This window comes from Ictalurus punctatus, chromosome 2 (assembly GCF_001660625.3).
Source record: "Ictalurus punctatus breed USDA103 chromosome 2, Coco_2.0, whole genome shotgun sequence".
NCBI lineage: Eukaryota > Metazoa > Chordata > Actinopteri > Siluriformes > Ictaluridae > Ictalurus > Ictalurus punctatus.
Genome location: NC_030417.2, coordinates 3,546,252 through 3,690,430, shown reverse-complemented (window position 1 = coordinate 3,690,430; position 144,179 = coordinate 3,546,252). Strand labels below are relative to the sequence as shown.

General features: G+C 42.9%; 1 protein-coding gene across 7 annotated transcripts; it reads right to left on the bottom strand.

Annotated features, from left to right (window-relative positions):
* Positions 1-33,675: 33,675 nt before the first annotated feature.
* epha7 (eph receptor A7) lies at positions 33,676-110,064 on the bottom strand. 7 transcript variants are annotated; one of them, XM_017453878.3, is made up of 17 exons: positions 109,788-110,064; positions 108,081-108,145; positions 106,351-107,020; positions 92,097-92,252; positions 82,221-82,556; positions 51,072-51,196; positions 49,872-50,046; positions 48,283-48,427; positions 47,545-47,600; positions 44,755-44,880; positions 44,231-44,416; positions 43,266-43,327; positions 42,913-43,122; positions 42,533-42,748; positions 38,759-38,952; positions 37,878-38,033; positions 33,676-37,103 (listed from the first exon to the last, which is right to left on the bottom strand). In XM_017453878.3, exons 1-17 carry the CDS (start codon positions 109,873-109,875, stop codon positions 36,989-36,991), a joined length of 3,081 nt encoding a protein of 1,026 aa, XP_017309367.1. In that variant the 5' UTR covers positions 109,876-110,064; the 3' UTR covers positions 33,676-36,988. The 7 variants fall into 7 exon arrangements, with proteins under 7 accessions (XP_017309367.1, XP_017309376.1, XP_047016582.1 ...); XM_017453887.3 differs by having other exon boundaries at positions 42,533-42,682; XM_047160626.2 differs by having other exon boundaries at positions 44,755-44,868.
* Positions 110,065-144,179: the final 34,115 nt, after the last annotated feature.

The window sequence follows — 144,179 nt, the reverse complement described above, 5'->3', positions numbered from 1 at the left end:
AAGCCCACTTAATCTCGAGAATGTGTTTTACCAAGTGTAATCCCTTGACACAGTCTGGCCTTGAAAGAATTCAGCCCCAGCCTTGCTTCTTCATACCATTCTGTTTGTTTTCGCTCACATCCATTGTTGGTGTTGTTCTTGGCTCCACAAAAAAAAAAAAAGAAAAAAAAATTAAATTAAATTAAATGATCCACTTTATTAATAGCAAATGGTGTGGATGCCAAAGATTGCCTGCCTGCCAGCCCGTTTATAACCATTAAGCAAATAACGCGATAACGCAAAGAGGCAAATTATAGCACACATTATCTGATTTGCTTGAACTTTCTATGCCGCTGTACACAGGCTGGAGCTTGCACCCAGGCAGATGAAATGTAAGTAATTGTTCAGCAGCACTTATTTTCAGAGCATGACTCCAAAAAGAAGTGCCTAATTACCACGTATTATGCAGACAGAAATCAAAGGCTTTGGGGGGAAAAAAAAAAACCCAGCCTCGCCGTGAGTCATGAGCGACTTGTCTGCACCCTGAAAGATAACCGATCTCTCCAGCAGTGCCAGCACAGCTGGATTACTGCTGTCAGTTCTCTGAAGGAATGGAAACGAGAAGAAAGTGGGTGATGGGGGTGGGGGGGTGTTGAAATGTGATTTATCTGACTTTTGAACTAATTGAGCACTTTTAAAAACTCTGGATTTTGTGCAGAAACATGTTTTCCAATGAAGAGCGCATTATTCCGCGACCACAAGAATGACTATCATTCATTACGTACTTTGACTCGAATGCTTTTCCAGGCTTAGCCTGGAATTGAACTACCCGTTTTATAGCCACAGCAAGGGGACTTGTATTCTCCCGAGCTTTTTTTTTTTTTCGATTATTTAAATTGACACATGGTACATATTTTCCTTTATACTCAGGACCGCAGTTCGTACAAAAGAAGATTAAAGGCATTGTGCAAACGTAAATACTTTGCAGTGTCTTTGGGAAACAGTGTTCTGGGACTTTTTTTTTGGGCTACTGTTTCGTAACTGGTCCACGGGTTGGGGGGATTTCGGAGGGTGGGTATGTGAATGTGATCCACGTGGGGATGTTCCCACTGTAGATGTAATTTGGCTGCAGGATGCTGCGCCAGGCTGAATGCGAGGACCCAGCAGAACAGACAAGTCAATAGGGACATACAGTAAGTAGTCCTTAATTAGGATTAATATCTATCTCTCCACGAATGCATGCAATAAAAATATCAGACTTGTGGGAATGTGCGCCGAATCTAGCACCCCGACTCCATAACAAAAGCCAAAAATAGCAGACTTCATGAACAATGGTGTTGTTGCCTTCATAGTGTGCTAGTGAATGACCAAGCGGTGGAGGCCAAAGCTCGAACAGCTGTGGAGCTAATTAGCTAAGCTAATGGCTAAGCGTGATGAACTCCCTGCCACAGAATCTGCTCGGCTAGAGACCAAAAGACGAAAAGGTCGACCCTAAATCCACCTCAGTATGTTGCCCAAGCAAAGACAGCTGCAGAGCTCAGTAGCTAAGCTAATAGCTAATCAGGACAACCTGCAGTGTGCCAATCTAATAGTTGAACAAAAGGTCACTTCAATATGTTGTCTTGCTACTAATGTCCTCAAAGCTCTAGCGAGTTCCCTAAAACCTCTGGCATGCTAACCGAGAGCAAATAACAAACCGACTAGCCATCTTTAGACCGTGAACCGGCTAGGGTTTAACAGACATTTCCTCCACTGCCTGTTTTTACAGCTCTATTAGAAGAGCGCAGCTTGGAGTTTATCATTTCAGGACTCTCTTTCAGGATTTTGTAGCTTTGACCCGCTCGTGCTGTTTGACCTAGCGCACCTCGAGCTTGTTTTTCACTGCCTCTTTGAGCAGCACCGTGTGCCTCAGTGATCCTAATCCTAACAGTAGGCAGCCCTGTCACTCAAAAACCAAAAACTGCTAAACAAACAAAAAATTCAAATGAACTGGATATGTTTGAAATGTATTTGCCTGGCTAACAGAGGACCATATTAGAAGATACGGTGAGTATTTAAGAGGTTCAGAGAAGGTTTGGTTGTAGCGTTCCGAAAATAACATCACTGCAATGTTCTGGAAACATCAAACAACATTTGAGTAAAGGTCTTTGCAAACTTGTAGCATTTGTTATTTCTGTTGAATTTTACTGTGAAACTTAAATGTGCTACTGTCTTGACCAGGACTTCCTGGAAGAAGAGATTGTGCCATCTCAATGGAACCTTCGTTCTTAAAGAAAGGATCTTAATAATAATAATAATCATCATCATCATCATCATCTAGTGGTTTTTCAGAGAATTATTAGAATAATAACTACCACCCTTGAAGCAATGTCACTTCAAGAAATTTTTTTTGAAGCAATGTTATATAAAATGTTCTCACAATGGCAAGAAAATAGCTTAACAGATTAAATGCCTATAAATTCCAGATTGTATTCTCACTTACGGCATTCAGCAGACATCCTTATTCAGAGCGATAGTCAGTATCAGTAAATACTGTACATCCTGATACTGGGGGCCTAGTTCAGTCTAAAATACTCTGTTGGGGAGGGAATATAGTATAAAAAAATACAAGAATGTGTTTGTTTGTTTATTTATTTATTTATTTATTTATTTATTTATTTATTTTCCATAATGTTAGTTATGGAAACTGAAAATTCCCAGTTTTCCCAGTCCCTGAATGCAACGTTCCAACAATATTCCAAAAACAACGTACAGAATATTCCCAGTCAGTGTTGCTTCAACTCAATTGTAGCAGCGACATTGTAGGGACATCATATATGAACATCCAGAAAACTAAATGTTCCTTAAATCAAAATTGCTAAAAATATAGCTATGATGAGACAAATAATGATTGGTTAGATTAATGCATCCCATTTGTCCTTGTAAGCGTTTTTTTTTTTTATTATTATTATTATTATTATTATTTTCTTTTTTTTTAAATAAAAACAGCTTTCCCAAAGCCACTACTGTAATAAAATTACTTAAATCTCTTTCAAATGTAATAATAATGTGAGGAAAAAAAGCATGCTGTGACAGTAATTATGCCTGCTGGGTGATTTTCCAAAGTTCTTTCTTACTTTTCTGACTGCGCTGTATGGTGAAGTGGCTACGCCTCTATCTACCCCAGGTGCCTTCTGGGTGAAGTGTCTGGATATGAAAGCGAGTTCGTGTCGATAAAAAAACACAAAAGCCACATACAGAAAGTGTAAGGCCTGCCATGGTGAAAGATCAAGAAACAGCAGGTGGAGAAATGCTTTATTTAAAACTGTCAGATAAAAGGTATGCAAGCCACAAATGGCATGTGCATGCAAGCAGAAGTGTCATAATCGCAGCAGTGCATTAATTGCGATCCCGTCACGGCAAAGTTAATTACTGGCACCCGGGACGACACAGCAGCTTTCGTTCTACCGCTCCGAGTGTCACCTTTCATTACATTTCACCAAACATTTAAATTCAACGGTGCTCCTGTTGTCTTTGTGGCTTCGGATCAATGTAAACGTTCGTTGTATTGCACCAAGCCTTCGCTTCATTTCGCATGTACCTGATCGTGAATCACTACGAACTTAATTACTGCCCGCAATTACGAGGATCTCGGGGAGTTTGACTGAAAGTCAAATTACAAAGGCAACAAAACACGGCCTGGATTGCGGGGGCACTCGACAGAAGGGAAGAGAAGGGTCATTAAACCGTCATTCAGATTCAAATGTCCTAAGTGCTCAAAACATCATCTGTTTGGGTTCGAGCTCTTTGCTTTTCTCGTCGAAGTTGTTTGCTCAAGGTCTTTGTGGTAAGAAAGAACAAATGGCTCGTGGCCCTTCTCTACGGGTCATGAGAAAATCGACTGGTTCAATTTCCTTTACCTCAGGAACACTGTAATTAGCATATCAATTCATCAGTGTCAGCTGTTCCACCGATTGCAACGTGGATGCATTGGTAATAGAAGACGTGGCAGTGAAAATATATATATATATATATATATATATATATATATATATATATATATATATATAGCCATCCATTGCAGTTCAACAACTGCAATGAGATCTGAAGATGTTATGATTTCTCCTTCCTTTAAAAGTTTGAAAAGGTAAAAAAAAAAAAAACAAACAAACCAAAAAAAAACTTGGCGAGTCAACACTATAATAACTGAGACGGAGAGTTTTAATTACATAAATATTAAAGAAAAGCCACCAAGCACCAGTGGGCGTAGATCCCCGTGAAATATTAAAATATGTGCTTAAAATTACTTAATGATACTTGATCTCACTCAGGATTATTACTCGAAGCTCCTCGGGGTGCTCGGGAATATCACTGTCTATATTATATGCAAAACATTTCTTTGCAATTCTTTGCTACCAAAAAATCTCAACATGGAGTTCAGCCAAAATAGAGGAAAAAATGGTAAACTGCACAGCAGACCTAGGATTTCTTCACGTAAAATCCGAGTCTTACCAGGAACCCATTCGACCATGCCTTCTTTAAACCAATCAGCTTTTATCAGAAGTTAGAGTTAGGATCATGGCTCACGAACGCAGTAGCCAATGGGAACCCAGCACCATGTAAAGACTAGGCCTCTTCGGAATGCACACGTTTTCTAAACAATATTTCCACCCCTGCAATGTTAAACATCTGCGGTGGTGAAAGGACTTTTCTGTTTTGCAAGATTCCGTAACTGTGTTTACCTTTAATACGTCACGTGACCTGTCAAATTTATGAAGAGCAGCTCACAGATGGGATCTCTATCATCAATTAGTCCATAGTTCACCAATACACTACCTAAGATTAGAATCTTTGACTGGTACTTTTGGGGGAACCATTAAAAGGTCCTTTGTAGAACTGATAAAAAAAAAAACAACCCTACAACAGTGTCAGAGATGTTTAGAAAGCTAAAAATCCTAAAAACTAACAATCATTGAAGAATGGTTTTGAATCTGAATACACGGTAGTAAGGAATTCCAATAGGAAGAGATGATTGATTTGTTTCCATTGGACTAAATTATCTTGTATTCAACAAAAAGTTTAGATTTTGGTAAGCTCGAGTTACTGTGTAGCATTGATTGCTTGGTCAGACAGTACCGTGTCATCCATGAGGTTTGTACGAATGACACGATTGGAGTTTATAACAAATAACAAAAAGATCCACGTGAGAAAATACCTTCCACCAAATATGCAGTTGATGGTATATCTCAAAAAGAGCTTGGACAACATCTTTCTAGAACATTCTGCACTCTTTGGTAGTGCAGAATGGTTTAAGAGGCTGCCACGTTGTTGGTTTTTTTTATTAATTCATTCATCTTTATCCTGGTCAGGGTCATGGTGGATGCAGAGCCTATCACAGGTACAATGGGTGTGAGGTGGGAATAGACCCTGGATAGGAAGCCATCGGGCCAGGGCACTCGTTTACTCCTTGGGGCAATTTAGTGTAACAAATCCATCTATCGACATGTTTTGTGGAGGTGGGAGGAAACTGGAGAACCTGGAGGAAACCCACACAGACTGTAACTTCATGATCAGGATCCTTGAGGCAGCCCCGAGGTTGTTCAAGCTACACCCAGGTCTGTAACTGGTGCTGTGAGACACTCTGTCACAGTTTCCACCTTTGCATTACAGGCTCAATGCCAATGGACACCATGTGCTTGTGTTTCTTCTGGTTATTGTTCTAGTCCTGTCTCTATAACTATCCTACCATTGTTTTGTTATCTAACTGTGCTCACCTATTCTGTGTTACTCCTTGGGCTATATCCTTGTAGCTTTGCCAAGTCTTATTTTCCAAGTTCTGTTTCAGTGTACATCCAGGTTAAATGAAAAACAAACAAGTTACTTCCTGTTATGACTTACATTAGCCGCTATAAGCAATCATTCCCTCACTAGCCTCTGTTTTGAAGTTAATAACGCGACAAAACATGCAAACGCCTCCATCCTGAAGTCTTTCTTACGTCACAGAGTTACAGCTTGACTTCTGACTTTTACGTAGCACTGACACTGGAGACTCCTTCCAAAAATGGTAACTAAATCTCTTCACAGAATTCATACCCATGTAGTTGTAGTTCCTTCCCAGGTAGCAGTTCAGCTGGAACATCTTTTCATGATGCCATTATATAAAAAATAAATAAATAAAAAAAAATTAGTTCGAATTGAGAATTCAGCAGCACTTATTGTTTTGGTTGCACTATTTTTTGGCATTCCCTTAGCAACACACCACCAGTTGCCTCCATCTCTTTGTCACACCATCTGGTAGAACAGTTTACGCGTGGCAAATGTGAATGCCTCTTTGGCTTGTAAAAGTCTCAAAGCCACATTTTGCTTCTGTTTATCTTCTTTTTTTTGGGGGGGGGGGGGGTTCTTTGTGTAACTATAGCAACACAGCACTGAACTAATGATTCTGAACCCAATGTTCATATCCCACAAACACAAAGAGCCTACAGTAGGATGGCAATAATAGTCAGCACTCCAGAAACCCATTTGATCACAGCAAGTGCTAATGAGATGAAGTTATTTGGGCCCAGCGGGTCACGGTGGTGGCTGAGTTTGCTTTGGAAGTCTTCGATGTGGTTAACGGTGCTCTTTCGGACTCTGTGCCTCCTTCATTCAGCCCTTAAACTAACGAACAGCCTCGTTCTACTTTTTACTCTTGACCGCATCTTTGTAGCCACCAAAGCACAGGAATTTTAAACTGCACAGCCTGTGGTTGCTTTCTTATTCATTTAAGGGTGGGTTGTGTTTTTTTTTTTTTTTGTTTCTTTTTAAGAACCATGTCTGTTCTCCATCATATTTGTGGCCATGTCTGAGCTCCATCATTTATTTTCAGGTGTCCCATCTGGGACTCTTTGCAACAACTTAGCATCGTAATTTGACCTGTGTATTTCATTCAGGCTGCTGGTTCCAATTTTTCTTCTAAATTAGATCCCTGTTCCATAAGGGACTGCGTTGTTCATTACTCTTTTTTTTTTTCTTGTCACATATAAAGCAGGGTTTTCTGCGGTAAGACCTTTTAATATGGGCGAGGTATGCATGCTTTCCCAGGGGAGAGTGGTAATCTGATTTATATGCAGGTAGCAGGGTCATTATCATGCATTAAGTGGCAAAAACCTCAAGTGGAATCGGCACTACGTGGAGTCTATAGAGTGAGGGTTACGAGGCTAAAGTGTGATGTTGCGACACTTTTTTTTTCTTTTTTTTTTTTTTCTTTTTTTTGCCACGTTCCATAGTGGTATTGGCTGTTGCCTGACCCAGTTTTCTGTTCCCGCTGGAGTTTTCTCAGCGTTTCTCAAGTGGTTGTATAAAGCAAGCAACAGAAACAAACTTCCCTGGAGAATCAACCCTCGCTCGTATGCCTTTCTCCTTGCTCACACTCCTGCTGGGTGAAGAAAAAAGTGACACTTGGATGATAGACGGAGCGGGATTCCCACTTGCCATAGAGTCCTGATAGGTCCTTAGCATGGTCCAACAATCTCTAAAGTACAAATACTCTCTTTTCTCTCTTTATTCCCATACCATCTAACTCCCTTTCTCTTTCTTTGGATCAAGGAAGAGAACGTGCAAGCTGGCACTCTCAAGCTTTCTGTTTTTTTTTTTTTTCTTTTTCTCAAGGTTAACTGGTTAGCTAGTGTCTTTCAGAGAACAAGCAATCGAGCATGATAAACTCTTAATTTGTCAGAGTGGTACACACAAAGGGACTTTTTCTATAGTTAATGGCTCAACATGCCTGCCGTTTGGAATCTAATGTAGTGTTGGAGATACAAATTAGGTCTCAAGTAAAGAAACAGCAGGTCTAGAGTGTGTTACGCAATTTTATACCGCGTCGCTGTTGAATTCTCGTATCTGATTGGTCAAAACGACAGACGGTAGAGCCGACGGTAATTCAAATCGCAGGTTTCTATAAACATTTGCTCGTTGACCGTGAAAGGAGATGATACCATTTACGGAAGGAGTCTCCAGTTTCAGTGATTTTTAATAGCTGTTGATTGTCGTAATTGTTGATCATATTAACGCGAGTTCACTCACATGAAATCTTCCGACTGTTCTGGCCTATACTGTGTATCACCGTCACTATTTCAGAAAGCCCTGGTGCTGGGATTACTCAACTCTGTAATTGGATAAAGTTGCAGGGAATCGGATGAAGTCATCTCGAGGATTACACCACAGCATGTTGTAGAAAAAAAAAGTTTTAAAAAAAAAAAAAGAGCAGAGGCTTCCATTGGGGAAAACAAGCTCGGTGCTTTTAAAAAGTAAAGGGATTTTGGACAAGGCAGCTGGTTCTCACTCAAGGACGTTAGGGCATTGAGAAATTCTGTTATAATAACCACAATCCTGCTGGTGTACCAGGGGTTCGGCTAGCTCTTCTCCCATTGGTCGCTTTGGAAGTTCTGACTCAGGATTAGAGAGACATATGGCGGGAAAGGTTTCTCCTGTGGTGCAGCCTTTCCTTGAGGAACGTCTTAACTGGAATAGAGGAAAGCGAGAACATCCCATGATTCTAAAGCAGGGTTCTGTGGAGCCATCAACGTGCATTCGCTAGCATTCCCTCACCTCACCTGAAGACTACTATCTGGTTACACCATTTCATTACTCCATCCTGAGCTTGCTTTGCTTAGTGTGTGGGCCTCATTGGGGGGAAAAAAGTCTGAACAGGTCTAGCTCAGAGTGGCAAGGTATATTCATGTATTCCCAGGATAAACTCCACCATGCCCCAAGATAAAGTGGTTCCAGAACATCCATGGATGTTTAATGAGGCGGGAAGACCTTTAATATTTGAATTTTGGAGATACTGGTTCTCCATAGAGGTTGCACAAGTACCTTCAGATTTCTGTCAATACAGAGACTATTCTTTGTTTTTTGATTAGACATCATCATCATCATCATCATCGCTCATACCTACTGATAACCTAAAACTGCAGTGGGGCATGCTGGGAGCAGAAATCCTGTCAGCAGTTACCTATTATTCCCCTCTCTTTTGTTGAACCCTTTCAGACAAGTTTTTTTTTTTTTTTGAGGGATGTTTCAGATTTCTGTAGTCCAGGATCAGGTTCAAATCAAATGCAATGAGAATGAAGCATCTGACCCAGCTCGACCTCATCTCCAGTGACCCGTGGTCACCTTTGACCTCCTGAGCTCCAGTGCGCCAATGAGCAGGGGGCGCAGGCTAGCAAGTTAATGTGCTTTTATTGCTACGGTGCATCTAATAACTCTCTACCTCTCCGCATGATCACTCTCTCTCTCTCTCTCTCTCTCTCTCTCTCTTTCTCTCTCTTTTTCTCTTTCTCTCCCTCTACCAGAGAAGAACAAGGAACAAAATGCCACCATGAAGTCTCCCTGAGGGCCCAGGTCTGTCTGTGGGCTAGAGTGCACCTGACAGATAAAGCATTTTGACAATGACACATTGCGTTGGGACAACAAAAAATAAATGACTGGAATTTTAAAGTACAGCCCTCCTCCTTCTCCTGTCTCCGGCTCTGTCTCTATATATATGTGTGTGTGTGTGTGTGTGTGTGTGTGTGTGTGTGTGTGTGTGTGTGTCTTTCACTCTCGCCAACTCGCTAGTTCATCCAGTCCCGATCTCCTGACTGGGATTGTGAATTTGACAGAACAGAGAGAGAGAGAGAGAGAGAGAGAGAGAGAGAGAGAGAGAGAGCCAGGGAGGGAGGCGAGAGAGTGAGAAAACTGCACCCTGACACCTTGACGCCCCCGTTCCGAACACTCTCGTAATGATTCCCTCCTGCACGGGCCAAAGCGCTCTCCCTCTCTCACCTACTGAAGTAATGTACTATTGATTTTTGAATGGGGATTTACATAAGCGAGTGTGCAAATGACCCTGGAGTAATGGGATTTTCTGTGCTTTTTACACTGTGCTGCAAAGCAACCAAGCAAAGCAACCATTTTTGTAACAAGCTAATATATAATAGAGACTATTTAACCAGTGGAGAAGTACATCGAATAGAATCGAATGGGTAACACTTTTGCATTTACGATTCCCTTGACTAATGTCATTAGCTAACATTAACAAGCCATGAACGTCAGCATTAACACACCATTAGTAATGCTAACACGGTAAGAAATAAGGAATAAAACACTTTAATGGTAACGATATAACGTTTGTCTTATCGTTCCCACACCAACGTTTATTCCTCTTATACCACGCTAATTTTCCAATGAAAGCCACACTGTACATTGTACAACAACATTGCACTATTTATCCACCTTATCGCTACGTCTAATGACGCGGGACGTCCACGAAACAAGCTCGCTTGCTACAGTTGATGTCAATAAATTAAAATAGACGTTTACATATCGTCCACAATACACCGTAATAACTGAACGTAGACACGTTAACTAGTTCGGAAATGTACATACGCTCGATTCTTAATACTGTGTGTGTGTGTGTTGTTACCTGGATGATCAACATCTGTTTTGTGAGAGTCCCTTGTTCATCCTGAGTAGTTAAACTGCCCAGTGTTCTTCGGAAAAATCTTCCAGGTCCGGCACTTCCTGTGCTTTTCCATCATCTTCTGCATCATCAGCTTTGAGCCCTTTCCAACGGCGGCTATGTGATGTCGAGATCCATCTTTTCACACCGAGGACGACCGAGGGACTCGTACACGACTATCACAAAAGGTCCAAACGTTCACTGATGCTCAAGAAGGCGACACGATACATTAAAAGCAAAGGGTATGTTTCCCAGAAGACAAAATAATAACAGTTTACACCGATCAAACGTATGAGCTCAACTGCAGCTACCTTCTGACCAATCAGCAAACAGCGCTACGGTATAACAACAGAATAAATGATTCGTGATCAAGACTGGCAACCTGATCAAGACTGGCAACCCTTGCGTCATGCCGGTCTAGGAAAACCTTTTCACCGGTTAATTTTGTCATGTTTTATTCAGCCGTGTAGAAACGTTCCTTTCAGCGGAAGCTAATCTAACCGGAATGCACTTAATCTTGTCAGGTGACACCTGAGAGAAAAGTGCGTGCGCGGAAATACATGGAATATTCGAGACCCGTGGGCATTCCGTCACGTTCCTCCTCAAGCCGAATATCCTGTGCGATTCTATAAAAGGCAAACACTTGGACCGAGCGTGTATTGTAGCCCCTCTTCACTCCACTCCGCTTCAACTTCAGAGGAATTCCTCGGCGAAGCTCAAGTGGCACCGCCGACGACGGCCAAGAAACCTCTCCATTCTTGGTGTGTTTTCCATATCCATTTTCTCCGCTTCATCCTCGATCCTCTTAACAATGTGGGATTATGTCTTACCGAGGACATTGCATCTCCTTTTATAGCTCAAGCTGGGTTTTTTTTGTTTTGTTTTGTTTTGTTTTTTTCCTTTCCACAAATGACACATTAAAATGCAATTAGCATCCTGGACAAACCGTGTCTATCTGGTGGAAAGCGTCCACCTTAAGAGACAGACTCTTTTTTTCTCACTTCACGAATGAGTGCTTACTTGGCAGAGGGGAGAGCTGAGTGGTATTTCACCCGTGGACTGAGATCAGAGAGCACTTACCACGGAGTCCATTACAGCGCCATGTGTTCCGGTACTCCAGTGGTGGGAAATACGGTACGACCGGTTCTTGGGCAGAGTTTTGCCGGTTTCTCTGGCGATCCCGTACCATGAGCGATCGTTCTCACCGTCTCGCTCACTGATTGATATCAAGGCATGAAAGTTTTAACAAAAATGTTTGATAATTCAATTTAACTAGATAACAGCTTTTTGAAAGCAGGTAGAGCTAGACTAGGACGAGGCCGGAGATTGAGACGCGTTCCGTTTTTATTATAATTGCATTCCCGATTTTTTTCTCGCATAGCAGTGGAAACACTTTTTTCGACGCCCCGGTCTCGGAAATTAGCTCCGCTTCTGTGGGAAGAAATGTTTTGAGCTGATTTTGACAGTGACCTGCAGATGGCAAATAAAAAGCCTGTCCGCCTGCGGAACGATAGTCATCTTTACACACGGCAAAGGACAGAAATAGCAGCAAGATCGGAAGATTGCGTTACTCCTAAGCCTGGCTCCATGCTAATTGCCGCCTTGAGAAAAAGAGAGAGAGAGAAAGAGAGAGAGAGAGAGAGAGAGATCGAGATTTCCCCAAGATCAGGAAGCCTGCCAACATAAAGAGCAAAGGGCATTAAAGCATATTACCTGCCCTCTATTTCTGGCAACACACACGCTGTGGTGTTTACACATATGAATTCACTATCACTTGCTCCTAATATGCCCCAAGGCCTGAAAACAGAGCTTTTTCCGTAATATCTCCCTCGGTCAAGCATTCTCGCATATTTTATCGAACGAATATTTTTATTCCATACACAGGTGTAGTGTGGATCGACCACAGACACACACGTCTGGACCTGTGAACGTCATATACTACCGGTGAAAACTTTTGACCACACTCGATTGAATATACTGTATTCTCCAACGTCTTAAAGGGATAGTTCACTCAAAAATGAAAATTCTGTCATCAATCCCCAATCCTCATGTCGTTCCAAACACGTAAGACTTCCGTTCATCTTCGGAACACAAACGAAGACATTTTGAATGAAACGTGGGAGATTTCGGTCCCTCCATTTACAGTCCATGTAACCAAAAGTGTCAAGCTCCAAAACGTTCGTAAAGGCAGTATAAACGTAATCCGTGTGACTCCAGTGGTTCAATCGCAAATTTTATGAAGAGAAAAGCACGAGCACCTCCTTTATGTCGAAATCTGTCAGAGATCTACGCGGACATGGAGATGTCTGTGTTACGTAGATGAAGGAAAGTCTTACGGGTTTGGAACGACAAGAGGGTGAGTAATTGATGACAGAATTTACATTTTTATCACTTTATAAAGGCATATGGTTGAAATGTGTTTGTAAATAGTGATTTTAATGTCTGTGCATATATGTATTTCGAAAGCAAAACATTTTTTTTGTACTTATGAACAATTTTTTTAAAAACATTTTTGAGGAAAAACCTCATGGGTGATGCTCCATTTGTTGATTAATAAAATCCACATTTTCTTTCTTTCTTTCTTTCTTTCTTTTTTTTTTTTTTTTTACATTTTCCTGAACTGATTTTTTAAATTTATTTTTATATTATTATTTTTTTTTTGTTATTGCACATATTTGAACCAGAACCAGAATTCTAGCATTTTAAACTCCCCAAAAAGTGAAAGTCCTTTAATTAAAAAATTTCATTCCAGGTCTACTGAATGAAACCCCGCCCCCTAGCTCTAACCTAATCTAATCATGAGAAAACAGCATTACTACCAAATTTGAAAGAATTTTACATTTACGATTAGAAATCTTGAACGTGTCTGTCCCCATTACCCGAGGTAAAGGTCATTCGCGGCATTTCTCGTCATTTCATCGCCCGACTGATCACAGTGGGGAAATAATCCCTTGCTCGTTCACTCACTTCTGCTCTTCTCTGTTTTGATGATGATGTGACGGAGGAGGACCTTCACGAAAGGACATAAAATATCAAACCTATTTATGATTTCTTAAAATATAGACGTTAAAGTATAATAGTGAAGAAACCCTCGATTTCGTTCAAAATCCGATTTCACAGGGTTGTTTTTTTTTTGGCTGTTTTCCAGAATTCCACTCGAGCAGCTTCCAACACCGTTTTCCAGACTGCTTCACATTTCCTTCTCAGACAGGAAGTGACTTTCAAAATCTTTAAAGAATACCCCTTATTTGAGCATTTCCTGCTCTAACACCCCAAGCACTATTCACAACTCTCTCAGCTGGCATTCCTGCATATTTTATTGAGTGGATGTTTTGTTCTATCAACAGGTGGTATGGGTATTGACCACACACACCTCTGGGACCAGTGATCACCACTGTTCCCATCGAATCAGGCTTTTTAATACCCCATATGTCCTCTTTTTATGGCAATGTAAAGACAACCATATGGATTGCAAAAGAGGAAATCTGTTTTTAATCGAACGTGAATCACAAAAATAGAGTGACTGCTTATTTACGGAAATGACGGGAAGCTGAAAATCAGTTCAAGACTGTTCAAGAGCATGTTTGTATCCAGCGGAAGTTCAGAGGCTATCGGTTGACAAGCTGCACTGAACATGGTACTGACAAATGAGGGAAAGCAGAGAGACAAAAGAGAGCTGGGGAGACGGTGAAAGGATCAGACGTCCACATCAACAAGCCCGAACGAGTAGGATGACCCTCCAGAAGACAGCGACAACGGGACTGACATGAGCCAGATCGACCTCGGTGATAGACGCTCAAAAAAAAGGGGGGTCAGCTGCTTTTCCAGGTTCAAGTCGCTGTCACTCGGTAGTTTTCGAAAGTAAAAGACAAGTGAGCTTACTTAAAGGGATAGTTCAACAAAGCCACTGTGAGAAACCCAGCTTGGTCTGATATTAACTTCAAGAGAGAGAAAACTCGAGACTTGTCTTATGGATATTCCACGTCATTAAACGTAACTATAAATAGCGTCATTCTTTAATTACTGTTAAGTTGCTGTGGAAGAAGAGGAATAAAACACTTCAGGATGTGCTGTTATAGAGGAAAAAAAATCTTCAGGGTTCAAATCGAGTTCAGGGTCAGGACACATCACATCACTTTGTTGTTGATTATTTTCCTGTTGATAACAGCATGTAGTGTTGCCCAAAGTTCTTACTCATTCCTTATAGAATAAGTAGTGGAGTAGCATCAATAAATGCAATATTATTTACCGCAATCTGTGAAATTCATGTCAATGAATAAGCACTGTAGTTCATTACGATAGCTACTTTTGCCAACATGAATTATGTTAGTTATAGACAGCTACAGTCACGATTTGTCTCTTAAATAGATTTTGTGTACTATGACTAGTTACTTCTATCTAATACCCAGCTTTAATGTAGCATAACTAGTTACATTTATCTAATACATAGCTTTACAGTAGCATACCTTGTTACATTTCTCTCATAGATAGCTTTAATATAGCATAACAAGCTGCATTTCTCTTATAGATAGCTTTTAATATAGCATAACAAGCTGCATTTCTCTTATAGATAGCTTTTAATGTAGTATAACTAGCGGCATTTCTCTCATAGATAGCTTTAACGTATCATTACTTGCTACAGTTCTCTCACAGATAACTTTGATGCTGCATAACTAGCTACTTTTATCTCATAGGTAGATTTAATGTAGCATAACTGGCTAAATGTTTCTCATAGGAACCTTTAATATAGCACAAGAAGTTATATTTCACCCATAGATACCTTTAACACAACACAGCTTGCTACATTTGTCTCACAGATAACTTCAATATAGCATAACTAGCTAGATTTCGCTCATACATAGCTTTAATGTAGCACAGTTAGCTACATTTCTGTCATACATAGCTTTAATGTAGCATAACTAGCGGCATTTCTGCCATACATAGCTTTTAATGTAGCATAACTAGCTACATTTCTCTCATACATAGCTTTAATGTAGCACAACTAGCTACATTTCTGTCATACATAGCTTTAATGTAGCATAGCTAGCTACTTTTCTGTCATACATAGCATTAATGTAGCACAACTAGCTACATTTCTGTCATACATAGCTTTAATGTAGCATAGCTAGCTACATTTCTCCCATAGATACCTTTTAAAGCAGCACAGCTTGCTACATTTGTCTCATATATAACTTTAATATAGCATAACTAGCTAGATTTCACTCATACATAGCTTTAATGTAGCATAGGTAGCTACATTTCTGTCATACATAGCTTTAATGTAGCATAACTAGCTACATTTCTCTCATACATAGTTTTAATGTAGCACAACTAGCTACATTTCTGTCATACATAGCTTTAATGTAGCACAGCTAGCTACTTTTCTGTCATACATAGCTTTAATGTAGCATAGCTAGCTACATTTCTCCCATAGATACCTTTTAAAGCAGCACAGCTTGCTACATTTGTCTCATATATAACTTTAATATAGCATAACTAGCTAGATTTCACTCATACATAGCTTTAATGTAGCATAGGTAGTTACATTTCTCTCATACATAGCTTTAATGTAGCATAACTAGCTACATTTCTGCCATACATAGCTTTTAATGTAGCATAACTAGCTACTTTTCTCTCATACATAGCTTTAATGTAGCATAACTAGCTACATTTCTCTCATACATAGCTTTAATGTAGCATAACTAGCTACATTTCTGCCATACATAGCTTTTAATGTAGCATAACTAGCTACATTTCTCTCATACATAGCTTTTAATGTAGCATAACTAGCTACTTTTCTCTCATACATAGCTTTAATGTAGCATAACTAGCTACATTTCTCTCATACATAGCTTTTAATGTAGCATAACTAGCTACATTTCTCTCATACATAGCTTTAATGTAGCATAACTAGCTACATTTCTCTCATACATAGCTTTAATGTAGCATAACTATCTGCATTTCTCTCATATATAGTTTTAACTTATTAGTACTCGCGACAGTTCTCTCACAGGTAACTTAGCTACTTTTATCTCATAGCTAGATTTAATGTAGCATAACTAGCTGCTTTTCTCTGATATATAGCTTTAATGTATATTTATGCTACTCTTTCCATGCAGTGTATATCATTATAGTGTAGCTAGCTATATTTCTTTTTTTTTAGAACGCTTACTTAGCCACATGAGCATTCTTTCCCTGAACCATCCCTTTTAAAAACCCATTTCCCTGCTTCCTGTGCGTTCGTAAGTAAAGACCTCTGCATTCCGAATTGCCATCTTTCATTCTAAGACTGCGAAGGGAGAAGTAATCACACACAAGCATTAGCCATGTATTTTAGGACTTTTGTCTTTTTCTTACCATTAAGCTGTAAGCGCTTTGTGTTTGAACAGAAAATAGAAATATCCAGCTGAATGGAGATAGTGGAGAAGATCAAATTACAGTGCTCTCTTCCATGAACCTTAAGGTCTGTTCTTGGATCATGCACTTTATTTAGTGAGGATGGGAAGCTATTTCACCTGCCACTGCATCCAGCCATCATGGAAAGCCATGTGAAACAGACTGGCAAGTGTTTTATCTCAACGCCAAATCGTGTGAGACTTTACCGAGAAGCTTAATAGACAGTTCGCCATGTGAAAATCCAGGCCTGGAGCGGTGAACGATGACATCCCATAATAACCCTAGCAGAAGAGTCACATTCTGCACTTCACGTGCGAATAATCGAGATTCATTACGAAATTTACTCATGGTTTTTAAGACACGGAACAAATTTCTTTTACACATGAAGCATTTATTTTCACACGCAGTGCACGTTTTTATTTCCACGTGATCTTTTTTACGTCTTTTTTATCAGTTTCATTTTTCAACTATCTTTTTTTAAAACTTTTTTTTTTATTATTTTACATACGATTCATTTGTTTTCACATTTGAATTTTTTTTTTTTTTTACACATGATTCATTTATTAACTCTTGATTCTTCACGTGCCATTTCCCCCCCCATTTTAGTTTCACGTGAAGATTTTTTTTTCACATTTTTCTTTCCATATGTGATTCTTTCCACGTGACTTATTGTATTTCAGATTATTTTGTTTGTGCGATTCATTTTTGATTCATGTCACGTGATTCATCTTCACATGCTTTTTACACGATTCATTTACTTTCTGGAAATTTTTTTCACCCTTTAATTTCATTCATTTGAAAAATTTTCACAATAATAAAATCTGATTTTTAAAATAAATATATATTTAATTTATTTTCAAATGATTTTTTAATCAAAATGATTTGATTCATTTATTTTCACATGATGTTATATATATATATATATATATATATATATATATATATATATATATATATATATATATATATATATATATTCTTTTCATGTGATTTTGTTTAAATATGATTCATTTATTTTCACGTGATTGGGAAAAATTATTAATTTATTTCCACGTGATTTAAAAAAAAACCAATTCATTTATTTTCTGAAAATTTTTTCACCATTTTCTCACCAAAAATTGATTCATTTAATTTCATGTGATTTTTAAAAAAATATATGATTCATTTATTTTCACGTGATCAAAAAAAAAAAATAATTTATTTTCACGTGATTGGGAAAAATTATTCATTTATTTCCATATGATTTAAAAAAAAAAACCAATTCATTTATTTTCACGTGATGCTTTTACATGATGTGCTTGTTTTCACGTGATTTTATTCACATGCAGATTATTATTATTATTATTTTTTTAAGTTTTATTCATTTCCACACGTGATGCTTGATTTTCACACGATTTCTCTCACACAGGACACATGGTTTAATTTTTCACGTGATTTTCTCACACGTGTGATAACATATTGTTCAAATGATACCACTTGTTCACATGTGCATTTGATATTTTCCCACGTGATCTTATAGTCACATAATCATGTGCAAAATCTTACATTCGAGTGATATCTACACTGTGTTTTTTGTTTGTTTGTTTTTATTATTAATGTACGTCTGACTTTGATGCTAATTGTCATATAATTGGTACACCATCCTGCAATTCCCTATTGCCACATGCTGTAATTAGACCACTGCATTTGAATCGTTTGACGCAGCAGTTCTCTGGACCGTAATGTTTCCGAACTATTCTTCTACACAGATGTGCAACGCAGCTGACAGCTGCATTCGTCACCAGAACAGAGGAAACAATCATTAAAGCGAGAAGCTATATTTCTCTTGAAGAACTGCATTCGAGTCGAGGCGGAGAGGTTAATTTACTAATCAACAGATCTGCATTAATGTAATGGATTATGTACGTGGAAAGTGCTCTTCTCCAAATTAAAGAATGGAACAAAAAAAAAAACAACAAAGATTAAAAAAAAAACAAGTTAAGCCTTGGGGGATACTGCACAAGGAAAAGAACAGGAAGCTTTCTTTTAAGCGATATGGTAAGAGAATATCAAACCCCAAGATAATTACAATTCTACATATAAAGCTGTGTAAATGTAGGTCGCTCTGAATTTCCTCTCTGTTTTATCCCAAATGAAGTCACATAGTGTAAGGGCAGCGCTGTTAGACGAGGCTGTTCGAGTGCACGTGAGCCCGACTCGAGCCGTGTTCACGTGGGACGCGATCGTTATCGGCTTGCGCTACGCTTCAAAGCCAAAGGTGAAGCTAAGCTAACCCAGTTTACGATGAGCACGCGGCACTAGCCGAGGAGGCGAGGTGTATCCCATACATCATCGTGTAAAGGAGAACAATACACAGGAGGTTGAGTAAATAAACGCCACGCGTTCTCGTAAAGTTCTCCTGTAGTGAGGATAAAAGAACGGCGGAACATTAGGGACCCATGTCGTGTGCTGGTACTTGTTACATTGATTCATTTTACCAACACTGAGATAGGAGAGAGAATCAAATCCGAGCAGGAACGACGGGAAAAATATAAAAGTTCACCGAATGATGCAGATCAGAAACGAGAGAGAATGAATGCTGCAAGCAGCGTTTAAAGGGGCCAAGCACTTAAGGCGCAGCACGAAAGAGGAGAAACAGAATGTACGTGAATGAATAAAAGATAGGTTCAGAAGCACAGCTGACAATAAGATTGAACAGGAAATGAACAGAACAGAGGCATTTATTTGCCTCCCACATGTTCATTTCCCCCCACACACTCATTCCCACCACTGGGGTTGGATCAATACAAAAACTTTGTTGATGCTTCCTGGACCCTGTTTCCCCTCTGTGACTTTTTCGAAAATCAATCTCTCTCTCTCTCTCTCTCTCTCTCTCTCTCTCTCTCCCCGCAGGGACTCTAAAAAACTCTGAGCACTGACCACCCCCCATCTATGTACGTATGTATCTATCGATCTATCTATCTTGCATTTACTTATGCCTTTATTGAATTTATTTATTAACTCTGTAATCTCTCTTGACTGGCCTCCAAAACACTCAAAAAGTCCTCCCTCTTTTCATTTCTCCTCCTTTCTTTCTCCATTTCTCTCTCTCTCTTTTTTTTGTACATCTTTCCTTCTTTCTTTCCTTTCAATCTATCTCTCTATACCTCTCGTCATATCTCTCTCATTCTTTTTCTCTTCATCTTGCCTTTCTCGGTCTCTCATCTCTCCAGAGATGCCATTCTGCTGCATCGCATCATTTTTCCGTAAACGCGGAGCTACGTTTAATTTCTGATTATTTTGCACGTGATGATGAAAATGATAATGAGTCTTTATCGGTCACGGCACGGTGAAATTCTTTTCTTCGCGTACCCCAGCATGTTAGGAAGCTGGGGTCAGAGCGCAGGGTCAGACATGATACGGCGCTTCTGGAGCAGAGAGGGTTAAGGGCCTTGCTCAAGGACCTAACAGTGGCAGCTTGGCAGCTCTTTTTTTAAAAAAAACAACAAAAAAAACCACCAGAGTGACAATTACACAGCAGGTCGTAATGATATGATATTCAGTTACGCATGCAGTGTAAAGTTTTCTTGTCATCTGCACGTATGGGGTGCCAACATTTCCTGCAGCTATCTAGATTAATGTATTGATGGTAATCATTTCTGCAACTGGACCACACTTCTTCTTCTCCTTGTATCATGGCTTCGGACCCCAGGTTCATCATGCGCACGCGTTCCCTCTCTCCTCCCTCATCTCCCTCTCCCTCTGTCGTATCTCTCCATTCCAAACACACCAAGCTAACAGCTTCTTTTCCCGCGTCTGGCGATCAGGCCGAACGCTTCGCCGGAGCCCGTGATGATCTATCAGCTGTGTCGATCAGAATCGTCGTACCTCCAGCAGCTGATCTGCCTGAACATCTGTTCCTGCTACCAACTGCTTCGTTCCCATGATGCACCACAGATTTGCTTTCCTTCGCTGGAACATATAATCCGCAATTATGTAACGATATCCGAGCGAAAGGAAAATAAATAGTCCGGCAGTTCGACGTTCACGGACCAGATGTTTTTTTTTTTGTTTGTTTGTTTGTTTGTTTGTTTGTTTGTTTTAAACTTAATACCGCTATTTAGAGTGAAATGAATCAGACCATGTATTGTGTGCTGCTGCTGTTTTGCTGTAGAATTAATTTCAGGGCTTATTCTTTGCCGTATGCTGAAGCACAACTAATCATTACTCCAACGGCGCACTTGAGCTAATTGTATGTTTAATGTAAACCTCACAGGATAAACAGCTTATAGTAAACACAAAGTAATTCATACGCAGGTTTCTGTCGTGACCTTACAAGCTACATAATCGTCTTGCTTTTATATCATTCTAAAGCTGTACATCCTTTCATATTTTTTTTTTTTTTTTTTTTTTTTTTTTTAGATTTTGTTTGATTTTATGACTTTTCGCAAACGTGATCTGAGCTAATGGGGGTGTTAACATTCATAACCAGACACTATCCGGGCGATATTCAATGACTCATTGGATTAAAGATGTTTTTTTTTTTTTTTTGTACTGTTACAGGAAATAAATCAACAACAGTTGGCCGAACGTCAAAGGGAGTGACTGATTCCATCCCAAAACGGATCGTTTTCCACGTGAATAACCTTCCACGAGTGTTTTATCGTACTTCTATCACAGACATTTGCCAACGATGAATTTGGTTGATTAATAAATAATAGCTAGGTGATGTTCGGTCTCGTGGAACGTCCGTGAAACACTCATCACTTACGTTATAGCAGCTGTAAGCAGTCGGTTTGTTCAGAGAGACGTTTTTATGTATAAAAGAAAAAGAAACAATGATATAGCAACCAACAAAATTCTACTGTGGAAAAAACAAACAAATGTTTTAGGAAAACAAAAAAAAAAGAATAAAAAATACAGTGAACCTTTCAGTAACCGGGTTGCGCAAGTCTGCACACCCCTTGACTAATACTTTGTTAAAAGACTGCACTCAGTCTTTCTAAGTAAAATTCGACCGAATTTTCTACCAACACTTTTGGGTTTGTTGTTTTGTTTTGTTTTTTTGCTTTTCTACCAATTGATTTTCCAATTTGATTCCCCTCTTCCTTGCAAAAATGCTCCAGAGCTATCAACTTCCGAGGGGATCTCCTGCGTTCAGCCGACTTCGAGTCATTCCACAGGATTTCAATCGGATTGAGATAAGGGGTTGATCGTCTTCTTGCCAAAGGCATTCCCTTTCCTGACTTGGATTTGTGCTTTGGGTCATTATCGTGCTAGAAGCTGTCTGAAAGAGGCAGGTTTTGTGCCAAAATACATCGCCCTAGTCCCAGCTGAAGAGAAACAGCCTCATAGTGTGATGCTACCACCACCATGTTTCGCCGAATGCTTCCTAAACTTTCCCAAAAGCCTCATTGGTCTCATACTGTAACATAACATCACCATAACACATTTTGCCAGATGCTTTGGTGTGATTTAGACGTGAAGAATAAGACATGTGATTTAGACATATGACAGATATTCCTGCAGCTCCTTTAATGTAGGTCGCTGTAGGTCACTTGGCAGCCTTCTTGATGAGACATTCTGTATTTAGTAATGTCACTGTGAGATCCCGTTGATGCTTTCTAAGCTCGGATGAAACCAAGATGTCAAGACGATCCTACAGAAACAGTGGATCTATATTTGGAGTTAATCAGAATCACTTCATTGATTCATTAAATTTGGACATGATTTGGTTGGAATGTGAGCATTTGATTGGTTACAGTCACATGCAGCATTATAAAAGGGTGTGCATGCTTGTGTGTAGACTTTTTATTTATATATATATATATATATATATATATATATATATATATATATATATATATATATATATATATTATCATAGTTCTTGATTTAAAAACATATATTTCAATACTGGAATAAGCATTTATAGATATTTATGGACAGTATGTCAGTTGTCATGACAGTCTTCTGTAAATTTCTTAAGTACTGTAAGTCACCCTTTACCAAAATGTCTTTGTATCCCCCCCCCAAAAAAAAAAACCTGTCCTTATCATCTGTATATATCTATTTATATATAGTTCTATATTTTTAATACATTTCCCTCTAGACCGCTGGCTATGAAAGCCTATGGGATCATCTCCTCTCTGCTCGTTTTTATGAATAATATCCCCCATCTCATGTGAAAGTGACTGATAATAGTGTCACAATGCAGTCACACATTTCTCCCTGAGCTCCATCCACAATGGGCTATTCTCCAATCTAAAGGCTATTTCATGCCTTGCATTACTGCACAGCAGATGCAGGCATGGCCTCATCGCTGACCTTCCACACTTATACAGCCCACACACTGCAAGCACTCGACCTGCAGCCGTTACGGATGAAACGGGTCAGCCTCTTCCAGAAGATTTCGTTGGATCATCAGATCGTGAAATAAACAGGCATCTTGTATGAGGAGCGGTCGGGGAAGAAAGTTTCTCGGAGCCGTCCGTCCGTTCGTCCGAAACCATCGCAGGGTTATTTATTTGCTTATTGAATTAAAAAAAGAGATGGCTCTTCTGGTTTCCGTCCTTCAGCTCGACTGCACCTTGTGTGCGCTTTGCTTTTAAGCGCAGCCTGAAATGGTGGAAAGCTTGATCAACGATATAAAAATCAAACTGATGGTGCCGGTCAAGGCTCTTTAGAGCGAGCGATTCGTTTGTTGAACCATTACTGTTACCACCCAGAAGTCCAATAAAAGTACGTCCCGTAATGTTCCCAACAGCTACGATGTTATGTTATAATAACGAACCCTTTTCTCGCAGTACGCTGGCGTTCCATTCCGCCATTGGAATGGAAATCGTCTCCTCGGGCATTTTCAATCGGTATAAACAAACGAATTATTTTATCGCTGCAAATCTGGTATAAGATTAATCCGGGCACTGTTGGGTTTCTGTATATAGAGTATCATGACTCTGTGTTTAGCTGCCGGTGAGCAGGGCGTTGGGAAAAGGGAGGGGTGTGAGCCTGGTGCTGGGCAACCCATTCACACCTCTCCACAATTTATATCGGTACAAGACAAAACATTCAGCACAACTAAAGCTTTTTTAACAATTACACAACTGCCATAGTAAAATGATAACATTTAAACCTAGTAGGCTAGGTACAATACATTATATAATGAGTCATTAACCACTACTATAGAGTGTGACATCACAAATAAACTCATTGCTGAACATGGGCACCCCCAAAACAGGCAGAAATTACATTTTCCACCTCATTTTTGGTAATAAAGAACAGCACTTCATACTTTCTTTTTTTTTTTTTTTTTTTAAATCCATTTGTAGTTACGTTTAATGTTGTCTAGGAAACTAATTATCACTTACGTTATAGTAGCTATAAACAGTCACCAACCTTTATTAAATAGTTTTGTTTTTTTTCTCTCCATGGAATTAAATATAACATATAAAAATAATTGTCAAGCTTAGACATCTTCCTTCTTAAATAACAACACGTTCTTAATCCGTTTATTATCGGTCTTCGACCATGTGGAGAGTCCGACGTGCGAGAGTCTGCAAAAGGTACTCTGGAAATGATGACGTATTAGAACGAGCGTATTAATATTAACCTGTGATTCGCCTTGCAGGTATTAATCATCGCCTACTGACCAATCTGATTTACGAATTCAACAGCGCCGTGGTATATAAAAAAAGAACTCTTAAAGGATTATGAACTGAACGGTGCTTAAAGGAAGCTAAAATGGTTCTTTAGGTCACCTTTATTTCGAAAGCATGCAGTGCTATTGTGATGCTATTTCACATATCCATTTTATCCTGAGGAAATAGTCCACCTAGTTGCTGTTTTGGATATGCCAATGCAAGGCTATTAATCCAAATGACCCATAATATCTCTTTTGGCAGTTAATACCACTGAGCCGGATCCCATTTCGAGCTCCATCTTCACCTCCAGCCATTATGGAGCAGTAAATGGAGTGTCAGCCATATGAGCTATCTGTGCCAGTGGCTAGATCATGGCTGCCACATTATAACTTACCCCTGGTCCGGTGTGTCTTTAAGGAACGCGTCATATCGGCCAAATCCATTGGCGTCGTCCAAAAGAGGCACCTCTGAAATCGATCACCTGCCCGGGAGATGGAAGCGGATGACGGAAAATGGAGGCATATTTTACACTCTCTTTAAATACTTAATGCCATACAATGCCATGGGCCAGGCCATGAAAAAAAGGAAAATGTAAGAATACTTGGCAGTGCAGGCACTCAAACCAAAATAGCCTTAAGGGACAGTCGCGACATGATAAGAGCGTCTAAAAGGCTTTTAATAAACAATATAATATAGCCGTCACCAGTTTCGCTATCGCTCTTTATTCACCACTGAGACGTTCAGGGCTATAAAAGAATGATAGGCTAAATAAAGCCTCGATATTAGTCACCACTGTCAAAGCTGATTTAAAGATGGCCACCGTTTCCATTAGGCGTCCGACGTCTGGTGAATTATTGAACTCTTTTCTCTTTTTTTTTTCTTTTCTTTTAATAATAATAATAATAATTTATACAACACCTTTCGTACATTTGAAATGCAGCTCAAAAATGTTTAAGAAGAAAGAGGAAATACAAAAAAAAAAAATGGTAAAAAACAATAGATAGATCATAGTAATGAATATTAATTGAAGTAATGTCAAATGAATGTAAATAATAGTAAATGTATACAAAAGTAATGTACGGGTAAATGTACTGTACGGTATTTAATAGAAGCTAGTTGAATCAGTATAGGAAATAGTTTAATATTTAATGCTACATGTTTATTAGTCAAGTGTTCTAGCTCTTTGGTGCATAAAAATATATATATATATTTTTTTAAAAAGTAGATTTGATCATAACTATCTGATTAGTGTTAGTATATAATGTGTGCTAAAGTAGCTAGAACAGGTATTCCCAAAATAGAGGTTGTGACCCCTTGATATACAAATGGCATTAGCTAGCATAAGAACGCTAAAGATTAGCTTCTTTCTCCGCTAGTCATGTAGCAGTAATGTCCAGACAACTAACTAACTAACTAACTAACTAACTAACCAACTAACTGACTACCCAGCTGTGTCAAATCCTCTGGATAAAAAGTCATAAAACTATATTAATTGGGAGCAGTGAAAAAAGTTTCATTAAACATTTCCATTATGCTAGCTGTACCTCAGCCCTAGCATGAGCCAGACTAGCGTGATGACCATCTTGCTCGTGATGTTGATGTATTCAGCTGATTGTAATTTCTAATAAATCAATAATTAACAAATAACGTAACATCGTAACCTGTATTCCATTATGCTGGGTATGCCTTAGCTTTAGCAATAAAATTCCTTATCTTGATGCTAACAACCGGATCTAGCTGGTTTTGTGATGTTCTTCCAGATTAATTTGGATGCATTTCTCTGTAAATCGGCAGACAAAATGTTCCTGCAAACTTCTGCTGCTACCCTCATGAATTTCATCATCAGTAAAGATTAGTGAGAATGTTCCAGAAGCAGCCAAGCAGGCCCAAGCCATGACACTATCTCCACCATGCTTAACTGATTTGCTTGTATGTTCTGGATCATGATCAGATCATTTCTTTCTCTACACTTTGGCCTTTCCATCAATTTAGTAGAGGTTCATCTTGGTTCCAGAACTTTTGTGGCTCATCTCTGGAGTTCTTTTCGAATACCAGGGGTTTCTTTCTTTTTCAGGACATTCCAAATTGTTATATCAGCTATACCCGATGTTTCTGCAGTGCCCCTGATTGATCTTCCCTCTTTTCTCAGCTTCAAAACGGCTCGCTTTTCTCCCATAGACAGCTCTCTGATCTTCATGTTGGTTTATCCTTTTCAACAACAAATGCAGCCTTCACAGGTGAAACCGAAGGCTAAAACCACGAGTAGATGTTCAGGGCTGTTTATTGTTTAAACGCTCAATCTAACAGGACACACCTGTCAGTCACGTGTTCCAGTATTTCCGCTTATCTACAAATTGGGTGGTCTGATCCAAAATGTGCTAGGTTCCATGTCGTTTAACACGTCTACGTATAACCACCGCGGAATACCACCACTCTTTTCTCATAATCGTAGGCGACTGTCAATAAACAAACACATAAACAAACAGATACATAAATACGAGAGTAAATAAATAAGTGTGTAGGCAAATAATTAAATTAATTAATTAATTAATTGAAATCTTGGCAAATGGATGTTTTATAAAAGGAATAAAACACTTTTTGTATATCCTGCTAATGAAAATGATGTTTTTGATGATTATTTCTTTATAACACTACACACCCCAGCATGTTTTATTCAGCACATAAGTGAGTCTGAATCTCCAGGCTTAATAAAGAACTTAATGACCTGATATTATTAGGTGCTGGAGAAACAAATTCCTCAGCAAATTGCCTCTTTTCCATTAGTCGTGCCTTAAGCCTTAGCCCCAGCCAGACTGACGTGATATAGATGAACTTGTTGTCGATGTAGTCATCTGATCATTATTTCTAATCTCGCAGGTGTCCCGAAGCAATTGGGTTGCGTGAAGGTTCAGAAACATCCTCTGTTTTTCATTAAGCTAACCGAGCCTTAGCTTTTAGCTCAAGCTGAGTGAGCTCGACTTGATCAACTCGATGGCTAATTTAGCAGATTCCCTAGCGTACTAACCCGCATTTATTAGGTGCAATGTGTAAACAAATTCACCTTTACCACCTGCTTTCCATTACGCTAGCTGAGTTTTAGCCTTAGTCATCAGGGGGCATGATGTCAGCTCAAGATCTTTCTCTTTCTGATGTTGACGCAGTCATCTGATTACTGTTCTAATCTAGCAGATATGCTACGTTTCATTATCCAGCGTTATATGGAAATATCCGTGCTCTTCCATCCTCCATTAGCCTTGTGGCGTTCGTGTTTCAGTCGGAGATTGAGGAACTTCTTTCTCTCCGTGTCGACGTGGACAGCTGATTATTTTTGCTAATATGGTAGGTATGCTGCAAAAAAAAAGCATTCTGCTAGCATTACTTCACCAGGCTGCAGTAATTACCGGGATCTTATCGGCACCTTTCCAATTATTTGCTGCATGAGTTTCCCATGAGGATTGTATAACTCGACTGGAGTGAGTACTTTTCAACAAAAAAAGAGAGAAGTGAATAAGAACCACACACTCAGGTGTATATGAACCATCTGTCATCTCTCTGACGAGAATGTCGCTACACTGTTAAAAGCAAAATGGCAGTGACCGACGGGTTCTGTGATTATCCTGTCCAAAGGTTTACTGGACATAGCATAAACAGAAACATTTTTGGACTAGCATTAAGGATGCTTGATTATTTGAACATTGAATGTTGTGAACAGTGAAGAAGGATCACTGATTCATTTTTTGTTTTTACAGATTATCATGACCTCCGCTTTTAGTCAGTTAGCGAACAGTAGACATGCTACTAGCTTAATTAGCACTTTAGTAGCACGGCAGTCGCTGAGCTACTATTATTTTCAAAATATTGTAGCCTTTCCAGGAACTAGCTACTTTTTTTTTTTTTCCACTACCACGTAGCAGAGTGATGCTACAAAACTAGCTAGCTAGATATTTCCAGAAATGAACCAAACAAAAAGTCCAAAACGTTGTTTGTTTGTTTTTTGTCGTCATTTTTGATGATTAAGATAGGTAAATGTGTGTTATGGGGTGTCTTGTACGGTTGTTTTATTGATAAAATGGAAATGTCCCAGTCGATATTTCTCAGTTTAACCAAAGTAGCTAGTTAGCGTAGTTAGCTACTTTATGAAAAAGGTAGTTTGGCTGTAGTTAGCTACTTTAAATCATTAGTAGCTTGTAGTTAGAGCTGTCCTGGATGTTGGTGATGTATTTAAAGAAATTAATGTTGGTTCAAAAATTGTTCTGAGCTTCAGTATACGCCGTCTGAAAACAACTACTCAGAACATTTTTAAGCGGATTAAAATCAAGTGAAAAATTTTGTTATATATATATATATATATATATATATATATATATATATATATATATATATATATAAAAATATGGAAATAAATGAAGCATGTGAAATAACAGAAAAAGTAAAAATCACATGAAAAATGAGTCATCTTTAAAAATTGTGAAAATAACAATCTTGTAAATAAAAGAAAAGAAATGAATTGTGGGAAAAATCACGTGAAAAGTGAATCATTTGGGGGAAATCACGTGAAAAGTGATCCATTTGGGGAAAATAACATGAAGTGAATCATTTGGGGAAAATCACATGAAAAGTGAATCAACGTGGGGATCATGTGAAAAGTGAATCATTTGGGGAAAATCACGTGAAAAGTGATTCATTTGGGGAAAATCACAAAGTGAATCATTTGGGGAAAATCACATGAAAAGTGAATCAACCAGGGTATCATGTGAAACGTGAATCGTTTGTGGAAAATCACAAAGTGAATCATTTGGGGAAAATCACATGAAAAGTGATTCATTGGGGGAAAATCACAAAGTGAATCATTTGGGGAAAATCACGTGAAAAGTGAATCAACGTGGGTATCATGTGAAACGTGAATCATTTGGGGAAAATCACAAAGTGAATCATTTGGGGAAAATCACATGAAAAGTGAATCAACGTGGGGATCATGTGAAACGTGAATCATTTGGGGAAAATCATGTGTAAAGTGAATCATTTGAGGGAAATCACAAATTTCACACATGAATCAAGTGTACGTTTTCTATAAGTGTCGAAGTAGAACGTGTACAAATTATTTCTTAAGAAATTCAGTGGATCATGGGCCAAGTACTTACAAATGTTTTGGGTTTTTTTCCCCCAAATGTACGCTCTGTGCAATGGTTTGCGGTTGATTCGTTGTATGACAGTTGCGTCCTTGGAATTCTCAGAAACAAAGGCCACATTTCACTGCCTTATCCGTGGTGATGTAACGGCTAAGAAATGCAGCCAACCTCGGCTCCATCCTTGACACTGAGATAAAGCTTTTGTGTTCAGAGGCTTTTAGGTGTATCAGATTAGGACTGAAGCGTAACACCATAGCACTGCTAGGGATTTACTAGAGTTGGGCAATCCCAGCCTAATTGAAGTCTTTTTCCTGTATCGTCCTTCGTAGTTTTTATTTTATAGGGTCATTGGTTTCGCTTTGCTCAAGTCATTGCTCCTTATTCATCAAACTGAACAGGAATGAATTTACCCCTAAATCCTTCGTAGGAGCATTTACACAATAAGTCTGGCATTTACATACTGCATAAGGAGACTCGATAACATGAACCTCGATTGACTGCCTTCATATCGTATATTTGACGATAGATTACTGATATTTTACCTACCATTTTTATTAAGATTATTACGTTTAAATTGCGTGTCTGTGGTAGCTGCAGTGGCTGAGCTGCATTATTGGACGACGGCGCTCACTGGGAGTTTAGCCTTTTATAGAGTTTTGTAGGCGTCACTGAATGTAAATCAGCTGTGCCGTGATCGGTACACTCGGTCGTTTGTGGCTGATTAGCGTTTATACTGTTTTACCGAAATGTTTGTAAATCTGGCAGCCATTTTTAGCTCGGTCCGGCGTGTGAAAACATCGATTTGATTGGCTCGGAGGTAAAAAAAAAACGAGCGTTCCAAAACAAACACGGAGTTGCACGTGTTATCTCGGAGGACGACTTGCCTTCTGCAAGGATGAAAAGGATGAAAGTTGCGTCCCAGCAGTGAAGCCGTATTTATTCCAGCTCGTACGTGCAGCTGGGGACGGACGGATGCCGAGGCCAGAGTTTGAGCTCAAGCCGGTGTCACGATACTAAATGATTGGTTACGTAGTCAAAAATCAGAGAGGCGGAAAAACTCTTTCGAAGTGGTTAGTACAGATGAATTCGTGCACAAACTGACCAGGGTCATGAGCTAAAACGGTAAACAAGGGCAGTTTTGATTACAAGTTGTCTTTAACAGCGAATAAAATGAATTGGATGCCCCCCAAAAAAATTGCTTGAAAAAGACCAAGGTCTAACCAAGACCACGCCAACCTAATTACACCATCGCTTCATTGGATTCCTGTTAAATACTGCACAGAATTGTTCGCTTGGGCAAAAAAACAAACAAAAAAAAATGTGTGCTTAGAATTTTTCAGAGCCTGAAAACAAATACAGTGACCAAACACACAAAAAGTGATAACTTTGGGTCATTGGTTCATCCAAGGTCCAGTCTTGGTTCAGCACACACACCAAACTTTGTAACCCTGAGGTCATTGATGATGAATAAGTCCAGGCCTGGCCATGGTTCACAGCATCCCTCCAGCCACACACATGGACACACACCTTACCCATACAACATTTTTTTCTATTATGGTCCTTTACCCTTTAGTTTCACTGCAATGCTGCTGCTATGTGTGTGTGTGTGTGTGTGTGTGTAAGATTAGGAACCTGCCCACTGGGCTAAGCCTCATTGTTCGGCTCTGCAATGGAGCATCATTCCTCCTCTGGATGTGCGAATTGATCTAAAGGCAAGAGTTACAGGTCGCTCAGTATTTTGCCTTTGACTTTCCCCAAAGACTCAAAGGCTAAAGGCCGCAGCAATCTGAACCATCTATTTTATTTGTCCCAGACAAGAGGAAATGATACAGCTTCTCAGACAATTTCGACTGATACGATGCCATTTATGTGATGCGAATTGCGCCATAACGACTTCGGAAGTTTTCCTTCCATGATATTTTGAGCATTGGAGTTTCACGATTTACATACCACTGTAAGAAGGATGGATCTCGACCGATCTCGGACGCTGCGCGAGATTGGGTTTGGTTATTTGCATGGATGGACATTTTATGTTGAGAACGTATTACCGGTATCAGGGTGGAATTTTGATAGACCATCAGATGAAATCTTTAGACTGTTTGGGGAAACATTTTAAGAGGAATCACTCTTAAGCCAGGGTTACACTGTACAATTTTGGGTTGAACGCTTGTCTAAAAGCCAACCAACCTGAAACTCAAATACGGGATGAGCTCGTGAGCAGGAACGTTCTTTAATCACAGGTTTATTGTTAGAGTATCTTCATTACCCATCCATCCATCCATCCATACCGCTTAGACATCGGGTCACACGGGAGCCTGGAGTCTATCCCAGGGAACTCAGGGCACAAGATGGGGGACACCCTGGACGGTGGTTCCAATCCATCGCAGGGCACAATCGCACACTACAGACAATATGGAAACGCCAATCAGCCTACAACAGACTTTGGGAGGAAACCGGAGTACCCGGAGGAAACCCTGAAGCACGAGGAGAATGGGATTTGAACCCCCAAACCTGGAGGTGCAATTCAAACGTGCTAACCACGAAGCCACTGTGCCCCCTGAGAACCCCTGGGTAATACATTCTAGAACAATAAAATATAGAAATTGCTCATGTCAGAGAAGCAACACTTTGGCGGGGTGATGGTAAGTTATTGAGTTCCTACCCTACGTTCATGTTATGGTCATGTGACCTACTAATGATCTCATAAGCTCGTATAATAAAGCACAAAGCAATGTTTTTATTTATACGAAGTGCATGTATGTAGATATCACATATCTTCTACAGTACTTTGTACTGTATATAAGGAAATCTCGTCCCCAAATATTCCTCTAGACTTTTCCTCCAGGATTACCAATCATGTATTAGTACTTGAACCCTTTTTCCGAAAGAAGGACTCTCTCTCTCTCTCTCTCTCATAGTGTAGTTTTCGTCTCTCTTTGATAGTACCCATGTCCTTTTTCCTGTTTTATGTACAAATGTGACTCTTTAAAGCAACCCTACTGTGTAAAACCTCAGAGTGGACAAAGAGAAACCCTGAAATGCGAAATGTTATCGCCGCCCGGCACAAACCAGCCGTCTACCCGCGAGCACTTGTACGGCCACGGAATCAGTTACACACTTTGGCATCAGAGGAGGTAAATGTAGCTTGGTGTATTTTGGTGGAGGGAGGATTTAAGGAGGATTAAGTGTGGCTGAGAGACACGGTGATGTTTCATACACTATTCCGGAGGTGCTAACAATGCTAACGAATTGAATTTTACCACCAAAAAAAAAAAAAAAAAAGCATAAACGATAAACTGCACGTCGTACAAGTGATGTGACGTCCGCAAACGAGTCGGCACTTTGAGTCGGCTCTTCAGAGTCGACTCGCGTATGTACAGTGCATACGACTCCTTTTCTTCTCCTTTTGTTTTACGTAGACGTTGGCGACGCCGGTGTTTTAATTCAAACCGATATAACGTCGTCATAAATGCTTCCATGGAAACCCGACCCGGAGTAAACATTACCAGAACCGAGTGGGCGCGGTTTACACCCGACGTCCTTTCCCCTTCGGTTGAATTGCACCGCAATGTGTAAAGTGTAGCTTTTCACGCGACAGCTAAACCGTAAATATTGGCACCTCCCTCATAGAGTATGTACAGATAGCCAAGACCTTTTATTAAACACATGACTGTGTTCGCTCGAGCGCATTCCGGCCCGCCTACGGAAACCCGATCCCTCTCGAGTTAATAAAATAAATATTGAAATATTTGCAGAGATATAATCTTTATAAATCCATTAGTGCTGCTTTGTTTAACTCTCGAGGAGACAAGTTTAACTCTCCCAGGTTAGAGGGTTTGGATAATGTATTTTTAATGACACCATCCCAGACTTTTTACACACACACACACACACACACACACACACACAGTCCCTAAGGGATATTAATGCTCTGCAGTGTCCTCTCTGTACCGCAGACTGTATGTGCTTGTGCACCGATCGCTACGCTATTACACAAGCACCGATATGAAAATAATGTTTAATAAGGACAACTTTCAACCTGGAAGATAAACACTGAGGCTTAATAACAAAATTCAAACTCAGACATCTCTATAGAGATTGTATTATATTTCCAAAAATATATGTACAGTCTATTACAAAGGTTATAAAGCAAAAAAAAACAAACAAACAAACAAACAAAACGGTCCATGTAAGAAGAAATAATCTCGGTAAAATGATTTGACAGATCTGCAGTTGAGGTGGTGGTGGGGGGGGTGGGGATATGGTGGGGGGATACTTTTTCGAACCAATGACTCGAACTCTCCACCCTGCCATCGCTGGGAAAAAAATAAATAATAAAATGGAATAAACGGACAATTTATTTATTTATTTTTTTTTTACTGTACATTTGAACCTAAAAGACAGGGGGAAGGAAAAAAAAAAAAAAAAGTAAAGGAGAAAAAAAATAAAAAAATGGAAACTTATTCGGCCGTCTTTGGTCCTACATGAGAAATTATGTACACCCGGGTGAACTAAAACATTTGCAAGCGATATAGAAAAATATAGTGCATTTTCAATGAGCTCACTACGGAGGAAAAGGGAAAAAAAACAAACAAAAAAAAAGAGACATTATAAATAAAAAAAAAATAAAATAAAAAAAATGTACAAGTTTTACAATCAGATCATATACAAAGTTCCCCTCCAACCAGACACGATCGACAGTGCTGACGTCTTTGGAATCTTCCAAAAAGATTTTTTTTTATTCAGATCGGCTTGGTTCGTATTTTGTGAAAGGAGACACGCCCGGCCCCGGATTCCACCGGCAGCCCGGGCCCACGTCCGGACCCGCGTGCGTCCTACTGTCAAGCTTTAAACAGTACAGCAGATTTGTCATTGAAGTGTCGCTGTGGCCTCCACTGAGGATCGATCGAACCATGGCGTTAATCTCAAATTGGCTGTCCCTAAAGGGCTGGAGAGGGCTCGGAGCGAGAGAGAGAGCGAGAAGGAAGGAAGGAAGGAAGCGCTGCAAGTGTTTACAATTCGCGAGGCGAAAATACGCCGCTTGCATGAGAGCCAGAGCGGTTTGTGCTGACCGAAAGCCTTTCCACTCGCATTCGATTGGGGAAACAAAAAGGGCTGGAGCCGATCCAGTGCTGAGGCCAGCGCAATGGAGCGGAGATAGGGGCATCATCTGATCCAAGAGCGCACACACACACACACACACACACACGCTCATACTTCATACCGCCTAGGGTCAGGGCTTTTATACCAGAGCCCACTGGATAGAAGAACATGTTATTTATGTAACAGCTTTTTAAAATCAACATCTGGACTAAACATCGCAAGTGTTTTTAATCATATTTATTTACTTATTTATTTACTTATGTGCGTGTGTGCCAAACCCCGAACTAATAAAACCCACTCTGCAACTTTATAACCATTTTAGTACTGTTATTCTTCCTGCGTAATTTTAGAGCAGCCGTAAAAGCCGATATAAATTAAGACCGAACGTAAAAAAAAGAGAAAGGGGAAAAAAAAAGAGACACTAGTGATCTGTGTGTGATACTGGGAATGATCCCAACACTGACCAGCATGTGATGGCACTGAGAAACTGGCTTTAACCGCATGTTTTTCGAAAGCGAATTCCTCTTTCTTCGAGCTCTCTAATCAAGAAGGAAGACACGCACACGTCCACACGCACACGCATACACGCAAAAGTACATTCTTGTGGTCTTTCGATTACCCCGCTGTCCAGAAACGAGAGGAAACCCACGTATAAATCGCTCTCTCCGGCGTCTCTCCCTTTCCCGAAGTCCTGCCGTGACTAGCCGACGAGCCAGAATGGTAAAAATCTACATAGCACCTTAATATCACAAAAAAAACAAAAAAAAAAGAACCATCTCGGTAATTATTATTGCTCTGATTGATCTGTCTCTTCCAGACTCGTGTGTGTGTGTGTGTGTATATATTTCGATTCATATATGACCTTCTAGTCTACATCCACGTCGTCCAGTTCCCACAACTGAGCGAGAATGAGAAATGTTCTGCGAAAAAAAACAAAAAAACAACAAGAACAACGCCGAAACATTCGATTTTTACAAAAAAAAACAAAAAACATTCGAGGGAAAACAAACAAACAAACAAACAAACAAAAAAAACCCCTAGAGAATTATTCATCCGGAGAAGTACCTCGAGTCTATATTCGCTTCTAAGGTTTTAAGGTAGAACTGACTGCACTGGATTACGGAAACATAAAATATCTGCAAAAAAAAACAACAAAAAAAAAACAATTGCGAGCCGAACAATTAAGTTTAGATCGAACCGTTTTTATATTAAATACTGTCTTCGATAGTGCTATCTACGTGGAGACACCTCATGGAAAAAAAAAAAATAACAAGGAAACAAAGGCAGGCGACAGAATATGGGGAAATAAAACAAGATGCATTCGAGTGTTCAAAAAAACAAAAACGAAAACAACGATAATATCGGGAAGTGGTTCTTTCGGCCGCGTCATAAAACTCGGCCATCCGTACGCCGGGCACGTCGAGGCGCACTCGCGGGGAATACTCCCGAGAGATTGCGAGCGCGGAGGAGCCGGATGAATAAAAAAAAAAAAAAAAATAATAATAATAATAATAAAAAATACACTGCGAGGTTCCGACTCACTGCGAGCAGAGAAGCCGAGGTTACGTCCACATCGAGGTCCGTGCTTCTGCCCCGCTGAGTATAGCGGCGAATTTTTACCCTGTTGTCGAATCCACACTTAAAAATCCAATAAGGCAAACCGTCAAACTTTAAAGGAATCGGGAAAGCTGGCGTCGGTTAAAGATGTAAATGTCCCCGTGGGAGTGTACGGAGCGGAGTGTACGTCGGAAAGAAACGGAAATCGAAAACAACGGCGTGTTTTGTTTTGTTCGTGTACGCATTGGATTTGATTACTCTGTGCATTGTTTTGTTCGTTATCTTTGTAAAAAATATCCATGATCTAGTGAAGGAGTCGATACCGACGATGAGCAGGAAAAAAAAAAAAAAAAAAAAAACACCGGGGAGGGGAGGAAAAAATGTTAAAAAGCATCAATTTGCTAAAAAAACAAAACAAAACAACAACAACAACAACAACAAAAAAAAACCGCTCTGTCTCTCCACTGACATGTTTCCAGGTAGTATTCTCTCCTTCCGTTTTCCTTTCGCACGTTCACCGATTCGGCACCGTCGCTTAACGTCCTTCGCCGGTGAACGAAGAAACGAGTTCTCGTCTCCGCGGCGTCTGGAAGAGTCCCCGTTCCGAGAGAGACATCGTGTGGTTTTTTTATTAGTGTTATTTATCTTATTTCGCGGTGGTTATCCGCGCTATCTTCTAAGTCCCCGCCCCGCTCCCGGGGGGCAGTTCCCGGCGTCCGTCCGTCCGTCCGTCGGTCCGTCCGTCACACCTGGACGCCGGTGCCGTGCAGGTGCAGCATCTGAGCTCTCATAGTCTGTATACTGCTCATGACTTTCTTCTGATGGCCCACGAGCGAGATTCCCAAACTCATCACGTCCCTGTCGACACAAACACACACACGCTCATAAATCGCCGTGGCGGCGCACGGGAGATTTATAGACTTGTACATCGTTTCGTTAATGGAGAAGCGACGGGGATCAAACGGCCGTGTTTTACGACGACGCGACAGGCGTGGACGCCGGTCGGGATGGGACGCGCGTCCTCGGCGCGGAGATGTGTTTTTCGCGCAGATGAGTTGCGAGCTTGCGAAATGTCCCTCATGGAATACCGCAACGACGATAAAAGTTACTTTCCGTCACGAGGGGAATAAATATCCGGAGGAATGAGACACCTGGGGGCGTGCTTCTATTGGAAAATAATCGAAGACGAGCTGGAGCGATTAAGCCGAGTTACTGTTACCGGGCGGAAGTTTCCAATAATGGCGCCTCTGCCTCTGATGACAAGATTTCCTAATTAAACAACAAACTGTCCAAATCTTTTATCGACTCATAGTGACGTTGAATGTTATGGAAAGTCCTAGGGAGCGGAGTTCAACAGCTAGAAACGGTCGTGTTAGAGAGACCTGGACGCGCAACAACCCTGCAAATACGTTGATATTATAATAATAATAATAATAATAATAATAATAAAAAAAACAATTAATCAGCACTTTCTGACCAATCAGAATTGAGAACCTGACGACGCTGTGGTGCGACAAAGTTCACCGGATCGACGTTTCTGTGATCGCCGAAGTGGAACGGTGTGGATCTTAGTAGCGAACGGAACGAGACGCTAACTCGGCTGCGAGAAAGACGGCGTGAATGTGTTCTTACTCGATAGTCATCCTCGCCACGGATTCGAGTGAGCTGTAGCCGGCCGCTGTGAAGTTGTCTTTGTATCTCTCCATCTTAATGGCTTCCAACCACTCGCTCACCGAGCGGAACGAGCTGAAGTCTGGCGGGCTCTGGTCCAGCAGCGGACTGATGGGTCTGAAAATGACAGGAAACCAAACGTGATTACCCCGAAAACCAGACGGGCCACGTGGGATCTGGGATCGGTTTCGCTTTGCTCGGGAGGAACGCGTAACGCGACTCCGTGAAGGCGACCTATTACACCGGATAACAATTCCGGTTATAATAATCATTCGTCTTCGTTTCTGTCGAGAGAGGAAGTGGTTATTTTCAGTCCCCGAAAGGTTAAGCTAGCAAGAAAGCGAGAAGAAGTCCGCCTGAGTCCACTCCCCCCCCCCCCCCCCCCACCCCACCCCAGTACTTCTCAGGTTATGTCATATTTCCCGGGCCTTGTTCCCCTCGTAACTGCATTTCAACTGATAAATGGCACGGTGGGCGTCAGCGCCCACACACAACTTTACACACACACACACAAAAAAAAAAAAACTCTCTCATTACAGCGATTGATTTTAAAGCCCTGCCGTTGACCATAAAACCATGGGAGCGGTGTCGCAGTATCGATTTTCCAGGATTTATTCAAGTGGACATGCTGAGCACGGGACAGACAGGGATTATCTGTTAAATCCAGTTACACCAAACAAAAAAAAAACAACTATAGTAATAACACAGACAATTTCATACATCACGAGAGCGAGTGGTGAACCTCAGGTACTGCTACTGGGAGGTGACGCAGATCGGATCCGATTTCGTCATGGACGTGACCACTGGTTTTATGATTTTTTTCATTTTTTTTCTTTTCCTACCTCGTACATGTTCCCACTGGCGTTTTTAACGTGCTGGGATTGCGGATCATTTTGTCCAAAATGGCGACGATCTGGTCGAACTTGGGCCGGTCGGCTCGCTCCTTCTGCCAGCAGTCCAGCATGAGCTGGTGGAGTCCTGGAGGGCAGTCCATGGGTGCTGGAAGACGGTACCCCTCCTCGATAGCCTTGATGACCTTCAAGTAAAGACAGATATTGCTGGTTGAACTTTGGTTATTCTGATATTTTGGAGTTTATTGTTTATATTGGCGGCGGACGGGTTGTGAGATTTTTACAAAAAGCATTGGCTACAACGTTAGAAGACCACATCGGGTTCCGCTCCTGTTAGCCAAAATCACGAATCTGAAGCTACGTTGGATACAAACTCTCCGAAACGCTCCGTTCTAGCCTTGAAAGTGGCTTCACTTCGTGTTATTTTACCGACCGAGGCTAATTCGGCATTATTTACATAAGACGTCCAGGTTCTTCCCCGATCGCCCCCAAATGGCGCAATGAATTAGAGATCGCACGAACCGAGAAAGAGCAGCACAAAAAAAAAAAAAATCACGAGGTTCAGGCACTCGAGAACTCTTTCTCTGTCTCTTCAGTCTCGCACTTCATCCTTTAATCAGAGGCGTTTTGTCAAATAAATCTTTTAGGCTTTAACGACCTACCTTTGCAGAGTTTTAAAGAAAGGAGACAAGTTAAACACGTGCGGTTAGCCGAATCTGTACCTGCCGTCGTGCTTTAAATTAGCCACCCGGACATGCTGCGTAACCCTCAGGTGACGGCACACGGCGTGTCTGCGAGTCTCGACAACAACCGGCGCTCGCACGCCCTTGCCTTACTCGAGGAACGCTCCCGAGAGAAACGGAATCGTCGTGTTTATTTTTTTCCCTCTTGCTAAAGCTGCTCCTGACCTGAGTGAACCAGCTAAGTATGAGTCAACAAAACTGGGACCGGGAGCTGTTTTTCTCTCTGGCGCGGTATAATAGATGTCTGTTTACCCTCAAGTCGGGTTCATCTGCTATTCTCGTCTCGTCTTTTCGGGCGAAACTTGTGGATCTACAGAGAGAGAAGTGTCAAAGCGAGTAAAGTGTTTGCGGAAATGTAAATGTTGTTCTCTCTCTCTCCTCGTTCACCCAAGAGGAGCGTCCTGACAGGGTGCTGAATTCGCCGACGTTGATGCGTGTCGAGAATGTGGGGCGCCGTACAGACCGGTTCGGAAAGCTTTGAGAGGAAACGGACGATTTACCGCCGGATATTTGCACGACGTATCCGCTAGCGAGCGCGCCGGTTACGAGTCATCATTAGTCCTTCTGTTAAGGGGCGTTTATCTTCTCGGAGGACGTACAAGCCCGCGTGCATTCTCACGCAGAGCGTCGGACGGCGACGGATTAAAACCTCTCGTCCGGCGTACGTATCGTTATCCGCCGAGGGCGGAATTCCGACGCCCGGGTGACGACGGGCGCACCTACGTTATCGATTCGGCCGAGGTGAAAGCCAGAAAGGTCTCTAGATCAGACCTGGAGTTCGGCACGTCTCATGCGCCGCTTAACAATAAATCTCACATGATCGCGTCTCATTAGCGAGGTTAAGCATATCTATCGCCGAGATAGAAAGGCACTCTAAATGCAAAGTGACCCGTTCTTATTCTAAAACCTATTTTCTGTCAATTTATACAATCAGACGAAGATCCGCGTCAGACACTCTTTCGTGCCGGGTGCTCGGGACTCGAGACAAATGAAGCAGGATGCAGCGATGCATTCCGTAACCAGCTTAAATACGTCTAGCGAAGAGGGAAGCACTCCTCCGATCAGCTTCGGGCCAGATGCGGAGGAGGCGGAGGAGCTCGTCATCTACGCCTTTTTTTATTTATTTATTTTTCTCCTCGGCTGGAACAGCATGAGAGGTGGAGAAAGCGCGACTCCAGACTCCATGATGAAGTACGTTTATTTCGTAAATGAAGACAAATAAACTCACGCTGCGAATGAATGATTACCACGCACCGGGGCTGTCGAATTCCTTTCGAATTTGGGCTTGAATTTTTAGGTACTGGAGAGAAATAAAACAAACGGAAAAAAATTCGTGTATTCAAATGACGACACTTTTTTTTTTTTTTTTTTTTTTTTTAAATTCATTTTCTTAAAGGATCAGATGCTACATGAAGGAGAACGGAGTGAACTAAAACATGACCGGATTTTCACACGAAAGGAGATGAAGAGAACCCGATTAAACAAATGAGACAAAATTATTACACTTGGTCATTTAGTTATTATGAGGGAAATGATCCAAGATCACATATCTGCGAGCGGCAAAAGTATGTGCACCTTTGCTTTCAGTATATAGTGCGATCCGCTTGTGCAGCAATAACCGCAATAACGTTTGCGGTAACTCTGCACATCGGATCGGAGGGATTTTATCCCCTTCCTCAGTACGGAACAGCTTCAACTCTGGGATGTTGGTGTGTTTCCTCACATGAACTGCTCGCTTCAGGTCCTTCCACAACATCTCTATTGGATTTAGCTCAGGACTTTGACTCGGCCGTTCCAAAACGTTCACTTTATTCTCCTTTACCCGTTCTTTGACCCACTTTCTCTTCAGATTCAGTTCATGAACGGATGTCCTGACATTTTCCTTTAACACTCCTTCAGAATTCATCGTTCCATCAATGACGGCAAGCGGTCCGGTTACACTCGGTACTCATCCCGTCAATGATATTTAAATATCAAGCTTATCATTAGCTCGATGTCAGACTTTTTCAAATGCACACCCCCCCAGCCAATACACGCACGTCTTTTTCACTGTACGCGCTCGCCACGTAAGCTATAAAATAAAATCCCTGCATGGTAGAACTTACATAAACCGTGCGCTTTATAGCCATTTCAGCCGACGGTTGGAAATTACTTACTTACAGTGCAGGAAACATACAGTGCAGTCTCGAACATTTTATTCAGGAAATATTTTCCCAACGAGGTTATCCGCGTGAAATTTCCACCAGACTTTGGTATTAACTCAAGAAATCCACACGTCGAAAGAAATCCACACATTAAAGCCCACGAATGCTAGTTATGTGTAATGAAGCGGTACGACACGGGAAAAAACGTACTGAACACGCTAAGTGAAATGTATTTAACACCTCTTAATCGTTTGTAGTGACGGCTTCGAGACGCTTCCTGTATGAAGGAAATAATCGTCCGCGGCGTCTTACATTTCCGGATTTCTCGACTTGATTCCGATGCCTGGTGTAAAAATTCACGTGAATATATTTCGTGAAAAAAAGAAATGACGACGCGTCCGATATTTCCCCCACTGTCACTACGAGATGTCCCTTTTAGGACACTACATTAAACATAAAACTTTTCGTAAAGGCACTCTTTAAAAAACAAAAAACAAAAAACAATGTTTTAACATGTTTTAAAAGTATAACGTGAGATTTTAAATTCATAAATATATATGGACATTCAAACAGTACTCGAAGATTACGATTTACTTTGAAGCCATACGATGGACTATATGTTGTTAATTAAAGCCGTAAACATTCCGATTATTACTTTCGGTAACTATTACGAGGTATTCCTTACAGGAACGTAATAGGGAACGAGTACGCAGTTCGAAAAGTACGAGTGGGAAATGTACGTCAAAATGGGTCGTGTTATTTCTATTGACGGTTTATAGCGTATTAACGGTAATGCGTGCAGAAATACACGACTTTGAAATGCTTTTTAACCGGCACGGTGCTACAGATGGTACGATCTGCATGAAAAAGTGACTCACGTCTTGATTGGACATGTCCCAGTACGGCCGTTCGCCGTAGGACATGACCTCCCACATGACGATGCCGTAACTCCACGCGTCGCTAGCTGATGTGAATTTACGGTACTGGATGGCTTCCATGGCTGTCCACCGAACCGGGATCTTTCCGCCCTGTTCAGTAAAATGCAGGTCAGTGGCTGGGGTAAACATCACATTCATTACAGCCTGCATCTTCCCCTAAAAACACCAACCAAAAGAGAAGTCACGGTATGCCCCCTCGGGTTTTGTTCACTACTTATTCGCCCGTCCCCTGAAGTCATTTCAAAGTTCTAATAGTAATCGTGTCCCGAACAGAACATGCTCGAATCGGGTTTTCTCATCCGGGGGTTTTCTCGACTCACAGTGGTGGTGTAGACGGCCTCGGGGTCATCGTCGATCACTCTGGACAGGCCGAAGTCGGACACTTTACAGACGAGGTTGCTGTTGACGAGGATGTTGCGCGCCGCCAGGTCCCGGTGCACGTAGCCCATGTCCGAGAGGTAGCGCATCCCGGCGGCGATGCCGCGCAGCATACCGACCAGCTGGATTACCGTGAACTGCCCGTCATGCTTCTGAGTGGGAAAAAAAACCAAAAGAAAACAAATCAAAAACCGACTAGCTCGGATTAGTTTAAATCAAATTTCCCAGAGATCATGCTTTCAAATGAAAAACACATCAATAAACGACGAGAAGGAAACCCGGTCGTCGTGCTCACCCTGAGGAAGGCGTCTAACGCGCCGTTCTCCATGTACTCGATGACGATCATGACCGGCTTCCCTGACAAACAGAAGCGCGAAACTCCATTAGACGTCATTAGGAGCAGTGAAGATAAACTCCATCCACTTAGCGTGCGAGGCCGTAATGAGGGGAAATAACTCAAGCGGCGCTCTAAAAGCCAAGTGGCGAAGTGCATTGTTTCTGTTTAACGTGCACAAAGTAGCTCATTCACAGCTTTGCACAAGTTTAAAAAAAAAAACAAGAACAAAAAATAAACCCCATCCGAAACGACACAGATGTCGGCTTTGTTTAACGCGCTACGGATACGATGCGTACGAGTACGCAGCTGCGGGAAGGTAATAAACCGATCGTCTGAGCCGAATTAGTCGTATTTACACTTTTAGGGCGTTTGAGATGCGTTGAAAGGGAAAGTCGCGAACACGGAATTTGAAATGAACAAGAAACACCTAAGGAATCTTTCTGCTAAGCGATGAATATGCATGATAGGCTAATTGTAAACAACTCTACCGCTCCTGTGTATTGTCATACTCGCAGTGATTCACTTAAAAAAAAACAAAAAAAACAAACCACAATAACAGTTTCGCTCGTAAATACGCAAGCGCACGGATACGCGTTCCATACGTAGCGCTCTCGGATAATTTGCATATCGCGTGAGGGTTTTCCGACATCACGGACCAGACCGCGCTTATACGCGAGTCGGCTTTTCACGGAAGCAGCGAGAGTGCTAAGCTATCGCTTCCTGTCAGTTACACGTTCTGTAGCGATAGTTTTTCCCATGCACGACGACGTCTTCCGATTTGCATGCCGCGCTCTGATCGGGTTAAAAGGACTCCGTGACATCGCAATTCAAATGACTCATTTGACTCATTGAATCGAATTCAAATGACTCGTCGAGCGCCTCCTGTGAGGTACGGTGACGTTATTGTGTGTGATGGAACTGACCTCTGGTGACCACGCCTTCTAGATGGACCACATTGGGATGGTCGAACTGTCCCATGATGCTCGCCTCGCACAGGAAGTCCCGCCTTTGCTTCTCCGTGTAGCCCACTTTGAGAGTTTTGATGGCCACGGGGACATCCCTCTTCCCGGGGAGCTTCAGGCGACCGCTGCACACTTCGCCGAACTCTCCTAACACACACACACACACATATGTGTGCCTCAAGCCATAACTGCATATATATCCTGTTCTGTGTAACACCTTTGCATCAGAGCAGTACGAAAGTAGCGGTAGCAATTCATCAAACGATGACGCATCCTTGCGCATTCTCTCCTGAGGAGATATATTAATTACGCTACGACTTCACCCACCGCCCTGCAACCCTCTCTTCCCACAAAGGAGCTATTAATAATCAGAAGAGAGGAATGCAGCAAGGGTTGCTGAAGGAATAAATATTTTGCTATCACGGTAATGAACAAGCAATGCACGGTGTCTCTATATGTGTGTGTGTGAGGAAAAGAGATCTCACCTGCGCCGATCACTCTTTCGATCTTGATGCACGAGGCGTCCAGCTCCTTGGCGAACTGATGCACGGCCCTGTTGGGGTCTTCGTAGGTTTCGGGGTCGATGTAGGTTTTGGTGCCTGGAAATTTAACTGCAGAAGGGTAAGAGGATTTACTGTTACGATTAAATGCGATGGGCGGAGCCAGCTAGCTAGAAATGTTAGTGAAATGAACAGAAATGTTTCGTCGACCGGGACCTTCCCCGGATGGAGCTACGCGGGGAGGTTAGGAGTGCGGCGAACCGGAGACGTATGGGGCTGTCGCTTGCTGCCTAACGGCTGTCGCAAATCTGGTGCGCTGTTTGTGCTCTGCGAGACGCGGCTGGGGTTTAGAAGCCGCGGACTCCGACACCGGAAAGGAATTAGCGTCGGGGTAAAACGCTAAGCTGGCTATTTTTAGTTCGCGGGTGCTTTAAAGAAAATGAAAGGAAACCCAAGCTGATACACTTCCCCTTGAGGGGGAAAAAAAAAAAAAACCCAACAAAAAAACACCTCACCGAGCTAAATGACGGGAATACATATTTGCGCTAAACATCTACAGTGTCACGGAGTTTAATTTGGTTTTGCATTTTACAACTACAATTTAGATTCCTGTTGACCCACGTAATTAAGCTAGCTAATGACGCATATACATAACTCCCCCACCCCCCACCCCCCCACCCCAGAGTACTCGTTACCTAATTAATGCCCGCCATGTTCCCTCCCTCTCGAACGCGCTAATTATAATCCTACCTGTCAGCTCTGATACGCCGGCCCGTTTAAATGAAACCGCTTCAGACGCTACCGGGCCGCGTCATGCTGCGTTAAAATCGGCTGAGGTTTGCTAACGAGTAATTGAACGATCAAACGGAAGTAATCTGCTGGCGCTTGTCGGAAACCGGTGCAAATACAGACGTTGTTTGAACTCTGCGAGCGGTGTAAACATGGCGGCCTACTGAGGCTGATGTTCCTCGTATTCCTGTAATTACAGAGTCTGTCCGAGCCGTCAGCGCCGCTGATACGACGAGCCTTATCCCTGCGTCTGTGACAAATTAGGAGCGCGCGCAGTGAGCGCTCCTTGGGCTGACCCGGCTAACATCGCCATCGCGACTCTGAGCGCAAGGGCACTTTATTAACTTGGCAGCTCCTTGTTTGTAGCTTCCTTGCCCTTTTGTTTGCTAGCGGAGCGGCTTGGCAGGTACTCGGCATGCACTTCGCGTGCTAGCGAGCGCCACTAGTCACGTCGCACGCGTGGGAGCTAGCGCTGCCGCCTTGACCCTTTGTTTCCAAATCAGCAGTTTGCCTACAGCGCATCGTTAGCGGAGCTTGTCTGGGGAGGCCGGCGGCACGGTCATCTCTAGGGGCTTCATTAGCGAGTGCTGAGGGATACAGGTTTGTTGGGTGAAAGGCCTGAGAGCAGGGGCTTAGCATCCCAGGCAGAACTATCCAAGAGCGTAATATCTTAGCCTGACAGCAGAGATGCTAGCATTGATGCTAGCAAGTGTCTGGGACAAGAGAGCGCTCTCATTTCTCATTTTTACTGACCTGTTTTTATTTTTTGAAATATTGGAGCTGACTAAACTTCACTTGACTCGAAATAACTTTCAGTATCGGTTCAGTATATTTGCCGTGGACTTTATGAGCGACGACTCGAGAACCCAGAGGTCGCAGTACCTTAGCCATGATAACAGAAACTTTTATGCTAATGCTGAAAGTCTAGGAACTGAAGCGCTCTGGAATGGTTTACACTCTCTGGAATGCGAATGTTCATGCTAAAAACGCCCCGAGGATGGGTTTGATGTAAGATGTAAGATGACCCATCTTATTCACGTCAAACGGACATGCTAATGTGCTTGTTCAAACCACGTTAGTGAACCTGAAGTGCCTTGAAGAAGTTGCTAACACGGATGCTAGCCTGTAGAGTGAAAGTGTCTCTCTTATTGATGTTTTCGAAACGGTGAAGCTCACAAAACTCGCAAAAAAAAAAAAACACCAGCATATATGACAACATATGTTAGCCATAACAGAAAAGAAATAACGTAAAGTAATGCTGAAACGTAGGCACGTGAAGCGCTCTGACAGGAATGAGGCGAGATGCTAATGCTCATGCTAGTATCCTGTGCGTGGATCTCTCTTATTATGTGTAAATCCGTGATAAACAGAGACGCTAATAGTGCTGTTGAAATGTTTTTGAAAACTAATTTGTTTTTTTTATTTATTTACTGTAACAGCAGATAGACAAGATGCTAATTCCGATGCTAAAATATTGCTAAAACGTCTCATTTTTTGTTGTGTTTTTTAGAACACTGGCAAAACTTGACCAAAGACAAACAAGTTTACGATATTTTAGCAACGTTTAGCTAAAATATTGAGGACTGAAGCGACTCGGCTCTGACAGGAAAGACAAGAGATGCTAATACCGGTGCTAAAGTATTAAGGAAGTGCATTGCTAATTGTTGTTTATTTACAACTCCGAGCACAACCCCCGCTCCCCTTCCTCCCCCAAACCTAACAGTCTCATTACAATGCTCTGGAATGACTCTTAGCTCTGACAGGACAGAGGAAAAATGCTAACACTAGCTAGCAAGGTTGAACACGATTTGAAATGTTGGGAACTGAGGCGATGCTAATTCGGGTGCTGAAGTATTGAGGGAACGCAAAGCAACATTTAACCGGTACGATGAACGCAGCACGCCTACTTCTCTTTCCTAATAAACTTTTACCGCTTGAGGGTGTGTGTATGTGTGTGCGGTCATGCTAGCAAATCCTGATACTCACACTGGAAGTACAGCTCTTCATCTCCCTCTTGGTCTGCTTTACTGTAGCCACAGTGCCTTGAGAGAGAAAGCGAGAGAGAGAGAGCACGAGAGAGAGCGAGACACACAGAGAGAGAGAGAGAGAGAGAGAGAGAGAGACTGTAAACAGGTTGAACCAAGTCACAACTGATACAACTAACTTTTTTTTAACAATTTTTTTTTTTGTAAATTAAATAAGGTTTTTTTTTTTTTTTTTTTTTAAATATATATATATTTTAGGCTTAAACACCCTACAAGTCCCTCCGAATTAGCCGGAAAAATGATAACATATCAGAACTGCTCTTCTGACCAATCAGATTCGAGCACAGCATTCAGCCACACACAGGCATGCTTGGACGGGATGGGAGAGGATGAAACACACACACACACACACACACACACACACACCAGCGTAAGGAAACAAAGTGGACTTTTATCCTTTTCTGGAACATTCTTCCTTTCTACAGCATCCATATGAAAAAAAAACTCACAAACAAAAAAAAAAAACATGCAAAAACAAACAAATAAATAAATAAATAAATAGCATGTTCTCGTTCCTAGGCATGGATACTGGTGACACAAGTGGCATGCTGATGGGTGAGTGTGATCAGCTTGAGGTGGGGGGGAGTGTGTGTGTGTGTTTGGGGGGGGGGATCCACCGTGACGCCCGCGAGAGACAGGAAACAAAAGGCAAGCACATGCCGGAGCAGAGGAGACTCACAGGAGCGGCGAGTCAACGGGGGCCGCGAGAGCGTACCTTCTCCCGATGATGAAGCCGAACACCATGAACACCAGGATGATGGTGCCGGCTACTGCCACCACGGCGATGATGATGACCGGGTTCTGCTCGCTCGACACGATCGTGGCTAACACACACACACACACACAAACAAAACACGGGTTGTTAAAACAGCCTGCGATTACATAACACAACCACATTAAACCGATCGTACGTTAACACAACTCCACGTCTTTATTATATGCAAATTGTGAAACTCCACCCCTTTACTCGTACGATGTGGAAATCCAATCCCGTATCTCGGTACCGCCCTTGCTCGCTGATTCCGACAAATTCCGTCCGCTCCGATCTACGGCGTTCAATCTCGTTCGATCGTAGGAACTACGCGCGTCCCGGCGTATACGCGAGAGTTAGAAATCAGCGTAACCCCCTTTTTTTTTTTTTTTTTTCTTTCCCCGGCTGCATTTCTGGTCTATTTTAGGGGCTCTCTCTCGAGTGCACGGTTCTACTGTTTCTGAAATTGGGCTTAATAGTTCCCGGCGGTAACGTGCTGCCCTTCATTTGAAACAATGACACATTCAGGTTGGAGCGTTTCACGTTCGGAACCGCTTTCTCTCCGCCGCTAAAAGAGCACTCGCGTCGACAGAGTGCTGAGGGAACAGGATATGCGGCTCCGGCTCGATAAATTATACAGCGAGACAGCAGTATTTAAAGAGCATGTCATGGTGGGGATTTTGACAGGCGTTCGCACTTTTTTGTTGTGTGTGTGTGTGTGTGTGTGTGTGTGTACGGCGTAGTCCTGCTCGAATACCGGTTCGGAGCAGGAAAACCGCAGAACGCCGAGATCTGGCGTCGGGAACTCTTCTGATGTGGATAAATCATGGATAAACGATTGCTTTAGAAATAAAACTAACAGTGATATGACTAAAGGAGCACAATATTCTCTTCATTATGTATTTTCAATTCCTCTAATTGCCGGTCATTTTGTCTTTCTTATGAAGGTCGCACTGGGGGCGTGGCCGAGAACTGGATGCGAGCGCGAGGCGGAGTCACGGAGAACGGTGACGGATGGACGGGCGCAGCCGTGTGCGGTCAACGAGGAAGTCTATTTATAGGCTTTCCCGTGTTTCGCCGAGCGCCTTTTGACCCGCGAGTGAGCGCAGACGCCGCTGACCTTCTCGCCGACCTTGTCGGTGACCAGGCCGAAAGGATTGGAAGCGGAAAGGGTCGCGGGGGCTGTTTTTGTTTTTCTTTAAAAGGACTTTTCATTTGCCAAGAACAAATAAAAAGTAAACGCTGCGAACACGGATCATCGTATTCAAAAGTTTACACCCCCCCCACACCTGTATCTTAATGTGTAACGTTCGTATCTTTCGTAATAGTCACGTACGAGTCCCTCGGTTCTCCTCGGTGTCGGATCTCAACATCATATAGCGGACTGTTTGAAAGGGCTCGAATACGTAGAAGAATGTGCCGGACCTGGAGGATTTCTCTGAAGTTTAACGGCTCGGGACAAACGAGGGACTCATAAACGACTATCACGAAACATAGACGCATCATATAATCCATACCGCTTCCTGACGACTCGTCCTTGGTGGTGACCTCGAGCCTGGGCCCGAAGATGCCGTACCCGGCCGAGGTGAACGCTCTGATCTGGAACACGTACGCCGTGCTGGGCTTCAGGTTGTTCACCGTGGCCGACGTGGACTTGGACTTGACCGTCGAGTAGATGCGATCTTTCTGGTCCTTTACGTTAAAAACAAACAAACAAACACAATGATGTTCTCTATTCACGCCGAAGGAAGCAGATACTTTCTCCAAGCGCTTTTTATCCGAGGGTTTCGCTGTTTTTTTCCCCCCCCGAACACACCGGGCTCGTCGAGGAATGATATCGAAAGAACGTCAGCCTTCGCACGCGGGTTACTGTGGTAACTGTGAGAAAGAAAGCTGTCGAGAGCGGCACTCGGTGTACAATGGGCTCGGGTCTCGAGAGGTTCGCATACGATCTGCTTCTCTTTCTCTCGCACACATGTCGTCAACGTAACGTTAAGGATTATCGAAGGAACGCTCGCCTCTAATTTTCCAACCACGGCGCTGGATCAGCCCAGGAAACCGACTGATCTTTAAACCTCTCCCTTTTTTGTGTGTGTGTGTGTGTGGGTTTCAAAGCTTTTGTGTTAACTCTTAGATGAGTGTGAGTTACAGGAAAGACTCGGCCGACGTTTGTTTTTTATGAGAATATAAATGTTTGGTGTCTGATGGTTTCCACTGGAGCTAGAAGATGCTAGGAAGGAAAATTTCCCCTACGGGGGAAATTATTTACCCGTACGCCGTAACACCCAAAGGTCGGCCTTTGTGCTGACCCTTCGAGGCGAGACCTCTGAATGTGTGCTGTGGTATCCGGCCGTAGCGGTTAGATCCTTGAAGTCCTGTAAGTTGCGAGGCGTTCACCGGCACCGCTGATATCTTCTAGTATGTAAGAGAAAACCTCCCGAGTGCCTTATTCGTCACTGCGATTACTAGAGGAACGTGCGAGAGACCTGATTCGTCTGTTTACGGGCAGGGAGAATGCGAATCTACAGCGCAAGGGAACGCGAGAAAACCGGGGTGATGACAGACAGGTACCCACACAGCGTCGAACTCAAACGACAGGAGAGCATTCTTCCTGCTTTCAAAACACACACCTACGCGTGCACTCTCTCTCTCTCTCTCTCTGGATTTCTCATTCCTACCCTCTCTCTCGATCATTTCTCCGACTTTAATCGACTCACCTTCTCATAGTACTTGATCTCATATTCGGTGATGACTCCGTTGGGGTGCTCGGGTTCCTGCCACGAGAGCTGGACGCTGTGCTCCAGCACGCGCTCCTTTATCACCTCGCTGACCTGAGATGGAGCTGAAACACAGCAAGAGAAAGACTCAGAAAAGTTGCGACAGCTACTGTATATGTAAACTCCACAAACATCAGCCCGCCGGATCCGATACTGCAAACAGTACACACACGTACGCACTTCTCGACTGTGATGAATATGCACGCGGACGCTCCCGAATGTTTACGGCGGGTAATGGAAATTTCAATTACTGAGCAAACAGCGGAAGACCTCGTCCCAGCCGGGAGGAAAAAAGAAAAGCGTCTCGGACGCCAATCAACTCGAATTAATTCCAACCGTGCGAGTGCCTCCTGCGCCCCCGAAACACGGCCGAGACTCCACAAGCATTTTTATATCTTTTATGTATCCGCTGATCATCATTCCGATTACCCACAAGCGCGTGACGCCACCTTCTATGATGCCATTTCTATGATAATAATAATAATAATAATAATAATAATAATCACGTTTTTTTGTTTGTTTGTTTTAGCACGGACGTATTTTTAACGTGAGAACGAGCCGAAATGACATGCGTCTACATTACCGTATGCTACGCTAGTTTCCTGCGTTCGACCCGTTCTAGCAACGTGTCTTTCAATCTTTATTTAAAAAGAAAAACAACAACAATACAATCGGAAAATACCATGAATTGATGAATCTACAAGTTTGCGTTGCAATAGCGTGAGTATAAACACAACGAAGATATAGTGGATGAGATTTCCTGTTCGGTGTGATGACGTTTAATTCCCCCGACAACCTCTGTAGTACCGTTTAGCCACCTGTTAGTAACCGTCTTTTTCAAGACGTGTAAACGTTCATATAACCCTCCCCCCCAAAAAAAACCCCCTCTCACGAGAACCTTTAGCTGATCCGTGAAAAGCGTTAAGGGGTAACCGCTGGAGGTCGTGACCTCGCTGCTCGGGGTCTTTGCTCTGCGCTGACCCGTTCGTGAATGACAGACTGCGGATTATATCCGCGTTTCGAGCATCTGACGCTAATCTGAACGACAGCCAGACCGCACCAGTCGAACTCTGTTTTGACACGTCTCGTGTAATCGAACTCAAACGGTGCGCCTGCATTAGCGTCGCTAGGACACACACACACACACGTGCTAACAGATGGTCAGACGGGCCGTTCTCTGCTGCACTGAACGTCGACGTCGACAAACCCCTCGCTATCGTATTATAAAATAAAACACACATGCGCAAACCTGTAAAAGCTATCTAGCTCAGGAACGTTCCTTAACTGATGTTCTCTAAGCCGAGCACCGGTTCTAACTTGGCTGCTAAGCTGTCTTTCGGTCACGTTTCTTCGCCGGTTGCTCCAGTGACAGTCATCGTATGCGGCGAGTGTCAATTACCCGAGAGGACGAGGCGTACAGCGATGCCGATGGCGAGGGGTTGCAATTTAATATGACACTTGTACACTTGAGAAGGTTCGTGGCTGAGTAATTGGATATTTTACCCTCTTCACTATTTGTCTGTCACTTGATGGGCGGTTTGGCGCGAGGCTAAAGGGGCCTTTCGCGACAGTCGACTCTTTACCGTAGACATGGAGGACGGGACGGACAGCCTGGCTATTACTGGAGGACACGGAGAGGTCCTCACACGCTGTTGTTATGTCTTATATGCGTGTTCCTGCTGTATTTAGCATGACGGCTATCCATTTAGCTAACTGTCCATTCCGAATCATTGGGATTTCATCTGCATCAGCCTAAACGTATGATGGTTGGCGTCTCTATCTAATATTTATAGAAAAAACGTAGAGAAAGTAAATAATCCTACATACACACACACACACACAAATGTTAATTAGATATTTCCATTTGATGCTAATTTTGCCTTCGGGCTTAAGCTAACGTTTGTGACGCACTGTTCAAAAGCTAGAAAGCAAGAAATGTTCTAGACGCTTAAGACCTTTTAAGGGTTACTACTTCTGAGGTAAAACGAAACCGTCCTGTGTCGATTCTGTCTACTTTTTAATTGCGAACTGCTTAGCGATCTGGCTAATGTACCTCAGATGGCGCTAGGCTTCACATGCGGTTACTAAATGGTTATTCAATAATTAGCACGACACCGGTTGATGATTTGCGACTGCGTGTTGGCGAGCTTTCAGAGATTTACCTCAGATGAGCTGAATATTTGAGTGTATTACTGTTTGAGAGAGAAAAAAAAACAAAAAAAAAAAACAAATCGAATGCTAATATGAGAGCTGTCTTTTAACCAGTGCTCTGTAACTGCCGTTAATGCCATCCTCCGGACTCGCTGATTTTTTTTAACCACACCTGAGGGGTGATACGTCGGGCAAAATTGTCCAGAGACCAGATAGCTAACGGTAGCAACATTAGCGTGGGTATTAGCGACCTTCCGAAACCTCATGCTAATTCAGGAGGAAGTGAGCTTCCATCATGTCCTGCATTAGAATACATTAGAGCTACATTATGCATGGGGATTTTTAATATCCTCGACTTTCTCCTCTATCTCTCCGTCTATGTCACCCCTCCCCCACTCTTCGTCCTCTCTCTCTCTCTCTCTCTCTCTCTACCTTTAGCAGGAGGGAAATGTCACTTCATTATAAAAACTTCATTATGAAAGTTTCTTTTTTTTGGTCTTCTTGGCTTGGGAAAGATGGTGATGAGTGGAATATATAAGCTCATTTCTTTCAATTAGGAAAGCTATTCGTGTCGAGACTGAACACAGACGGACTCCTCGTACGCCCACTCTCAAGTCTTCTCCCTGCTAAATTTTCAATTACTCACCCGGGAAATCGGGGAAATTAAGCATGCGAGGGCCAGATTGCCGCTTCGGCTCGGCACATGCTGTTAGATATACGTGCGATGACCTCATTTTAGCGTGATGGAGCAGATTCTGATAGCGGCGTAATTTGATGTGTCATAGGAAGTGGTGCAGACGGCAATGGGGTGGAAAGGGTGGGAAAGAGTGCGTGTGTGTGCGTGTGTGTGTGTGTGTGTGTATTGGTAAAGCATTGCATGTGCAGTAGCCTCTGGCTCTAATCTCACTGTTAGGAGCTTTGGAGCTTATTCCAGTAGTCAATGGACAGAGAGAGAGAGAGAGAGAGAGAGAGAGAGAGAGGAGGAAGTGTCCTAGACCACAGTTAACCCTCCCACAGGGATGCCAATGTCCGGAATGTGCGTTTTTTTTTTTATTTGTTTGTTTGTTTGTTTTCCGTTTGACAATTTTCAAAACTCCTTGGTCTTACAAAGATTCTAATACTTTAGCATACATACGAACAAATAAATAGACAAACAAAGCAAACAACTAAGTAAGTAAATACATAGAACCGCTGAAAAACAAACAAACCAACAAACAAACAATACACTACGGTCACGTTTGGACTTGACTCACGATTCGATTCGATTCGCAAAAACGAAATTTGAATGAAGAAAAATCGTGACTGAAAAGATTTCTATTTCTATTTAATTTTTTTTTTTTATTTCCGAATCATGACCAACGCAAAACGATGCGAAACATAACGAGCCCCGTAGCAGAAATAGAGCTCCAAGTCGGCTAAAGTGCCCGCTTCCTGTGTCCTCTTCCTCGGGCACCGTAGACCACAGAGACGCGTATGTGGTGTTTGAAAGCTAATGAAGAGCTCTTTTTAAACATTATACCACGGACACGTATAGTTTATAAGGCATGTCGGTCGTCGCGCTCCACTACTATTGGGTTTACGGTCACTTCACAAGTGTAGATTCCAGGAATCCCGCGGGCTCTCCGGGAAAGGACGCTATCATGCGACCAGCCTGCTCTCTATATACTTTAACTCTATGGGATGTCCGGTGTTCACACGCGCTGTTGTACACTCCTAACAAACAAACAAATAAATAAATAAAATAAACAAATCAACCAACCAATCCTCAAACCGTTCCACACGTTTCCACTGAAAAAAAGTGGTGGCTCTTGGCTGCCAGAATTGGTCCGGTTCCAGCGTTTCCAAATGCTTCTGGCATCATTTAGTCACCACGATAAAAAGCTTGTTTTTTCGCCATCCCGTGTCTAATCTTCACACCTGCGACATGCTTCTCTCCAAACCGACGCTCAGCCCAAATCCGAATCCAAACATGTTTTTTTTTTTTTTTCCCCCCCAATGGAACTCGATATTCTCCCGGACCTGATCGACTCTTGCGCATCACTTGATCGACGTGTTACCGCCTGTCATCCGTTTATTTATTTTATTTTATTTTTTTTGCAGATAATTCTGACTCACACGTTGCACACCAGGGTAGTCTAGTTCAAACAAGCTAGCTCGGAGGAAAACGGTTACGCGGCGGTTCTGGAGCGGGAAGAAAGCAAATCGATATCGAGTATAACTTCAATCCTGCATGGCGTCTTTACCGCTTTCCACATAACGTCACGGGGTGAATTTATCATTACTGCTTGTGTAGTTGTATGATGTTTTAGTTTGTAAACTGGTACAAACCTGCGGTTGTCGCTGTACAGTTCCAGGAACATACTGGTGGGAAAAAAAAGGGTACTGGAGGGATATAAGAAGGGAGAAAAGACGTGCAACACGACGAGAGCAAAGAAGAGGAGAGGAGTGGGTTCTTTTCAGTCAGTAGGGGCTCAGTGAGTCAGAAAATAGAGCAAGTAGCCATTGATGTCCAGCGCTTTGATGAATGTAGAGAGGAACTGATGGTACTGCAGTGACAACATTTTCTCTCCCACTCTCTCTCTCGCTCGCTCGCTCGCCCGCCCGGAATGAGCCTCTTCAGCCACAGTAACGGAGAGCTTTGTCAGCTTCAATTAGAGCGAGGCCAGAGAGGCACTCCAGCCCAGGCATGCAAACACACTCGCACACATCCACGCGACAAATCCTCCCTTTTAGGCAAAAATGAACGGGTGACTCACGCCAGCGATTTACCTGTCTCGGTTTGGATCGTAGTCATCGGTGAGTAAAAAAAAAAACAAAACAAAACAAAAGAAATAGATAACACGGGTCAAAGCGTAGAGGGGAAATCCACACTTTATATTCACAATCTCTTCCAGGTCTAGTGCGTCAACCCTGGGTGAGAAAATTCACACGACACAGTCCGTCCTCCCTTCCTAAACGAATAGGGCTCAAGGTCCCTTTCCAGAACCTTCACGCTAACCGTCCCTCAGAGCTGGAATGAACTTCCGACGTCAATCCGGACCGCAGAATCCGTCACCGTCTTCAAAAAACAGCTGAAAGACCTACGTCATGCGTGAACCCTTAAAAAAAACCAACAAACAAAAAACCCACCTACTCTGGCAGTTACACCTCTATTCTGCGCGCTTTGCTTTTCTAGGACTCAATTAAACGATCTCAACAACGACTGGGTCTCTCAACAGGCACTTTTACCCACCGCCTAACACGCCTTCCGCCGAATTCGCGCTGTACCGTACTATACTCATCTACTTTCGCTTACATCAGTGACAGGAATTCGAATCGTGTTTCGCAAGATCAGATTAATCTTCCCTCAGTAGTGGACACCAGACGTCTGGACCCTCCTACGTACGGCGTGACCGCATTATTCATCCATCCTGCGTTCGTTTCCGCCGCGTTAGCGTTAGTGCTGACTCCGGAGGCTATCCCCCACCCCCACCCCCCCCCACCCCCCCCCCCCCTCCTCCATGTGTAATATACGAGTGCGTATCTAAAGTGAATTTAAATGACAGTGATGGAAAATCATCCTCCTGCTTCTCACAATCAGCGGCAGTGAAGGTGGAGGAAAGCGTATTTCCCTGAAGATCCCAGAACCTCGGCGCATATTAAATGAAAAACGCAGCGACACGGTTGCGTTATTGCGTTGGAACATTTCGCACCGTGCGGAATAAACTCGCGCCGTACAAGCGTCCGAGCGAACCGGTGGACCGTCTCCGTCAGAACCCCTGCGGCGGCGCATTCCGAGATCACGCTACACGGAATGGTTTCGTCGCACGTACGATACGCACGTCATGTCTATATATATATATTCGGTGCGTAGCACAGCTTGACGCACTATACCTCACTCGCTTATGTTATACCTGTAGGACACCTTTACTATGCAACGGTACCTTTAGTACCTAGTATGGAAAGCCCAGAAAGAATAAAAAAGTTACACTTTCAGCCAAAAATGTCAAAAATATATATATAATCATTTAAATAAAAAGAAGGCTCGTTTTGCCCTAAATAGAATACACAGCTTCTTCGAGCACTCACACACACACACACACACGCAGGAAAACCAGACTCTCGCTCACTATAAAAGCCGTTTAGTGAACACGCTGCACTTTATTTACAGCCTCAGCTGACCTTTCGCAAAATGAGCGGCTACAAGACAAGACGCAGCTTTCTGCTCCACCGACTAAAAAAAGCATTGATGTGTTCGTCTTAATAAATCCGCATGCCGGAGCTTTCAGCGAACGAGCTAAAGAGCGCCAACCTCGTCGTCTCGAACAATGCCGAGGTAACGCCCGAGGCCGCGTACACAAACAAACAGATACGTACAAAGACAAAAATCCGACACACTACCGTAAAGCTGTTTGTTTTTGGGGTTTTTTTTTTCAGGCACCGTGACGTTGGTTTTTGTAATCGCTTCCCAGAAACGAGTGTAAACTTGTCATATTATTCTTCTCATATGAGATTGCATAATACTATTTAAAAAAGCAAAAATTCTTGTTCTTCTTGACAGGACTCAGGTGGGACCATGAAGATTATAGTCTTAAAAGGAGTGTGTTTATTTTAAAGTCTTAAGAGACGACGATACTTAGCAGTCGCTGTGGTTTGAATATAATAACTTAAGCCTATAATAAATTAAGCCTAACACTTAACCAGAACTTGCAGCTTACTGATTCATCTGTTGAATTTAGAGCTACATTCCTTCCATAATACATATAATAAGAGAAAGTAACATAATACACAGTGAGAAAATTCATAACCAGTCGGAAACTTGTAGTTTTCAAGTCCATGACTTGTACCTTACAAGTACATAGATAGAAGGTTGTAGCTAAAAGTCTATAACTTGTAGCTTACAAGTCCATCGTTTGTAGCACACGCATCCACCTCTTGAATTTATAGCTACATTTCTACAATCATACATTTAATAATAAACAAACAAAAACTATACACAGAGACCTAATTACACTTAACTTGTAGTTTGTACGTCCATAACGTGCAGCTTACAAATTCATCCGTTGAACTCATAACTACAATTCTGCAATAATATACTTAATCACAGACATGATATACTATACATATACATAAGCTAATTACAATTCATAACTTGTAACTTACAAGTCTATAATTTTTAGCTTACAAATTCACAAACTGTACCTTATACAGCCATCTATATGTGTATATATATATATATATATATATATGTTAGTGATAGTGAGCTAATTACACTTCATAACATAACGTGTAGCTTACAAGTTCAGAATTGTAACTTGTAGCTTACGAGTACAGAACTTGTAGATCATAGCTTGAAGTTACGTCTATGAATCGTACTTTACAAGTCCATAGGTTATAGATTGTGGCTTACAAACCCATAACTTGTATCTTACAAGTCCATCCTGTACTTGTAAAATACAATTACTTTACAAGCTACTTACGAGCTACTTACAAGCTACTTACGAGCTACTTACACTTCATAACATATAACGTGTAGCTTACAAGTTCATAATTGCAACTTGTAGCTTACGAGTACAGAACTTGTAGTTCATAGCTTGAAGTTATGTCTATGAATCGTACTTTACAAGTCCATAGGTTATAGACTGTGGCTTACAAACCCATAACCTGTATCTTACAAGTCCATCTGTTCAATTCATAGCTACATTCCTCCCATAATACATTCAACAACAGAAACTGAAACTCTACATAGTCAGCTAAATACAAGTCATGACTTCTAGGTTACAAGTCCATAACTTGTAGCTTACTACTCTGTTCATAGCTACGTCTCTGCCATTTTGACTAACGTAAGCCTTTAAAATGAAATGATTTCTCAAGCAATGTTTAATTTGTCTACATTTTTAAAGGTCTTATCTTATTTAAAATTTAAAATAAAACAGTTCTGGCTCATGGACTCAGACGACAGATGTGAAAATCTGAAATTAAAATTGCGTTGAGGAAAGTGAACAGACGTTATGGTCACTCAGGAATAATCCTGCGCTTATTATCTGAATATCTCCATTGTCGGGAAGGTGATCGTAATCATCAGACCTCATATGCTGCTTAATCACCGATCAGGACACGGGCCATGTGGTAATTTCTGTAACACGCCTGCACACACGGGCTGGACATACTCCACCGAGTGAGGTATGAGACAGGCCGAGACGTGTCTTCACTCAGGGAAAAGAGACGTCTTTGGAGCGTGTGGGAGTCAAAAAAAAAAAAAAGGGGGTGATTTTTATCTTTTATACCCCATGTATATGCTGCATATTAACCTTTAGGGCTTAGCAGACACCCAAACACATGTATACAAACATACTCACACAACGACACTATATTAAATAGCGTTAGACATAACGTAAATAGATAACCCTGCTGAAAAAAAAAAACAATAGAAACCATTACAGAAATTCCAATTGTTTCCATTACAAATATCATTAAAACCATTACCAAATGTGGTGTGTTTTGGGGCGTATTCTCTTAAGATTTAATGGTTTGTATTGGTTTCCACTAGACATAAACATGCCACCAATAGAACCCAACACATTACCTGTAGAGACCCACAAGGACAATTATAGTTTCCATTAAAACCAATACTATTAAAACCATTATAACTATTAAAACCATTAGAATTTCTGTAATGGTTTCTATTGTTTTTCAGCAGGGAAGCTGCGCATGTCCATTAAAGGGATTCAGGATAGAAGTTTGATTCCAAGGCAAACTTTTTGAACAAGCTGTGTGAGAACTTGTTTGTGAGAAAAGTAGAAATTTAGCAAATAAATAATGAGGGTTAGTACTATCTAATAAATCTAGCTATCAAACAAGCTATCAGACTGTCACGCTATCTAGCAAACTATCAAATTAGCTATCAAACTAGCTAGTAAATGTTCAAACAATCTCTCAAACTGTCAAGCTAACTATCAAACTAGCTATCAAACTGTCGAGCTAGCTATCAAACTAGCTAGTAAATGATCAAACAATCTCTCAAACTGTCAAGCTAGCTATCAAACTAGCTAGTAAATGATCAAACAAGCTATCAAACTGTCAAGCTAACTATCAAACTAGCTATCAAACTGTCGAGCTAGCTAGCACACTAGCTAGTAAATGATCAAACAATCTCTCAAACTGTCAAGCTAGCTATCAAACTAGCTATCAAACTGTCGAGCTAGCTAGCACACTAGCTAGTAAATGATCAAACAATCTCTCAAACTGTCAAGCTAGCTATCAAACTAGCTAGTAAATGATCAAACAAGCTATCAAACTGTCAAGCTAGCTATCAAACTGTCGAGCTAGCTATCAAACTAGCTATCAAACTGTCAAGCTAGCTATCAAACTGTCAAGCTAGCTATCAAACTGTCAAGCTAGCTATCAAACTAGCTATCAAATTGTCAAGCTAACTATCAAACTGTCAAGCTAGCTATCAAACTGTCAAGCTAGCTATCACACTGTCAAGCTAGCTATCAAACTAGCTATCAAACTGTCAAGCTAGCTATCAAACTAGCTAGTAAATGATCAAACAAGCTATCAAACTGTCGAGCTAGCTATCAAACTAGCTAGTAAATGATCAAACAAGCTATCAAACTGTCAAGCTAGCTATCAAACTGTCAAGCTAGCTATCACACTGTCAAGCTAGCTATCAAACTAGCTATCAAACTGTCGAGCTAGCTATCAAACTAGCTAGTAAATGATCAAACAAGCTATCAAACTGTCAAGCTAGCTATCAAACTGTCAAGCTAGCTATCAAACTAGTTAGTAAATGATCAAACAAGCTATCAAACTGTCAAGCTAGCTATCAAACTAGTTAGTAAATGATCAAACAAGCTATCACACTGTCAAGCTAGCTATCAAACTAGCTTGTAAATGATCAAATAAGCTATCAAACTGTCAAGCTAGCTATCAAACTAGCTATCAAACTGTCGAGCTAGCGATCAAACTAGCTATCAAACTGTCGAGCTAGCTATCAAACTAGCTTGTAAATGATCAAACTAGCTATCAAACTTTCAAGCTAGCTATCAAACTAGCTAGTAAACTATCAAACTAGCTATATGCTGTCTAGCTACCTAGCAAATTGTCAAGCTAGCTATCAAACTAGCTATCAAACTCTCAAGCTACCAACGAACCATCAAACTAGCTAACAAACTGCCAAGCTAACTATCAAACCGTCAAGCAAGCTATCAAACTAGCTAGTAAACTATCAAACTAGGTGTATTCTGTCAAGCTACCTAGCAAATTGTCAAGCTAGCTATAAAACTGCCAAACTAGCTATCAAACTCTCAAGCTGTCTATTAAAGTCAAACTATTACTCTAGCAAGCAAACTATCAAGCAAGATAGAAATCTAAACATCACTCTAGTTAGCAAACGAAAAAAAAAATAGCTAACTAACACTATCTGACAGCTGCTCATCAAGAGATTATTAACCTTATTATTAATTATTCATGTCAAGTCACATGATTCAGTAACTACTTTTGAATTATTCAGTAACTACAGTGAAGCTAATTAGCAAGAGGTATGCACTTATGAGTAAAAGGTATGCACTTATGACCAAACAATTTTTGGTAAGTTTTGGCACCCCGGTCAAGGAATCACCTATTATATTTTGATGTCCTATGTACACTATAGTCAACTAGGACCTGTAAATAAACATCAATTAGATAGCTGCGCTGATAATAACAACATCAGCGAGTGTGTAGGATTTAAATAAACACAGACTCACACGCGCACACACACACAGATACCACTACACACTGTCATAGGGCTGCGGGGTCTAGCCAATCACACGCACTGATAGGCTATCTCATAGTGAATCCTACACTCACATCCTGTCAGACAGACAAATCCTCTGACACACACAGATATACTGTAGCTCATCAGGTTATTCACCCTCACCCACACACACACACACACACACACACACACTGAACACTTCGACACAGTTGCATGCACTAATAGATCTGTATCCAGTCTCCAGTCTCCCACAGGACACACAGATTAGTATGAGATCATATCAACCGCAATTAACCGCGGAGAGAACGAGTGATCGGCGCCTCGTTGGGAAAGAAAGACCGAAAGAGAGAGATGAAGGGAGAGAGAGAGAGAGTGAAAGAAAAAGTAGGGGAATATTCAAGGATCAGAAAGACGGCGCGAGAAAATGGTCACGAATACAAAATTAAACAGGTGCTAGATAAAAAAGAATGAGAGAGAGAATCAGAGAGTGAAAAAGAAATGGTGACGAGAACAAAAGAGGAACGCCGTTAGAGAGAATGACTGAGCGAGAGGCAGCCGAAATGGGAGGGAAGCGAGGGAGATGGGTAGAGAGAGACGAAGACAACATTAGAGGATGGGAGAGAGAGAGAGAGAGAGAAAGAAATGGGAGGCTGGCGTTCGGAAAAACTACAGAGAGGCGAGAGATGGAACGTGGGATGTGTGTAGAAAAAGAGAGAACGAGGGATACAGGCATATAGAGGAGGACGTGCGTAGATGATGGAGAGAGTCAGAAACGGAGAGAGAGAGAGAGAACAGAGGGAGACAATAGAGGATAAGAGAAATACAGGACTGAAAAAGTGAGGATGATGAAGAATGAGAGAGAGAGAGAGAGAGAGAGAGAGAGAGAGAGAGAGAGAGGGAGAGAGAAAGAGCGAACAGAGGGAGAAAATAGAGGATAAGAGAAACACAGGACTGTGAAAAAGTGAGGATGATGAAGAATGAGAGAGAGAGGGAGAGAGAGAGAGAGAGAGAGAGAGAGAGAGAGAGAAGAGAGAGAAGATAGAGGATAAGAGAAAAACAGGAGTATGAAAAAGTGAGGATGATGAAGAATGAGAGAGAGAGAGAGAGAGAAGAGAGAGAAGATAGAGGATAAGAGAAAAACAGGAGTATGAAAAAGTGAGGATGATGAAGAATGAGAGAGAGAGAGAGCGAGAGAGAGCGGCAGACGACAAACTTGAGGAATTAGAGACAGGATGATAGAGAGAGAAAAGAGGGAGAATATAGAGGATAAGAGAAATACAGGACTGAAAAAGTGAGGATGATGAAGAATGAGTGAGAGAGAGAGGGAGAGAGAAAGAGAGAACAGAGGGAGAAAATAGAGGATAAGAGAAACACAGGACTGTGAAAAAGTGAGGATGATGAAGAATGAGTGAGAGAGAGAGAGAGAGAGGGAGAGAGAAAGAGAGAACAGAGGGAGAAAATAGAGGATAAGAGAAACACAGGACTGTGAAAAAGTGAGGATGATGAAGAATGAGAGAGAGAGAGAGAGAGAGAGAGAGAGAGAGAGAGAGAGAAGAGAGAGAAGATAGAGGATAAGAGAAAAACAGGAGTATGAAAAAGTGAGGATGATGAAGAATGAGAGAGAGAGAGAGAGAGAGAGAGAGAGCGGCAGACGACAAACTTGAGGAATTAGAGACAGGATGATGGAGAGAGAGAGAGAAAAGAGGGAGAAAATAGAGGATAAGAGAAATACAGGACTGTGAAAAAGTGAGGATGGTGAAGAATGAGAGAGGGAGAGAGAGAGAGAGAGAGAGAGAGAGAGAGAGAGAGAGAGAGTGGCAGACAACAAATTTGAGGAATTAGAGACGTAATGATAGAGAGAATAAAAGAGAGAGAGAGAGAGAGATGAAGCTGGAGAGGATACCACAGAAGCAGACAGGAGTATGGACAGACACAGCAAGAGCGAGAAGAGGGAATGATTGAGGATCAGAGTGAGAGAGGAGGATAAATCATTGAGGAGAAAGAGAAACGGAGACGGAGACGTACAGAGAGATGGACAGAAAGAGGGAGCGAAACAGAGAATCGGAGGCGATTAGAGTCGGAGACACAGAAAGAAAACAAAAACCGTCCCACATGAAATGAAACCATGACAAGGACGACGATGTCCCCTTTCAAAAGAGCGTCCACGTTCATCTCCCATCCCCTCTCTCTTCTTATAATCCCTCGCTCTATCCCTATCATAGCTCTCACCTCCGGCCGGGGGGCGGGCTCTACAGGGAGGGTGTACGAGGGGGAGTGGGAGGGGTTTCAGGTTTCTCTCAGAGACTCAGTGACAGCGATTAAAAGACGCTTAAAAAACAACACTGGACAGTATATTGTCAGTGACGCAGGTATGTAGCAACACACACACACACACACACACAGACAGCAGCCACAACAACAATCTCTCTCAGACATAAAATAAATCCCACGACACTCACACCAAGCAAGTTCCAACTACGAATCAAACACCACAGAATCCTGGGTGTGTATGTGCCTCAGTGACTAACACTCAACCCTAAACTCCAGACACAGGTAAATCCTCCGGCTGCCTCTCCCTCCGACTCCCACGCGTGTGTTTCCAAGTGTGACGTCTTCTTTACGGATGACTGAACTTGGTGGCCGACTCCCTGTGTGGTGAGACGTCTCAGCCTCCGCCCTCGCCGACACGGATCGATCGTCTGGTCGGATTTTAACGCAAGCAGCTACGCTCCGCTTGGCCCGTGAGTCGACGGTCCCTTAGCGTGAGGAGCGCAGTCTGCGATTTAGGGTGTGAGGGATTAATAAACCAGATAAGTAATGCGGAGCCGAGCCATGTAGTGCCTTGTATGTCGACATCACGATCTTAAAATGGACGCGGAACCCGGTGTAAGGACTCCAGAACAGGAGGGGATTGAGAAACTCCGGCTCGCAGCAGACACCCGAGCGGAGAGAGATAAATATTGAAGAGTAGAGGGCCTAAAACTGAACCCTGAGGAACACCAGTGAGCACAGAGCTAGTGTCTGACCTGTAGCCTGATACATACATATCTCTCTCACTCTCTCTCTCTCTCTCTCTCTATATATATATATATATATATACACACACACATCTCTCTCTCTCTCTCTCTCTCTCTCTATATATATATATATATATATACACACATCTCTCTCTCTCTCTCTCTCTCTATACATATATATATATATACATCCATCTCTCTCTCTCTCTCTATACATATATATATATACATCCATCTCTCTCTCTCTCTCTCTATATATATATATATATATATACACACATCTCTCTCTCTCTCTCTCTCTATACATATATATATATAAATCAATCTCTCTCTCTCTCTCTCTCTCTCTCTATATATATATATATATATATATATACACACACATCTCTCTCTCTCTCTCTCTCTCTCTCTCTCTCTCTCTATATATATATATATATATATATATATATATTAGTGTGTGTGTGTGTGTGAGAAAATGAGAAATAATGAAATCGGTAAATATATAAATATTGAAAAATATAATAAATGTTTGGTATCTCTAGTGTTCACGAAAAAACAAGACAAAACAAAAAAACCCGGCACTTTTTCACCATTTTGGGGGGGAACAAAGTCCACCAAGTGTTTGAACTATTCTTGAAGGAATTTTTTTTTCCCTCCAGAAATACAAAGCTTTTAACATTTTTAACTGTCATTGCAGACACTGTTTTATCAGCTGGATAAAAAAGCAGCCTCGGATTTCGAAGGAATCTTCTACAGATTCATCTGAAAACATTATGAATACGAAGGCCATGAAGGACGCGTCCATTTACGCGTACTACTGTACAACCGTCCCGTGCAAACAGAACACCGGCCGTAACGCTTCGGTTTATGTCGGATGCGGAGATCGATCGGCTAGCTGTACGTCAGGGGGAGAAAAAAAAAACGGTCCGTTTTAAGTGAATGCCGGGTTCGTCGGCTTTGCTGTACGACCTTAAGTTGCTCTCCGGGGTCTGGGGATGAGCTAAGCGGCGTGAGAAAAGCCGGATTATCGCCTGTGTCTCGGAGCCGGCGCGTTCCTGTCCTCTATCTGGCCCGGGAGCGAGTGTGTGAACTGGGGCTGTCGCTGAGTGATCGTCTTGATGCGCTAACAAAGCGCCCTCTCACTTTCATGCCCCTGTATCCTCCCGACTCGCTCGGGGTTCAGTTAAAAGGCATGCGATCTCGCTGCGGTGACATTTTCTCTTTCTCTGCCTCTCCTAACTAACTCTGAAATCAATGAGTCAGAAAGCGACTGCAGAAAAGAGACATAACAACATGGCAGAAGACTCCTCTGTCTCCCTCTCTCTCTCAGTCCCGGTGTGGGTTCAAAAGGCCGAGTCTGATCCTCAGCTCCCTTTGCGCAGATCGGATCCACGGCAGAGTAAACAGCTGTGAGGCACTTGTTTTATCCCCAGGACGTCTATTCCCTAATCCCCTTTACTGTTATTTCATGCAATAAAAATAGCCGCGGAATGAAGGATTAAACACGAATGCATGAATCTCCCAGCTGGAAGAACTGACCAGGTCATCCCCGGCCTCGGCGTTTCCGAATAAAAAAACGTATAAGCGATGTAAAACCGAGCTATAATCTAACCCGAATGCCGAGCGCATGTGCATGTGCGTGCTTGCAATTTAACATCGCTTTCAGTACAATTCAGAACAAACCCCTTAGAAAAAACAAAAGCACCTTGATGGGTGATGGTAGCGCGGAGGTTAACGTCATAAGAACGTTGTTCCCACTGTTGGACCCTTGAACAACACCCTTAACCCGTCGAGTTATATACTCGGATTTTTTTTGGATAAACGTCCGCCAAATCAATGAATGCTTTCGGGCAGGTCGAGAAATTCCCAAGCGCCTGTAGTTGACTGAAAGCCTGATTGGACCTTAGAAATAAAAGCATGAAAGGGGTGTGCGGTGCTTAGACCTGTAAGGGTTCCTTGACCAGCGCCCTGAAATGACCCATCGGAAGTCTGCGGGTTCAAATCCTGTCCAAGTCAAGCTGCCATTCTTGGGTCCTTGAGCGAGACACTCAACTGCTCAATTGTATCCGGTTGGATAAAACTGCCAGCCAAACGGACAAACATTCCCATTTGTTCGTTTGGCAGACGCTTTTCTCCGACAGGATACAATTGAGCAGTTGAGGGTCTTGCTCAAGGACTCAAGGACTCAAAGAGTGGCAGCGTGACAAGGATACGATCTGAACTCGCAGCCTGCTGATCGGCAGCTCTCGCCACTAAGCCAGCACTTTCCACCAACTGTACGTGCAACAGAAAAGCCTTCGCCCTGTCGTCAGGAGATCGCCGGTTCGGACCCTGACGATGCGGAAATCGGCCTTGCTCTCGTGGTATACTCTCTCCGATGTCGATCAGAGCGACATTAGCCAATCGTCTGTGAGATCATACAGTGTAGGAAGAAGAGGGCTGATAGCGCTGTCCTAGATGCGCTAGCCGATCTCAGAGGACGCTATCGTACGACGAGGAGCGCTCATTAGAAAAAAAAAAAAAAAAAGAGAGACCCTCTGAGGAAGGTTCGGTATATATTAAGCTCGTCTTACCCTCGTATCCTATCTGGACGATCTCCAAGCGATATAAAGCAATGTCTCGGGTCAATGGGACATCCAATGGTAAGTTGAATGCTGAGCACTTCTTTCAATTTACTTCCCCGAGGCTTTTTCAAAGGCTGTTTGGTTCAAAGGCATCGACACGAGCTCGGGCGGTTATGAAAATATCCGCAAGGTCCTTCCCGTCACCCTGTCCGTCTATGATTATGGCATTATAATTCTCTTCCATATTCACGCCCGTATTCATTTGCCAACCAAGACACAATAAAGGTACGTTTAACGGTCATCACCTCTAATGGACTAGATAATGCGTCTTGCGTTTCAGATATCGTCGCCGCTCAAAAGCCTAGCAATTATTACTCCTTCGGGAAATCCGCTCGGTACGATCGCCCTTTGACTACACAAAGCACCTGCGACAATGTGACTAAAAATGGAGAGGAGCGCTGCTGAGGAGCGCTGCTGATGGGGGGGGGGATAAAAAGGACTTTGGAGCAACAAAAGTAGAAATTGTTATCTAAAGCAGTACATGTTGGTCCAATTATATCAATTGTGTTTGATTTAAAGGCAACCCAGAGGATAGGGGTAAATCGCGTGCAGTCAAATATACCAGGCCTCGTGTCATTAAGTAATTACGGAGGGCACTTTTGAAAATTGCTCCATTAAAAGGGATGATGTTTTCTAATTTAGGATCAAAGCTGGAGATCTTTTTTTCTTTTTTCGTTTTTTTTTTCTTCTTCCCCCCAGCATGCTAGGTTAGTTCTCGGTGCTTGAAATGACCAAAGCTATGGCACAAACAGAACGGGAAAAAAAAAACAAAACAAGCATGCGGCATGGAAGACGAATTGGTCTTTGAGCTCTTTGCTGAGACTGTGTGTGCGCGAGAGCGAGAGAGAGCGAGAGAGAGAAAAAACGAGAAAGGGCCATGGGTGGCCCTTTGAAGTCAGAGGCCTGATTAAGGTCGGAAACCTAACCTGCTACAGAAAGCCAATTTTTTGATCAGCTTGACATTTCAACCCCCGGCAAACGTCCGTTTAATTCAACAAAACAAACGGGTACGATTTCGAACTTCTTAAGCTCTTTAAAACAAAACAAAACCAAAAAAAACAAAAAAAACAACGAGAGATCTGGGAAAGAAACTCTAGCGCGTTGTAATAATCCCGCTCGTCAATCACGTGCTTCTGGTTGGTCGTCAGTGCCTCTGGACGCTCTTAATTGCACTGTCTTTTTCTTTTTTTTTTAAGTGACCAGCGTTAAATAAAGGCCACCATTCAAAATAAGCTGCGCTTTGTTTATCCGCTTGAATAGCTGAGCATTAACGCGGGGCAGCAGCCGGTTCTTTCCACTCGCGCTGATTCAGCCCGGGACAATGAGGACGCACTGTGTACACGAACACTGCGAGTTCAGACTGAAGACCACCGTCATTGTCGCTCGTGCTCGAGCATGGACGGCACATTCTTTACACGAGACCAACTTTTGCTCCGGCAAACAAAAGAAGCGGTCTATGGAGCGCGTGGAATGCGTCCGGAACAACCAGACAGGTGCTGCCGTTTTGGCTATCGAACCTTCAGAGGTTACAGTAATTGGTGGACGGTAGAGTAGTTTGCGTTCGGGGTGGAGGGCTTCTATACGCAGAGCTCATTCCCAGTTGAACGAAAGCGGCTTTGGGCATGCTTTGTGCTCTTGTTCGAGCCCAAAATCCAGCCTGTCAGCACTTAATTGGTAGGGGTGAGCTTTGTCATGGAAATGGAGGCGGTTTCACACGGCTTTTCAGTCCGTTGGAGGTAACAATCGCGAAAGACGACTGGCCGTCCCACTTTCCAAACACCTTTCCGGCTAGTTTCTCATGACGCGACGGTCGAACAACGACTGGTCTGTATGTTAATGCCACCTCCAGATATTTCCATCGGTTAGTTCGATTTTTAAATTGTAAATGGTTTGTAAACTGGAAAGTAGAGGCGGGTTTACATCGTCTCTACACTAACTCGAACCTGATTGGTCGGAAAGAGATGATTACGCTTCTATAACAGCGGGATTGAGGGTGGTGCCAGTTACAAGGCAAATTGCATGTTGCGTTTCTATAGTAACGACCTGTTCGTGTGACATCACGTCATCCATACGTCCATTTTCCGTACCGCTTATCCTCCACAGGGTCGTGGGAAGCCTATAGCCTATCCCAGGGGACTCGTGGATTCGGAGGACACCCTGGACGGGGTGCCGACCCATCACAGGGCACAATCGCACCCACTCACACGCTACGGACAATTTGGAAATGCCAATCATTCCTACAGCTGTCTTCGGACTGGGGGAGGAAACCCCCAACCCTGAAGGTGTGAGGCAAACGTGTTAACGCTTCAGGGTGGTAAGAGTGAATATACTTCGCTCTGGGCTGCATAACTCCGCCCCATTATTAAATAGTCTGATTACAATACTTTATCAAAGCTTAGACCTTTATTTGATACTCAGGGACTTGTACAAAATCCATATGCACAAGAAAAAATAAATAAATAAATAAATAAATAAATAAATGCACCGCCCATCTGTACCCCTGTACTCCTCCCTGATTGTGTATTCCCCTCCAGTCCCTGCTGAAGAGAAAGCCAGGAAGTCGTTACACGTCTCGACACCGTTAACCCTCCTGCCGTCTCCGACACGTCCGAAATGAAGCGTCGTGTCACGTGAGAAGGTCAGCACCGCTGCGCCCGAGTCACGCGGCGTTCTGCCCCGCGGTGACGGATTTCACCACGATTAGGACCCCTCGTCTGAGACGGCTTAGGCTAATGCGATGTCTTTTAGTTGCCCGAGGCGAATTTCCTCACCCAAACTGTTGCTCCAGCTATAAAAGCCACTTCGAATGCTCTTTGCCCAGAAAGCGATGGGACATCGAGGATGTGGAACATCTTTATGGCGTTACGAGCAGCTAGAGCCTTGCCAAATTGTTTTACTCCTGCTGAAGCACTTAGTTTAACAACCATTTTGGCAGAGAAACACTCGCTTTCTATAAAACAGTCCGACAGAGACGCTACGCCGGAGGAATTCCGACTCGTTTTCACCGACGTAATTCGGTGTTTAGGTACGATCCCGCCTTTATTTATTCCTCTTCGAGCTCGCGGGTGATATCCGAACGCCACGCCGAGGGGAATTCATTCGCGAGACGTCGCGTTCTCGAACAAAATATCCGATTTACGACCCGACTCGACTCGTTATAAAAGCGTCGCTGAGACGAGACGCATCTCTCTAATAACCTTTCACGATCTCGTTCTTTCTATCGCTCTCTCTCTCTCTCTGTCTTTCTCTCGTGCCTTTCTTTCACCAGCACGACGTTGAAAACGGAGACAAAAGAAGGAACAGTCGGTGTTTTGTTTAACGTGAGGTGAAAATGCCCTAAAATAGAAAAATGACACTGGTTCGTTTTGTCCATGCCGTCTGTGTTTGTCTATGTCGAGCTGTCAGGGAAGAAAAATGACTCTTTTCTCCTCGGCTGAGGTAAGTAAAATAAGGCTTCGGCTCTAAAAATATACAACAAAGAAGAAGGGGCGAAGCAGAAGGAAAAACGAGGGGAGAAAACACATCAAGGCACTGAAGTCGGGTGTCAAGGCACTTCTTGAAAGCCGGGCAGTAAGTGAGGAATAAAGCACACCGTTGCTGTGCTGGTCGAGGAAAACAATCAACGGCGTTAGCTAGCGTTGTCTGTATTTATTATATAACCGTATATCAATTTTTTTTTTTTTTTATCCCTTTACAGTTACTTTTAAAAGTGATATTAAAAGGTTTATGTTAATCGGTTAATCGGTTTTTGTCGGAATTACCGCAGGGTCGGGCCGAGACGTGTCACGACACGCGTTCGGTCAAAACCCCCTTCGATTCACGCGTAGAACACGAGTACGGATAAAAGCTCTCGTTTACGGCGGAAACAATTCTGTGCGATCGCGATTTCGCCAGTTCGGCGGAAAACGCGTGAGAGACACCGCGAATCGCGTCGCAAATAAAAATCGAAAAAAACCTCAGCGCTAATCCTGTACCGGCGGGATAAAAGCAGCTATAACAGGTTGTTCCGGTCTACGGTCTAATAATTGTATCCATTTATTTATTTATTTTTCTTCCCAAAGAGTTTCTAGTGTTGACTCCTAAAGCGGCGCTGACACCGGAGACTCCTTCCCTTCCTTAAACGCTAAATAAACGCCTTCCTCTGAGAAAACGTTCACGTCTGTTCTGTTTTTTTTTTCCTTCGTTGAACGACGACGTGTTTACGGGTCCTCACTATCGACATGTTGAAGTGATAAACGCCTCGTGGCCGATCAGAATCGAGAATATCCGTACATACTGTATATATCGGACTCGTCCGACCGGTCAGTCGAGTAAGAGCGGGAACCGTACGAGCTACTATCACGAAAAAAAAACACAAAAAAAAAACCCTCATTCGAAATGAGTCACTCGTTTTTGTTTTTTTTTTTTTTTTTTTTCACTCCCACGATCCTCTGTGGCAGCTGTAATGGACTCCACATGTGAGTCCCATCTGTCTCACACCTCCAGTCTCTGTAGCATCAGTGACTTTATACTGTTGTTTTAGACCGAAATCATTAAAGTCACCACAGCAGATGGCTTTTATAGTAGAGCTGAGTCCCTCGGCTTTGATTTATCATATATATAGATATAGATAGACGTACTGTATATATATATATATATATATAATATAATATAGATATAGATATATATATATATATATATATATATTAGAATGTGTGTGTGTTTGTGTGAGGAAATAAGAATGCGTGCAAGTGTGTGTGAATGAGCAGCAGGTGTGTAAGGGGGGTCAAAATTTTCCATTAATTATGCATTTACTTTTATTATATCTTATATCCAAATCGTTCAGCAGAGATAGCGTCTATATGGTCCCTCAGCTTTATTAAAAATTTTATTGTAATGTGTGTGTGTGGGTTTTGGTCTGTACCGACAGGTGCACGAGGTAAAAGCCTGGATTAAGTTCAGGCTATATATTCAAAGTGACAAATACAAGGGCTCGAAGGTCAATTCTAATGACTTATTAGCTTTATATAGTGCATACCCGGAGATTTCTATACGTCTGATGCCGTCTTATACCCGAGTCATTCGGTTCCAGCGCGGTAAACGTGCCTCGTGTCGTCCCTCGGCTCGAGTGAACACGACCGGACCGCGTGTCCGTGTGCAGACCCTTGATGACACAATGATGGGATGTGTGTGTGAATACGACGAGGCGTCCGACGTCACTTAGAATGATTTAGAAAGCACTCGATCCCATCAAAGCAAACTGCCGTTATAGAGTCGCTCAGCTTTAAGTGTGTGTGTGTGTGTGTGTGTGTGTGTGTGTAACAGAAGGCATGTAAACCTAATTTAAAGTCAGACCGTGCAATTGTGTGACAGCTGTCTGCCAAAGGTCACCCAGAATTGCTTAAAAAGCTCTTTTTATAGACAAAGAAAAACTTTATACTGCATTTTTTTATTTTATTTTATATTTTATTAGATGTTATATTTTTTGATGTTGATTTACATACCGAGCATCTTTATTTAGTCCATTAACTTTAAATAAGGGTTAAAATAGTTTTTTTTTTTCATGAATTAAATAGAATAACTTAAAAGTATATATATATATATATAGTGCGTGAGTGTGTGTGTGTGTATGAAGTGTTTTTTTTTGGTTTTTTTTTGCATTTTCTATTTTTGATGACGTAATAAATGCAGTACTTCATCGCTACATGAAGCAAATGGTCTTTCTTTAGTCCCTTAGCTTTAGATAAAATCAACTAAAACGGTTAAAAAACAAACAAACAAACAAACAAACAAAAAAAAACACATAAATTCTACAACTGTACCTTAACTGTGGGATCTCATTTATTTTTGTTTGTTTGTTTGTTTACACATAAATCAGGGCAATTAGTCTTTCTTTAGTCCCTCAGCTTTAAATAAAATAAATTAAATTAATCAATAACAATAACTGATGCACGAACAAACAAATTATTATTATTATTATTATTATTATTATTATTATTATTATTGACAAAACAACAACAACAATCATATTAATTAGTTAAGTACTACAACTGTATTTTATACTGAGGGATCATATGCAACCTTATTTATTTATTTGTTTGTTTGTTTGTTTGTTTTTATTTATAGTTTATATATGTAACAACGGCTTTTTAATCACTTCTAATCTTTATATTCCATATTTTATATATTTTTTATATTCCATACTTTTTATACAAACAAACAAAAACATTAACAACCACCGAGTCAAATTTAAATGAATAAATACTTGACTGTGTGTGTGTGTGTGTGTGTGTGTGTGTGTGTGTGTGTGTGTACACAAATTTACTTATAAACTCTGCACCTTGTGCTGAGTATTTATAGAGTCGCTCAGCTTTGACTGCGTGTGTGTGTGTGTGTGTGTGTGTGTGTGTGTGTGTGTGTGTGTGTGTGTGTGTGTGTGTGTGTGTGTGTGTGTGGGGCGCCCCACACAACAGAAATGGTGCAGCAGGTGTGTAAGCCTAGTCTAAGGTCGTGCTATGTATGTAACCGTGTCCCGGCTCCGAGGGGTCAAAGGTCACTTATAATTACACATCACCTTTTTTTTTTGTAGTTCCCCCCCCCACACACACACACACAGTGTGCACCAGATTCTCTTCTCTTCTAGAATCTTCCATCACTCTCTCTTTCTCTTAGTTTACCCTCGAAAGTAGCGCGAGCATAACTCCTTACCCAAGTCTCTAGCTGATGGAGACAATCAGAGGTGCGAGCGGGGACACGTGAGGATGTAATTAGTTCCCGCTCAGCGGGAGATGAGATGATGAACGGCGCAATAACGTCAGGAAAGGGAACTCGAGCCTCCTTATTCGCTCTCTTTCGGCTCACCTGAGCAAGAAAACGTGCGGAAATCCGAAGTTAAGCAGAAAAGAAAAAAAAAAGAACGATTTGGGTGTGTAATAAACGCGTGCATAGTTGCTATCGTGTGTGTGTGTGTGTGTGTGTGTGGACTGGAGTTAAAACTATTGATTCCTCATTTCTCCTGTCACCCTGAGTTCAAGCACACACAGTCAAACGTGTGTCCTTTATACTCTCTCTCTCTCTCGCTCTCTCGCTCTCTCTGACATATTAACAATCCCTCCTGCCTTCTCACACATATTAAGTGTAAGCTGTGACAGGTTCGATCAGACCTGAGCACTGATGCAGCTGCTCTCAGGCATCTCTGATGGGGGGGTGGAGTGGGGTGGGGGTATCCTGGGGGGTGGTGGTGGTGAAGGTGGGGGGGGGGTGTTCTTATTGGCCCTTTGCTCCACCGGAGGAAATGAAACACTTTAGCCTCGACCAGGCTAACATGGCAGAGATAACTTGTCACACAAACAAGAGCACCAGGAGGCACAGCTGGAGTCCTGCGCGCGCGCCTGAGTGTGTGTGTGTGTGTGCGTGCGTGCGTATGTGTGTTCCACTGGCATTTCATTCCTCCGTCCATGCTTCTCTCACGGTTTACGATAGCGCGTTTAAACGTAACGTCCTACGCAAGGGGGACTCTCGGAGACGCCGCTCACGTCGCCGTAGCGACCGGATCGAAAGTCCCGACCAGGCTCGGTTTTCGGAGTCGCGTTTTCACTCGGACGTACCGACCTTGAAAAACGTTTGCGATGAATCAGAATCAAATGAGTTATTTTGGGTCTTTGTTTAAAAAAAAACAAACAAAAAAAAAAACAACCCTTTATAACACAAACATATGCGTATGTATGGAGTGGAACAGACGGAAGGTGGACCTGACTGAACGGCGAATAAACCCGCTTTGAGAATTTGCGCGTGCGCTGGGGATGGGTTACGCCCCTGAACTGTACGTCGATGGTTTGCCAGCGGTTCTACGTTTTCCCCACTAATTAAACGTGGACTTTTCACTCTTATCCGTTTAGAGTTACATTTCATGTCGTGCGATGTTACTTTACAGCGAATATATTACACAAACGGCTGTCCTCGTGCTGGACGACGTTAAATACTCCTGAAAACGACACCTAGAGCGCTCGGCGTCGCGAATTCGACGTCGCTGTGGTATTCTGGCACGATGTTATCGGGAAAAGCTACCTCTTTCTGTTCCCGGGGAAAGGGCTGAACACCGGTAAACAGAGGCAGAGGAGGGAAAAAGCACCGAGGACAAACAGATAAGGAGTGTGTGTGTGTGTGTGTGTGTGTGTGTGTGTGTGTGTGTGTGTGTGTTCTGTAGTAACACAAGCACTCGCGCTCGCAGTGTTAGGAAGGTTTAAAGCGAGTGTCGACAATAACGCTTGCTACAAAACCGTGTGCGTGCGTAACTAAATCGAATTTCCGAACCCTCCTTCCCCGTCTCACAATGGCTGCCTGTGGGTTGCCCATTCACCGCTTTCTCTTCCTTTCCTTTTTTTTTTTTTCTCTTTCGCCTTTCTCTTTCCTTACGAGATGACCCCATACAGACGTGCGCTCAATTCAGATTCCGGCGAACCGACCTGCTAACGTTTGTGTTTTTTTTCCTTCTTCAATCCATTCTGCCTGTTTTGTCAAAGCTCCCTTTTCAAACCCGTTTAGGAAAGCAGGACGGAGGCCGGACGGACGCCGCCGCCGATCGGTCACGTCCCGCTCGAGCAGAGAGTATTCTGGGGGGTTGGAAGCACTAATAAAAGAAATAAATACATTTTTAAAAAAACGTAAAAAGCCCCTGAAACGGGATCCCGGCCCGAGATTAATGAGCGTGCGAGGCCACCGCCGCCGCCGCGATGCCGCTTAAATGGGCGAAGTAATTAAAGTGCACCTTGCATGAAAATTATTCATCGCCCGAGGATCGAGTGACGGCCGAGCGGGCCACAAAAGCCGTGGGTTAAGTGCCGGTCCGGCCACGGAGACCACCGGCGCTTTTCGCCACAGCTGCTGAAGCGAAGACGCCGGGTCGGGTCGGGTCGGATCGCGTTACCTGACAGAGGAGAAGTCACGGAAAGAAGAGAAAGGTAGAGTAAGCGAGAGTGGAAGCGAGGTAAGGAAGAAAGGGCTGCCAGGTAACCTAAAACTCCATACAAGCGCTACAAAAGAGGCTTGTGGGATCCGCTTAACCAGAAACCGACACCGGCCAACTGGGAATCCCGGCGAATCAATCAGCCCATTCTTTTTTAACGGCCCTTCCACAGATTAGGACTTTAAAGAGATCGATCAATGGCCTCGTTGTTCCCGATGAAAAGTGTGATCCGTCTCGGAGGTATCCAGCAAGATCCGTGCTGAAGCGATAGCCATGGCGATGGAGTGGCCGTATTAATTACGGGCCGAGTGAAAGGAGGCTCGAGCGAGGTGAAGTGAGAGGGCACGAGAACGGCGTGTCCGGAGAAGCTGACCGAGGACCGAGGAGATGACACGTTCCCCACTAAAATCCTCAGATGGGATTTGGCAACGAGACAAGGCGCGCACCTGGTTTACAGTATTAAGTGTAACTCTAAATGGACAAACGATGAAATTAAAAAAATACCAGTCGCCAAAAACCGCTTCAGGACACACCGTCCTAGACCTATAATCAACTAACAGTAATCACATCACGCCACCGTTGATTCGTTTCCGACGCGTTTAGGGATCTGCAATACATTACGCAATACGTGGCACTGAAACACACACACACACACACACACACACTCTCATCCTGAGTCTGAAATGTTCTAAATGCTGCTCTCTGGTACAGCAGACGCAGAGATCTACTCAATAAATATTAATGTTTACTATAGAAGCGACTCGCACTCAACACGGCCAAAAAAAAAAAAAAAAGAAAAAAAAAGGGAAAATGTTTAAAAAAAAAATCAAATTTAAAAAAAAAAAAAAAAAAAAAGGGAAAATGTAAAAACAAAAATCAAATTAAAAAAAAAAAAAAAAAAGGGAAAATGTAAAAAAAAAAAAAAAAATTTCTAAATACATAAATAAATAATTAAATCGCCCGTAGAGCTGTCGAGCTCACGATACAGGCCTCGTCGTGATTCTAAAGAAGACAAAAAAGAACACAATTCGGATCCACAGTCATGTTCAGGTGGAAGAAAAAAAAAACGAAAGAAGAAAAACAGAATGGTGGGTTAAAAAAAAAAAAAAAAAGAAGAGAAAAGAAAAGAAAAAAAGAAAGAAGACGTGATAATAATGAACTCGCAGGTTGAGAAACAGCAGCTATTTAAACCCTTTCAAAGAGAACTGGGGTGTAATTAGGTTTCTGAGCAACAATACTTCGAGTGCTCTCTCTCTCTCGATCACTCTCTCGCTTCCTCTATCGCTCTATCGCTCATTCCTGCATGAGAATGTAACACAAGGGTAATTAAGGGGCGGTGTGAATTCCTCTTTAGATGCATCTCTTTCTGCACACCACCACTTGTTTTTCTGATTAAAATGCACTCCGTGCCGATCTCTCTCTCTCTCTCTCTCTCTCTCTCTCGCGCGCGCTTTCTTCGTCTCAACCTCTCTCTATCGCTCTCTCAAATCACACCGTCGTTCCTCTTCGTCTCCGTTTCCTGAGCCGGCGTTATCAGAAATGCTTAAAGTCGCCCGAGCGTTTATCGTTCGAGCGCCTTTAGTCCCGCCCGTCCGTCCGTTCGTTCCGCGGCGGCTGACGGGTTCGTTAAAGTACTTAAAGGCCCTGAGGGGTAGATATTTGATGATACAGATGTCAGCGCTAACGAGATCGGCTCCATCCTCGCCTTTGTGACGCAGCCAGGGATAAAATTGCGATCGGGAGGCTTCGCTGAGCAGAGAATCGAGGGTGGCCGGCCGAGGTTAAATTCTTTTATCGCGGACCCGAAACAATGAGCGCGTTGTGTTTGCACCGGACAAGAAGCGCCTTTATTTCATCGGTTCTCCAAAAACTAATATTTGGTACGATTCCTAAAGAATACGGAGAACGCGCGTTCTCATCAATAACTGCACTTGTAATAAGGAAGTGATAGCAATGTGCTATAAATAACGCCTCGATAACTTTATAATCATGTGGTAACTATTCATTCTAATGGCATGTGGTGCACTGAACAACCTTTACAACTCATAACATCTAATAATATCCAAGCCTCCAGTATTTCATTAACAGCTCGATATAAAAACATTGTACATCATCAAGTCGTTATTTATAGCATATTAGTAGCGCTTTATGAGGCATTAGTAGAGTTTATAAAATGCTTAAAAGAAGGGCTCGAGCGAAGGTATGACGATTTCAACGTGAAACGTTTACTAATTTGCTTCGGACAGTTAGGTCTCATATGTAAATTAAATGCATGTAAATATCCCGTAATATACGTATTATAGTTAGAATACGCAGTGTCATCTCGAAAAACACCTTTTCAACATTTACAAAAAAAAAAAAACTCATAAAAGGATCCAGGAGCACAAAGGATTATGCTAACTCTAAATCCTGCTGTCCCAAATAGCTAGCCAGCTAGTTAACTGCTAGCAAACTAGCGAGCGTTTCTCACAGGTAAACATTAGCACGGTTACTGTATCCGAGACTCGGTACTGAATTTCGGTACTGAAAAGCAACCTGGTCAGAAAACACCGCAACAAGTTTGCTCCTTGCTCCTTTTTAGTTAGTTAGCTAGCTAGCTAGCTAGCTTAGTACACACGTGTGGGGGGGGGAAAGTGTGAATCACCACAAGAGTGAATTTAGACCTCTATAGACGCATAAACAGCCTCTCGATGGTCGTGTATTAAAAGAATCCAGGAGCACAAAAGATTATGCTAACGCTAAATCAGGCTGTCCCAAATAGCTAGTTAACAGCTAGGTAACTAGCGAGCGTTTCTCACAGGTAAACATTAGCACGGTTACTGTATCCGAGACTCGATTCGCGTTATTTTCTCTGGAATTTCAATACTGAAAAGCAACCTGGTCAGAAAACACCGCAACAAGTTTGCTCTTTGCTCCTTTTTAGTTAGTTAGCTAGCTAGCTAGCTAGCTAGCTTAGTACACACGTGTGGGGGGGGGGAATCACCACAAGAGTGAATTTAGACCTCTATAGACGCATAAACAGCCTCTCGATGATCGTGTATTAAAAGAATCCAGGAGCACAAAAGATTATGCTAACGCTAAATCAGGCTGTCCCAAATAGCTAGGTAACAGCTAGTTAACTAGCGAGCGTTTCTCACAGGTAAACATTAGCACGGTTACTGTATCCGAGACTCGATTCGCGTTATTTTCTCTGGAATTTCAATACTGAAAAGCAACCTGGTCAGAAAACACCGCAACAAGTTTGCTCCTTGCTCCTTTTTAGTTAGTTAGCTAGCTAGCTAGCTAGCTTAGTACACACGTGTGGGGGAAAAAAAAAGTGTGAATCACCACAAGAGTGAATTTAGACCTCTATAGACGCATAAACAGCCTTGATGATCGTGTATTAAAAGAATCCAGGAGCACAAAAGATTATGCTAACGCTAAATCAGGCTGTCCCGAATAGCTAGTTAACTAGCAAGCATTTAAACACTCCCAGGATTTCAGCATGAGTTAGCTAGCTAGCTAGAATAGCTTAGTGCACAGTTTCTGTGGAAAAAAATTTAAAGTCTTCAGGTTCCTAGTCAGAAGTGTGAATCGATCCCTTCTGACGTCCCGTTTTTAAATGTGAAGTATTTCAGCCCCGCTAACATGCACCGGCATTATTGTTCCAGCGTTCGATCCGTTACAGCTGCAACGACTAATCGCTTAATGATAATAAATAAATAATCGATCATGGAAATCGTTGTGGACGAATCTCATTATCGATGAGTTGGGCTGCGTACGGCACGGGGCACGTTTACTCACTGCAGTACTTCTGTTCTGAAAACAGACCGACGCCGGGTCCCGAATGACCCACTAGACACTTACACTATGCACTATACCCTTGTTCAAGGGCGCAACAGAGGTAGGTTGGCAGTGCTGGAGCTTGAACTCCTGACCTTCTGATCAGTCACCCTGACCCTTTAACAACGGTATATACATTTGATGTGTTAATGTAAAGTTTTAGTCTGACGTTTATATTCGTAACAATCAGTCTGTGGATTTTATTTGAAATACATAAATAAATAAATGCTACTGAAAGTCCCCCCGTCCGATTAATCGGGTGGAAAAAAAACCCCCAAATAATTGTCAGATTAATCAATTATGAAAATAATCGTTAGTCGCAGGCCTACGATCAATAATGCGTTTTTTTGTGGGGATTTTTTTTTTTTTTACTGGCGTTAGTGAATAATGATGGAATCTTTTTGTGTGAAATGTAATTGCTTTCCGTAACTGATGAAATTAAAAAAGGTAGTGAACTCGGACGTTTGGATACGTCGATAGAGGAGGTAAAAGCCGTGCGGCTATCTGTTTCGACGAAAATAAACACGGCTTCATGGATAAAGTTTCCTCAATCGCACTATAACTAATCACTGCATGTTGCCCAGGGTTGCTGCAGTAATTGTGTTTTGTCAGCAAGCCAGGCATCATTACAGAAGGCGTGGACGGAGTTGAGGTCTCTCTCTCTCTCTCTCTCTCTCTCTGTGTCTGGATGCCCTTGCAGTCTCTTGCTCTGCCGTGCGTCTCTGTCACGGTCCCTGTCACTGAACATTCATCATCGCTCGCTCATCTTTGCTCCAGTCCCTCCATCCTTCCTTCCTTCCTTCCTTCCTTCCGTCCTTCTTTATCCCGGAGCAAATGAACACGCCTATAAAATCATATCTGAGATCTGAGATCAAGCTCTTTTGTCTGCTTTGTAAAAAAAAAAAAAAAAACACACGTATATATATATATATATCCGAGTGTGAAAAATGAGCTTTTAAATGACGTGCCGTCCCATGTGGCCGCCTTCTACGCCAAGCGTGTATGTGTGTGATCATTTGTGCTCGCACTGTACTTACAGTAAAACACCCAGTAAGACTATCTAGCTCAGCTAACACCCCCCCCCCATTAATGAGCACAGTCAGTGTGTACTTGATGGCAAATTATATTTCATGGGTGGTTGGGCATGAAAGAAAAATCTTGTTTGCATGATCCTTAAAAAAATATCCATTAGAGAGAAGGGATCTAGCGTGCGTACGCACAGCGACGGAGCACCACGAGTCGTTTCTCTCTGGGGAAATGGGATCGGGGGTGGGGTTTGTGGGTGGGGTTTGATAAAAAGGGACACGCCGCTTCCTGCCGTGTCTTCGATGTGAGCGACGCACGACCTGAACGCTAACGTGATTCGTCAGGATACAGAAGCACTTCTTCAACAGCACACCTGACAAGAGCGTCGACCTGTCCGCTTTAAACACGTGTCCCAATCCAACCGGAATTTGAATTATTTAAAAAAATAAAATAAAAAATGACAGAATCCACGGGAACGCACATGCCAAATAATTGGTGAAATTAGTCCCAGTGAGGAGGGATAAAACATGCCGTTTTCGTAAAACTACATGCTCTCGCGAAGGACCGGGCATCGGTGTGCAAATCAGGGAATCCTGCTGCATTACAGCGCAAATCAACATCTGGACACGTTACACATCTGGACACGTTACACATATGGAAAAACAAAACCTATAATATTTATAGCTTGGGACAGAATCAAACAGTTAATCGAGATTCTATAATCCACGCACCGAGAGCATTTCTAATCAGAGTGAAAGTTCTTACCAGCCTGACTGGTGGCGATGCTGACGGCGGCAAAGAGTCTCTGCGTTCGGCTGAGGTCCGAGACGCCGTTCACGGCCTCCACCTCGAAGGTGTAGTTGGCGTGCGGGAGCAGCTCGCTGATGGTGACGGAGGTTTCCGTGAGACCGATCTGCTGCGGCGTGTACGCCACGTTCCCTCCGCACGCCACGCACTCCTCCGGTTCCCAGCTGCACCTCCTGCATATGATCCGGTAGGTGAGATCGCCGCGGCCGCCGGAGTCGGCCGGAGGGTTCCACTCGAGGGTTACGGTGGTCTGGTTGATGTTGTAGACCAGATTCTGAGGAGCCGAAGGAGGTCCTGAAGATGTGTGTGGGAGGGGGAGAGAAAAGAAAGAACCGAGTTACGTACGGGAAGGGTGAGCGGCGGTCGGGACCATTTTCCATAAAACATGTAACGCTTCGGATGCCACAATGAGGTATGTTTTTTTTTATTGTTTCTCTGTAATCCGCAACGTGAGGCTTGATTTTCGTTTAATCCGGTTGATGTTAATGTGACAAAAATTTTTTTTTTTAAAATACCGTCTAAAATCGGCGCAGAGACTTTCCGTTTGTGGCGGAAGACTTAAAACCAAACAAATTTGTCTTAATCAAGATATCTAAAAGCGCAAATGGTACAAAACACTCTACCACTGAAGCATAAAGCCTCAAACCCAGGCACCCAAGTCCCATTAGTTCCTGTTTTGGATACCAAGAATCATTTACATTTTACATTTACGGCATTTTGGCGCGCGCCCGTATCCATAGTGACTTACATTTATCTCATTTATGCAACTGAGCAGTTGAGGGTCAAGGGCCTCGCCCAAGGGCTCAACAGTGGTTGCTTGGCAGTGCTGTGATTTGAACTTTCTGATCAAGCAGTCCAACGTCTTAACCGCTGAGCCACCGCTGCCCTACCACACGACTCGAAACTTGGTATCGGATCGGTGGCCAATTAAAAATCAAAGTTTCCTAGTGCCGAAAGTTCTTGTAGTCAGAATCGCCCCGAGCTTGCAGATGACGTAGACCAGGCTGCGGAAAGTCCGAGAGAGAGCTGCAAGAATGGGAGAAGGATGCGAAGAGATGAGCTGTCGAACCACGCAGAAGGTGACTGTCGTCTTGTGAATTTTGCATGTCAGGATCTAAGAAGTTCACAGAGGTCAGGTTGAGAAGAAAGCGGGAAGACAGCCGAGTTATGTGGCCACGTGACGGGACGAGTGACACTGGATTATTCTCTCCTCTCGGGAACATGCAGAATCCGGTCCCTCTGGCGAGTGCTGACACACAATTAGAGTGTAACCCAGATACTGCAAGACGTTCCACAATGCAAGCGAGACGCGCTCGAGAGATACCAAGGTCAGCGCCGACCAGGAGGAGACAAGCCAGTGAGAGAACTCAATAATGAGCTATGAGACCGAAGGTATAGTAGCTTCCACTGGAAACTACGGTTGGGGCCAAAAGTCCGAGTCCACTAGCGTCTACCTACGTACCTACCTACCTACCTACCTACCTACCTACACGACAATTTTAATGATCAATGTTCACGCAAATGTTTACGTTTCGTATAGCGATGATGATTCAAACAGATAAAAATCCTCAAGGGAGTAAAATATTATATAAACACAGGATAGAGATTATCCATATTGAGCAAGCCGGTGGTGACGGTGGTGAGGGGAAAAACTCAGTAAGATGCTATGAGGAAGAAACCCCGAGAGGAACCGGACTCAGAAGGGAACCCGTCGTCATCTGGGGAACGACGGATAGTGTGAACGTAAAAGAAAGTTCGTTATGGTGTTTATATGAAGTCTGTGTGTTGAACTAGTCCACCGTTCACTAAAGGAGACCCGAGTGTAAAACCGTACGCGGTAAACGCAGTCCCGAGGCCATCGCCGCGACCGTCGTCCCAGCGACCACAGCGAGAACGTCCATGTACAAATACAGCCGTAGGTTTGTTTTGATCAAACAAAACACTCGGTAGTAGAGTCATCCGTTTCCTATCCTAATTAATTAGCCCAACTAAAAGGATAACAAGCTTCCCGTGTAACGATCAGGCGCCGCGAGTGCAGTAAAACTTTATGCTCTCGACAGTCGGCTGAAATTTACGAGTCGACCCTTAAAAAAAAAAAAAAAAAAAAAAGACTTACGGCCAGCTCGACACGGGCTACAATAACCACCCGCCCTCGACCGACAAAAAAAAACAACAAAAAACAAAACACACATTCGTCTCTTTTTATCATTTAAAATCCCAGGAACTCGACCTCATCTCGTAAAATGACGCCCTCTATCCGGTTGCGGGAATGTCGTCCGAGCCGTTTTTCACAAGCCTCGTTGAGAAAAAGAAATAAATAAATAAGCCTTCAGGTTTTCGAGTTGGTGTTTGTGAAGGCGCCGATACGTCTACTTTCAAGATGCGCCATCCATATGCATGAGGGCAAAAAGCAAGCTTCGGAACAGTAGGGACGAATAATACGACACTTAAAAGGTGCTCCTCATTAGGGATAATGGCACAAACACACACACACACACACACTCTCTGTCTCTCTCGCTCTATCTCTCACACACACATACACACACATTCATGCTGCAATATTCATCAGAGGAGGAGGGAGGGGAAAATGCATGATCAGATGAGATGAAAGGGCCACCTGTGGCAGGTGAAGAGTGTGTGGCGTGTGTATCTGTGCTTTCTCATCTCTTTCTGTCACTCTCTCTATTTTCTCCCGTCTCCCATCTTCCTCTCTCAATTCAATCCGGCGTTCGCTTCGCCGGCATGACGCCTTCTCTTTTTCTCCGGAACGCAATCGTAAGATGTGGCGACAGCGTGCAAATTTAAAACGGCAACACAACTTCTATCGATACGGGCATGCGTATAGAATATGATACCGTGTCGACTTTATTTTTTCCATTCCTTTTTTTTTTTTTTTTTGATAGAAATTGACACTAACCCTTCTCATTAAACTCTCTGGAGTCACCAGACTAACTCTCTTCCCTCCTCGAACACACGTCCTATTAGTTTAGTGACATTATCGTGTATACAGTGCTGCTGAATTTACAATTTACTGAATAATATGCAACGTATATATGCCATTTACACTGTAGCGAAACTGCAAAAAGATTTTATTATTCGATTACTCACACGCTTGCCTGCTTGCATATGAACATATTCGAATACTATCCTCATTTTTATCACATCCGTACCTTCTTACATCCTGGCGTACTAGCATACTTGCATACTGGTACGCTCGCACGCTAGCCCGCTTGTATAGTAGCTAGCCTGTCTGAATACTAGCATACTTGCATACTAGCACTCTAGCATACTTGCATACTGGTACGCTCGCACGCTAGCCCGCTTGTATAGTAGTTAGCCTGTCTGAATACTAGCATACTTGCATACTAGCCCTCTAGCTTACTTGCATACTGGTACGCTCGCATGCTAGCCCACTTGTATAGTAGTTAGCCTGTCTGAATACTAGCATACTTGCATACTAGCACTCTAGCTTACTTGCATACTGGTACGTTCACACGCTAGCCCGCTGGTATAGTAGCTAGCCTGTCTGAATACTAGCATACTAGCACTCTAGCTTATTTGCATACTGGTACGCTCGCCCGCTTGTATAGTAGCTAGCCTGTCTGAATACTAGCATACTTGCATACTAGCACTCTAGCTTACTTGCATACTGGTACGCTTGCACGCTAGCCCGCTTGTATAGTATTTAGCCTGTCTGAATACTAGCATACTTGCATACTAGCACTCTAGCTTACTTGCATACTGTTACGCTTGCACGCTAGCCCGCTTGTATAGTAGTTAGCCTGTCTGAATACTAGCATACTTGCATACTAGCACTCTAGCTTACTTGCATACTGGTACGCTCGCACGCTAGCCCGCTGGTATAGTAGCTCTAGTTATAGTATTACTCTAGTAGCTAGCCTGTCTGAATACTAGCATACTTGCATACTGGTACGCTCGCACGCAAGCCCGCTTGTATAGTAGCTAGCCTGTCTGAATACTAGCATACTTGCATACTACCACTCTAGCTTACTTGCATACTGGTACGCTCGCACGCTAGCCCGCTTGTATAGTAGCTAGCCTGTCTGAATACTAGCATACTTGCATACTAGCAAACTCACTAGCTTGCTTACTTGGATGCTTGGCCACTATCCTATTCGGATACTAGGCTACTTACATTCTTGCCTACTAGTCTAGTAGCTAGCTTGAGTACTAGGACACTTGCATATTATCATACTTGCTTACCTACGATACAAACATACCTACGATCTTCGACAAAAAGCAACCAGGAAGTGTGTCGTGAGGTTTATTTTTGTATACTCTGGAAAGATAATAATAATAATAATAATAATAATAATAATAATAATAATAATAAGTCATTCAAGCCTCATAGCTAAACAGTTATTAAAATCACATTGCACACATTTGGGTTTCCTAATCACGGTACACCATCAAGCACGTTCCGCTCTCTTTTTTCCGTCACCGCCTCACCTAATACTTCATGCTCCGTCAGGAAAAGAGCCGACGCCCACTCGCACACAAACACACTTCACCTCCTGGGGTGCGTTCGGTATTTCCATGGCTACATATAATGATAGCAGTTATGGCTCCATGATCACAGCCGCTCGCTTTTGACTCTCGAGTGGCAAAGATCAAGGGACTGATTATCCGGCAATAAACAAGGAGTAACTCACAGGCTGCCTCGAGTGCCACTTCGGAGTCTCGCTCGATAGCAAGGAAGTGATCGCTAAAACGCCCTCACCTGGATCCACCTGTGTGATTTAGAGATAATGGAGAATATATATATATATATATATATATATATATATATATATATATATATATATATATATATGTATACATATAGTAGTTGGTAAATTGTTGCTGTATGGCAACAATGTGCAATGGTGGAAAGTATCGAATAGTCAGAAAGAACACAAAATGTGTGAGATCACAATTACACTTACTGGACTGAATTTTCCAGACTGGAAATAAACGAATAAACACCGTGCAGTAAAGAGTTAAACAATGGCACGGTTTTAAAATCGGCTTATTATTAGCCATAGATTATACGGATCGATGACGTATCAGAACAAGCGCGCCGCTGACGGAGCCTTCTGACCAATCAGAATCGAGAATTCGACAGCGCTGTGGTATAAACACAGTATATAGCACGTTCGTCTACTGTGTAGCTTTTTACAAAGCCGGATCGCTCAATTTAAGCGTGTAGGCTTTCAGACAGTTCTGGGGTGCTAAGGACCCGTATTAAGAAAAGTGACTTTTTTTTTTTCTTTTTTTGGGGGAAATTAAAAATAAATAGACCCTCAATAATTATACAAAAATGCCTGAAAATAAGATACGGGACCATTCGAGCAAGGCAGACTTGAGATTTCCAGTGACAGCATGTTAATTAGGTCATCTGCTGATCCACAGTGTGTGTGTGTGTGTGTGTGTGTGTGTGTGTTGTGACTAGACTTAGGGCTTAACTTTGGAATGCAGTTCTTATCTGCTCAGAGCTGTGCCTCCTATTAGAAGTCAAGTCAATAATTAAGTGTAGTTAAGCTCCAGTCGCTTCCATACGAGCGCCACTGAAATGAAGCAGATTTGCTAACATGACGGCTGAACTCTGCTCTCAGTCTTGCAAAGTGCCAAAGGGGAAATATTAGTGAGCTGGGTTTTCTAAATAGACGTCTAAATAGAACAGCCGAAAGACGCAAATGTCTGCACTTACTGTATATAGCGCTGCTTTACACCGTGTCTCATTCACCCATTCGTTCATTCTCACACACCAATGGTAGCAGAGCTGCTGTGCAAGGCGCTAGCTTGCCATCGGGAGCAACGTCTGGACATTCAGCGTCTTACCCAAGGACACTTCGGCACGTGGGATGCGAAATCGAACCCTATGGTTACCGGACAACCCGCTCTACTACCTGAGCCGCAGCCGCCTATTAAGCGGAACTGGCCGAAAAAAGTTCTATACGACCCATAGTGTTATCGCAAATGCCGGCGATTCTGATTGGTTCAAAGCAACAGCCAATGAAAATACAGAAGGCGGAGCTAAACACATATTCGACTGAGACGTTCTGAATTTTTGCTGCGTGTGTTGTTACTATGGAAACATGTAGATAATCCACTTCCGTGTCGCCTAGCTCTACGGATATTTGAAACGGCGATGATGTAATCGTCCAATCGACCGCCCAACCTGAACACACTCCGATCCCAGCGATCGAGCGTCTACACGGACGAAAAACGCCACATCTCATACGCCTCTATTCCGCTTCCCCGTCCAGATCCTGCACACCGCTGACGCGTGATCGATGTCATCTCCGAAATCCGTCGACGACTCCCTCCTTGCTATGCTGGCTGAAAAATAATGAAAGCTTCATTGGGAGCAGAGCCCGCTCCTAAGCCTCGGCGATATATTTCATTAGGTCACGGCACTGGCTGAGACGAAACGGAATGCGGCGTCGTGTGGTGCCACGCCAAAACACACAACCGCGGGACATCTTTTCTGAATAAGTTTGACCGCCATTAATTTATTATTCTCCCATCTGGACAATGACATGCCTCTCCCTTTTGAGCAGCTCGGGAATCGGGATTTTATTACGCCGCTTCTTAATCCCCCCGTCTTAAAGAATCGCGTGTCTTTATTTGTTTAGCGCCTGAGGTTCTTCGGGTCGACGCCCGTTCGGTTTAAGAGCTGTCCGTCCGCGTGTTTGTTCGGCGAATGTAAATTGGCCTCCAATTACCGCGACGGTCTCCCGCGGCTGCAAATCCCCACGAGGAAATCTTCGTCCGTGGCCCACGTTAACTTAATCCACAGATAATTAAGATAAGACTTTGCGAAGAGCGCGCTGTAATGTCGCGGAACTTTTTTGTCTTTTTGGCGGAACGACGCCGTGAGAGTTGCTTTTGGAAGCGAGCCGGCCTGCGCAGCTGCGCCTAAAGCCGAGGGATTGCGTTTTTTTGAGCGTTAAATGACGACTCCGGGTAGACGTTACAAATCGCATGCCGTAAAGTAGAACGAGTGACTTTGCTCGGTCGGAGAGGTTGCAAAAATAAATAAATAAATAAATAAATGGCGAAGAACCATTTCGAATTCTGTATTTCGCTCTGGAATGAATGTTTTCCTAGCCAGACGCAGAAACCACGATCTAGTCACGAAGATGTGTGAGCGATGTATATGGAAAAAGAGAGAGAGAGAGAGAGAGAGAGAGAGAGAGAAAGAAAGGGCTTTCCTGCTGTTTCCTGATTAGGTGTAGCGGGTAACCATTAGAGCAAATTGCAAACAGCGTGTTCCTGTCTTTTGTTTCAGTCACAAACGAAGCAGACGCGTGGGCTGAAAATGTTTCACGGCGCGTGTTTGAGGGGGGAAAAAAATATAATAAAAAACCCCACGAAGGAATATAGAGAAAGAAAAATCGTCAGGAGGAAGCGGACATTTTAATGCGCTATGCTACGTTGCGAAACAGGTACTCGATCAGCTGATCCTTTGACTCTTTGAGGCGATAAAAGAGGCTGTGTTCCAATGTAGTACGTCTCTTACTTCCATCTAACGAGCCATCTAGTCAGGGAGGCACGAGTCTAAAACTCTCGCTTGCTTTCGGGGGGGGGGGGCTAAATCTAATTAGATCCATACTGTCGACGGAGCTTGACGCGGAAATCGAGGCCGACGCTAGGAGTCATCTCGTCAGGTTAAGGAGGCCGTCTCGCCTTCCCATCGTTTCCTCTCTTCCCACGATTTTTCACTTTTATTTTAAGAGCATAAAGGGAAGGGAAGGAAAGAAAGAGAAGGGAAAAGGCCGAGAGGGTGGAGGAGGTGGTGATGGTGTGTGTGTGTGTGTGTGTGTGTGTGTGTGGGGGGGGGGGTTCTTCTTGAATAAACCTGCTTGTAGTGGATTAACAAACCAGCAGCACCCTCGCTCCCTCCCTTCCTCCTTGCCTCCATCTCTCCCTCTACTCGCTTGGTCTGTGTAAACAAGTCATCAATGGCTGGAGCGTAATTGCGGCACTCGCTGGAACAAATGAAAGCGGGGAGAGGAAAGGAGGAGAGGACGAGGGGCGAGAGGTGGGAGAGGAGCGTCCGGGACCTGTGGCTTCCAGTGCTGACAGTAATTGCAATCTAATTTGAAGGGAAACAGCAAATTGGCCCTCTGTTCATTAGCTACCAGAACGAGAGAGCGCGAGAGAGAGAAAGAAAGAGAGAGAACGATTGGACAAAACAAGCGTTCCAAATCTCAGACGCCGAGCTATTAGCTAATATTTATCATGGATGAAAAATTAGACATGACACAGAGATCACTTTAAGACTTACGAATAACAATAACAACCGACAAGCCTGGACACAGCGTACTGAGAACGGCTAACTTCTAACTAGCGTTTGTGGTAAACAAAGGATAAAAAAAACAAAAAAAAAAACACCCACGCGTTATTCATCTCCGATTTTGTAAGTGAAAAGACATTTAATTGACTTCACTACTTCATGTGCCACTGCTTAACTACATTTTTCATCTAAAACTCATTTGGTCTGGCTGCTAATGAGAACTGACGTTAGCTCGCCTTTTAGCTAGCAAACTAGCCATATATTTGTTTAGCCTCTGTTTAAAAACAACAACAACAACAACAACAACAAAAGAAAACCTTTTAAACATTCCTGAGGTTAAAAAAATAAATAAAAAAATAAAAACAGCAAACCACTGGTGACTTGAACAGCTAGCCGGTTCAGGCAGGATTTTTCAGAAGCGATTACTCTGGACTGTCAAACATAGCGCTAGCTAGCTCAGGCTAGCATCGGTAGCTCCAAATAACACGTTACAAAATAGCTCTCACTAAAAATTCACCGTTTTAACGGCACTCAAATCAGCAGACAGGACACCATGTGCATGCTGTGAGGTAATTTGACTAAAACATAAGCATAGCATAGCATAGCATAACAGAACATAAGCATAAGTGCTAAGAACAACAAGCTAACTTGATGTATTAGGATCTTCTTCGTGAATCGACACCTCCAGGTCACGTGACTAGAGCTGTACGAATGCTCAGTCGGGGAAAGAAAGACGGCGAGCATGAACTAGCGAATAACTGAGGAAACGTCTTTAGCTTGTTAGCGTGGAGTCATTAAATCGTGACCATGAGCGATTGAAATGTCTTGTGGCTGCGATAACATAACAAAACCGTCGGGAATGTCGACATTTTCCTCGGATATGTTGGTACATTCCTCAGAAAAGACTCTGTGTAACTTAAATGAAACAAATTACACTCAGACTGCACGTGGGAGCCGCCATTTTGAGAAGGTCAACAACAACTTTCTTCTTATTATTATTACTATTGCTACTATTGCTACTACAATTTTTAACGTAACGAATAATATAAGAGTGAGGGGTGTTTAGATGGAATCTTGTCGCAAAACATGTTGGACATACAACTTTACTTTTGTGTGTGTGTGTGTGTGTGCGTGTGTGTAGAGCTGCTGCCATTGCTAGCGAGAAAATCCCAGCAGACAGAGAGAAAAAGCCGAATTTGACAACAAAATCCTCTAGCAAGGCGAAATTTCCGTATAAAGTTCTCAATTCTTATTTAAACGACCGAAAAGACCCGCTCTCTTGTTTTCTGCTGGCTCACGACACCAGGCGAGGTCGACTCACGGGTCAAAGTTCACCTACAGAAAGCTGGCGTGAACGAAGGTGACTGTGAACGTGCGCCTTTAGATCCTTTCCCTTTCGACGGATCGACTTTTTCAGCCCAGGAAACGCTACGTCCGGATACGTGTTCCGGATTTCAGCCTTCCCGTGTTTCCCGTATCGTCGTGGCGAGGGCTCGAAAATATCGGCACCCCTGGCGTGTGACTGGACTCACTTGTGCAGGCGACGGAGGGAGGATCCGAGGGCGCTCGGTAGTAGCCGTCCTCGCATTCGCACTTCCGGGATCCTTCTCTGTCGTTGTAGCTGTGGGCAGGACAGCGCGAACACTGCAGGTCCTGCGACGAGGACTTGAAGAAGCCGCGGCCGCAGGCTGAGAGAGAGATCGAAGGAGGGAGGGAGAGAGAGAGAGAGAGAGAGACAAAGTTACAACCTCTTTCACAGTTGAGCTCATATGAAGAACAGGGCAGGGAAGAACAGATCTGAGCTTGTGTTCACATCGTCCAACAGCTGGAGATTGGATCAACCTGGCCCTCTGGCATCATGAGCACGCTTGAAAAAACTCCACACACACACACACACACACACACACAAAGCAGGAAGCAGAGCAGACTTTACTTAGGACTGATCATATTGATCTTCTGTAAGTTTATTTTTAAATAGCCCTTCTTCATTAAACAAGGAGGGGGATAGAGAAAGACAGCGAGAGAGAGAGGGAGAGAGACAGAGAGAGAGATGTCCTCTAAGCGGAGAAAAAAAAACAAAACAAAGGCAAGGTTAGTGTAGAAAATAGGAAACTTAACGGGATTATTCCAGCGTTTCACCTTTAGCGGGAGGAAGAGGGGAAAAAAAAAAAAAAAGGCGTCCCGCAGGCATCCCCAGATCACAGATGAAGCTCAAATTAGGGCTGGATAGCCCGAGGCACGGTGTTAAAAAAACCCAACCACCTCCCTACCACGTCTCAATGACAGCGAGTCATTTGCACCAGCAATTTATTTCATCAGACCATACAGACGGTGTTTCTAATGAAGTGCCATCATAGCACCAGACCCTGAGAATCACGCTGGCTACGAATTCACAGGACCTCTTCTCTTCGGAATCCAATTTAGCGCCCACGCTCTATAACTAAACATAATTTGATTACCGAACAGTGGCACCTCTTGTATTAAACTCTGCAGAAAGGGACACCAGGTCAGGTACTAGAGAAGAAGAAAAAAAGAACTCAAATAAGCATTCGGAGAACTTGGACTCTACACCGTACCATTTGCTCGGTAAAAACATATACGCAAGCCTTTTTTTTTTTTTTTTTTTTTTTTTTAAATACTGTAATTTGCAGAATGGTAGCTATAATATCATTTTAAATGACATCATGGTCGATAATTATACCGAACAAACTCCACGCTGTACAGGAGGACACTAGGAGCGATGGATCTTTCCGAGGAACTATTAGTTATGTTTTCTTTTCCAGGTTAATGACTGAAATAAAGGAAAGCTTGTGTGTTTTTTTTTTTTTGTTTTTTTTTTTAGAAGAAATGTGCTAGTCTTGGTCTGGCTTTCTATACACACTGGCTGTTTGGGTCTAAAAACAGAATCTGACCCCTATAAAAACCTTAACGCGTGCCTTCATTACCCAGACGTATATTCGCGCACCATTAATGATTATCACTGGTGTTCGGCGTGGAGGCTGTACCGATTGTCAAATCTTTTCTTTTTTTTCAATCCATTGCAGAAGAAGAAGAAGAAAAAAAAAAACAACCTCCTGCGTCAAGTCTAAAATGGAAGGAGCGGTAAGAGGTCTCGTCGGTTCCCCCCTTTTTAACACCTCAGCACTGGAAATGGAGGGGGTTCTGAGGAGCAAAGTATACTCATTTCAGCTACATGAAAGCGCTGTCACTGCCTATTTAGCTCAGAGCCCCAGCCTGGGAAGGGAACGCGCTGAATAAAGACCGCTCTCCGGACCGCTAGAGGAGAGGAGAAAGGGAGAGATGCGATTTTTATCTCTGGTATTTCTAACCTGCGACGCTTGGTAATTGAAAGCAGGATCCCCAGCTTAGGCAGAGGGATCTCTAAACAGGACGTGTACGCCGGTCATCGCGGCTTTAAGCTCCTAGGAACTTGTCATCTAATACCAGGCTTATTATAATGATAATTCGATATTTAAAAAAAATAAAGGAAGGCGCGCCAGCGGGAGTTCCATGTTTCACGGGTTAACGTTTATCTCATGACTAAGCATCGCCGGTTTCTAGGTAAGGCTGTGTAGGCTATGAAGACTAGATCCCACATGAGCCGAGGGCTTAAGCACCTGACCGCGGTCTGCCGGCGGCTCCCGCGCTAACATGCTAAGATTAGCGCCGTCGCAAATCACCAAAACGGGAGGGCTCTCAACCCGCTGACACCCGAGCGTGTCGGGGCCACACGGCAGCGGTTTATTTTTATGTTTGAGCGATCGAGGTGTGTTTATTTGCGCCGTCTGAGGAGCCCAAGCGTCTCTGATGTTTACACGAGCGGCCTGGTGGCAAATTAAGCCTCGGAATCGATGCGAGCTCGGAAGATCCGGGAGAGACTCCGAGCGAGTACAAACAGAGACGTTCCTGGGTTGCGCATTCCACGCCTGCAAGCATGGCCAGGCCTGGTGCAAGTCATAAAAACACACCATTGTCATGCAGACGCTGTCAGAACGATCGTTTAGCATGTCTTCTAGTGAAAGATTTATTTATCGGTGTTTTCTTAGTGCGCTGACAGAATTATTAGCGCTCGATGACGCCGTGCGGCGGAATCGGCTCCGAGAACTTCAGAAGTGGCACCATGGGATACCTTTTGGGTTACCTTTTGGGTTAAAGGTTCTGGGTTTCTGATCAGAAGGTCAGGAGTTCAATCTACCACTGTTGCGCCCTTGGGCAAGGCTCTTAACCCTCAATTGCTCAGTCGCTCTGGATAAGGGCGTCTGCCAAAATGCCGTAAATGTAAAAGGGACGCCGTAGGACGCCTTTAGCTAACTTGACATGGCGATAAAAACAAGCTCTTAAGTATATTACATACTGTAAGTATTCAGTATAAAGACTCTCCAGGAAGTGCTCGGTCTTTCCTGTCGTCTTCTGAAAGCGAAACAAAAAGCGGTCATTGGATGAGTTTCAAACGCTGACCAATAAAATATCAAATACGGCTGTGATTTTCCGGGTGGATTTGGGCAAGTCGTCGGGTTCCTAGCACAGGAGACGCGTATAAGGGTTACGGTATGTGCCCTTGGTCTTGGGCGTTCTGTACGTGGTACGTATTTATCATAAAGACACGTGAATTAGTACTTTAGTTAGCCTCGAGGGTTAAACAGAACGAGACGAGCAGAGATTACAGCAGTCTTGGCAGAGCCAGGACTGTAATATTCCTTCTGGTGGTCAAGCCTTTGGTTTGAGTCACGGGACGGGACAAACACAGCGGCTCAGTCAGGATTGGGCTATTCATGGCCCTGACTGAAGACGAAAGCCTGGCGATCCGGCCAAGACAGAAATGAGCAACCAGTGAAAGTGTCTCAATGGCATTCCTCGAGACAAAGAAGCGCTATCTCATTTGGACACACAGTCGAAGGGGGGGATGTGATGGGAGCTCCGAAGGGGGTGAAGATACAGTTTTTTTGTCAAGTATCTTGGCATTCCTGAACACACAGAACGTGGAAAGATGGACGGACGATGCATGAGGCTTTCAGCCGGAGTCGGCATTGCGTGACAGATAGACATGTCGCTTCCTGTGGCCACAGCAGATGATAATAATAATTTCTAATATCCTGATTTGACAGGCCGGCAGTGTGATTTTGTGCTGTCAGATGATTTTATGATGATCGGCTCAGGTGTATTTTTTGCTCAGGTGGCCTCCAGCAACATTGTCATTACGCCGCGGCCTTTTTCGAGAGATGTTTATAGTTCTCCGCTCGGTACCACGGCTAGCACGTAATCTCCCGTTAGCCCAACTGGAAGTGTTTAATTCCTCGGTAAGAAGCCGTTATCGAGCCCGTCCTAATCTCCAGCGAGGCCGCGCATCAAAGTCGGCCCGTCAGGAGCTCATTTGTATGATTGATCCGGCACTTAGTGGGATGAAAAAAAAAAAAAAAAAGAAAGAAGACGACAAAATCAAATACAGTCGCTTGCAAAGCCACAGGAAGTAGACGGACCAGCTGAAGGCTGTTTCCCCTACGGGGCATTCGTGTTGTGTTGTGTCGTGTCAAGGTCGCCGATTTGACATTCAGCCAGCCGTCTCGGCGTATTTATACTGGAAATTTTGCTTTGGTGAAAAGAAAGCCAGGCAGCGATGAGAACATGACGACCGGAGCAATAAAGACTGAATGGAGAGCTACAGCTGGGCTCCGTTTCTGACGGTATGGGGGAGGGCGGGCCGGGGTGGAAATCAGCATGATACAGTAAAAGATGTGATTTCCTGTACTTAAACGTATCCGGAAACGCCGGCCCTCATTCCGGGCGCAACGAAAATAGGAAAACGACCTTATAAATATAAATGCTTTCGTAACCATCGCTTTGCACACAGCTTGGCCTACATTTTATGCCTCTCCTCTTCCTTTCCCTTAGAGCCTGCACTATATTTGTTTAATAGTCGATATGAAGTTTAAATATCGTCTTTTTTTTTGGTTTTTAAATCAATTCCCAGTAGAATTTTACATTAGCCAGATTAAAACTGCACCCTTTGTACCAATTTGGATCTGGCCATTATTAGTAATATGCCTTGTAACTATTTTTTTTTTTTAAATCTCATCTTATAATAGTTTCTGAGAGCAGCACTTGTGTTTTTTTTTGTTCTTTTCTTTGATTATATCAACCTGTATGAGATCTGTATGAGGCAACACCTTGTAAAATGAAGAGAAAGCTCAGCACCTTACACCATAACTAAGCGACGGGCTTCATAGCTCCAGGCATTTTAATCCGGCCTCTCCAGAAGCCGAGGTACGTGCGAGTCCGAAAGCAAAAAAAAAAAAAAAAGGAGCGAAGGATGAACCGAAAATCGCCCAAAAAAATCAAATAATAAAAGCTTGTTTCCATCGCCCATTCCGGACACCTCCAGCCGACGTCCAAACGAAGGAGCTTCGGGTGTAAAGTACAAAATGATATACTGAATGGAAGGGGGAAGGGATAAATAAATAAATAAAGAAGGGTGAGGATTGCCAAAATGGCGGATTAAGTGGTTAAAAGACGGATCATGTTCGGGCTAATTCGACCAGAGCCCTTCGCATTAGCTAGGGCAGAACGGGCTACATGCACACAAACCGCCCATTCATGGCTGCTACCTAGGCCGAGTGACAGATAAGTAGCTTTCCGCCGAGAAACAAAGGGAAGATTAGCATTCTCTTACGCTAAGAAGGAGAAGGACACTTTGAGATGATGCAAAGTGAAAGAAAATGTTGCAGATGCAGGCTTGGGAATTGGTTCCCGTAGTCCAAAAGAATCAACTGACGCAACCGAAATGAGGACGGACCCTGAGATCCTGCTTTTTAAATTGCACCAACTGCATCAAAGCTATGTATTAGCGATAACGCCACCAGACAACGGAAGTGTCGGTTTTCTGAAACGTGACGTTTTCTTGCGTGACGCATCACCTCGCTTTCGTTCCCGAGACTCGGATTTGTGTCGGCGAGACGCGTCAGAAATGAACCTTCTGACTTCTGACGTTCCTTATTATTCGAGCTACGGAGAACGGAGATTCGATTCGGAACTCGATCACGACCGCTGCTACGGATGCATCTGGGAGGCCCGCTACGACCGCCAGATGTTCCGCGGGTCGAATTAAGGCACGGATTCAAATGACCCGTGGAAAGTCCTAAGCTACGTGTAATTAGGTATCTCCAACAGTGAGTGGACTCCACTGAAGCGAAATGAGCGTCGCCTGAGATGAACCTGGCCAAATGTGGAACACCTGTCATTTCTCTCTCTCTTCCCGGAGCAGCTGATGTGTTGCGCGCGTATTTAGGAACGGAAAAGAAGCGTAGAATTTACTGGAGGTTTATTGGCATGCCGCGTTGTACATGGACAGAGTGGACAGAACTCGTGAACTCTTCGGTTCTCATGAATTCATTCTTCTCCCTGATGGAGAGAACGTCCCTGCCAGCGTTCCTTTAAAGAAAAACGTTGTCGTTGCAGTTTCTGATTGGAAGCTAATAAGTATCGAAAACCTCAACGGATAACGTAAATGTCTTCATGTCTCGTGTCCTTTCCCCTTCAGTGACTAGCTCCATTTTTTTTTTTTTTAATCATCCGCTGCTTTATCTAAAAAGCCGAAAAGTCTTGCTTTCGACTCTCTCCCGTATTGCTCTACTAAGGAATTCGGAAAATTGCAAATGTTATGCGGGGGACGATAAATTTTGGCACCCCTACGAACCGTAAAATGAAAGATGCCAAGTTTAAGCACCCTTTGGAGTAAGAGTCGAATCGTTATCCCAAACGACTCCTTCAAATCTGCGTGCGCAGTTCAAGGACTACAATGAAAGCAACGCTGCGGCTGATCACAGAAAAAGAGAGGGAGGAAGAAAGAGAGATGAAAGGCGTTAGATGAGAAAGGGACGTCGGTTATTCGGCATATAAGAGAGACATGAACCAAAAAGGTCTGGAGAGTCAAAGGCTCTATGACCACAACTAATCAGCTATACGACCATGCAGCGTCGGCACGGTTCTACATACACCCCACACACACACACACACACACACACACACACAAGCAAAAGAAGATTGACAATCCGTCATTATGGTTCCACACATACCCTGTGGCTCACTCTTGCATTCATTCTCTCTCTCTCTCTCTCTCTCGCTCTCTCTCTCTCACACACACTCTCGCCTTCCGATCTCTCACTACGTGAGGTCTGGAGGCCGATCGATCAGCCACCGGATCAAATTCCCACATCTGGTCTGAGCTGCAGTGCAAATAAATTCCCACGTTTATTGATAACGGTAATCAACTCGCTCAACAAGCGCAGTTTCGTGTCTCGCCGCAGTTCCTGGACATGAAATTATCCAGGAATTATAACAGACGGAGCACGGCCGGGCAAAGAAAAGAACGTCGGTCCGGATTATTTATCTGTTTATTTATCGGACGAGCCTGCGATATGGGTTCTGCCTTCCGTTCGGTCGTCTCGGTTTTACCAACAGACGTCCTGGGATGTATCTTATTCCTACAAAGAGCACAATCTTTATGATTACAGCAGCAGCTCTTTTTATTTATTTATTTATTTATTTATTTATTTTACTACCCTCACCGTCCACTTTAATAGGAACACCTGTACGCCTGCTTATTCCAGCAGTTATCCGATCAGTCGATCATGTCGCAGCAGCGCAATGCATGACATTCATGCAGATACTTGAAGAACATCAGAATGTCGGGGGAAGGGGGGAGGGAGAGGATGTGCGCCGTGTGTGACGTCTGTGACGTTAACCGATGCACGGTTGTTGGTACCAGTCGGGCTGGTTCGAGTGTTTCAGAATCTGCTCATCTCCAGGGATTTTCTCAAACACAACAGCCTCTAGAGTCTCTAGAGCGAGCGACATTGCCAGGGAGGATCCAGTAACTCAAACGATCACTCTTTACAACCGTGGTGAGCAGGAAAGCATCTGCAAGAAATATCTGCAACGTGTAGCAATGCGATCTCAACTGCCTTGCCCTGCTCGTTCTAGGAATTTGACCTCTTCTTCATTTACACACAGCAACGTTCAAACGTGACGCTTTCGAAATGCATTTTTTTCTGGGGGGGGGTGGGGCTAAACCCACAACACACGCAGGCTCTTTTAACGACAGACCCATCGAGTCTCCCTCGTAAACAAACATAATGAGAAATATTCCGTAATGACTGAGGTTTCTTAGTGAACGACGACGACAACAACGACAAAAAAGAGTCTTTCTTTTTTTTTTTCTTTTTCTTTCTTTTTTTTTTCCCACCGAAGCAGTACTGATGTGTAAATAAAGATAACTGAACGGCCTGATTACACACAGACGCGCCGTTTTTCCCTATGATGTCTCGCTAATCCGGCTTCCATAATGACGGCTTCAAAAGCTGGGTTTTTCATCATAGAAAGCACGCGGCCTATTTCCAGGGGGAGAAAGAAAGAAGAAGAAAAAAAAGAAAACGAAAGAAAAGAAAAAACATTTCCATTTTTATAAAAGGTAAATACGCTTAAAATATGCACATGGACACGGCGCGTTGTTTAAGCGGCGAGAAAACGACCTTAATACAAACGAAAGGGAATAAATCGCAACGCCGCGAGTTCACTAAAAGGCATTCGAAAGTAAATATCGATCGCATGAACACTAATGCACTGGAGTCATAAAACAACCGTTGTTTAGGGTCATTAATCATCGCGGCACGGGACGACATAACCTAATGCTCTTCTTCATTCATGCAAGGTTTTGCTGACATTAAGATGTACTTTATCAGTGCGAAGCGTTACATAATTCTGTCGAAGGCGGGAAGTGATTTAGAGCGCATTTATCATTTGCGCTGTGTGACTGCCGGCGTATTTCCATCCAAACGTTGGGCATAGTTTGTGTAAATGTGATCTGTGTACTTCCAGCACCTAATGTTTGGGATATTTGTTTGAGCCAGCTAGTCAAAGGAGAACCGGATGCTATGTTATCGATTTTTTTTTTTTTTTAATCAATAAATCATCTCTATTTAGGTGTGTCTCAATAAAAAATAAAAAAAACCATATATATATATATATATATATATATATATATATTTACTTTATGTCCAACCTGAGAACTGAATGCTAAAAGATGCCATTATTTTAATGTACTCCTTAGTGATTAGAATTGAAAATACACACCAGGAACTGTTTCATTACAATACATGCATAGCTAAAGGCAGCTAGGGCTGAGAAATGTTTTGCTAGCTACATAGCACTGGATCCTAAGCACTATGTCACACAGGTGCCATTATTTACTACGAATTCAATGATATGAATACTATTACACTGTTTAACGTAAAACCATAGGTACTATAGTGTACTATTTTAGTACACTACATACAGTATACACAGATGCAGGCAGGATACAAGCTGTTAGCTGGATGCTAAATGGTTTGCTAGCTTGACTAAATGTTTTATCTATATAGATTTCCTTTTTGACTCTTTTGTTTTATTATTTAAAAAGAACTTCTTTTTTTTTTTGTTAGCATTTGGGTTTGCAAGCTAGCCCCACCCACAACTACTTACTTACTTACTTACTTAGTCACAAACTGTTGGCACTGTGAACACTTTGCTAGCTAGCATTAGATATTAAAAGTACATTTAGCACAGCTGGATGATTATGAATTTTCTTTTACTATGCTAATACGAATATTTTGTTATACAGGCAGAGACGAAATGGAGATGCTAAACCCTTTTCTGTCTAGCGAACACTGAATGGTGCTAGCTAGCTAGCTGTATTACTTTAATAAACGACTTACTTGGGCAATTTGGGTGTAGCACTTTAGCATCGTTATACAGCATTTAGTACTATAGTCAGAGCGCCTTATATGCTAAATGCTGGCAATTTATCCAATGCATCCAGAATGTTTTTTTTACTTCTTCTTCTTCTTCTTCTTATTATTATTATTATTATTATTATCAGCTGAGGCTATTGTCACCCTATTCTGAAAACCCTACAGAATAAAAAATAAAACCGGGACAGATGAACCCTATGATGAGAAATCAAATGGCTCGTGAGGGGAGAACAAAAACAACAACAAAAGAACAGGCACATCTTTGGCATTTCTCAGATAATGGCGTGACGTTTTTCACCACTGCTTGGTCTTTTGAGGTCAGCGTATATTAACTTCACTTTAGCACGTTTGCGCGCGATGTGTTTCGGACAATGCAATGACAGCTCGCTGCCAGGCTGGAAGATAAACGAGGTGGCCGGGTGACCTTTGACTCGCCTAAGGAGTGACCCCCCGTGACCCCTTCTGCTTCAAAACAAAGACCCCCTACCTTCTTCTACCCGTCCCCCCCGGCAACGCTAACGCATCCTGACATCTCCGTCACAAACGCGCAGACGCGCACAAAGCTCGGATACCTCTATCCTGAAGCATGACGACGCTGGCTTTCACACAGCCGTCTTTTACCTGTCTAAACTTTCTCCGCATAAACACTTGGGTAGGCTTACTCACTTTCCCCTGTCACACCGCCACACACCCTCACTCTCGCTCTCACCCTCACCCACACACAACCCTTTGTCTTTTCTGTAATTGCCTGCTGTCTGTCCGGAGGAGACCGTGGCACACGGTCTCCATTTAAGCATTCAAGCTATATGCGTTTAGGCGTGCACACATGTATACAGTACATGTGTGTACATATCTATCTATGTGTGTGTGTGTGTGTGTGTTAAGAGCAGCTTTAACCCTGAGGTGAAAGTGATATGTGAGCAGCTTGAGGGACTTGAGCTGTGGCTGAGCGGCAGTGAGGGCCCTGTTGTCAAGAGTTTCCCTCCTCAGGGAGCGCAGGCCCGGCACCTCAATCTCTCGCTAAGAGCAAAATCGATAACTTATTACATAACCTTGCACTTTTCTCCGTTTACACTCCCAAAGACAAAAACCCACAGAGGGTAGAGGAAGCTCACGTTCTCTCTCTCTCTCTCTCTCTCTCTCTCTCTCCTCAGTGGGAATAAATACACTCATTTGATCGTGTTCTTTTTTTTATTATGTTGGTTTTTTTTTTTAAACGAGGTGTATTTAAGCAATGATGCAGCGCTTCGGAATTCGCCAGGCCAAATTCGCCGTCCGAGCCTTCGACTGTCTGAGTGCTGAGTAAGGGTTCATTGAAGCTCGTCGTGTTTGAGTTGCGGAAAAAAGGAAAAAAAAAATCCGATTGTTCCGTGTTCATAGATTGAAAATCCACACCGCTGAGAAGCAGATCGATAACTGGTACCGGGTCTGACTTGTTTAAACCACGCCGCTACGGAGTCGTATCGTATCGCGGCGCGAAAACCTGCTAGTCAAAGCTAGGTCAATTGCCCGAGGAGAGTAAATCGATCAAGCTCTATACGTTCATTCATTTATTTATTTATTTATTCGTATCATCGGTCAGACGACTAGACTGTCCCTGACACCCCAAGCTCAATGCTAAACACTTTGCTAGCTAGCAAACAAGGTGGGATTTCTCTCCTTAGGCCGTTTGACTTAACTTGTAGGTTTTGTTACGTGATATGATATGGACCTGACAAGACGTGGATGCTAAACTCTGTGGTAATTTAGTACTTAGATTGAAATCCAACACCACTGAGAAGCAGATTAAAAAAAACAAAAAAAAAACATATTGAGTTTGGACCGACGGATTCACATCATATCGCATTATAAAAACCTGCTAGTCGAGGAGAGCGGGGGGGGGGGAAAGAAAAAAAAAAAAAAAACGTCCACTACAAGCTCTGCAAGAATGCAGCGTTTTTTTTTTTTGTCATCCGTCAGGCGTTGAGTCCGTCCCTGACAGCCTCGAAGCCTGCGGCGTCCCTCCTGAGGAACTTCCCTCCATTTGAATAATTGAGATCACTTAGGCTTTGCCAGTGGATGGCTGTTTCCAGCCGTCGTGTTAACACCTGATCAATCAGCTAAATGTCACAGCTCAGAAACAATCAGCCCCCCCCCCCCCACCGTACTTCCACCCTCATCCCTCATCCTCATTCACCAAGTCCTGCTGGGTAGCATTTAAAATGCAAGGCCTTGCCTGAGTGTTAGCCTAGCCTAGCTTCCCTTCACCTCTCATGTTATTGTGTGTTATTACAGCTCCACGGAAAGCTACACCCCCCCTCCTCCTCACCCCTCCCCCCGCCAAACCGTCCACCTCCTTTGGGGTTTTCAAGAAGCCGTCCATCATGTTCTGACTAACTTCCGTCCACCTCCCTGACGGATCAGCCGAGGCGGGTGGTGATCTTGCAGATGACGGATACGTGGTGCTAACTTCCCCATTAGCATTTTAGCAAATGTTGCATAGGGAGAAAAGGCAAACAGTGGAGCTTTGCTTTCGCACACGCGATGGGTCAACCGGCGGTCGTCTCCCCAAGCCATGCCGTACGGCTCACGACGCAATTATCCGACGTGCTAAAATTGAGCAACGCGCATTCCAAGGATTGCTCAAGAAGTAAAAAAAAACAAAAAAAAAACGAGAAAACAAAGGCCGCAATGTCTCTCTATAAGGGCCTTTTCAGTCGGGTTAAGGAACACACTGTGTCTCCATTTTCTCAGCATGGACGCTGGTGAAACAGCGCATTGCGAATGAATGACCGCTATTTTCGCTTGGCTCTATGCAAAATAAACCCTGGACGTTTCACATCGCTGCGTTTCAACGCCGCCATCGCTGAAGATCCCTAGCGGTAGGAGGTACGGGTTAAATCTTGTTAAAAAAAAAAAAAAAAAAAAAGCTAGAGAGATGGCGAGAAAGAAAAGGGGAGAGAAATGAAAGACGGCACAGTTCCCACCCACTCCAGCACCAGGTGATGAATGACAAGATCACCGCACACGTTCGGAGGCCTGTGGAGGAACCCGTCTCGAATGACACGGAGGACAGGACACCTGACTTACAGCTCCTTCAGAAACAAACCAAAACCGTACAAAAAAAAAAAAAACCCCAGCCCAGACACAACCGCATAAAATGCAGTGCAGATATTAAAATGTAACGGGTGTTAAAAAAAAAAAAGAAATAAAATTTAAAAAAAAAAAGAAGCAGGCTCTAGAAAGCCTCGGGGCCAGAGAGTCCTCTCGGGATGGACAGAGTCAGAAACGGAAGACAAAGAGAACTAGAGATAGAGACGGGACCTCCATATTAAACAGAGCTCTGTCTCTCACAAGACACTGCAGACTGAAGACGAGGAGAATAATACGCTGGTACTTCTCAGCCTTTTCAGAACTCTGGGGAAACACTGAGCAGGGCAATTTAATACCAGGAGAAATGGCAGGGACCAAAGAACGCTGACGCAGCACTCCTGCGCTCATTTTATTTAGATTAACTGCGCCTGTAATATCGCCGACGCTCGAGTCGGCAGCCCAGTGAAACTCATAACGTGACGATGTGGAGGGCATGTTGTGGAGGGCAATTGGTTTCTTTTTTTGGAGCGGTGCTGCTTTAAAAATGTCAGGAGTTTGTGAAGTTTTTTTCTTTTTTTTTTTACCCCCTTGTTTTTTTTTGTTTTTTTTTTGGCCAAATCTTCCAACCGGGGGGGTCAAACGGTGAAGCTTTGCTCTTACTCGACATCGACGTCAGCGTAAACTCGGGCGCTCTTCCCGCGCTGGCTTTCGGTGTTTGCGCAAAGAACTTGAAAGACTCCCCGTTATTACCCTGGATGCGTTCCAGATCATCCGAACGGCAAAGTGGCACCCTGGCGTCTCCGGACTTGGCATTTCCGCTCTGAAATAACCTCTCGATGGGGCACCGTGATGTGGGGGGGAGGGGCTTCTGCTTTTTGATCATGTGATTGCACTGAGGAGCACTCTTCGCACGCTAACATGATGATGCAGACCTGGACGTGGCGTGAAAGCCATCTCCGCCGCCCTCCTGATATTTCCGATGGAAGAAGCGTTGCCCCTCGCCACGCTCGATGATCCGCACTGTAGGCACCGGTACGGTGGCCAGGTTTGCACGTGAAAGGCTACATCGAGCAAAGCGAGGCCACTTAAATGGAGCAAAACTAAGCGATCCCTCTTTGAGCCCTCGCCGGTTCTTGTATTCCGAGCCAGGCGGAAGGGAACAACTGACGCCCCCGACTCCCCCGTTACTTGTGAGGCAATGGTATCAACCCTAATAGCCTTTCCTGTAAAGGAGCCTAACGACGTGGAATGCCCGTTGTTTGTTTTCTCGTCTCGGTCGGGGACGACTCAGAGAGACACGGAATGACCGCCTGGACTTCCTCCAGCGTCGGGGATTTTGTGAGTGATTGACTTGGCCTTAAGCCAGATAGCAGGAGACAGAAAGAGAGAGCGTTGTTGAAGAGCAGCGAGCCAGACTCAAGTGCAAGTCATCGTTTAATCCCAATACCAACACGACCACCACTATAATTTAAGAGCTTGCTAATCAAACAATTAACTAGATCCCTTATTATTATGCCACGGATATATGCCTCCAGATTTAATCCCTCGTTATTATTCCTGTCAAATATCACGCTTCTTTATTTCTCTCTTCCACTCCTGGGCCTCTTTTTTTTTTTTTTTTTCCCCTTTTCTCTCTCTTTGGTTCTTTCGTCTTGCGCGGATAAGCAGAGCCGTTTGTGGAATGAATCTGAATTCTTTTTTTTTTTTTTTTCTCAGAGTGAAGTGCCGTATTACTGGACCGAGACTCGTCAAATAATTACAAGGGCAATTTCCTTCACCGAATGGACCCATGAATACTTAATTCTACATAATAGCCTGATGTACATAATAATACCGTTTTTTAATATTACACTATTGTCCAATCGGGCGTGAGGTTAATCGATGAGGTACCGATACGGAATTTCACAGGAACAAGCGCGGCGGGTATACTTACGTTCGCACGAGTCGCCTTTCTGATGAAACCCGGCCTTGCAGATACATTTCCCGATCGGCACGAGCCACTCGCCCTCGGCGCTGCAGTGCATCTTGGGAGAGTTGTCGGCCTCCTCTTCGGCGTCGCTGACGCACGTTCCCTCCACCTCGACGAGTGAGGAAAACTCAAATCCCGTCACGGTGTCCGGGAACGTTGCCAGGTTCTCGATGATGGACCAGCACTTCTTGTAGTAAACTTTGACCGAGACGAGAGCGATGCACGCTCCGACGTCCTGGAAGGCCAAGTAGAAACCTCTGCGCGAGAGTGGCCCGATGATCCGCACCTCCGTGTTCAGCTTCATTTTCCTCTCGCCGAGATCGCCCTGCGTGAAGCTCTCGTCCGCCGCGATGGTGTCTATTTTCATATACTGGCTCTCGCGGATATTCCTGCCCATCTCGGCATCCGTCTCCTGGTAGTACAAGTTGAACGTTTCCTTGCACGTCCCGACCATACCGGGAAGGCTGTTACAGTCCCGCAGCGTGAATTTCAGCTCCACGAAAATCCTCTGAGCGTCGCCCTTTTCGATCCAGTTAGTCCGAAGCCAATTGTTCTGATTCGGTTCCATCACCTGGCACACCTGATACGTGCGAATGGGGATGAGGTTCTCGTCCAGCCCGCTGATCTCTTCCCACTGCAAAGCAAATAAACAGGTCGGTCGCTGTACGTGTTCATTATCCTCGTATGATCATGATCATGCTTTAAAAGAACGGTTTCCCAAACTCAAACATGGGTGGAAAACTCTCAGATCTACTTCGGTGCCCCAAATCAGTCGGAAATATATGTTGTTAGGAAAGTGTTCGACTCTTATTAGTTTTAACTGCTAGAGGAAAATCAGAGAATAAACAGAGAATAAACATATTTTTTAAAAAAATGTGTGTGTGTGTATATATATATATATATATATATATATATATATATATATATATATATATATATACATACACACACACACACACACACACTGGGTCAACCAAGAGTGGCTCAGCCAAGAAGAAATCAAAAGTATAATAATAATAATAATAATAATAATAATAATAAAGAAAGAAAGAAACTGAAAAAAGAAAACTACTACAGAGGTCCAATAACTTTTTTTTTCTTTTTTTTTTTAAATCTAGTATAAGTGTATAGGCCCAAAAGAAAATCAAAATTATATATAAGAATTTGGTTTAAATAAACAATAACAAATAATGACTTGTGGAACAACAAGCTCAGCTAGAAGATTATAGTTCATTAAAATAAATAAAAAAATAAATAAATAAAAAAAAATCATACGAACCACAATGTATAAAATGAGCTCTGGGCAAAAGAAATAAAGACCTAGACGACGTCTGAAATAAACCAAAGAGAAATGGGGGGAAATAATGGACCTAACTAAGGAGTATTCAATAAGACACAGATAATAAATATTTAAGTAGTGATTATATTCAAGAACAGTCTAGAGTACGCCTTCGGAACTTCCTAACGCACCGGCAATTTGGAAAATAAATCGTTTTTTTATTTATTTATTTATTTATTTATTTATTTATGAACTGGCGACGGCTAACGTGTGTATCGTTCGCATTCTCTCCGTCTCATCCGGTCTCCGGTACCATAGACAGCCTGAGAGATCAGACGAGCATCGGAAAGATCAGATATGGGATAAATCCCACGCCGAGTTCCCGGAGTTGGACCCGTGACGGCTGAAGACTCACCCCGTTCGAAGGAGACGCTACCCACTCCATCTCGGTCTGCTGTGCCTTCGAGTCCAGCAGGATCACTGCCCGGGAGAAAGACACGGACACAGAGACACACGGGAATTAATGTTTCCATATCAAAACTTCAGCCATTTGAAAGAAAAAGGGAGAGAGAGATAGAGAGAGAGAGATACAAGGCCTCCCCAGCAAGCACCAGTGACAGAGAACATCTACAGAAATAACAAATCATGACCCGTGCGAGTGTGTGTATGGTAGCTGAGCGTGTGTAAACACGCTGTTGTGCTTAGAGCCCCAAACAAGGAGCTGAATTAACATGCCAGGATTACAAAAGTCAATTTGACGAGCCAAAAAAAAACCACTGAATTTTGCTTTTGGCATGTTTTTGGGAAATGAGATTGGGGTGGGGAGAGAGATGGGGGTTAATCTTCACTGATGGAACAGGAGTTTAAACGACGGCATAAACACAAGCAAACAAACCCAATAAAAAAAAAAAAAGCACTGGGTAAAATAAATAAATAAATAAATAAACAAACAAACACTTGTGGTGTGAGATATACATACACTCAGGAGCTGTAGCCTAGACGACCTAATTCTTCTACACAGGGCTTGTTGGTAATTAAAATGCATATGCGGTGCGCATTTATCGAGTGGCACTGGATATGAAGAGCTGGGAGTCTGAGAAGGCAGAGGTGAATCAGGGGCTGGGTTGTTGTTTTTGTTTCGGGGGGGGGTGTGTTTTTTTTTGGAGGTATATTTGGGGTTTGGGCGCATTGATGAAGTTAGAAACGCTGTATATGAGCTTTGTCGGGGGGGAGGGGGGTAGTATGTTATATATATATATATTTATATGTATGGAGAGAGAGAGAGAGAGAGTGAGAGAGAGATCTTTATGCGCTGCGGCGCGACAAATGCAAACACCCAGGAAATAATTCTTTAAAAATAAAATGATCTAAAATACTATAATCCTACACACACACACTTGACATAGAACCATAGGTGCGCCGTTTACGCTTTTACGCACACCCGATGGACCTTTCCAAGTTATTAATCAGTTATCATTCTTTATAAATATATAAATATCTATCCATTATCCCTATCTCCAGTGGGAAAACGACTAACCAGTAACCCCCAGCGAACAAAAGCAGTTTAGTTGTGCGACAGTAACACACTGTGGCAGGTTTTTAGCGCTCGCGTCTGATCCGACAATTAAAGAAAGGCATTCAGGATTCAGTACAATATATATTTAAAAAAAAAAAAAAAAACATTCAGGATTCATGACATTACGGATTTTTAAAAAAAAATGATTTCATATTGATTTTTAAAAAATGATAATAATATGTCCGTTATATAAAGAGGGAAAGAAATAGCAGAGATAAAGAGTGCGCGCTGTGCGCGCGGACATATCGGGCTGCTCGGTACTGCAATACAGTGCAAGTTCTCCAGAATCCAAAAAGCGCATCAGTGCGACACCGCAACACTGTATCCAGCTCTTTACAATCCGACACCGCGTGCGTGCGTGAGTGAGTGAGTGCGTGCGTGTGTGCCAGGCAGCGCGTGCATTCAATAACAACTCTCCGTGTCCATGCTCGCGCGCCGCTCGTGACTTCTCCGCTGTCCTTTCCGCCGCGGAAACTTTTTTTTTTCTCTCTCTCTCTCTCTCTTTCTTTTTCTTTTTCTTTTTCGTGCCATCCTCCCATCACTTACCCTCTCTGGAGCTCTGCGCTAATCCGGCGCTCGCGTAAAAGCACACGCGGAGGCAGAATACAGTCCACAGGCGGCCGAGCATGGTCATGGTGCGGGGCTTTTCGGTCGGACCGTGAGCAGCTCGAGACGAGAAACAGAGGGAGAGGGGGAATTAAAAAAAAAAAAAGGAAGGAAGGAAGGAAGAAAGAAAGAAAGAAAGAAAGAAAGCGCGCGCTTATATCCGTTGCCTTGCCATGGACGATGCTGCCACAGCCACCGGCTCTGAGTGAGAGCAACACGAGTGTCTCAGTCAAATAGAGGCGGAGGGGGCGGGGCCAGGGCGGGGCTAGGAGCGCTGCCAATCAACTGGAGTGACTGCAGGAAAGGGGCGGGGTTTGGGTGGAAAAATATCTTTGACATGTAAACAAACACAGTGAAGGCGTTATTGTATAGAACTCGATTCTATAGGCCTGCAAATATCCATAAACACACGAAATGTCATTATTTACAAATAATATTATTTTAATTGCATTATTATTAAAAATAATTAAAGTACATAAACATAAGTAGAGAAATTGCGCATGAGAAACTGCTTAAAACTTATTATTATTATTATTATTATTATTTTTTTTTTTTTTGTCTGGTAATGTGTACATGTAGGCTATACTACTACATATAGGCTACTGTATATATGTTTGTTTATTGTTTTTATTATGCATCATTTATTTTGTATCCTTTGCTTTTTTTTTATTATTATTATTATTATTATTATTATTATTATTATTATTATTATTATTATCATTATTATTATCATTATTATTATGTGTTGTTCAGAATATAAGTTTAAAACATTATCCATTATTATTATTATTAATATTGTACAGTATATTATTTTATTATAATCAAGTGACGCTATAGCATAAGTAATTGCAACATCGCACACCGGGGAAAGTGCAGCAGACGTTTTTGTAAAGATTTTACGTGTGTTTATGTATTCATTATTTTATATATCATTTAGGCATTTAAAAAAAAAAAAAAGATTTATTATTAACATTATAGACCTATATATATCCATCCATCCATTTTCTGTACCGTTTAACTTACACAGGGTCGCTGGGAGCCTGGAGTCTATCCCAGGGGGCTCGGGGTACAAGGTGGGGGACACCCTGGACAGGGTGCCAACCCATCACAGTGAACAACCACACACACATTCACACACTACGGACAATTTAGAGATGTCAATCAGCCTACAACGCATGTCTTTGGACTGGGGGAGGAAACCGGAGTACCCAGAGGAAACCCCCGAAGCTAGTCAGCTCTTTCGTGTGCATCCACGGCTGGACGTCGGGCAGAGAAGATAAAGCATGACTCAACACCGGAGCGTTTGAGAAGGATCGCATACTTCCAAAAAAACTCTCAAAAACCCTCACTGTTCCTCAACATGTTAAGAAAAACAACCACACGGGTTATTATTCATGATTAGTTTAATAAGGGACAAGCCTGAACGCACAAGGTCGTCAATATTAGCACACCCAGCTTGGGAGCGAAATAATGTGTCCTCAGAAATGTGCATACTTCCTAATATCAGTCAGTTCCTGTGTTATTTTACTTTTTTTTTTTTTCTCAAAGGCCTTTTTGTGTTCTCATGAAACAAAGCAGAGTCAGCCTTTTCAAAAGTACTCCATCAAAACAAAACTAGTTGCAAACAAGTCTGTGCACTTTTTAATAATTTTTAATTGAGGTTTTAATCCAAACCTCAATAGCTCGAAAGTAGGACTTCTGAGGAACCTTCTAGAACAATAATAATAATAATAATAATAATAATAATAAAACTCTCATAAAGAGCTCAAATATTACCGTACATGTACGAGTAATGAGCCTAATATCTGAACCCTTCATAAAATCTCTCTGAGGGGCTCCAGGGATTTCATTTTACACCATATATTTAAACAGTTCTCGGGGGTTTGTTTTTATGTTTTGACACTGTTCTGTTTACACGTCATTAAAAAACAAAACAAACAAAAAAATATATATATCAGTGCGATGCTGTAGAACAGTTTTTGGCTATAGAGGGAGTAGGTGAGTTGTTTCAGTTTATCAGACAGACTGTAAGACAAATTTCCCGTATATACAACAGACAGACGGAAAAATCGACTGACGCTGACTAAAAGGCAGACTGACGCGTGGATAGATAGAGCGGTGAAGAAGTAGAGAGGAAGTCATACGGACAGACACATAGACGCATGGATCAAAAGACCGATACAGAAGGCAGATGCACAGAGAGACTGAAAGAGACACGTAATGTCTTTCAAGACGACATACTGCACGGACGGACGCACGTTCGGACAACCAGAAAGGGCCAAAGGAGACACGAAGGCCAATCAAAACACAGACAAATGTAGACAAACAAACAAAAAATGGAGCGAGACAATCATACAGGAGCAAGCAGAAAGACATGGACACGGAGAGACGTATCAAAAAATGCATCGTCAGTCCATCACTACACGCGTACAGAGAGACAGACAGATATATGGGCGGAAAGACATGCAGACAGATCACGCGTTCCTGTTCTTGGGTGACGGGAGCGGAACCCGATGTGTTCGTCTGCTGTCGAATCCCATCCGACTCAACGTAGCGCCAGATACGCTGTGCATTCGGAGATGCTTTTCGGCTCAGCACGGCTGTAACGAGTGCTTATTTGAACGACCTCTCTCTTCAACGCGGCGTTTCCGCCCGCAGAACTACCTCTCGCTCTTAACGGATCCTTCAAATGCTCCGTTTAAGCGTACCAGCTCCTAGAATGCACTTGTAGCTCCAAGTAGAACCACTTTAAGAAGTCCCACGAGGAACCCTTTTCAAGGATGTGACTCGTCAACATTCCTAACTCTACACGCCCCGCCCCTTTTCCACTGGCCAACCAGAGACGCGGCGAGGTTTGCGTTTGCGTATCGGAGCACGATCGGCTGTGATATATCTTAGCGACACGACACGTGCTTGAGATGCTTTTCTGCTCGACACGGCTGTAAAGAGTGGTGCTCAGGCTCCGCCTACAGAACTGTCGCTCGAAAAACTCGATCGTTTCGTTTTTGTTTGCTTGTTCGCGCCGTTCTGCGTAAACTCCAAAGATGTGAAAACACCGAGTCGGAACTTTTTCTCGATTATATCCAAACTCTCCCCGCGATCGGTGTAAGTACTTTTAAGTAGATCCGAGTGACAAATGAGTTCAGGTTCCTTTCGAGTAGGGTTCGTGACTTAAAGATAAACACCGAACGCAATTACAAAAAAAAAAAAGTCTGAAGTTAATTTCCATCCTATCAGACGACCGACTTGGCGAATCGTTGATAAATTAACGCGCAAAAGGGAACTCATTAGCCTCGGAAACGTACCGTGCACTCGTCTCCAGGTCGCTTATGAAGCTCCATTACCTAGAACGAGAGAACCGACTGTAATTAAGGCCCACGGATATTGATTAATACAACATGTACATCGCAAACGGACGGGCAAGGACTCCCACCAAGGTTTATTTACCTCCGTTGTTTTTTTTAAATTTTATTTTATGCATATGTATTTATTTGTTGTTGGGTATGCAAATGACTGCTAATCCTCATTACCCTTGATACACACCCATGTGGCTCATTATCAGCATTTTAAATTTGCTTTGAGGTGTCTGGATTGAACAGGGTCTTGTTGGTTTTTTTTTTTTGGTTTTTTTTTTAATGAATTCTAATTACCGCCCTATATGATTAACGGGGCTTTACTTCTTTAACACGGCAGTAAGTGACAACGTAATTCTATTTCAGCGGCGTGTTCGTACTCGACTCGGCTGTGATGATGGATTAAACAGGAGCTATCTGAGTTCCTGTTAATACTCTTTTGAATATCGAGCCGTAGATCGCTTTGTACATAATGGCGGAAGGTAAATTAGCTACGGCGGAGCGATTTGGGAAAACAAACCGAGCAAAAAAAAAAAAAAAACCCAAAACAAACAAAAAATAAAAATGGAAACACGCATTTCGGATGCCGGACGCACAGCACATCTGGTAATGAGGCTCTTTTCCTTGAAATGAAATGGGATTATCTTCTAGTGGTCATGTGGAGATGACAGTTCACAGGAGTGGAGCTCCGTGGGCAGGTCCTTATCAACGTCCTCCTACATCCGTAAACATTCTTTCAGAAAACACAAAGCAACAGTCGCTGTCCTGGAAAGATTTCTGTTCCTGAGGAAGACTTTGCAATGCAATACAATACAATACAATACAATACAATAAACGACAAATTATACCCTATTTCAGCTACATTAAAGCTTCTTGAACGGTCCAGGACGCCGTACATGGCTCACGCTGTACTCTTTGGTTCCCTCAAGGGTTTTTTGGAAGGGTTCTTATAAGGAAAATGAAGAGTTAGTAAATAAATAGTAAATAAAAAAAAGTTAGTAAATAAATCGCATCTCTAAATAACAAAGGTTTGAAATGTAATGTATTTTTCAACACTTGCATTCACTAGTTTTCAAAGTGCTGTCTTTTTAAAAAAAAAAAATATATATATATATATATATATATATATATATTTATAAAACTTGATGAAGTACAATCCCCTCTGAAAGTACTGTATTATTATTATTATTATTATTATTATTATTATTATATTTGGCTTTCTTTTCTCCCATAGACAGCTCTCTGGTCTTCATGTGGGTTTATCCTTTTTGACAACAAATGCCGCCTACACAGGTGAAACCCACAGTTTAAACCAAGAGTAGACATTCAGAGAACCATTCATCCTTTAAACAGTTTTAAAAGGACACACACACACCTGGGTAACAAGAAACACCACAGTCAGTCACGTGTTCCAATATTTTTGACCACCTAAAACCCGGGCCATCTGCCGCCAAACGTGCCATGTTCTAAGTTGCTCAGCACGTCTCAGTGTAAACATACCAGGAAACGAAAGCTGAAATTCGGGTCCGTCGTCTCACGTTCATCTTTTGCAACTCAGACCCAAATGTCTTCAGTGTATAGCGGAAGCAAAAGTATTGGCCTTGCTGTTCCAATAGTTGTGGAGGGGACTGTATAACTGTATAACTTTGCCACAATAATGCTAATAATAATAATGATGAATTATCTGGCATTGTGAAAAGAAAAGAAAAAAAACCCCAGAAAAGATTGAGTAGAGAAATGGTCCTTCAAGTGTTCTTTTGGTTCTTTTTCGTAAGAACAACAACGAAAAAAAAAAACATTCATTGAGGTTTCTTAACGGATCCTTCCAGAAGGTCAAACGTTCTTTTGTAAGGGTACTCTCTTACTCTTACTCTCCAAAGAATCCTTGAGGAATCCTTGAGATAGAACGATATAACCGGGAAACACTTCCAGCTCTACATGCCCCGCCCCCTTCCACCGAGAAACCAGTGATATATGGTTTTCATACAGTTTGCATACTGGAACGTGATTGGCTGTAATATTTGACGCCACAACACTTGCCACTTGCCTGTCTCGGATTTTTTCCCTTCTCCTTGTTCTGTGATTTGAATGCTTGAAATACATTTCATTGTGAAATCGAGCTCATGGAGTGATTTTGTTTCAGGACGAAACAACGACCTATTTAACGTATAATACGGGTTAAACCTAGTGTCAGTACGTCACTAAGCAAAGTGATAGGCTCTGCCGTTTTTGTGCTGCTGTCAATCGGCATGTTTTGCCACGTGTCTATTTGCTGGCGGTTCTGAAACCCCGAGCTCGGGCCGCATCTCCTCATCAGCAGGCAACGACGTGGAGTTCTTTTTTTATAGGTTACTTCACACCAGGACTCGGGCTTTCCTTTCGGTCTCTCTTTCTTGCGCTCGCTCACGAGAAGCTTAAAAGACAGGGCTGTGAAGACAGAAAGACGTGCGAACAGAGCATGAATGCAGGAGTGTTGCGTTCCTAAGCGTCCCTAGCTGGGAGGGTAATAAGAGGGGAGGACAGCCGGCCTCGCTCGTCCCGATCCGTCTCTGTAGCCAGGGTGGAGCCTTTGAGGGCCCTTCAAGGGGGAAAGGAGAAAAAAAAATAAAACCACGCAGAGATTTAATAGCCACCAGGAGCAGCAGCCAGAGAGAGACATGGGTTTTTTGGTAAGCACTCCCAGGCAATTTGAGGTCTTTTTTTAGTTCAGTAATGCAGTGCACCGGTGGCCCAAGAGAACGTTTTCTAGGGTTCAGTGTGACCGAGGGATTGTTCTATGTCAGCTAGCGCCCCATTTGCACCTGACACACCATTGGAGGCGTGATCACAGAACCTGGACTCTTTCCAAATGTGGGTCAGGACCAGAAGTTTCAAAAATGAAGCTCAAATGCATGTCGGATTTTCTCGCCAAGCCTTAATCGCTAAAAAGTTTAAAGACAGGAGTTCATGTTTTAATTGAACGAAGGACTTTATTAAAGACAGCAAGGTTAGTATCGGTTTTCTAATAAAGAACGACAGAGCAATAAAGAATCAGACGTGACCGGAACGTGCAAAGATGAATGAATTGTATGTCAAAAAGAAAAGAAAAGAATGAATCGTTTTAAAATTCAATTTTGAAAGTGAAAAGAAATGAGACATGTAAACAAAGAATCCAATGAAAAGAATGAATCATACAGTATGTTTAAAAACAAACAAACAAAACAAAAAAAACACGAATCACATGTTTATGAAAATAATTTCCTTTAAGCAATCAACTGAGGAATGAGTCAGGAATAATGTAAGACTCAGGTGTGAAAGATGAATCATGGAAAATATCACAAGAAAAAATAAATGATTCACGTTTAAAAAATAAAAAAATCGTAAGTAGGGAAAAGCATTAGGAAGCACGTGAAATAGATAGATGAGAAAATGACCGATCCGTGTTTTTTTTTTTTTTTTATCAGATATGAACATAAAGGAGTCATACATAAAAATGACATGAGAAATGAACTGAATCGTGTTTTCAAAAGTACATGATGTAAAAAAAAAAAGAATCATCTGTAAGAAAAAATAAATGTGAAAAAAATCACAATAAAAGGATCGAATAAAAAAAATCACATAATAAAAGGAATGAATAAAAAAATCACAAAAGGAATGAATAAAAAAATCACATAAAAGGAATGAATAAAAAAATCACATAAAAGGAATGAATAAAAAAATCACAATAAAAGGAATGAATAAAAAAATCACATAATAAAAGGAATGAATAAAAAAAATCACATAATAAAAGGAATGAATAAAAAAAATCACATAATAAAAGGAATGAATAAAAAAATCACATAATAAAAGGAATGAATAAAAAAAATCACAATAAAAGGAATGAATAAAAAAATCACATAATAAAAGGAATGAATAAAAAAATCACATAATAAAAGGAATGAATAAAAAAATCACAATAAAAGGAACGAATAAAAAAAATCACATAATAAAAGGAACGGATAAAAAAAATCACGTAATAAAAGGAATGAATAAAAAAATCACAATAAAAGGAATGAATAAAAAAATCACGTAATAAAAGGAATGAATAAAAAAATCACAATAAAAGGAACGAATAAAAAAAATCACATAATAAAAGGAACGGATAAAAAAAATCACGTAATAAAAGGAATGAATAAAAAAATCACAATAAAAGGAATGAATAAAAAAATCACAATAAAAGGAATGAATAAAAAAATCACATAATAAAAGGAATGAATAAAAAAATCACAATAAAAGGAATGAATAAAAAAATCACATAATAAAAGGAATGAATAAAAAAATCACAAGAAATTATGTGAAGAAAATGTGAAAAAATCCCATATAAAGTAAAGGAATAAAGAATTTTAAAAAATAATAATAATAACATCAATATCATCAAAAAGGAATAATTTAAAATATCACATGCAAAAATAAATATGCCATAAATCATTTAAAAATTTAAAAAAATAATAATAATAAATCATCACGAAAAAATTACATGAGAAAATAACTGAAGCATGGTAAAAATCATATGTGATATATAAATCAATTAAATATATATATATATATATATATATATATATATATATAATATATGAATCAATTGATTAAATTTAATTCATTAATTAATTAAGATATATTTTAAAAAATTTTAGGCATGTGCAAAGAAATGCTGCAGAGCGAAGATGCCTGAAAAATAATTCAAAGAAAAAGCAGTAAACAGAAGTGAACGAAACAAAGTCAACATCTGGCGTGACAAAATGAAAATGAACGGATCACCAAAATCTATGGCAAATGACACGTGACGTGTCCAAGATAACGCGTGACCTGTCTAACTTTCACGTGTGGCGTCCGTGCGACGTTTCTGTAAGGGAACATTTCCGTCGAGTCGTTTTCGCTTCTGAAGATTTCAACACGTGTCGTTTCGAGATCTCTCTTCCTAAGCAACAACGGGGCGTTTAACTTGACTACACGTCTAAGCAACGGCCACTTCCTTTCTCTTCGATTTAATTACACAAAGAGCCATTACAAAGCGCAGAGCAACACGAGGGCAGCGGGAGCCACGAGCTCCAGCGAAGGCTCGCAGGCGGCCATGCTAAACTGCAGACTCGGACTCATTTGCTCTCATTAATGCTGAATGAAAAAACACCCTCGTGCCTGTAATCAATGAATTATTAGACCGAAAAAAAACAAAAAAAACAAACCCACAGGAACGAGCCACCTCTTTTTGTGTCCACTCAGCAGGCGTGAGGTTCTCATTAAGCCTATTACTTTCTCTTCGAAATGCCAAGAGGTAATAAAAATGCCACACTTATCTTGGGACAATAAGAAGCTAGGAGTGTGAAACCTTGGCGTGAATGACCCATAACTATAATTAGTCATTATTATCGATACGTGCATGGAAACGAGTGCTACGTCTTCTTGCGTTTTCCCATCTCCCAGCAGAGTTTTTTGGATTGCGGCGACCTGAACGTTTCAGTCTCGACAGTTGAAAACGTCCAGGCGTCCGTAAACTTCCGCCAAACAGCACCATGCGGCACAGCAGGCCCTTCGCTATATCCGTGTTAGCTCCAGACTAATTAGAAAAAGTCCTCTCGCGTAAATGGTCCGAACCACTTATGTGTCATTTCTTGCAAGCCCGGCGTGATCGACGATGGCTGTTTTTCCCGCAGGATGAACACGCCGAGCACGATCGGAAGCGTCGAGCCGAGGGGCAGAGCGGACGCAGGAAGGAAGCTTTAGAGCTCGCTAATGGTTCAGAAGCAGGCAAATGCAAAAAAAAATAAAAAATTACATCTTTTACAAGCAGACGAGATTCGCGTTCGACCAGACACGGAGGCTCAAAAATCGTTCCCGGGAATGCCACTAAACGCCGACGGAGGAAAGAGATTCAGAACGCAACGCCCCTCTTCATCTCCCTGCACTGGCTTCCTGTATCCGCACGTATCGTATTCAAGGCCTCGATGCTCACTGGACTGCTGCAGATAAAACGATGCCTCCAGAGACGCGAGATTTCCAAACGCAAACATGTCGTAGCCCCGCCTTCGAGTAGCCCATTCCTCCCATTTCCTTACCTACTACAGCACATGACTTGATCGTGCCACAGGACAAAGTACGGTTCGTTCTAACATCCGTCGCGCTAGCGTGAGCGACCCGCTAACGAAATTCCGACGGCGTGTTGTCGTGTTCTGTGACGTCACAGCGTTCGTTACGCTCTCTCTCTCTCTCTCTCTGCCATATACCGCGATGACTGACTGTTTCACCTTCACAAACTCATGAGCTCGGTTCAAACCTACCTAGTCAGAAAGATGAGCGAGGTTGTATAACCGACAGTAGTTGGTTTTGCACGGCATGAAGGTAGTAGCACGCGCAGGGAATCCTTTTAGACAGAAGACGAAGGCGTATGGTTTCGACGTTCCTCCGAAATGCCGAAGATTCCGTCCTTCTTACTCTCCGTTCGCAGTCATTAAACCCGGAGAGCGAGCGAGCGAGCGAGCGAGCGAGCGAGAGAGAGAAACCCCTAATAAATGATAAACAGACCAACTGCGAAGCTAATAGTTTCACATTTCAAGCATGGGAACAGGGCTGCTTTTTCGAACCGTGGCCCGCCTGTTTGTTTTATTCGGTCTGGCGCTTGGACGGAACCGTAAACAACTCAAGAACCGAGCTCTCAATTCACGCCCGTGTTTATTTATGGCCTAAATTCGTTATGTTCAGACTTAATAAGCGTAAATCGTGTTCTAACAGCTGCCAGTGGGAGGTAAATATGAACCTTATTGATTTTTAATTTGTTCACAGACCCAACCAATAAGTGATCTAGTAACCTTTAGCGATTATTGTTCAATCAGAGCGCTAATGATATACAATAAGGACTCGAATCAGCTTGCATGAGGACACACACACACACACACAAAGACACACTCACGGAGAGAGTAATGGCATTCACTGAAGCATCTGTGGCGATAAAAGCAAACAACACGCAATTAGCTCCCCGTGGTCCGAGTCTCCCCGCCATTCACACTCCGGCGCACAAGTAGGCTTTTTATCCGACAGATTGCCTTGTTTTCATCTTTATGGGTTTTGATGTATAGGCTCGATTGGTGTGTAAGGTCGTCTTTTCCGTTTCGGCCATGCCTCCCGAGTCGCCGATCAGGAAACGTCGATGAGCGTGTCATCGACATTCAGTAGGTCACATGACGGTATGCCCTTTAGGCGATATAACGATACGCCGATCAGCCCGGGTAAATAAGAGATCCGGTGTAATGTCTAAAGGTGTGTCATTCGCACATCCTTGAATTCAGTACTGACCTTGTTTAATAATTCATCACATCTGATTCTCCAAATCGAGTAAAAAAGCAGAGCAACGGGACAGAAAACATGCTTTTATTCCCCTTATAAGGCCCTAATCTAGGGAGTAGACACCCTAGAGTCGAGAGTGTGACAGAGTAACACATGGATTGAGATTTTTTTCAATGTGTATAGAGGTATTACGGAGAAAGAAAGAAAAAAAAAAATAAGAACAAAGCTTGGCAGGAAGTAAGAAAAGTTGTGATGAATTTGGGAAATAGAACAGACAGTACAAAGCCTGGCATTGAATACGTAAATAAAAACAATTTTCACGTCGATTAGCGTGTTATTTCGTTTGTTTTCCGCTAGTTTGCGTTCGAAGCCATATACAGTCCCGTCCTAAAGTACTGGAATGGCAAGAGCACGTCAGTCTCCTCGTCAGGAAGTGAAATGCTGCTCAGTCGGGTTAAGGTCCGGGGACTGACTGGGCCAGTCTAAAACCGTCCCCCCCCGATGAAGTCCTTGTTGAGTTAGCAGTGCGTCTTGGATCCTTGTCTTGCTGCACGATGAAGTTCCTTCCGATTACTTGGAAATAAAACGTTCCTGCAAAATGTCTGAATTCGTTCTGGTGCTACCATCAGGAGTTCCATCATCAAGGAAGATTAGTGAGAATGTTCCAGAAGCACTCCCTCCACCATGTTTCACAGATGAGCTTCCATGTTTTGGATCATGAGCAGATCCTTTCTTTCTCCGCACTTCCGTCACTTCGCTAGAGGTTAATCTCGGTTCCAGAACTTTTTGAGGCTCCAATCTGTCTTTCTGATTCTTACTATTTGAAGTCTTCTTCAAACGCTGGATTGTGATACCTTCACCTCTGCCCTGTGGAGGTCGTCGGTGATGTCACCGGCTGTTGTTTTGGGGTTTTTCTTCACGGCGCTCACGGTGTGAAATTTCTACACGTTCCTCTCATAGATCTCTATTAATTAACCGGCCCTGCCGTTCCAATAGTTTCGGACGGGACTCTCGATTACTCTCATCATTTCCGTCTTATATGTCATCGTTCCATCGCTTTCAGTCCAGTTGTTCTAGCTAGCTGTTTTCTTCTTCTTCTTCTTCTTCTTCTTCTTCTTCTTCTAACCCTGCTGTACATGTATCATGTCTTCAATAAGTTCAACCAAAGGCCAGGCATCCGCTTAGCCGTTAAGCTAAACCTGAGCAGGTAAAGAGACTCTGAAGTGTCAGCACGTCGCTGTCATTAACATGGCCTCCTGTACTTCTGAGTCAACTTTCCTCCCGGAGGGAAAGAAAGAGGGATTATGTAAGATTTGAAGGGATTGGCGCACGTGTAGCCGAGTTTCTTTTTATCTCTTCCTTCACTCCGGTCTTCGTCGAACGCGAAAGTGCTGACAAGAGCGCAGTTCTCAAGCTTCACCCTTCGCCGTGCTCCTAATGCCTAAACTCTTGCCTTCTTCTCCCTTTATATAAATCTTTCCCATTCTTGGTTTCCTGCTTGTCCTCCCAATCGCCCTACTCTCTCTCCCACTCTCTGTCGATGATGATGATAAAATAATGTTTCGAATACGTTTATTATTGTGGTTATTGTTATGCTTAGAGTCCACTGTTACCGTACTATAGAGTCCGATTCAATTCGGTCGCCATGTACGTTTGTCATCATCCGACAGGCGTTTGACTCTCTGGGTGCGTCGCTACCCAAATAAATGCGCCGTCCCTTGCTCTGAGACCGATCAGACGACAATAAGTAGAAGTCCACTGATATATTTCAACCAGCACGATACAGTCTCGAGCTGTAGAGCAGAGTGTATTTCAGGCCCGGTATTTCAGCGTAGAACTGAATGTTTGCTCTGTTCATATGGGTGGATGATGATAAAGTAGGTGAGCTCGCTCCCTGAAGGTTTGTATGAAGATGGAAAGAACAAAAAAAAAAAAAAAGAAAAGAAAAGCATATATAAGATTCAGAGCAAACTGGACCCAAAGCCCCAGTGTTACTCTCTTACCTAATCATAAGAGAGTTCACTAGGAAGAAACATAAAAGACAAAGTGTACACAGTACAGCTGAATTATTAACCGGATATTTTAGCCTTCAGCAATACAGGCAAACCTGCAGTATTTACATCGCTGAACTAGTTTTTACATGCGCTTTAGCAAGCCAAGGTAGGAACATCTATTAAAGCTGCGGTTATTGTTCCTGCAAAAAAATAAACAGTGCTACATATGCTACGCTTGGAATTCATCAGGCTAATCGGGCCCAAAACGTTCTAGTCACGACCGACAAATGCTGATCCTGAAATACAAGTTTAATTGCAAAAAAAAAAAACACACACACACACCCGGAACAATGATATCAGATAATTGAATCGTGAAACAATTGTGCTTTACATCTTCTTAAACCTGATCTGAAATCTGAAACTGCCACTCTGGACGGCTGCCATAAAAGCACCCATAAAGAACAGGAGCGCTTTCGTTTCCAACGATAGCTCATCACCAGAGGATTAGAGCGCCCGGAGACGTGCGAGATTAGCAATTATCCCCCGTTTTCGAGCCTCTCGGAAGTCCGGTGACGACTCGGGGTCTGAACTCCGGCCCCCGATAGAGGTTTCATCCGTCGGCGAATTGAATTGAATCGAAATCGTGTCCCCTTGATTTTAACAGATATGCGGCGTCTGGAAATTTAATAAGTCGTTGTTCAAGCTCATCAGCCGCTCGTCAGCCGGAAAGACTCCGGCGAGCTCGGAAGGGGACGCCGGCCGTCTCCGAGGCTCCGTGGATAATGCATTTCCTGTCAAATCGGAGACGTTTGAGTGACACCTAGAGATGGCTATTAGACCTCATTTCACTGCTGTGCATTCCTGCTTTAATATTGTGTGTGGCTAGGAGACACACGGTGCCAAAACAGATTTGTTTATGTGTGTGTGTGTGTGTGTGTGTTTGCTTCTCGCAGCTGCCGGAGATATTCAAAGCCCCTGTCGCTGCACTCTATCAGAACCGGAGATGAAAGTGCAGGGTGACATTTGATGATGGACATGTCCTGGAATACACAATCTTACTACCGTCATGCCACTTTCTACACGCTGTTGATCTTTACTCTGATTTTTGATTTATTTTTTTTTAAGGGAAACTTTTCACCGAGAATTGAAGTGGTCCAGAGTGCAGTATAGCGATTTATACTGTTACGATAAATTACTCTTGGTACTTCCGGAATATTCTACTCCTTGTTTTATTCCCAATAATAATTTATTACCCAACAATAATAACTCTGTGTTTATTTGATGAACGACAAGAATGACACGTTGTACGTCGATGCTATGGAGCACACGCGGAACAGGTTCGTTCGTCTTACCGCTTACGTTACAGCGACGGTAAAGCGTTAGTCTCTCTCGAAGTTAATGCGACGGGAAAAACCTTCTGGCCTGAAGACTTTCCCAAGGTGGAAACCTCCAAAAGTCCACATGAAAGTTTGAGCATTCAATTCAATTTGATTTATTTGAGCATTTTCAATAACTTAAAAGGTATTGTCTCAGAGCAGCTTTACAGAAATATATAAACACAGGATGGAGATTTTAAGTGTGTGAGTTTATCCCTATTGGGCGACGATGGTGAGGGGAAAAACTCCCTGAGATGATACGAGGAAGAAACCTCGAGAGGAACCGGACTCAGAAGGGAACCCGTCGTCATCTGGGGAACGACGGATAGTGTGAACGTAAAAGAAAGTTCGTTATGGTGTTTATATGAAGTCTGTGTGTTGAACTAGTCCACCGTTCACTAAAGGAGACCCGAGTGTAAAACCGTACGCGGTAAACGCAGTCCCGACGCCATCGCCGCAACCGTCGTCCCAGCGACCACAGCGAGAACGTCCATGTGGAATTGAAATCCAAAACCATCTCCATGGTACTTCAAGCGGTACCGTCGTCATCAATCTCCAGGCTGTAGAGTTGAAACAAGTGTGTTAATATACATGGACCTGAACTACTGTTAGATCAGAGCTGCTGTTATATATACAGTAAAATACGAATCGACGCCTTCTGACCAATCAGTATTGAGGATTTATGAGCACTGTGATTATAATATGATAATAACCCTGTATGTAAAAATGTTAGGCCCAAATGTTGTGCAAACAGGATATCGAAATATATGCAGCTGAAAGGATTCGTCTCGGTCTGAAATAATGTCTACTTAAATAAAACAAAAATCATCCGAATAACATATCGAATGGAACTGAATTACAAACAGTTTATTAATAGCAGTAGGCGTATTTTATTTTCCATTCTCCCAGTTCATTTTTCATGTCTTCTAATCAGTTTTTTTTTTCGATCGGTTTCTGTTTTCTTTCCACTTACCATCAACACGAGTCTTGACAGCTGTGTATTTTCAGGTATGTCTGGCCTCTGTGGTGTTCCTGCTGTGCGGCGGAACAGAAGAAAAGAAAAGAATGAAAATCATACGGGCGAAGGCTTGCGGTGTTGCCGCTCGTGCATTCTGATTCGCCATCTTTTCTCATCTTTCAGGTCCTGATAGCAATCTCTTTATGTATTCATTCTTTTCTTCCCTTGTCAGCACTCCTGAGGGAGCGAGGTGAAGGCTGTCAAAGGGTGAGGTGCGTCTGAGTTTTACCCATGTTGCATTGCAATAACAAAACCCTCGCGCGTACGGCGCGTGCACGCGTCGCGCCGAGACGAAAGGTGACTAGCGCGCGACGAGCCGCACGTCACGCCACACTCTGCTTCACACCGTATAAATCGGCTGACTTCGCGACACCACGCGGTAATCGCAAGGATGACGAACGGCGATACGGTTCACGTCGTATAAAACAAAACCGGCTCGGTAAAGGCAGATACGGGACGGCGTTTTATGTTTTATGCTATCGAAGACGTGCAAGTTTGAAAGTCGAGTCTGACATTTGCGACCGTAGCTCCTGATTCGTCTCGAATGATCCGCTTCGTTCAGCTCTCAGTCGCTGAAACGCTATGGATGTGTTTGCGCGTTTATTCCGACACGGTCATAGCGACCGGTCGCTAAAGAACGCCGGATCAAAAAGGTGCTCCAGTGCCAAACGACGTCCGATTAAATATCCACACGCTTACTTCCTAGCGATATTAAAACCAACAAACCGTCCAATAATTCGAATCCCGTCTGGAAACCTGTGATTTTCCAATCTTCTTCCATTTGTTTGGATGCCTACTCACCACATTTAGTCATTTAGCGCACATATCCACTTCCTGTATTGCTACTCAAAGGTAAAACCCTGTCATGATCTGAATGCGACTGATAACCAGACTTTGAATACGTGCAACTTTCCCGACACAAATGCTAACAGACGTAAACCCCTAGCGCGTACGCACACTTGGCGAAAATGATTCATTCTCTGCGGGATGTCTCGTTACAACTTTTCATGGTATGGGTTCAAGAAAATCGGGGGAAATCAAGAAAAGTGCGATCCTGAATGCTAATAAACACAGCCTCTATAATGCTAGCTATAGCTACAAAAGCAGTTAATAGTAACATATTCCAGTTTTCTAGACGTAAACAAACGAGCCATTGTAAGTCCATCGGTCGTCTAACGTTAGATGTTGGGAAAAACAGACAGACGTGATCATATGACGCACGTTAGAGATGACGCGATCGTAGACAAAACACCTTATCAGGAAGTTGTCCCACCTACCGTGATTGAATTTCCCAGTAGACGCACGAGTTTCATGGAGGACATGTGTAGCTGGTCGGCGTGTTGCGAGGGATTTATTCACAGACGACTATACGTTAAAAGTAGGGGAAGGATCGATATTTAAATGAGATTTCAAGAAAGAGACTTCCGGAAGAGTAAAACTGCCACGCTCCAAGTATTACGCCAATTAAAGGTGGTTCATTTGTTTAAAACAAAAACAAAATAGAACGGAAAAAAAAAGGGGTGTAGACACGAGGATGTGTTGTGTACGTAACGTCAAATAGAAATAACTGCTGGCATGAGAGTCTCGAACATGAAACCGACTTCATCGTGGTTATGCGAGTCATCATTTGAAGAAGTCTCATTATATTGTTTGTTCTGGCTCAGTACTCTGAGACGCGTCTCATCGTTTCGAGAAACTGGTTTTATTTCGTCTAGAAATGATGTGAACGGGCTCGTATGCAAATTTTATACCTGCCCTTTGGCCGTACTCATTTGCACATGAAATTTGCCCCTCCCGAAGTGACTGCTAAATCGATGTATCTGCATAGACACCACCCTGTATTTCGGACTTTTCGGTTTAACCACCGACTAACTGCATATTCATTAAGGCGAACACATGGTGTTTTGCTTTTTCAAAAGGCTTGGGACTCGACAACTGGTGACTTAAGAAAATGCGAATTAATTACACATTCGCAAAACATCAAATTACAGATACACTCTAGTCCATCACGACAACACTGTCGGCGTGCCAATGAGGTGTCACACACGCTAATATGATTTGTTTCAATGGGATCTGTCTGCTCTGAGAAGAAAAAAAAAAAAACTCAAATTATCCCGCAAGACCTCCGCAAGCACGGATCCAGGATCTGACATTGAGATCAGAACGGGATAATCATACAGCTCAGTGTTTTGATTGGATCCAGCTGGTGCCCGTGCGTCTTTTTCCTCATGTATGAACGATCTGACAGATGTGTGAGAATTAACAGATGAGCACAAATTTATTCCATTCATACAAAAGCACTTAGCTGCCTCCCCCTCTAATAGAAGAACATCCCCTTCGTCGCAAGCCCTTGTAATCAAAACAATATGGGCATAGCATAACAAACTGCTACCCAAATCTGATTAATAATAAAGATATTTCGGGCTTGGCGCACAGCGGTTGGACTCAAGCCACCGCCTTTGAGACGACGAGCAGGCCTAGAGCTGATAACACGCTCAGGATGAGCAGAGGGAAAGCCGAATATTCAGGAGGCCGTTCATCCGGAAAGGTCCGGTAAGTTGGAGCTCAATGGCCCGAGAACACCTCTGAGGTCTACGCAGAATGTTGCCGGGCTTTTAGAGAAAAGCTTGATCTCGAAATCAGGGAGAACAGGTGTGGGGTGGAAATAGACGACACAAACAGGACTTGACACAGCAGGTAGAAATTGGTATGCTAACTACCTCCAGTTCAGCTCTCTGCCTCCATCTTCCAACCCCAGGGTTCCTATCCTGCCATCCCGTGCAGGAAGATTGCCAGACTAAAAGGTCCCAGTTTGGAATGTTTATTCTAGTTTTCCTCGGCTTATTCGTCCTGTCAGGCCAAATACGACGTTGAATGAAACCCGTCATTTTGTCCGGCCTAGACGTGTTATATTCAAACCGATGCAGTCAAGGAAAGCTGGGATATTTTAAAAGTAAATCCAGCCGGTACTATCCCCCAAACCCCGCATCAGCATGTATTTCTGATCCAGAATTCGGTTGTGCTGAGACAGGATGTGTCATCGCTGATGCGCCGGATATCTGTGTGTGTGCAGGTTGAGGTTTTGACGTTTGTCAGAGCGGCCTGATTGTTATTTCAGATGCGGTTCCAGCCGAGAGCATTTCAACACGTCCGATATTCGGATCCACTGAGAGCTTTGTTTGGAGGGTTGAGCCATGGGAAACCTGTGCCTCGTTCATTTTTCCCCCCTCCTTGTCCTTTCAACGGTTTGTTTCCACGAGGCCGATCCAGGTGCTCGTCCTCACGGGGGGATTCGGAAAGACACCGATATCCGTCATCTTCACTCTAGTTAGCGCGGATAAGAAAACACCGAGTGCTTGGAATGACAAAGTACTAACCAGTAACAGCGTTCGCATATTTTACTGTCATGCTAAACGACACTATGTTACAGCGAACATTATTGATTTGATGATCTATAATTCACTGGGTTGGTTCGTTTATTTGAAGCCATGGGTGAAGTCTGGAAAGAGGGCTAACATTGCCTGGGGGACAGACCTCCTTTACCTCGTCCCTCAGGTCATTAAGACGCTCATTATTCTACTGTAGGACAGAATCATTAACCTTTTCCTTGTCACTTCCCTTGCACTCCACCTTGACTGTCCCCTGTCCCTGTACAGCTTGGTAATAATCACTTCTTTACTGATAACTCCCGCACTACCAATTTGCATTAAACAATTACGTATTGGTCTCCGTAGATACCGTCGTTTTGATTTCGTCACTGGATATTTAAAAAATAAATAAATAAATAAATAAATAAATGGTACCATACAGGAACATTTTGGTTCCCCGAGGTATTAAGTAATGTAATTTAACAGTGAATGTTTTCAAAGTACATTACATCCTCTTGGTTTTCTAACCAATGGTAAAGTACTGACAATTCCACCAGCAATGTACGATAACACAGTGCCACTCTCTGTACTGTATCTGTTTAGAGCTCCTTATCTGTATTTGGATTGAAACCTAAAGTGGGTGTGGCCTAAACGGTTCCAAAAACGGACAGTTCCTCAGTGCGTGATGTAATCATCCATCCATTTTCCAGACGGCTTATTGTACACAGGGTCGTTGGGGAGCCTGGAGCCTATCCCATGGAACTCAGGGTACAAGGCGGGGGGACACCTCGGTCGGGCGGCCAACCCATTGGAGTGCACAATCACACACATTCACACACCGGACAATTTGGAAATGCCAAACAGACTACAGCGCTTGTCTTTAAGGAGGAAACCAGAGTACCCGGAGGAAACCCCCGAAGCGTTTCAAACTCACCGGATTCAAACCTCTAACTCCGGAGGCAACGGTGCTAACCACTAAGCCACCGTTTCCACCCTTCCTCAGTTTTCATTTATTTGAATATTATCACGGCAACTTTTCCACCTCAGCCAAGGATGCAACCTACGATACATTTTCGTGAAGTACTGTTTTTTTTTTCCCCCCATCCAAATACTCTCAAGCCAGTTGGCTACATTCCCGGTCATTACATTCTGATTAGGTATGTAACAGTCATCCCTATACAAATATTAAAAGCCATAGTGTAGATTTACCGGACACGTCTTTGTCTCAGAATACATCTAGGCGCTTAACACAGGCTGGGTATTTATCTTTCAAGTTCTATATATATGCAAATGGAGCGGTAAAAAAAAAAAAAAAAAAAAAAAAAAAAAATCCACTGGATATCAGATTGAATCCTAAATGACATTCTGAGGAGAAAGACACTTTGACGGAATTAGCTAGAAACTCGCCCGAGTCCCGACAGAAGACGATGTCGTCTTTAACTATTGCAATCATTGAAGTAGGAGGACGTGTGTTAGAGCGTGATTCCGTGCTGTGTTCATTTACGACTGTTTCGATATTCATGAATGATATTAAACTGCATCCAGCAAGCATCTCTGAGATGGATTCAGACACCTGCCAACAACTAGCAAGTGTCACGGGATTTAACAGCTCAACCGGTTGATCGTCAGGACCTATCGCGTACGATTTCTCCTTCTCGATCTCACCGGGAACTAAACGAAGATGGCTCTACCGTTCGACAACGTGTCCGTGTTCCATAGTAGATTGACCTCGACAGGTTCTTCTCGGACTACTGGATGATATTGGAATCGAGTGGCCAGTGCAAAACATGCAAATGAGAAAGAAGATTCGTTTAACTGGTTATTGACCCTGACGACTCTTGGGACCTTCAGTGGCGCGTGGTTTCGCTTACTTTACAAGTTAGCGTGGAATTACCAAACGTTGTTTGGTTTTTTTGCTTTTTTTAAAATAAATTTCAGCCCTTAAAAAAAGTCTGTGATGGTGCAAGCTCCCGAGTGGCGCGACGGGAAAGCGTTTTTCCAACCCGATTGTTGAGAGATCCTGACTTTGAAGCCATTCATGGCTTGGAAGTCCAAGAGAGCAAAACTGACCGCTAGCTGAGATGGATGGCATACTCTCACTGACATGTCAATCACAGACACGAGCTGATCATGAGTGTCTGTGAGATCATCTACCCATGTGGAAGCACGTAGACAGCTTAACCTCTTACCGTTACGACGTCCTGACATTGGCGACTCCTTCGAGAAATCCTAAATAAACCTCGATTCCTTCTGACCAATCAGATTCGAGAATTCAACAGTACCGGTTGTGAAGATGAGCGCATATTGACTTGTGGAAGCCGTGAATGTTCTAGGGAATAAGATATTTCACCTCATCTCACTAAGGTGGGTACTAATCTAAAAAAGGCGGGCTGTAATCAACAAGGCATTGCCTTATATACTGAAATCTGAGGGCTAATTAAAAAACAATAAGAGCATTATAGTAGATTTGAAAAGTTCCTCTCCTCTCTCAATGCTCCTAACTCTTCCAGCTTTCGCCACTCAGAGTGACACTCCGGGACCCGAAGAGCTTTATTTCAAGCTCAAACATACATTTGGGAAATAGTCTACGCGAAGTTGCGACGTCTTTCGGGGAAGGTATGAAAGAAACCGTGATTATGCTGATTGCCGCATGTCAGCGTTTGTTTTAATTACACTAAACAGGTGTCGAGAAAAAAAAAAAAAAACCACGAGTGGCACATAAAGGCGTCTTCAGCCCCATTTGCAAAACAGCAAACATAAAGCAACAGATTTGGCTCGCTTTGCATAATTATGAACTTATTGAAGGCTTCTGTGTAATTATACACGTGTTAACGCTTGCCGTGTGTGTGCTGGTATAGCTGGGTTCAGAGCTCTGCAGGAACTGAGGGAATCAGGCTTTTAATCATTGGCCATGATTATTAGCCTATGAGACACACCGTCAACACACCTGTACCCCTGCCCACTTCGCGTACCCTCAGACTCCTGGTCTTGGTTCATAGGACTGGAACGTGTCTGGTTGGTCTGGTTGCCCATCCCCCACAAGGTTTTCCATTCTGAGATGCTTTTCAGCTCACCACGTTCGTAAAGAGTGACCGTTGCCTTCCGACAAGCTTGACCCGGTCCGCTTTGACCTTTCTCATCCACAAGGTCAAACCTCGAGTCACATATGTAACAGCTCCCGAGTGATTATTATTTTCCGAAAACAGCGTCCCACCGAGTCTTTTGAATTCTTTACACGCTCCATGTATATATTAACAATTCATGGCCAGCCTTAACAGACAACATTTTAGCAGTTCTGATCTTCTTTAACAGCACACCTCATCGTGTTTTCCTCCACACACACACTGCATTTATAGGTCTTGCCGAATCTAGCATTTATGTTCGACGGCCTGCTTTGTGACCAGCGTTTGAAGCGCTCCTAAGTACTCGCACTTATACGATCGTGTTTAATTATGTCTCTTTGGTCTTTCTACAACAACCATATTGAACCTGGTGTATTGATGGAAATCACTTATGCAGCACTGTTGACTTGTAAGGATTGATTTGTTGGGGTGGGGGGGGGTGTGTGGGGGGGGTGTTTCCTCACTCATGAGTCACTCGGAATAAATAAAAACATCTGGCGAATGGATAAACGTGAGTGCGCATTCGCAGTATTCTCTCTCTCTCTTTTTTTGGGGGGGGCTGATAAGAGTTCTGAGATGCTTTTTTCGCTCAACATGATTGTAAAGAGTGGTGATTTGAGCTAGCGTAGCCTTTCTGTCGGCTCGGACGAGTCTGGCCGATTTCCTTTGACCTCTCTCATCGACGAGGCTTCTAACAAGATGCACACAGACAACATAATTATTTTTAACATTTTTTATTATCTATAAGTACTTTATAAGTTGACGCATTGCGCTGCTGCCACACGATCGGCTGATTGGACCGTTGCATGTATAAACCGGTTACTGGCGAGTGTGTACTCTCGCCGTGACGAGAATACTAAAGAATCTGGAGTTTGTTTGCGTACGTGCTTTCTCTAAAAATATTATTATCGCGGTTATTGTCTTTTTGTTGTTAATCTTGAATATGACAGAACAGAAAACAATGATAGCTTCGGTCAATAGGGAATCCATTGCTAAGGAGTAACCGGAACATGAGGGTCAATCAGTAAAGTTCTTCGACGACTCAAGGTCAGGACTTCACCTTTGCATTCTGGCACCTCCGCAGGGATCTGAGGTTTTCCCGTCTTGTCATTTCCAGCCTCCAGCATCGAGCCGTCGTTCCCCCAGACAGGAAGCGCGAGAGCCAGGTTTGTCCAGGTGCCAGGGCCATGCACCAGGGCATGAAGGTCAAGCAGGAGCGTCAGAGCGGAGGTGGATGTTCCCCTGAAGACAGATCCTGTCAAGATCCTCGCTAGCCTCCTGCCACGGGAGCTGACACATACGTCAAGTGCCTGAGGCCTGCGAGATACCTCACTGGTACTTCTTATCATTCTGCAATCGTGCTATCTCTTTTCGTTTCTAACTCTCCCCCTCACTCACACACACACACACACACACACGCTCTCCCTCTGTGTATATCTTTATGTTGCCCCCCCCCCCCCCCCCCCCCCCCTTTTTGTAAATACATGTTTTTATGTACTGGCTCTCTGAGACTAGACTAGAAAAATAGCAATAACATTTAACTTAATAATGAAATAAACAAGCCCGCTGCTCAGTGGCTATAAGAAAGACTCGATTCCAGCACATATCCGCTTTTTTACATTCTCGCCAACACATCATATAATTTATTATTCCTCTCTCTCTCTCTCTCTCTCTAACTTTTCTACTATTTGAAATGATCTTTTAAATATTTTGGGTTTGTTTTTGTTTTTTTTTTTTTGCCTGGAAGTTGTAGCTTACTGTAAAAAGAAAAAAAAAAAAAAACCCAACCCAACAACATTGCCTTCCTGCAAAAAAAGAAATAAAACTCATTTATGGCTGAAAGGTCAAGAGAAAAATAGCATAATAATGACAAAATGGCCTGTAGTTAATAGAGTCGGCGACTATAGAGAAGGGTTGAGCAAATAAATAGACCTACAACACCATCAATTGATCCCAGGGGATGGTTAAATGCATATAAATGTTTGCGCATATGTAAGCTCATCTGCAGCACAGCGGGAGACTGGCGGAGAGGGATAAACAGAGGGAGCTTGGATGGAAGTGCAAAGTTTCTTCATTAGAGTTAATCAGAGAGACACAGTCAGAATCGATGGCGAAGTGATATGCTCGCTGTTTAAGTGGTTAAAGTGGTGAAAACTCTGTTGCTGGGCAACTGGGTGGGAAAAAAAATAAACAGATTCCAAGCATAACCTAGTTTAGGAGTAAGACTGACTATTTAGCTATCTAGCACATAGAAGTTGAGTCTGCGGGAGACTAGAAAGGCAGCGGAAACGAGACAAGACCCGCTATTGGTGGGATTCACGCTATTGGTGATACGTCATGCTGGCAAAATTCCCGCTTCCGAAAATCCATCAAGTGTAGGGTCGTTCATATGGAATCTCCTAGTAAATATTACGAACACAACCGGTAAAAACCTGATCATGTGATAACAACGTAAACCCTTAGACACGGATTAAAGCTTCAAGCACGCATCAAGACCCTGGACTTTTGCCTTAATGTCTCATTTGCTGGTGCGGAGCGAGAATCGGGCGTCCTAATGGCTCGATTTATTGTTGATTAGAATTTTAATCTAGAGAGAAGACGTCCCGCTATCGGATCTTCTAATGGCTTAGAATGAACGTCATATAACGTTCTGAGAAGAGTTCCGTCTAGAAAGTTTCGTTTTGTGGTCCTGAAGACGTTTGGAAAAGTTACAAAGCACTGACACTGGAGACTCCTTCCATGGAAGCTGAAGAAACGTCAGTATAGCATAGGGCGGAGCCGGACGTAACGTGTGATCCGGAACTAAAAGGACTCTATCATTTAATGTCGATGAAAAAGAAGTCCTCTTGGGTAATACAGCGCGATCTTATCGGTATCATGTCAGGGCCGACAGATAGCCGCGTCAAATCGCGGCGTTTCAGATCGCCGTTAAGATCGGATCGATGGTCTTCGACGCCGTCGATGAGAAAGACGCACGTGTGCGATGTTTTTACTACGGAAAAAAAAAACCCAAAACCAAATCCGGATTGTCGAATGAGTCATCGTATCGACCTTGCTCAAGGTTGCTCGGTCGATCTACTCTCATTCAGGACCACTCGCACTAATCATAATCAATCCAAACATATCTGTAGAGCATTTCAAGTCGGAGGATATTTTCCATATCCGCCTTCGAATTAAAATAAACTTGTTAACGATAAGAGAAGCTGAAGCCTCTTTAATGGAGTCGACCTTCTTGAACGGTTCATTTTAACACGCCGGTTCTCAAATCGGAGAAACTTTTGTTTCCTTTATAGGAGGGTCGGATAGTGTTTTCAAGCGCGCACACGCACACGCTTATAGAGCAGCGGAGAGAATAAAACACTCGGTAGTGCCATTTGAAATGTTTTGCGCTTATTAAGAGTTGGCTGAGTGGTTCCGTGGCGAGCGAGGTCACGCCGGAGTTCACTCACTCATTACAGACGGTGTTTAAACGACGGCCGGCGAGCCGCGATGGATTCGTATGATCGGACTAAAATGACACTGACATAGATTTGATTTCGAAATTAAAAATGGTCCATTAGAGAAATGTAAATAGGTTGTTTTGGCTCACCGGGGTTAAGTAAGATAGAGCGAATGGTGTCTAATGAAGCGTTTGAATGTAACTGCTGAGAGAGAGAGAGATGGGGGGAGAGGGAATGGCAGGGTTGGACCTGGGTGGTAGACTAAGGAGTGTCCCACAACTTAAGCTGATTACACTGATTGTGCACCAGCTTAAGATAGAAGGAGGACGAGACTAGCACTGGGGTTTGACCTCCGCAGGATCCTCTAGCTCCACCATTGTCCTCCAAACTCTGAAACCGTGAGGAGCATGTTTGAACAAGAGCTCATGGGCTCAGGCAGACTGCTGGGGAACACTTGATCACTTATTAAAAAAAAAAAAAAACTAAATGAGGAAAGGAAAGCAGGATCGGGTGCTCTTTATTATAAAGGCAATAAGGCTTGCAGATGTTTCCCCAGCCATTTTCGTTCCCGTGGAACTTTCACACATTATACCATAATACATATCTGAGAATTGTTCAAAGGAAAAGTGAGAATAAAACTCAGGATCATTTAAAAAGAAAAAAAAAAGAAAAGAAAAGTTGCTGCGAAACCCCGTAATTATTCCTGAGTCCTCTAACTGCCACAGAGTTGATCTGTGTGCACGTCAGGATAGATTCTGGAAGGCCCTAGAATTTGTAACATACCTAAATACAACAGAATCGTGAACATCAAGACGCTATCAGAACTGGGACGAAGTTCTGGAAAAGGATCAATAAGGGTTTGATTACAGCAAAAATAGTCCCGAACTTTCAACAACCCACGAAGCAGCGTTGGAGGCCGTCCACCAAAAGTCAGTGACCGCGTCAAGAAGGCGTTAGTCAGAGACGCAAGGAAGAAGCTAAGTTTAACGCTCAACGCGATGCTACCACCACCATGCTTCGCTGCACTTCCGAGTCGAGGTGGGTGAATAATTCTGTAAGCCAGATCATTATAAATATGCAAATTAGAAACGCTTTTAACTCTATAACGAGTCAACAGGACCGAATGAATCAATGAATTAAACAATGACAACAATCTTCTCTTATTATATAATATATACAATATCCAATAAGATAAGCTGATACCGTAGGTGAGGTGTAGTATCCTATCGTTCGCTCTTGTTTTTTTTGTTTTTTTTTTCCCCCTCATTCAGCTCTAAATATATACGAATTTCATACAAGGGTCTGAATAATGAACTGAATCATTTCCACCAACGTAGCGGAAAAGTTTTAATGAATTTTGGAGTGGACTTCTGTGCCGAACGGAATTTAGTGCATCATCCAGCCAACACGTCCGCAACTAGCTCATCGTATTGTATCACATCAAAGTGTTCCAGCACTTTGTGAGATCTGCGCTGGTATTTAAGAGCGCGGTGTTTAACAGGAACATCCCCGAGCACAGCTCAAGGACTGCCAGCGCGGATCCAAGCTCCAGTCCTGCTGCTTGGCATCTGATGAAAAGTGGGCCTCGCTTAATTAAAATGCGCACAAGCTGAGCAAGCTTCATAATTTATCCATAACAGCGGATTGTAAATAATGATCCCCGCGCTAAAGAGACTCGAGTGTGAAATATTCATGCTCGACTGATTTAGGGCTGCTTGTGTCCTTTTACCGAGTCCCAGTGGTGTAGTGCTAAACTCTAGCCGAACTCCATGCACTCCTCTCGGGTGGAAATTAGCCGAATGATATCAGGGTTGTTGACGTGTTTGCTCGAGTGTCCAGAACTTCCACGAATTGCTAGACGACAGCGATAAAAGCACGAGCCGGGATCAAAGACTGACTCGGGTTGACGTGTTTCCGTTGATTTTTCGATCCGATTTGATTCGTGTAGCGCTTTTAACAACGGACATCGTCTCGAAGGAGCTTTACAGAAATATATAAACACAGGATGGAGATTTTAAGCGTGTGAGTTTATCCATATTGGGCGACGATGGTGAGGGGAAAAACTCCCTGAGATGATACGAGGAAGAAACCTCGAGAGGAACCGGACTCAGAAGGGAACCCGTCGTCATCTGGGGAACGACGGATAGTGTGAACGTAAAAGAAAGTTCGTTATGGTGTTTATATGAAGTCTGTGTGTTGAACTAGTCCACCGTTCACTAAAGGAGACCCGAGTGTAAAACCGTACGCGGTAAACGCAGTCCCGAGGCCATCGCCGCAACCGTCGTCCCAGCGACCACAGCGAGAACGTCCATGTAGAATTGAAATCCAAAACCATCTCCATGGTACTTCAAGCGGTACCGTCGTCATCGATCTCCAGGCTGTTTTCTCCAGTATTATTATTTCCCTTACAATCATGTCCACAATGCGTTTTATTCCTTTTACACCGGAGATTTAAAAAAAAAAAAAAAAAAAAAAAAAAATTCAAATTCCGCCGACATACTTTGGATCCGTTTATAGTTACATTTAACGTCGTGTATCATCAAACATCCACGAAACAACTTAGTTTCTGTTTTCTTTGTTACTACTTTGTCACGTCCTCGGCTGTAAAAGCTCGCGGTCACGCAGATGTACAACAAGTCTGCTGTGTTCGCTAATTAGCATGCTGGAGTGCATTAAAAAAAAAACAAACAAAAAAAAAAAAAACCTGGTTTGGCACAACACGATCTCTTTCCCCCGTGCCTCTGCGACGCCTCTTTTTTACTCTAGGCAGCCTTCAAAAGGATGAGGCAAAGGGAAAAGAAACCAACCATCACATTTTTTTTCTGTGGTCTGTGAAGCACGCTTCTTAGCGTGCTTTTAAGACAAGTTCGCTTAAGGTTAAGGGAAAAGAGGAACGTGCTGGCAACCAATTTGCACGTCACGTCTAACAGGTTAGCTTTTTGTACGCTTGCGTTACTTCGTTGTGGGTTTTTTTTTTTCGTTACTTTGATTGCGCATCACTGTGTGACTGTGTAATTGTGAGATTTTAAGTGTTAGCATTGGGCAATTCAAGGCTTGTGTGTGATTACGAGTGTGAGTGTAACTTTGTGTGATTGCAAAAGGGTATGCCTATGTGTGTGTGTGTGTGTGTGTGTGTGTGTGTGTGTGTGTGTGGTTCTCTGTGGGAGGTTAAAGCTTGAGGTGCTTGTTTGTTAGTGTAAGGCATCTGTTCTGGATATCAGAGGGAGGAAAAAAAACGAAGCTTCTGGAACAGAACGCTCCCCCTCCCCCCCAAACACAAACACACGTACGCCGATTATGAAGCCGCTGCGGGTCGAGAACGCGAGCGTTCTGCGTTGATTAGGTGTGCGATTTGCGTGTATGCTGATTTATCTCCATCATTGATTTTACATCGCCGCCTACGCTGAAAATAAGGCGTTTTTTTGTTTGTTTTTTTTCCTCAAACAGGATCCTATACTGTACTACGGTTTGGTTATGAAGGTAGCCGAGGAGAGGAGGGGAAAAAAAAAAAGACGCGTGAGCGTGATGTTAGCGTTTCACACCGGATACCGCTGACCTGCGGTCATTCCGCCGCTCGTTACACCGCTGACGAAGCTCACTAAGAGTCCATCATGTTGTCCACACGTGTTCTGAAGCTGAAAACGACTCGGCGTCATCGCAAAAGTTATGGGAGAATGCCATCCAAGCGTTTAAAGGAAATCTAAAAATACGAACTAGCCGTCCGGTCACGTACGAGACGCTGTTCGATGTAAACATGAGTAGAATCGAAGACAAGGTTAGTACAAGCCTTGTATTCGTTCATTTATTTATTTATTTATCGATCATTGACGGAAAGGAGTCTCCAGCGTCAGGCGGTACGTCTTTCCACCAAAGGAAAGTCTTTTTTTTTTTTTTTTTTGGTCTCAATAACTTCAAGAGAAAGAAAAGAGAAAGGGAATGACTGTTTATAGGTGCGATGATGTCACTGATAAGACCGAGTCGTTTCGCAGAAGTTTCACTATATGACATGTTAAAAATAAACGGATAAATAAAAAAAAAATCTTTTTTTTTCCCCTTGGGTACGATTTTTAATACAGAAAACGAATAGCATTGAATATCAATATATAACATTGTAGTAAAAAGAAAATATTCCAAAACATCCAACCCTTAATTTGTGGTGAAAGACAATTAAAAATTCGTAGAATTCTGCGAGGGGCGGGGAAAACCGAGGACCTGGCAACATCGCGGTTACTAAGAAGAACAGGTTTAATAGAAACATATCTGCACACACCCTACCTTAACAATGTGTATAATACTAAGGTTTCCCTTAAATTGCTTTGGGCCACATTTGCATACTGCATCATGATTGGCTCTTATTTTGTATGACGCAACAACACTTCCCTGTTACAGGTTCAGACCGTAAATGATTTTTCTATCCCATCTTTGCTGTAGTGCCATTTTTCACACTTTGACCATTAGACGTAAGTAAAATGAATTCCCTGAGAAGTATTGAACCCTTTCCTGCATGGCGTTGCCATGTGTCAACAAACGAATTATCTCCGATGTGTGTGATACAATACAATAATACAAAGCTACTGTTTTCCTATTAAAGTTTAGCTTGACCTCTAGAAAGTCACGTTGAGATTTCAGTAGAATATGATTACAGAGAAATGTAGTTATGAGGAGAAAGTAGCGATCAAAGTCAAAAAGTATTAGGTGAAAAAAAAAAAACGGAGCTACGCGAGCTCGCTAAGGCTACATAATACCCGCTAACATCTGACTTGTCAAACGAGCTGCCAACCCGTTTTTGGACAGAGAAACCTCACTGAAATCGAGACCTATTGATTTGCTGTCAGTTCATTTAGCGATGAGACTATTCATTCTCGTCCAAAAAAATAACGAGCTTGTGTTTAGCGACACAATTTACTTGTGGGCTAGCGACCAAAAAAACAAAAAACCCCCCCCCAAAAAAAATAAAAACCTTAAAACATGGAAAAACGCAGATGAAATATGGCAGAATGGTGAACTGTAGCGTCTAAGGCCATGGAGAAGTGGTGATTATGGGCTCATAAGAGGTATTTTTAATCACCTTAGCTGTGTGAATACGAGCCAGCGACTCCATCTGCTCGGTTTCTCTTCAGTGGCCTTGATGAAGGCAGGAAAAGCTAAGCCAGGATTAGCCAGAAGCATACCTTTCTCTCACCTTATTACTTTTCATATTAGAAAGTCCTCTTTTATTTAGCGTTATACAAGAATTTTTCAATAACATAGATGGCTAGCTTGTTCAAACGTATTAATCGCCAAATTTGTCTCGGCTGGTTCTGGAAGGACGCTCGGCAGTTCTTCCTCCACAGGCGATTAATATACAACTTGATCGCACAACGCAATGCAAACCCAGATCACCGCCATGCAAGCGCTGGCCGTGAGAAACGCCATCTTGCGTAGCGTATTAGTTCATATTTACTGTACACAAGAATTCACGCACACACGGTTATACTGTAATGTTTGATATAGCTCAGGTATGTTCATGGTTGCCACTACAGCTTTAAGCCAGTTGCTATGTTTAGACATGTAAAATATAACCGGTTCTACCCTTCGCCTGGCCTTTGACCTCAGCCCTCGTCTTATACTTCACCCGAGTGAAACTGAACCTGTGTCCTAAATTATTCTTAGAAGGACCCCTGGAGAGTCTGACTTTCTGACCTCTTGCTATGTCTAGAGCAATCTGAACCGCATTCGAGAATGGTACGTCCTGCAGGAGCAGGAACCTCACCGAACAACCCCGACGCAGTGTTTCACTACACTATAGAACTACATTATACAGTACACGGTGGCAAAACACGAACCTTTTTCATCTATTTTATAACGCCTCAAAAACAACCAACTCCATGCTAATGAGCCAGATGTCCACTTGAGTGAAAGAGCACTCGATGTCATGATTGAAAATCTGCACGATTCCAAAAAAAAATCCCCTGCTTGGTTTAACCCTTTCAGTCTTGTACAGAACCCTTGATTATAGCATTTTAACCCAAAGTCAAATGGCTACGCTAGCTAGCTAGCTAGCTGGTTATCTGCTAGCTAGAAACGATAGACGAGAGTGATCTTAGAACCATTTTGTGTCATCGCATGATGAATAATCCGCCAAAAAGAACGTTAGAGATTTCGTTCAGCAAGTGGATTTAAGCTAGGCAGCTAATGAACTGATAGCATACTAGCTAGCATTTATTACAGGTAGACACAAGTCTCACGAGTTCGACTGACCGATTGATTGATTTGTACGGCCATAGTTTCAGAAACGCATGACGAGACGTGTCAAAATACACCGCGATACGGACCACCATGCTAACGCGGCGTTAGCTCGTTGGCTAGCAAACTGCTAGTGCGCTAGCTCGAATGTGCTGTGAGTTGACGGAAAGGCTTTAGGAGTAATAACGAAGCCTCTGTTTTATTTAAGTAGGAAACACCCATGTACACCGTGAGTACTAGCCATCTGTGACAGGTTTATAGATTCAGAAATAAGATTTATAGATGAAGACTATGAAAATTGTGTGTTGGGGGGGAAAAAGAAAAAAAAAAAAAAAAAAAAAAAGACCAGGCAAAATTTACTGTCATAGAAAATAATACATCAGAAGAGACCGAGCTAAATTAGCGGGCCGGCTAGTTAGCTAGCTGCTAGTGAGGTAGCTCTTATACCACATGTAAATTAATACGTGTTTTATTTATATTTTAATATACACTCGAGGTCATACATTTACATACAGCTCGCAGACTCTATTTTTCTTTTTAATGACTGAAGAACATCGGTCCAAAGTTGAGCATGGTAGTGTACCGCGAAACCAAACGAATCCTTACTCTGACATGATGTGTGGTACAAGGTGAAACGCTTGTGGGTGTTGTAATGAGTGGATCTCCATACTAATGGACGAATTGGACGTTGGTAGATTTTTCGAATTTGGCTGAATGCTTACCACCCCGCCACCCCCACCCCCGCCAATGCGCCTTTGTGTCAATATTTGAGTCTGCCGATATGCTGCCTTTATGCAGCTGTCAGACTGCGACGTCTCAATCAAGGTCTGTTCGGACGACGAGGGGCCTCTGCTTTCTGGCTTTTTCAAAAAATTTTTATTGTTATTCCTGGGCCTTTTCTTCTTAAAACCAGACCTGCGCCGACGTTCCTTCAGGGCTGTTTAGTTTCCTGAGGTTATCGACTGAGAATTAATCAGCCGCAGCTGTCTCTTTGGATAAGAACTAGCTTGACGGCTTATGCTTAGTAATGCGTTTTCGCTGCGGATACTGTATATATAGATTTACACAGAAAGTCCATTTTACCCCCGTCCGAATCTGAATTATTAACATTTATCTTTCTGAAACGGGTTATATGTACACACACACACACACACACACACACACACACACACACACACACACATAGAAAGTGTAAAAATCGTCGCAGCTTTACAGAATAGTGCACTTTTGTGAAGGACTCACTACAGGGCTGTGTGTGTGTGTGTGTGTGTGTGTGTGTGTGTGTGTGTGTGTGTGTGTGTGTACTCCTCTCTGGATTGCTGCACAACCGTTTTTCAGAAAGCCAGGACATGGCTTAAAAAAAAAAAAAGAAAGAAAAAAAAACGCGCCTAAAAATACACACCAGCAGGATGAGGAACCCCTTACGGAACTGTTCCTCTGGCCGACAGAGCCACACACACACACACACACACACACACACACACACACACACACACACACACACACACATATTAAGCTGTCCTGCAGTGGGTGGGAAAGCTCTCTGTGTGTGTGTGTGTGTGTGTGTGTGTGTGTGTGTTCAGCTATCAGGCAACAGTTGGGAAGAGGCTGTCAGTGAGAAAGTGTGCAATGTTCCGGAGGATTAGTGATAGGGGGGTGGGGAGTTGGGGGGGTGGGGAGTTGGGTGGAGGGGGGGGGCACTCGAGTGAAAGGGAGATTAGACCCAGAGAAGGCTGAATCAGAGGTAAGAGTGGGATCAGATTTAGGAGCTCCGTTTTTTTCCGTTAAAGGAATACTACGGCGTCGTTCGAACCTAAACTCTCTCCCCAAGTCGTCTTTTATATGCAGGTGGTTACCGTGCATATTCACAGATAAATCAATCAATCAAAATTCAACACGTTTCTCTGAACTGAGAAAAGAGCAGCAGAAGTGTTTCCTTCAAACACACTCGCAATGGAAGCCTAAAGGGCAGATGTTCTATTCCGTTCATACAAACCTACAGGGCTATAGGATTCAAAACTATATATATATATATATATGTGTGTGTGTGTGTGTATATATTTTGAGCCGTTCGAACAGTTCTTTGTTCTTCAGAAAAATATTCTACGGACAAAAACGATAAAAATTCACAATAACCGTTTATTGATGGGATTCAACGACCGCCCTTAGATTTCCATTATTAGCATACTTCGAGTGAACAGGTTTTCTGCGATTTTCTCCGTAGAGCGTCGCGATGTGACGAATTTGTTGTCTGGGGTAATCACAGGTACACAGATCTCGAGATTAGGCCATTTCGAGAAAAATGATGGTCTGTTCCTTTAATAGCGGAGTGGCATGATAAGGATAATTATTACTGTTTATATATCTGGAGATTTGAGAAAGCTGTGTGTGTGTGTGTGTGTGTGTGTGTGTGTGTGTGTGTGTGTATGTGGGGTATGATAAAAAGGAACTACAAGGATGATTAATACTAATTAGAAGCAGAGATCTCTCTTTGTGTGTGTGTGTGTGTGTGTGTGTGTGTGTGTGTGTGTGTGTGTGGGCCCTTGTGTGAGCTAATGCTCTGGATATGAGGAAGGAGGCTACAGGAGGGGCAGAGTAAGGCCAATTTAACACACGGACACAGACACACTGGTGGAATGGACTACAGAGAGCAGAGATGAGAGATTAGTTTGTTAGCCCCCTTCCCTGCACCTGCTGTGTGTGCGGGGGGGGCGGGGGGGGGGGTTAGAGAAGTGTGTTTCGAAAGTGTGCTCTCGGGGGGGGGGGGTTCTCGTTTTCTCTTCACAACCATGTTTGATCGACGATGTGCGCTCATGATCTGAAATTTATTTATTTATTTATTTGCAATGAATTAAAAAAAAACAACACAAAAAAAAAACAAATTTGCCTCACTGATGTTTTTTTAGCGCCGAGCATTCGTTCCATCAGCACGAGCAGTTCTAAAAGGTTTGAATTATTTATTTGTTTATAAAACATCTTCACTAGATATGGAATCGAACGATATCCGACTACGTCGTCCTCGGTTCTTCAGGTCTGTAAAAAAAAAATATTCTCGTGGGAATAACGCTTTACCTCAGGAGCGGGAAGGCGGAGCTCGGAATTCCGTCGTTTTTTTTTTAACCTCCGAGCCTCACAGGAAG

Excerpts from the sequence above, each read along its gene's own strand:
- epha7 (XM_017453878.3), bottom strand. The coding sequence starts at position 109,875 with ATGACCATGCTCGGCCGCCTGTGGACTGTATTCTGCCTCCGCGTGTGC. Across the intron at positions 82,557-92,096 it reads TCCCTCCGTCGCCTGCACAA|GACCTCCTTCGGCTCCTCAG; the intron begins GTGAGTCCAGTC and ends ACACATCTTCAG. Across the intron at positions 47,601-48,282 it reads CCCGTTGACTCGCCGCTCCT|GCACTGTGGCTACAGTAAAG; the intron begins GTGAGTCTCCTC and ends TTCTCTCTCAAG.